The 144,179-nt window shown below is 40.7% G+C and overlaps 1 protein-coding gene across 1 annotated transcript; it reads right to left on the bottom strand.

Annotated features, from left to right (window-relative positions):
* Positions 1 to 29,027: 29,027 nt before the first annotated feature.
* NKD1 (NKD inhibitor of WNT signaling pathway 1) lies at positions 29,028 to 133,005 on the bottom strand. Its single transcript, XM_053987764.1, has 10 exons — positions 132,796 to 133,005; positions 132,623 to 132,655; positions 132,116 to 132,273; positions 64,739 to 64,796; positions 46,869 to 46,975; positions 44,260 to 44,355; positions 35,951 to 36,098; positions 34,845 to 34,929; positions 30,960 to 31,090; positions 29,028 to 30,214 (listed from the first exon to the last, which is right to left on the bottom strand). Exons 1-10 carry the CDS (start codon positions 132,818 to 132,820, stop codon positions 29,640 to 29,642), a joined length of 1,416 nt encoding a protein of 471 aa, XP_053843739.1. The 5' UTR covers positions 132,821 to 133,005; the 3' UTR covers positions 29,028 to 29,639.
* Between the last annotated feature and the right edge of the window lie 11,174 nt (positions 133,006 to 144,179).

Raw genomic sequence — 144,179 nt, 5'->3', positions numbered from 1 at the left:
TGAGCTAGATCTGGGGTCACCAAGCCGCAGTGAGAACTCTTACACACTGCAGGTGATGAGCACCAGCCCAGAGAAGCACAGAGAGGGACTGACACCCAGCTCCTGCCTTGTGCACAGGAGCCATGCAAGGCCTGTGTGGCACTGCAGCTTCAGTGTCCCAGATAAGGGTGCAAGTGATGCAGGTCCAGAGCAAAGGGATGAATTTCAGACACGTGGAGAATGCCTAATATAAATAAAATAAACTGTATAAATCAAATATTTAGCTTTTGAAATGCTAGCTGTTCCAGATGTAAAAATCTAAACAATTATCCTTGAGATAAGCATCACAAAGTATATTTATATTTCCCCCTAGGTTTTATTTTGTGTTCATTAATATATACAACATTTTCCTTTTTAAAAACACTTTATGAGCCACATGCTCTCTCTGTGTACTTTTATGGAATTGCTCTTGGAGTTGGATGAAGCTGCATTTGCATTCAAGGGAGAACTCAAGTCACTGTAATCATGCCTAATTTGTTGGAGCACTGAGTATTTAAATCAGATTATTATAATGTTTACAGCTCCCACAACCCCCAAATTGCATGATAATTGTCATGTCATGCAATTTATAGCTATGCAGGCTCTGCACTAAGACTGACAGGACCATTGTGTATATTACTAGTCAAACATTTGTGAATCTGAAGAAATTATGAGGAATCCAAAAGAAATGTGAGGAGCAGACATTACCACAGGCAAATGCAGTTTAAAGTAAAGCCTTTCCTTTTCACTGCTGAAAATGTGCAGTCCTTCTGCCCTTTTTGATCCTGGAGGCTTTGGCTGGCATGCTCAGAGGTTCAGGTTGTAAACAGCCCCCAAGAAAACCTCAACTGGCCAAAGGTGAAACTCCCTGCAAGCACGTATTCTTCTACAATTAGGCATGTTTACTCCCTCAGGTTTATTCCTGATATCAGACAAATATTAGGACTGGAGTGTGAAGTATTCAGAAAGGAACTAGGAAGTACCTGGACAGCAAGATGCATGAAGCTTGAGTTTCAGCTCTGCTTCCTCTGTAGAAGCAGCCCTGTGTGGAATTCAGCAGATGAATTGCAGACTTGCAAGCAAATATGTGCCACTGAAAGAAACCCACCCTGCTCATTTGACAACACTTAGCACTGTGTGGTGATGCTTTGTACATAAATTTGTAGATGACACTATAAAATCACTAAGAATAGTACTTTCTCATTAAGAGGGGGAGGGAAAGGAAATTACAAGACAATTATATTTTCTGTCCCCAAACTATAATTTCCACCAGTACAAAATGCACACAGCTGCTAGAAACTCAGTGGTAATGCCACTACTAAGGTTCTCTTGCAGAAAGCTGGGAGAAATGTGGTCCTGGTTTTCCATTGCTCAGATGCAGATTCCAGTCCTAGGGGCAGTAGCTGCTGCTCACATCCTGAGATGCACAGCCAGTGGCAACTCCTTGTTCTCCTTTTTTAACCCAGTAATGCCAAATTAGTGGGGAAGAAAAATGAAGGCAACTGCAGTGATCAAAGAGGAAATTTTGCAAAGAGGCACATGTGGTTGGTTGCTAACTGAAACACAATGTCAGTGGTTCTTTTAAAGCAGGAAGTCGATTCTAGGGCACGGTTAAATCTCTCGTCACTTACGGGAAGGCTGGCGGAAATTTGTGCCACTCTGAGAGTGGTTGTTTCGGAGCATCCTCATGGAGGGATCTCAGGCCAGCTGCTGGCAGGGATGGAGCCATGGCAGAAGGGGCTTCCCTGTGGCTTGTAAGGAAATCGATTACAACTGAGCCCCCAGAGAGGGGCAGGCTCTGCACCCGCTCAGGGAGGGGGTGGCAACCATGTGGGCAAAAGGGCTGAGGAACAGGTGGCCAGCAGCCCCTGCCAAATCACCATCTTGACCTCATCAATAGCCAATAAAGAAACAGAACAGAAACAAGCTACAGATGGCAAATAACTAAATAAAAAGTCATAAAACTGCAAAAAAGGAGCTCTTCTGGGGAGTAAACTGCCCCTTATACGACCAATTCTGACTGAGAAAAAGAGATTAAATTGTTTGCCTAATTTGCCTTATGTGTTCAAGGCATGATTCATATGCCCTAGCATTCTAAATAGTTTGAAGTATTTAGATGGTCAATGATTATCAACAAGGTGAATAATAGTTATAAAGACATAGAAATATTCTCATTCAAGAAAACACAGTCAGGGACATAGAAAAAGAAATAGATCCTAGAGACCAGTTTCTAATAAAAGTTGATTGTAAAACAAAATGTAGAGTAAGAAAATGATATCTTAAAAATCAGAGTATTAGATTACTTCCAAAATCAAGAATGTAAGTAAGTAAAACAACTGTATTTTTTTTTAATTTTAGAATTTTAAAAAATTTAACTTCCAGCACACCTGCCAAAGATTCAAAATTCAAATTAACCTGTGGGACAGAAGCAGCAGACAAGCATGGCCTTTGGAATGTGCTACCAGAAAAATGTGTAACATAAATGAAACCCAACAGTCAAAATATCCAGGTCTCCTGTGAGTCATGATAGATAATCATGAGGAATGTGGTGGATGGTGATAGCCAAAGAGCATCAGAAGACAAGGACAAAACATTAGTTTAGTTACAGCTGTTTACAAAAAAGCAGGGACTATTTATCCAGGCATATAAGAAGTCGTTAGATGAACATCTTACCATGATGAGGAAATAAAGATGGGACCTTATGAAGGAGAAAGTGACAACAATGGAGTTATGATAATATTGCCTTGTTAAGATTTATTTATAAGACAGAATTAAGCATTGCATGCTAGACTTTTCTAATACAGCAATCCAGAGAGAAAAGGGGTGCAGGGCTGTAGGATTTTGGGCATCCACAATGCCCAAGGGTAGCTACATCAAAGAGCAAATGGAAGCAGTGTCCAACTGCATCCCCAGGTGCTAAAGCAGAAATACCAGATCTGGGAAAGTGTCCATATGTGTAGGCTATTATCAATAAATTGCACGAGATAGCAACTCTTGAGAACTGCCTCATGCTTTAGCAAAGTGATGCTGGAGATCTGCCTGGCCTGTCAGCCTTACCAGGACGTTCCTCCCTTGACAATCTCAGTACAATAACAGTTATTAAGCCTCTTTTGTTAACACCGCTTTTTTTGCTGTTTTGTGCTTGTTTGTTTGGTTTGCCATCCAGCAGAAACAAAACAAGTTTGGTACCTACATTGGAGGGCATGGTTAAATCTTCGTGGTACCACTCAGCACATTTAAATCCCAGTGGGACAGTGAGAACAAGTCTCCAGGGAAACAAAGCCAGCCCCAGCAGGCACAGGAAGCGTGGTGGAGGCTGCACTCTGCACTCAGGGGCTGCCCAGAGCTCCACTCCTGCCTTCCAGCCCAGCTGGGACCAGCACAGTCCCTGTGTGAGATGCTGAACTAGCATCCCCATCTCCACATATTTCTGTGCCAGAGAACAGTGCAATCTCCCTTAAATCGCACAGTCAGGACTCTCTGTGCTCCATCCAGCCTGCTGTTGTAGGAGCAGGGGCTTCCACCAACGAGGAACCACACCAGAGTGGTCGTGGAGCTACTACGCTCCCCCCAGCTCTGCCTGCAGCTCTCCCTTGGGATTTCCCTGGTGAGGTGACAAATCTACAGCCCAGCTGAGCCCTCAGAGCTGGCCCTTTCTGCATGGGCTGTGCCACAGCTGTCATGTGCTGTGGGCATCACTGCTGGGCAGGGCTCAGCCCAGAGCAGTGGCCATGCACACAGACTTCATGGTTTATAGACACTCAAAAACCCTCAAAAAACCTATAGACACACAAACCCTTCTCTGCAGCATGTGATCCCTGGTTCCAAGATGTCTCTATGCACCAAAGGTTACCAGGCCCAAAAGTCCTCTGATTTTCTTTTAAAAACTGGTAACTACTTATTAAAGGTAATTATTAAACTTCAAGTTTCAGCAAATGCTTAAAACACAATGTGTTGCAGGAGCTCATATAAACTGCACCTGTAAGTGACATCTTTGCAATGCTCTTGTACATAGGAGGCTCAAAGCTAGTTCTTGCCGGCAGCAGTGATCCACAGACTTTAGATGTTGTTAAAAAGCTTACAATATCAGCAGGGCAACTGCTGCCTCCATTAGAAACATGATACTAAGATGCTGATTAATACCAGGAGGGGGCTTTAATCAGCCAAAGCCATATGCTATTTCACTTAAGATGAAAGTGCAAATGATAATCATTATTTCAGAAAGGATGTATTTAAAAGAAGAGCAGAACAGCAAGTGGCATCTTTTTATCATTAGAGCTTCTTCATGCAGCCCCTTTTTTTGTAAAGCTTCATAAGCTTTTATGAACATCTGGATCATTTCTTCATTATATAGGCTTCCAATATCATTATGTTTGATGTAGTGTTTTTAGTGGAGTTATGCTAAATGTCTAAATACACAATTAATTCCTATTAATTATAGTTTTCAAACTGGTGAAATTATCCATCATTAACTTAATCACTTGTATTTTATCTTAAAATTGTATTCACTCTTTTATAATCCCTACATCTAAAGCCATTTCTTCCCTGGGCTTTGTGTGATGTTTTGCATGCTGTTTGTATAAAGGTTTGCCAGCCATTTTCAACTGCTTGTAGAACTGAGGCTGTCAGCGGCAGGCCATTTTAAAATAGAATCTAATTCAGCTTAGTTGTTTTACCAAGAAGTGCTTCAGAGAGAAGGGAAAAAAGAGGTGAATTTGGATCTGTAAAGGGCAAGACTTCATTAGACCTGATGGATCTTTAGTTCTGTATTCCTTACACCAAGGCAAGGGGGGTGAGGGAGGCTTAACAAGAGCAGAGTAAAGGAAGAGAGTCATTCACTGGTTTCCACTTCATGTGGCAGTAATTCAGCATGAAAAGAGCCAAATGATTTGGACGTCTACATTGACTGTACTTGAAGAATTAGGAGCATCTTTACTGTCAAGTTACAACACATCTAAAGAAAAAAAAAAAAAAAAACATCTCCAAAGCTTTTTTTGAACACCCTGGCCTCATTTTAGGCTTCTCCTGTGGCTTAAACTGGAACTTACATTATGACACATTAGTCAAATGCCTCCCCTAGTTTCGAAGCCTCAAGTTGGATGGATATTCCCTTTTCATTCATATGGCATTTGCAGAATGAAAAGAAGAAGAATCAAAGGATTAAAACCACCAAAACAGACCTGCTTGGCTCTCATCAGTCTCTTTTCAGGCACTGAGAGGCAGAAGGAGTGCAGCAAACCAGAAATGCTGTTAGCATTGATAAGACACAAGTATCAGCTTTGGTCCAGTAGGGAAATACCCAGTTACTGTTATTGTCACTTACTTAGTTCCCAGCACTCCTCCTTCTTGCAGGAACACATGGACTGGGTGGTCAGGCTGAGAATAGTCCATGGTTTTCACTCCAGTCAAGAGGTTCCTACACCCCGAGTGCTCTGGGGCTCTGTCCATCCACAGGCATTGACCCTGCACAGCAGAGCAGAGCTCAGCCACGAGGAGTCACACAGACCCCAGCACAGCACAGAGTCCATCCTGCCCACCCAAACCTCCCTGACAGCACCTTTTTGATTGGATCTGAGGCCTATAAAAAGCTGTCCATCTTCTGGACTCTTACCCCATCACAGCCCAGGACATACCTCAGGCGTCTGGTTTGACACACCTCAAGGAATGAAGCCATTGGAAAAGACAGTTCTCTTAGAGGTTCATCATCCTGAGCAGCTATTTTCTAATCCCATCACTCTTCTCCACTATTATAGATTTTTCTCTGCTGGACCTGAAGGAGCTTAAATGACACTTATATGCATCTTTTACAAGGAATGTAGTATTATCCTGGTTTTGTACTAAGGGCTCACAGAATGCCTCCTCTGCTTGAATTTACATAAGAACTGTTAAATACATCAAGAGCACAAAGACCTCTAATTCTCACAAATAAAGCTGTACTCTTGTCTTTGCTTTCACTGGCATTTTGTGATAGCAAATACTTTCTCCAATTTCAAATCTTCAATTCAAATGTCTCCTATAATTTCAGAGTACTCTTGTCACAGCTCTGGATGTCCCATTCTTCTAGTCAGGTCATTTAGGATATTCTCTTTACTCATGATATGATGTGATATCAAATGATCCTTTGAGGCTCAAGGTTCCTTGAAGGAATACCTTTCATTTACAGTTCCTGTTGCCTTGGAGTCACAAAACATGTGCTCCTGCTCTGCTTGTCTTCCAGGCTCCCATTTCAGGAGGCTAACACACTTAAACTACAGTTCCTAGTACCTTAGGTTACAAAGAACATTCTACATTGCTCCCCCTCTTCCATAACATGTTGGAAAATTCTTTCTTCTGTCAAAAAAAAGGAACCAGCTTGACTGACACTGAAAATTTTTGTTCCAGGAGAGACACTGAGCAGGAGCTAAAGTTCTTTTTATTCCTTCTGCAGTGAGACAAGGTTGTTGGTGGTTTTGAAAACTTGTGGCAGCATGTGAGACCCAACAGCAAAGTTGTGCTGGCTGGGGATGGGATCCTTTGGTCTGTTTTAAACACTGCTCTATTTATTTTCAGCTCCTGCCCCTCCTTTGGCTTTGCTCTCATTTTTACCCCCCTCCTCTAAATGGAAAATTTAAAATATAAGACTCAGGCATCCGACCCATGGCTCACCTCCAGGTGTGCCACAATATGCCTGCTCATCATAGGGGCTGCCTTGGCTCCAGAAGGCAAAGCTTTTAGCTTTGATCACTCCAGATGTATTTTCTCTTCATAATAAACTGAAAATTACTATCATCCCTTTTGGGTCTCCTAGAGATCATTTGCCCTTTATTTCTTCAGTAAGGCGTTCAATGACTTTTGTGGTAAAAAGCTACCCAGTCTAATGCAGTTTTCAACCAAAATTCAGAAACAATAAAAATGAATTGTCTCTCCACAAGTAAATTAGCTGCCAGGTGCTCCAAGATCAAGACACTGACATCCAGATCCTGCAGGAATTTAGGATTTACTTCAGAAGTTTCTAAGTTAGTCAAACAAGAATGGCCCAAAGTCGACTCTTTGTAGTTCTGCATAAAGTACATACCACTCCTTTGGAAATCCCTCCTGACTAAACACAGAGAGGAGAATACTCTCAGTTGCTTCTGGGTAACACAGAGGACATTCATTCACATGGCCATTTTTCAAACTTATTCTGCAAAAGAGACCGTGACTGATTCCAGAATATAAGAAATACTGGACTAGGCCAGTGGTGCACCTAGACCAGTATTCTGTCTCCACCAATAGAGAAATGACCGCTAAGCTCAGTCCTTTATTTCCTGTATTTTAGCCAGTTTTCAGTAAAATAACCTGTCCACATTTTTGCAATGCAGTTTCTTCAATAGCAGTTTCTTCAATAGCATTCAATGTAATGTTCAAAATGGTCTTTTGAAAATCGAAATATTGATGTGCACATGTTTATTGACACCTCATTGAAATGTAGCAGGTCAGGGGCAGGACTTCCTTTTCTAGAAACTCTTGCCCACTCTGCCCTCAGAGTTCTGTTTATCCCAGGATCCCCTCTAAAGCTCTTTTAAGATTTAATTTAGTCACCATTTGAGTAACCTCAGACAGAAGCACTCAGGTGGAGTCTGACATTCCTCATGTTCTTCAGGCATGGTTCACTCCAGGAATGCCACAGCTACAGTGTGAAGGGTCTCTGAGCATTAGTACAACCTGCAGCATTCCGTGGGCTCAGTCCATTTGGCGGTGCAATGGGTGACAAAAAGCTTGCAGCAGCACCTAGATATATGACATAAACACAACATTTTGTACCTTCAGCGCTGCCACAAATCAGCCCCTTCTGTAAAACCTTCTTTTTAATTTTTTTTTCCCATGGTAAGATTTTTAGAATGAATACACAGAGCCTTTAAAAGATTAAGGTGCTTGGCTCCTAATGATCCCTTTGTTTACAGAGAGAGCTGGGGGCTGCAGCCTAAGGGATCTTCAGGATCCAGGGCAAATAAACAAACCAGTCCATTCAGACAACAGCAGCAAGGACTAATGACCAAGAGGCTCAGTTTGCATTAAGATGCCTTGAGCTGGAGTCCCAGCTCCAGCAGACTGCAGGACCTTTGAAAGTCTTTCTGTAACCACTGCAGTCTGTAATTATCTTGTCTGTTTAGATTGTGATCTCCTCGTGTCAGTGACTGACATGATACATTTGTACGGTGCCAGCAAAACAGGAGTCACAACACAGCCCAGGTTAGGACCCTGAGGTGCTGTTTTAGTAACAACATCACTCTCCTCCTCTGGCATTGCAGTAATCCTCAGCTACATTATAATATCCACCTGCTTTGGGCCATCTGGTATACATAAATGTCCCTGTGTCTTTTTACATGTAAATATAACTCTTTGAAGACTCTTCTTATTGTTACCAGTCACTGCTTGTTAAGTGCTGTCGGAGTTTTCTGCCCCACAGGAGACAGAGGTGGATCCAAGGAGCCCTGCAGTCCAGGGAGAGCAGCAAACAAACAGACAGTGGGTCAGCCAGGAGCTGCTTCCCGTTCAGAGTGTCCCAGGAGGGGACTGCCCTGGAGCTGCTGGAGGTTTCAGAGAACTGGGAAAGGGGACAGGCTGTACATTCTGTTAACAACCGTGCTTTTGAGTGTGGAGGGAAGTTGCAGGTTCAGGAAGCACAACATATGACACTGTGCTGAACAAGAAGCAACTATAAAGACAGAAGAGTGTGAAGCAGACAAAAGGAACAAGAGGAGGGACAGAACAAAACCATGGCTGTTCTCTAGGGACAAAACAGATCAAAGCTCTTAGAGCTAAAAAAATTAAAAATTATATAAAAGGGATTAAAGGGATAGAAAGTTTTAAAATTGGGAAGGGGGAAGGCTTTGGTTGTCACATACCTTCTAGTGTCAGAAAATGTAAGAAGATCCCCACTTTTTCTGCTATTGCAATGACATCTGCCTTCCTGTGTCAACAGACCTGAACTGCAGAGCTAGAGTGTGACAGACTCAGATTCCATAACAGATCTGCTCTATTAAGCAGGGATTATCTTTGCATAAGATTTGTATGAAGTGCCTCACACAGCTGAAGCTGAATAGGGCTTTTAGACCCAGCTACAGAACACATGATACAAAACAACTCATCCTCATCACCCCCAGTGTGGGCTGAAGCACTGTGCACCCCGTTGAAGCATACTGCAGTCTGAGAGAGGGAGTATGCTTTAAACTAATTAATCCACTGGTGCTTCTAGCTTTTAGATTCAAATGCCAACCCCTTACCTGCCAGTCCTCTTTCAAGTCCCTTTGTCTGAAGAAATTGAACAGAGAGAGAATCATGACAAAATGAGGTGATTTGCCCTCCTAGAAAAAATACAGTCCCTTCTCCACAAGTGTTGAGGGGTAAAACTTTCTTACTTCCAAAGTCTTCTGAGAGTCTTGAAATTCTTTTCTTCTGCGTTGCATTTTGAAGTTTCTCCCCATGAATATCATTGTCAGACAATAGTAACTCTCCACCTACTGACTGTCAGTAGTTTTCACAGAGATGACATTTAAGACTCAGAGCTTGAAATCTAATCTCTCTTCTCAAAAGTTATATTTCCCAGCAAATATTTGGATGTATACTAGACAAACAAAGTGAATGCAGGTGTTCCTTGTAACTGTTCAACCAAAAAGATGAAAACTGTATAAGAATGGGACTTAATTTGACAAAATAGTGTCAGTTTCAGACTGGAGTTCTATGTAACTGCAATTCTTCAGGAAAACAAGTATAATAATCTAAATTAAAATTTTCTTCTGCAAATGCAATACTAACGTTTATGCTGTTGTCTGCTGAATCCAGAGTTTCTATAAATAGTGCATAAAATCCTTCAGCATACTAGCATGGCTCTTAGTGAAGAAAATATCCACAATGCCATGAGAGGTGTGATGGTTGCATTCAGAGTATCAAATTATTCTTAACCCAGTCTGGCTACAGCTCAGTGCCTGTGTGACAGGATAGACTTGAGTATGCTCAGCAGCCCAGAGGAGCTCTACAGGCTGGGCTTAATTTCACTCTGTGACAGCTTCCCTGGCACCTGCTCCAGAAGCAGCTAAGGTGAACTGGAGGGTAAATTGAAGCCCCTCATTGCACTAGGAACATGTCTGAAGTCCTTGACAGTGTCTCAGGAATATTTTTGCCATCTCTTTTCTTAGATATTGTTATCATTTTTTTAGAACTATCCAATCCAATTGCACTTCAAATTAAGCCTAAGTTTTGAAAGGCAGCAAGAGACCTCTGGCATTTCTTTTAGACCTTAAGTTGGAAAGTCTCAGATGTTGCACACCAGCTTATGACCAAACATATTATTTCAGCTGTTCCTCTTGCTATGGGTCACCCCTTTGGCCTGATCAGTCAGATTATTGCAGAAACATTTTCTGTAGCTGTGCCCTTATGCCTGAGAGCATGAGATGTGACTATAGACCTTTGTGAGAGCTTGATGCAAGAATGAAGAGCCCACCCTCTATTTTACTGCTCCTATACAATGCTAGGTGTTAGTTCTGCTCCTGTAACCACTGCTGCACAAGGATCTTTTTTCTTGCTCCCATATTCTGTTCAAACCCCAAAACATGGTCCTGAAGCTTTGGCTCAGTGAGGCTCTATCTGTGTGCAATGACATTCAGTAGGAATTTGTTCAAGAGCTCTCCAAAGGGTGATGCAGTTGCACACCATCTACAGGAAGGCTTTCCCACTCTTGAACTTTCCCAGGCATTTCTTTATTGGACATGAAACCCACATGTTGATGATAAAACTATGAAAAAAAAAACAAGTTTAGAGGAATTATTTAGCAGTTGAGATTTAAAATTGGGCCAGATCTCTCTTGCTTGTATCCATGATCTGTAGGTTTAGCAGGTACTATAGCCAGCTCATAGAACTCAAAATCAGATGATCTCTTTTCACTTTTGTCCCACCTTAACTGAGAAAAAACATATCTCAGTGTTGACTTTGGACTTTCCCCAAACCTCTTCCATACCTAATCCTCTTCAGTCAAAATAGTCTGAATCAGGCAAGGAGATGTGGAAGGAAGTAAAGGTCCCCTTTTATCCAGATTTTCATTTTCGTCTCTGCACATTATTTTGTTAAAGTAGAATAGAGAGGAAGAAAATTTCAAGAAATACAAGAGATGATTCTTTAGAGTGATAGATAGCTTTCCAGAGAAAACGTAGGCATTCTCTTCAATAATATTGTTATCTTCTTACAAGATGTCCCTCATGTAAGAATGAAAACAGATAAGGTGTCAATGTTCCCATGCATTATACCCTCATTTCTCTTTTATAAGTTATTATTCCAAGGCTACAAAATTTCCAGGGATTTTTAGGCAGCTCTGGATATGTGTTCTTAAACAGAAAAAGTCACTCAATGTTTATGATTGCCTCTCCCCCATATTCAAAGTGCTAGTAAATACTGTTCTCTCGTGGTTACTCTCAACTAACTGAAGAAAAGCCTGATGAGAATATAAGTGCCTTGACTATGCAGTTTTACCTCCTATTTCCCTGGATTCCTGTGGATATCTATTCCTTAACTATCATGCATGAAACATCCAGTCATTTCTATGTTCTGACAGGTATTTCTGATCTTAATGGGCAAGACTCAGTGTCATACAGGTCAATACACACAAAAGCAGCCTGGCTATGCCTGGAAACTCACCTATACACATGCCTTATTCAGATACACCCCACAGCTACAGGCACCATTGCAAGGTTTCTATGCCCTGTCCATCAATCTAAACTATTTTGCTGTCTCGGTCCTGTTTGCAGCAGACAGATGGTATTATTAAGACATTGCTGTATTTCAGAGGGGACCCCTGCAGAGCTGTCTCAGCACAGAGCCTGGCTGGCGCAGAGCCTGGGCTCCGCTCGCAGCCCCCCTGGGCGCTCCCTTCTCCAGGGCAGCGCGCCCGCTGCACTTGCTCTGTGAGTAAATCAAGCAACGCACGCGCAGTTCATCAAACCAACTTTTTACGGCTTCAGAAATAATGAAAAGGAAGCATAAATTTAATGCTAGCAGCTGGAAGATAGAGTAGAAACACACTCTTCTGCAGCTAAGTTTCTAGTAACATCACTGGATGTCATGCTCCTGAAAATTATGGGGTTTGGGTCCAGAAAGTGCCTTCCCCTTCATCCCAACACTGCTCAGCCTCCCCAAGTGACTATCACTCTGTTAGAGTTTCTAGATCCTCGGAACAAACCGAGTTAAATAATTGACACTTTCTTTTGTTTGATTCAGCATACAGCTTTTGCCAGTGTTCAGACACTAGAGACCACAAAGCAGCCGCTATAGATTTCCAAAATGCACTGTGCTGGTTTAGACTTTCCTCTCTGATGCTTTTCCCAGCATTAACTCTGTATCTTCTCAAAATTACACATTGTCAAATTAAGCACAGTTGGTGGCACATTTATTATTGTTGAGTAAAGCCAATGAAAGAACATTCATTTCTTATAGAACAACAAGGATTTTTACAGAATTCCTGTCTTGGTTCCACACTTTTTAAAAAATCCACTTTTTCTTAATCTCTTAAACTTGGGCTAAGCAGAGTTTTGAGGTTTGCAGAGCTGTTCTCCAGCTGAGTGTTTCCTTTTAGATATGCACACCTCCTTGTTGGACATTCATTATCAAACCTTGTGTTTGCCTTTTATCTACAAGTCCTCTTCAGTGTTCAGCATAAACTACATGGACACCTTGCAGATTGACATTTCTTCATTCATGCTTTACCTTAAACAGCATGCGAAGACATCAAAGAAGAGGAGCCGACTTTGATGTTACAAAATGAAAAACGCCTCATGATTTGCCAAGACCTGGGGAACTTGTAGTTTGCTCTTTTTTTTTTTTTTTCCCTTAAAGAAATACTACTGCTTTCCCCATGGATATGTGAAAATCTTTGCCATTTTCACCAAACCTGTATAAACATTTTGTTCCCAGTAAAAAAACAAGCCAGATCTCATTGCAGTCTGTTAAAAATGAGCCCCAGGGCCTAAACTACAGTGGCTTGAACACACCCTTTATTTAAAGAGCTTTTTTGTTTCTCACCTGTGACTTTGCGCACTCTTAAGTGTCACAACCCCCAGCATCACCTCACTAATAATGATACTGATAGTGCATGCATCGTGTTTTTCACTCACAGGTCACTGAGAGGGATTTAGAAAAACATGGTCATTCCTATGCAGTAGATAAAGGAATTGTGCAATGAGAGATGTTATTTGGTTTGGCCATGAGAGCAAATAGCCAGCAATAAAACAGAGCTGTCCCAGTTCCTTGCGGACACTTGGCTCAGCAGCTCACTCTGATCATGAAATCAAAGGTGATTTCTTCAGCACCATAACAGACACAAAAAGTGCCAATAGCCCTGGGAGGAGGCCGGGCATACCTTGTCAGAAGGTGCCACACAGCACAAGAGGAAAGGCCAGATCTGGTTCAGAACTCACATTCCTGTTGTTTTGAATACTGGGAAGGGAGGTTTGCTTTGCGTGTTTTCTTTCATTGTTTGAAGTGAAGAGCTGCCCTATCCTTATAAGGACAGAAGGAATGTGAATAATTAGTCCAAGGCTAGAGAACAGAGACATTCAAAATGAACATTTGTTATTGATTTCCCAGACTGCAGTGGAACTGAGAAGAATATCATGAGAGGAAAAGATACGTAATTAAATGAGATTTGTTCGAATGCTGCCAAGCTAGGTCATTGCATATGTATCACTTGACTGCATTGCTTCAACATAAAGTGCACAGTCCCTCTCCCTGGCACAAAATCCTTTGATTAACCAGCCTCCTTTCACTGGTGGAAGGGGCCAGCCCTTTTGTTGTTTTGCTGCTGGCAGGGTTGCTTGTGCTATTTCTTTAAGACTCTTCATCAGATGTGGTTTGTCAAACATGCCCAGACTGTAAGTCAGAACAGAGCTCATTTTCTTTGATGTGCATTTGTAATGTGCCTGCTCCAAAAGGAGGGGAATGAAAACTTTGGTCACACTGTTAATCTGCAAGAACTACATTTTAAGTAACTGGATGTGAATGGACTATGCACAAACTGCAGTGTTGGCTACTCCTTTCAAACAGAACTTTATCAATAATTGGTGCCAACACAAGAACATATGTCAAACACTTAACCACAACCAATTCAGGAGGAATGTGTTTAGTCCAGACCTTCTGCTATAGAAAGACTTTATTTTCAGTTTAGGACCTGAATTTTTCCAAAACAACACAAATAACTGCTTTTGTGCTCAAGACCAGCACAGATATGATCAGTTTGGCTCTTTGGCTCTGGTGTTATAGGTTTTGTATCAAGGCTTTTACCCTTGAGCAAGTGTTTTGCATACTAAAAAAATCTGAAAGTGAAAGGGTTACACTTCCTTGAAGGTCCACTTAAATGGCTGTGAGAAGAGAGCCAAAATGGTAATCACATCCCTATGAGATCATATTGAAAGCAGCCATGCCTATTGCATAGAGCCTTCTGATGTTGCAGGGATCTGTAAAACATTTAATCACTGGAGTTTCAATAAGTTGAGATTTGTTGTGAGTACTGTAGAGAGCACTTGTCTCAGATAAAATGCTGCCTGGTAATGCTCTTACAGCTACATGAGCCAGAATGCAATCGAATATCCATGGTGATTTAGCCTTGCACCGTCATCCCAGAGAAGGGGATGCAAGATTTTCACAGCTACATAGCAGTGGATTAATATAACTATTCATTACAATTCATGGGAGGCCTGATCCAGCTTCTGTCAGTGGAAGGAAAGATTCCATTTGATTTTACTGCGAGTTTGGATGGGATTTTGTGTGTCTAATCCTGTAACTGCCCTCCACTGCCACAGAAGCTTCTCCAGGGCTATTACTCTGCTGCCCAGGTGGCACCTGTACAGCCACTGATCTGCTCTTAGTGCTCAGTGGAGCCCAGGTGATCCTGATTCTACCAGGCAGCTAAGCATTGCCACAGAGAGTTTTAATAGCTAAACCTTGTCTACCTTGCTTTTATTTATTCAAGCTTGTGAAGTTCTGACTGACCTAAAATTTAAGTTCGGCATAAACCACGTCAATGCCTGTCTTGGAAAGAAATTAATAATGGAGTTTTGAAGATGGCTGTGCAAAAACTCACAGATGAGACTGTGTGTGGGTGAAACCCATGTAGCTCTACTCAGAACAAGCCTTTTCCTCTGGCCCAAAGTGTGCAGGCAGCCAATAGACAATCCTCGTTAGCCTACCTTCATTAAACTGCCAGCAATCTCTATCCAGTTAAGCTTGCACTGAATAAACCTTTTATTAAGACTATATTTCAAGGAAGCCCTTCTCCACCAATGGCATGGTTTGAAGCTTACTTTGAAAGATGCAGAAACCAAGCTAAAAGTGGGCCAAGGATAGAGAGCAAATCACTCACACAGTGGGTTGATCCAAATGACCCCTTCTGGTTTCTTGCAAAGATCCAAACCTATAAACTGTCAATGCAACTTGAAATATTGAAGAAATCAGAAAGGTAGTTTGTGCCTCTGAAGTGGTAAAGGCAAACAAACACCTGAGCCCATTTTGTTGTAAAGGTTCTGAGTTTGCTGCCATTACCGAGCAGCAGAATGAGCAAGTTTGTAGGTACCCAGGGTGAAAGATGGTTCAGTACGTGGTTATATTTTGTCCTTTGTGCCTATACAATCCAAACACACATTAGATGAAAAAACTTACCTGGGCTGCTAGAGCCAAACAAATGAAAAGGATGCCTCTGACCAAAGAGCACTGAGTTTTCAGAGACGGCTCCTGAAATATGCCAGGTTTGAGAATGGAAGCCTTAGAGCATCAGTCCTTTCCCCTTGGCTGACAGGGTCTTGCAAAAGAACAGAAGAGGTTTTCCAGCAAATATTTTGAGTGTCAGGGAAAAGAAAACTCTCATGAATTAATGTGGATTTTGAGGAGAATGATATCGCCTAAAAATACCATTGTTAGTACAGGCTTTTTTGACAGACTTGGCAGGTTTCCATAGCACCTTCTGACTATATAAAGTTGTGTGTGTGACTTAATCTTTTTATTTCTGCCTTTTGGAGTTTAGTCTCTGTCACTATTGCCCTCTGAATTCAACTCCTATGAACCCTCAGTGCTCCTGACACTCATTGTTATTCTGCTCTCTGCTTTCAACAATATTCCAGTGAGATTCCCTCCCTGTCAAAGCACTGACTCAGTCTACCTTAGAAAACTCTAAGGATGTGTTGATCTCTAAGAGACAAGTGAATATTTCTAGTTTCACTATCATTATTAACTGGTCAAAATGCCAGGATTAAAATGTTTAACAGAAAAAAAAAAAGTGTTCTCAATGTTATTTATATCACTCCCAGCAAAAGAAATTTCACATTTTAGGGTTTTGCTGCACTTGAAGGTTGAACATTTTTAAGAACTGTTTCTCAGCATCACATTCACTTCCCACCTGCTTTGCTGCTATTGCCCAAGTCCCACACCATGGCCCAAATTTCAGGCTGCCTATCAGATGTTGAAAAGAACTGTTTGGAGGCATAAGGATTAGCCAGGTGAAGTCCTGTGTGATCCCTTTGTTTCGAAGGCCAAACACAGAAAACCACACCATCTATAAGCCATACTTATGCTCCTTTTTTTGTGAGCCCAAAATAAGGTCTGGTCAAATCACCACAAATATTCTCATTAAGCATTAGCTCGTTGTTAAGGAAATAGTTGTCAGTATCAACTGCAAGAAGCCCTGTTTGGTTTTGTAAAAGATGTGTAGCAGCAGAGATGGGAAGGTAAAGGTAGGTTCTCATGCAGTGTTGTGCCAGTTTAAGATGCCCACATCTACAAACTACACTCTCATCTGTAGCAGCAGCAGTCATTTCTCTACTATTTTTTATGTGTTCAGGCATCAGGAAAATTGCCCAGCCTGCTAGGGCTTATTTCTAGGCATGGTTTCAGCCAGCCCCAGGACTTAGTGTGCTGCAGCCAGCAGGGACTGCAGCCCCCCCAGGCCAGGCTGCAGCTCCTGCTGCTCCTGCAAGCCCTGCAGCCTCCTTGCAGCACTGCCAGGACCCTCTGACACCCCAGTATCTTACTTGAACATGCACAGTAGCTCCCCAAGAGCAAAAGCAAAGCCTCCCACCTGCTCTGAAATTCCACCCCATACTAGAAGACTGAACCAGCCACAAGCAAAAGTGGAAGCCTAAATACTCTGCAGTCAGTAAGAGCAAAAAGAATCACCAGATCCCAATAGTGAGACCACCACCCAGCACAAAGGCCCGAGGGCTTTGGAGAAGGCAGGATCACCTATTTGCTGCATTTCTCAAGGCACTCTCTGGTGCTGAGAAGCCTTGGGAAGAAACTTCTCAACACTCAGGAGTTTATCCCATCCCACACACACGTGCAGCACTGGCTGCTGTCTGAACTGTACTGCTATGCTGAAATACCTGCTAGCATTGCCTCTTTTGGTAATATTTGTTAGCACAGATTTGGGACCTTTATGCTGTATCATGATCTCTGAAAATTTCATAAGTAAACCCTTTTATTGCTAGCATAATGAACCGATCTCCTGTAGCTGTAAACTCTGGAAACTGGTCCATTTGCTCCATGCTGTGCTGGCACATGCAGTGCTGACACAGCAGTGACCCAAACACTTCTGTGAAATCTTCCAGAAAACAAGGGCTATGTTGCATTTTTCACTTGGCACTACAGCTCTAGGACATTGTACCACTGTAATGTCAGATTCTCATTTATCTTTCCCCAGTTGCACTTCTGCAATTTTGGGAGAAAACCATTTCACCTGTCTTTAAAGACCTAAGAAATGCCACCAGACTTTGGATTATTACGTACATCCATCTAAAAATATCATCTACACACTTGTCTCCTTCCCAAAGAAGCTCAGAAGTAGAATTTAGACATTTGAACTCCATCAGCAATAAGCAAACAAGGAAGAGGGGAAAAAAATCAATCTATTGCAAATGGCTAATACAGCAAATAAAAGCTGACACTTACTGCTAATTGAGGTACTACAATATCAAACAAAATTATTAAGGACTTAGCTGAATCTAACAAAATACATGAGTAATTTAGGCTCTTACTGTAAAAAAATAGCAATATTTTTATTTGATTCATCCACAGCCCAGCAGCCTTAACAATGTGTTTGTATGTTCCAGGGCCTGACAACTTGCAGGACATCAGGTCTCCTGTGCATGAAGATGTAGCTTTGCTCACCCATAGTTCCCTCAAGGAGTCAGTTACTCACGGGTTGAAGTTAAAAAAGTTTGGGTTGACCACTTAGATCTCAAACACTGAAAAATGGGACTGTTAAAAGATTAAATCAGGAACACCTTGGAAAAAAGGTCACAATAAAGAAAGTGTGTGTATCTTGTCATAACTGGATTGCTGGTGATCAGGCAGGAAGTAGCCAGCAATGAAAAACTCAAGGTTTCAGCTGAGAGATCAAGTCTGGAATTAAAATAGAGTTAAATTTAAATTCCAGAGTTCACTGGATGCTGTACTGGACTAAAAGAATGTCTGTCCTGTGCTTTGAATTGAAGCAGCTTAGCAAGGCAAACTTAAAGCTGACTATTATACTTAGAAAAATGAGCATCTCTCCATGTTGAGCATTTTCATCCTTCAGTCCCTAGCTGAGCATCATTAAAAGCAAACATTTTAAACCTGTCACAGCCCCTCAAGCTTTACAACTTATAACCTGCTGCAAAACCACACTTGAGCCAAGACTTTCTTGGAACTTGCTAGAGCAGCTGATGGGATTACTGCCCCAAAGTGTCCCTTCTGCCTCCTGCTGGAGAGTAAGAGACTTTGATGCATCACAAATAAATTTTCCACATGGAAGATGATTTTCAGATTAATTTTTCTCTTCATGTTTATCCTTTAAGGTAGTTTTCCACCCAGAACTCTGAGGAAAAAAAGCAGGGTAGGAGGGTGTGGGGGGTGTGGTGAATTCTGGCTCATATGCAGTCTACATCAAAAGTTACCAGGGCAACAAACCAGTTAGGAAACCAAGCTGACAGACCTCACCAAGAGTTTGCTGGGCCCCCTGAAGGAAAAAAAGAAATGACTGAAAGACATCAGAGGAAGGAAAATAAAAAATTAAAGTCCATCCTGTTGTGCTAAGCTGGTCAGAGCATGCCCACTTCATCCTATTTAGGGTGAAACTGTCTAAAATTATACTTGACTGGGAAAAAAAAATATAAAGCAAGAAACTTAATTCAAAAGTCCTGAGCATTTTGCACACTTTTCCCCTGACCCTCGGTGCTGCTGAGGGCCCCCTTGCAGGCAGGGGCGGGCCCAGGCACTGCTGGGTGCAGGGATGGCTGCCCCGAGCCCGGGCTGCGAGCGACCCCTCGCAGCCACAGCCAGCGACAAATCAAGCGGCGATTTTCATCAAAGTGATCGAAACAGAGCTGATCAAAACAAGCAGAAAGCACTGTTCTGTTTGGTCTGTACACTTTGTACGCTGCCACTTGGGAACTTAATTAGTCCACATGCTTCATGTTTCTATCTTTAGTCTGATGGCATACAGCTGTTCTTTGCAGCATCGCTGCCTACTGCCCTTTCCCTGCTGCTGGGGTACGCCCCGAAGTACAAAGGGCGGGACTGCCTCGAGTTTCATCCTCTGCCAGCCCTTGCTGATTGCCTAAAAGAAAACATTTTACCCCAAATCATGAGGTAAATTGTTTCATTACCTCATGGGAGTTTTCCCACATGGCCAGGGATGGGGAGGAATCCCACAGTCTCAGGGTGTTGATCCCATCACAGGGCTACCCTTCAGAGCCAAAATGCTAAAAAAAAAAAAAAAAAAAAAAAAAAAAACCAAAAAACAAAAAACGTTCTCAGGGCAATCTTACCTGCAGGGGTGAGATGGAAGCATTTTTGAGTCATTGTCAGCCCTTTTCAGGGCAATCTTACCTGCAGGGGTGAGGGGGAAGCATTTTTGAGTCATTGTCAGCATGAAGTGAGGGGACAGAGCTGGTTCTGGCAGAAGAACAAGCCCTGGACATGAAGTATGAAGAGATATAGATTATTTCAGGATATCAAGACCTGGCACTTTTCCAACAGCTTGCCATGGCACACAGTGATCAAGATTGTGCAAGGATTTAGGAATAAAAAAAAAATACTCCAGGACTGAGGTTGTGTCCTGTACTAAAATACAGGAAAAAAAAAATATCTACTGATATTGGCCCAGCTGGCCAATGAAGCCAAAATTGGGGAAAGACTCAGGAATGAGGCATGAGCTCCCACTCCTGGTTGCCTCTGTGTTCAGCACCAGGTTAAGCCTCAGCCCCCCTGTTTACAGCACAGGAAGGAGGACAAAGCTGGCTCTGTAGCCCTAGTCTGCCCAGGGAGGAAGGGACTGCCCCTATGCACTACATCTAATAAATGAAGGTCTTCAAAATCCCTTGGCTGATGTCATTTCTTGCACAGGGTGTCACAGCCTTGGCCTTTCAGCTGGGACATTCATATCTCCCAAATGGAATGCAGCTGGCATCCCCAAGCCTGGCTGTAACCTCCCAGCTCAGAGAGCAACTAATTTTTCTGAGCAGTTAAGAAGTTACACATTCATCTACTCCCAGGGTTTAACCATATCAGTATCCTCCACCTCCTGCCTCCCTCCATTAGTTTTTGTCTCTTGTAATCTTTTTTTTTTTTTCCTCATATTCTAGAAATCCCTGCTTTGCTACCTTGACAGTGATGTTAATGTCAGGTGCTGCACATCATGCCACACTCATGAGTTTTACATTCCTATGACATGCCAGACTTTGATACAATTACAGCTTGGCTACATATCTTAATTTATGTTACAATATTGCTGCAGTAGTATCAGAGACAAATGTTTAATTCACAGAAACTCAGTTTCAAACTACAGTCCCTGAATGCAAACAGCAGACTTCAATATTTTTTCATCAATTTCTTAGTTCATAAAAATCAATTTTTGTAGAGTTTTTACACTGTACATAAAAGACTGTGGCATCAATTAGCCTTAATTCTTTTTTTTTTTTCTTTTTTGGAAACCTCTTTGTAGGAAAATCTCATATTTCAGCAATTTGCATTATCCACACAATCTGCTTTGAAGTTCTAAGTTATGGTAAGAAAAGGATCCACTTATCTGCACATAAAAAATGTTCAAAGCTTATAAATTCCCTGAAACAGATGTACATTATCATTGGATTTGCCTTTCTCTCTTTGCTGTTGCATGGCTAATAGAGTTTCATGTGCCCCCTCACATCCTCCCCATTTAGCATCTTTTCTCTACAGAAGCATGCACCCTACTGTGCCAATCCACACTTCAAAGATTTCTGTCTATCTATTAGAAACAAAGCACAAAGTGAGAACATATGGCCCCTTTTAAATTTCCCACATTTAAGTCAATATCGTTTCTTTTCTCCTTTGGCAAAGAAACATAATAAGGTTTATCTTCTCCCTTCCTAAATCTGCTGGCTCTCTCAAACTGCTTGTGCCAATTCAGCAGTTACTTTGCAGTATCAGACTTGGCAGCACATATGAAAACAAAATCTCTAATTTTTAAATTGCTTTTATTTCTTCAGATCAAGAAGATGCATTTAAATGATGAAAAAGGACAAAATGTAACTGCACACTTTCAGATAAGTGGGTTTTAAACCCATGAAAGGGCACAACAGGAAGTCAACAGCAAAAAATTGTCTTGTTCTTTTCATGGTGACATCTTTCTAAACTGACTAAAGGGATGGAAGAGTATTCTGGAATCTAAGGCCTTACTGCACCTGCTTGTCACACGTGCCAGAGCCTCCAGAGAAATGCAGTTCTGGGGCTGAGGGGGTGATCAGACACTGAGACACTGACACCCCTCTAGAGGACAAGGAACAGTCACTGGTCTCAATGGCTTTGGCTCCTCAGTTTTCCCTGTTGGTGTCACAGACATAGTGAACATACCTCTTGTGTGCCAGGCAGAAGAAATTTTGGAGCATTCCTTTGGAGTGGCTCCATCCTCACATCCCTGGGGAGATGAGTAAGAGGGCACGCAGGACGCTCGCGGTGAGATCTGCTGTGCAGTGGATTTCCTTTGCAGTTGAAGGCCACAGGAGCAATATCCAAAGGAACACAGGCTCCAAGTAAAACAAACTTCATTACCTATTGTTAGAAAGATCAGCAGACACATAATATCCTGTGAATGCCGAATTCCTGACTCAGTTACAGCAAAAGGGGCTGCAGAAATGATGTTTTTAGCAGAGAAAGGAATTAAAGTCTTGCCCTGCTCCTGAAAACACAATGACTTGCTCTTTTAATTCAGTTACCAGCTAAAATGACTCCGTGTTTCAGGCTTGTAAGATATCAAGACTGCAATCTTTAAATTAATTTATTTTAGCATGCATTTATTAGACCAGGAAAGTTCCAATAAAAACCTGTCCCTGACCACTGCAAGCTCTGAGTGTTCCAGGGCCCTGATTACATGAGAATATAAAATGAAGGACTTCTGTTGATCCAGTAAAGCTGCACAGAATTTTTGGTGAGACCTATGGAAGTCACATGCTCAGAGCCATTGATGGTTGTGGCCCTAGCAGATGGCACACTCAAACAGCAAGTTGTGATTATAGACATCAAAAGTAAAAAATATTCCCTGAAAAGTCTATAAAGAGACCGGAGGAATGTGAGGCCCACAGTGCTGCCTTATTGCTTCCCTTCATACTTTTGCACTTACTGGAAACTCTGAGCCTCTGTAATTGGGCTTTTCCTCCCCTCCACTCCTCGCAGGGTGAGAGGGTTAATTGCTTTGGACTGAAACATTACAGTTTTTGTACTCCTGCTTCCTACTGGCACGTTGAGCATGCAGAGATGCTGTGTGCACACACCATACAGGAGCCCCCAGCACTCGGAGCAGGGATGAGAACAGCTCCAGACCTCCCAGCCATGGGATGAGAACAGCTCCAGACCTCCCAGCCATGGGATGAGAACAGCTCCCGATCCCCCAGCCGCGGGTATCTATAGAGCTCCATATCTATGGCTTTGAAAATCAGCGCTGGCCAAGTGAGACCTTAATGCTAATTGCCGTAGCATTTCACTGTTTATCTTAGTCGAACTAGCATTACCAGTCATGGTTGTTAACAACCTCAAGTGGCACTTTATTCATCTATCAACAGCCTTACCCTGTGAACAAGCAAGCAAAGAACTATAAACACCCACTCCAAAGTCACTCTGTAGGTTTAAGCTGAAGCCCACAGAAAAAAGGCTATTCACAGATCATCAGAGAGCAGACAAAATACAACCTCCAAACCAATGTTTTAATCTACAAAGTTTTATTTGTCTTTTTAAACTTGTAAACCATAAAAAGAGCTTATCAAATATCTGAAATTAGTACAAGAAAAAATGATGAATCATAGCAAACTGCATTTGTAAGATCCAAATTCCAAGACATGCATGGGGCTCTTCTGCTTCCATTTATGAAGCTGAAAACAAATTTGGCCCAGTTTGTTAGATGTTTTATTAGAAAATTCACAAAGCCTCAGCATGCTATACTTGGTGAATAGAACAGAATAGGAAGGATTAAATGCAAGAATAAGCACTCAGCACCAGAAGGATCTGAACCCATATCTTTATCCACAAAATACAACACCAAAGGAGTACATACATCCCTTAGCTGGTAGTAATTAGAGGCAGCTTTGTCTCTATGGACTAGGCACTCAAAAGAAGACACACACCCTACCTCACAGACATGTCCTAAAAAGCAGAAAGCACAATGCACATCATTACCAGTATGCCTGCTATTGTTAATGTTTGCCCATCGCCAAATTTATGAAGCTCCTTAACATTATGTCTTCAACATCCTTAAAAATCTTCTGGAACTTTCGACTCTCAGACCCCAGAACACCAGCCTGATGAGACAACCAACAGACCCAGTCTGTCATTCCTTGTGGTATAAAGATTATCCTGTGTCAGTAGATTTCACAGGCATAGTTAGTGCTTAGTGTTTAGAAAAATCAGGACAGATAATGAAACTTTGGGTAACATTTGACCAATTTTTGTGTGTTTGTAATCAAAGAGAAAATGAACTGATGCCACTATTCAAAATGTGTTCTAAGGAATATTCAAAACATCTGTAGAAACACCTCTGCTTCCAAAAACATTTCCCTCAGCTTGGACAGGGAACTCAGGAAAACAGGGATCCTTCCTTTTTCTGCCACAGCCCGTGATTATCTACAACTTCCCTGCCTTGTGCCTCCCCCTGCACACTGGAGATTCACTCTTTAAGAAAGTCTTTCAAGTTTTCCCAGTGAAAAGCGTTCTACAAGCTACTGTTGATGTTTTATGAGCAAAAACTGTACCATAAGAGATTCATAAAAGGAATAAAACTTCTCCATGCAGGATTTTCCTGCCTCTGGCGTGTCTCCCCCAGCCCCTCTGTTGGACAGTTCTGTGTTGTCCCTACACTTCTCAAATCGTTCCATCTTTCCCTTGCCAGTCTTTCTTCACAGCTCTAACCCTCACAGTAATCTGCCTGAATATTCCTTAAATCCTGCTAGTTTAAAACAAAGAAATTAGAAGACTTCATCCATGTGTCTCCTATCATTTCAGCTCATTTAGGATTGAATTATCTAGAAATGTATAGAAACACAAAAGTAAATTAAAGCATCATTGAAAACCTCATTATTTAATAACTAGAATCCAAGCTTCAAATAAGATGTATTTCAATGTATATTGAATAATTTCAATATAATTTATTTTTCTCTGTTCCTTTTAGACCATTTTAAGCACATTTTAAATGTGCACAGAACAACAACAACAAAAAAAAAAATCCCCAGACTCTTCTAAATCAAATCAACTCAACATCTGTTAAAATATGCAAACAAAATACATTATTATGTCATAAATAGAGGCTGGTTTTGCTGTTAAGTGCGTTAGGAAAGATATCTTCTTCCAGAAGCTATTTAGAAAACACATTAAGTTCAATTTTTAGTTTATGGATTTTCAAACATGTTTCTGCTGGTATAATAATAATAAAAAAAAAAAAAAAAAAAAAAAAAAAAAAAAAAAAAAAAAAAAAAAAGCCAAAACCAAAGTCTGACAATTAATAGGATGCTGAATAAGACTTGGTTCCCAGCAAAGCCATGAATAAGTCATGTTTGAAACTGTATTTTCAGATCTTGATGAATTGCATCAAGGTAATTAAAGGTGAGACTTGATTAGCTGACATGTTTCCAAACATGAACATTCTTGCCTGTACTCCAGGCAAAAATTATGGTGAATGTTTTTGCAAATTTTCTAGCATGATGAATTTTTCTCAAGTATAATCTAGGCCCAAAGGGGCCCAACTTTCCTGTTAATTGGAATACAAATGAAATCTGTCACTCAGTAATTGAGGTACACGATGACATATGGAGAACAGTATGCATTCATCAGAGCTCCGTGTTTACGTGGCAACTTGTGGACTGTTGAGCACACACAGTGCTCATCTCTAGAAAAAATCACCTCTGTCAGAATCCATCTTGCTCCACTCACTAACTTCTGCCAGAGGACACACTCACTCACACATATATATGTACATATACATACACACATACAACACACACACCTTTAGAAGTACTTCTCCAGCTAAACATTGCTGTTCTATGCTCACGATGACTAGAGTAGAAAGACCATAATAGAAGTCATATATTTTGTGATATATTTGGGGCTGGTCTGCCAATATGCCAGGAGAATCTGTACCTCATCATCCAAGGGCAGAACTGGGTCTCCATTTCTAACAATGACTAAATGATATGTGGCTGTTTCAAAGACATTTGGGAGTGCCTTGAGGGCCTCCAATGACATCAGTGTTAAGAGTATTTGCTGCTAATCTTAATTAATTTACCAGCTTGATCTCTTACAGCAAACTTCCATTTACTATTAGCAAACCCATCAGCAGTAAGATGCAGAAAAAAATAAATACTGAAGTTACTGACTGAGCATTATGTAGATTTCAAACCCACCTTCCTGGAATGAAATTATAGGCACCCTGCAGCCAGTAGGAACCTGGCAGCCTTGCCAGAGATTTCACTGGGACAGAGATTTTACTTCACAGCCTTAGCTCAGGTTAATTTCTGTTGTGGTCATGAAGTTGCAAGAAGATCTTAGCAACCCTTCTTTCCAAAACACTGCCCTCCCCAGAATTGCAGCTGGTAGAGATGAGCAAAATTTTTCAATTGAATTTTTTCAGCAAATAGTGTAAATTTCAAGATTGACTTCATTTTGTAACTTTCATTTCTTCTGTAAAAACAGAAGAAGGAAGTGAGAAGTCTGGAGTTTTCATCTGAAATTACTTAATGCCAGTCCATTTTACTTTTCAATATTAACAATATACTCAACTCTGGTATGTTTTTCTTTGGAAGTAAATGTTTTGTTCAACCAGAGACTAAACTCTTTCGAATTTTGATTCAGCTATGGTTTTGAACAACTTAAACCAATATTTTTATTTTTTTTAAGGAAAAGTTTTTAGAATTAATAGCAAGATGAAATATCAGTTACTCAACACAGGTCCAACAGCAGGGGACAAGAAATTCAAGTTTGAAACTTGATATTTTAAATATTAGACCAAAGCATACCCAGCCCATACGTAATTTCCTGATCCTGTTCCCAAAAATGTTAATGCAAGCTCTTTCACCAGTGGCATCTGCAAGCACTGACAGCAATTGCAATAGGCCCCTGAAATCCACAACAAGAAGAAAGAAATATACTTTCTGAACTAGTAAAACTTTAATTAACAGGGGGATCTCTTGGCACAGTTTTTGCTATTAAATAAATAAAGCATTTAGTCAAAACCATCTATATTTACTATACAAAATACTGAAAAGCAAACATATTTAAAAGATACGGAAATTTAAGGTTCTGTGAAAAGAAACTGTGCTACATGTTATTCACACTTATAATGCACATAACACAACTGCAACACAGTATTTAGATACTGTATATTCATACATGGCTGGTGTAAAGTTTTCATAAGGGGATGCCATGTTATTAAAACGCATTTGTGTTTCACAGACTCTGAGCAAGGCAGAATTTGTCTTTTGAATGTCCAAATATAATGAACCAAAACAAACCAATGCCAGGCAGTAACAAATGGTCAGTCGTGTTCACTTGGCACAGCCTGCACTGCACACTTCTCAGTCAGATGGGATTTTGGTAGGGGTGCTGTTTTCTTTTCCAGCAAAATATCTTTGGGTGAAGGAGCAGTTTTACCCCTTTGCTGCCCTTTTGTAGAAAAACCCACAATTCTGAAAGCACTCGAGTTTTCCACAATGTTTTCTGGCTTTCAGTAACAATCTGCATTTTAAAAAATTGACTAAGAACTATTTCCACCTCTCAGTCTTTGTGGCATATGCTCTACTGAAAAGAGAACAGCTTTAATTACTTCTTCAAAACAAATAGCATGGCATCCCTTCTTAGATGGAATGTACACTGTGTGTTTGCATGCGGTATAATGTAAGTCACTTGAATACATCAGACTTTTTTAACACTATAATATAAATAAGCTTATTCCTTCTACTAGACATATAAATGCCTTTTTTTTTTCTTTTTGCAGTCCATAATTATATATACATTGAAAAAGAATGATACACAAGCAGCAAAAAAGGCTTAGACTAGAACAACTCAGTGGTAACTAACCAAATTCGTGGCCTTTTCATATTCTCAACACAGAAAATTCTGCATATAAATATTTTTGGACTTTAGGAATTTTAAAATAAACGGAACAGTATAGTTGTCACACAGATCAAACACATCTTAAAAACATTTTGTTAGATTTTACAGAACACGCTGTTGACAGCTAAAAAAAAGTAAAATAAAATAAACCAGATTTTTTAAAGGGGACAATAAGTCTAAACATCTGCTGATCCAGGGAGACAGGAGACAGACCTAATTACCATGAAGCAGTGATTCTATTCCAATTCCATGAGAAGGCAAGGCTTCCCACTGTTCTTTACAAGGTGATGTCTCTGTGTTCTCAGAATGGACAACAGCCCCCTAAACCTGGTCAGCAGTAAGGTAAGACCCCATTTTGGACTGAACAAAACTCTAGTCAGAAAACAAAAAATACCCCAATCATAAAGGGCTTATAACAATGTCAGATAGTTACATTTTACAATATATACTATTGACAAAATACCACAACATTAAAAATAATTAAAACCAAAAGCAAATACATTTATAGAACAATTATGTCTTTATGTAGGAGTTCTCTACTTTAATGTTCCAAAAGAAATGTAGGTGTTTTCCAGTCACTTTCTACCTGCAAAATGGTGATCTGTACAAAACCCAACTGAACCTATTTTAAATCTAGGCTCCCCAGAAAGCAAAACATCAATGCACTGATCCTTTTCTTTTTTTCACTTTTCTAATTTTCTTTTGTCCTTCAAATTTCTCAGCAACCATTAAGGTCTTGTGAGTGTGGGCTGATTCTCTTTCCTTCATGGAATGGAAGCCCTTTGATATGGAAAAAGTAGAAGAATCCAGGAAGATTGTGAATGATATTTTTTATACACATCTCTAAAATGGGAGAAGCACAAATTGATAGGTGCTTGGGAAATTCAGACTGGAGGCACCAAGAAAATGCCATGGCATATGTTTCTAAAAAGTCACTGTTGTGGAAAAAACAAATATAATGTAAATATTCAAACCACAGATTTCTAAAACACAACAAAATGTACCTGAGAGTGTGCATATTTATATATATATATTTATATTTTATATTTTATATATATTTGCCAACATTTAAAGTGAGAAAGTATATTTTCCTCAATTCTTTCTCAAAACAAAGAACTGTGGATTTAAACAAAACAACCCCCCCAATCAACCCCTCTCCTTCTCAAACCCCCATGAACGATACTTATGGCCCAAGCACTAAAGTCTAGTGCTGCTTTGGAAAACCCCATTTCACATCCTTCTCTTTTCAAATAGTACCCCAAACAGAGTGGAGAATAAGCAAGAAAAAAACCAAAAATAAAAGAAGTATATTTAAATATTACCCAGTATATAACAGACTGTACTTGTGTCAATGAAGAATCTCCAAGAAAATAAAGTGTAAGTCATACAAATGTAGCCCTGTTGACAAGTTTAGCTAATATTTCCTTGTAATTAAGATGATTTGAAAGCATGTGAACACAAACAGGCTACACAAACACAGTATATTAAAATTCCCCCCTGTAGCACATTACAATCAATAAAAAGAAAATAAAATCTGAATAATACTAGAGGTAGCAGCTGTTTGTATTTTCCATTATCTGAGTATCTCTGGAGTCCAACCCTTCGAACATTGCTCCCCTGATGAAAGGCTTGTGTGCGATCAGCCGACGTACAGCAGAGTGGAAAGCTAGATGTCTGCAAGAGTGTTTGAAGTATCTTTCTGAGTACAGTGGAAGTAGTACTTGTACAGAAGTGCGTTGACGACCTGTATTAAATCACAGCTCAAAAAGCTATGGCTGTTTGCTGTTCTACAAGCCACTTAAAAAAAAAAAAATCCACAAGGTGTTTGAGTAAGCTATGCGGTTCCACAACATATAAATAGGGTGAGTTTCAAGAGTTCCATATAACCTCTAAAATATATGCTAGCTGAATATTAATGGAGTAATGATAGTATTAATCATAGTAATGCCTTAGTTCTGGTATCACAAGAATGCATTTCCTTCATTTGGGATGATTCTTGGAGGATGTTGGTGGGATCTCTTCTATGTCTGGTAGAAGTGGTGGTAGTGGTGGTGGTGCTCGTGATGGTGGTGGTGCTCATGTCTTTGTATCATTTGTCCCACTTGGCCTTCATATAAAATGACTGTGGGCAGGTCTCTCACGTGTTCCTTTTCCACAACTGTCCCCGGAGACTGGAAGGTTTTGCACATTTGGTGATTCTCCTTTGCCCTCTGCTTATGCTTCTTGTGGATCTGTTGGGATTGCAAGGGAAGGTACGGGAGGTTCTGGCCCACCCGTGCACTTGGGGAAGCCATGGGCAAGGGCACCCCTTGGAAAGGTTTATTTCTGACTGCCCTTCCAGGATGCACAGGGGCGACATTTTTACCCTGGGCTTTGGGAGACCTCACAAAGTGCTTGTTGGAGTCCTGGTTCCGGAGCCTCTGCTGGATTTCTGCAATCTTGGCATAGGAACTTTCAGCCAGATTGATGTGGTTTGGATCCACCACTTGAGATTTCCTATGGTGAGCATGGAAGGTCTCAGGCTCATGAGAACGGGATCTAGTTTGATTCACAATTCTGCCTGGTGGGTCATGTTTTTGAGCTGCTGGAGGAGATCCTAGGAAATAACAAGCTGAGTTAGTCATCTAGTATTTCAAAGTTTTAATTAGTAGCATGCAGTTGGCAGGGATAGCATTATCGGCAGAACACATTTTTCCTAAGGAAGTGAATGCAATTATAGCTGTCTAGTTTAATTACATTTAATAATTCTGGCCAGTAAATAATACACAAATATTAATACCTATCTAGAGAAGACTGAACATATGTGTGTGTATGTGTGTGTGCATGTGTGTGTGTAAATATCTTTATGTTACCAACCCTCGGTCATCAAATTAACTGTGAGGGGAATAGCAAAACCCTGGCAGAGGGCAGGGAAATGAAGGAAATCCAAATCTCTTTGATGTAGGGACTAGAGCCAAAATTCCAGGTATAAACACACATTCTCCTATTTTTGGGTCAGTAGTGACTGTAAAATATGTGCTGGTCTCATCTTGGGAACAAGCTCCCACATCCAAAAGTCAATCCTTACCTCACCCGTAGACTAAACTTAATAATTTAGATGTAAAGATTGTTCTCCTAGGCTCAGCTCCAAGTTTAGCTACACAAACAAGTACATCAAAGCAGCCTTGCAGCACATTAACCACTCTGCTGTGATACCACCTTCACCAGTAATTATCTTGCAGTATTCACAGTCCTACTCCTGAGTCACTACAGACAAATCACACAGCTTCACAACTCACTGTCCCTGACATGGAACATGCAACTGAAGAAATAAAAGATTATGTGGTTACAACATAAATTACCTGGCCCAAACTTTGATGTGTAGTTTTCTATTCCTGCAAGATCCAAATAGTGGTTTCTCCTTTCAATGTTCTCATCAACACAATGACGATAGCACCCACTTTGCTCTGGATTGTTCTCACTCTGGTGGTATCTGTCAGCAGGAAGCAAAATTACAATTCAGCAGAACTTCTTTAAAGTTCTTATCACCATCTGCAAACCAACAACTAACGGACCCTTTGAAGTGACAGGAGCTGCTCACAAAGAAACAACAAACACTTGAAATTGTGGATGACCAGACTTGCTATGATGATAGGCCTAAACTGACTGTTCTTTCCCCTCATATAAATCAACCCTGATGTTGCAAAGCAAAGGAGGCTTTCAAATTGCATCACAAGTGCAAAAGCAAATAAAACCACTCCTAGCATTTATTACTTTCTGTCTTAGGGCCAAATCATTCAACTGATTCTCCAATTTGGACACGCCAAAGAAAATCTGCTGTTTGATTCATGACCATTCCCACTGCTGTGAGGAAGTGCTGCGGTAATCCAGATCAATGTCCATGTGCTCCGGCTTCAGAAAGACAGGCAACAGCACAGGTGTAGTAACTAGAGAGAGCCTGGGAAGAGAAGGTGTTGGTAGGACACTCAGAGGTAACTGCTGCTTTCCAAAATATAATTAATAAGGTCAGATCAGACGCTGGCTTTAGAATCCCAACTCCTTTTCCTGCTCAGCTTTGCAATTTTATTTATAGCAGAACTATTTCCTGAGAATGAATATCTGAAATACCATTCATTTATGAGGCAGAAAAAAATCAGGCAGAAGTTTACAGTATTGTAGCCCATAATGCCAAACAATTTTATTCAGCAATTTAAATTGGAAGTCTGCAAATATGAACAGTATTTTCAATATAACAAACAGTATCAGCAGAAAACCCTTGATTAAGTTGCTGCTTGTCATTCAGACAATTCAGTCTCCCAGACCACAAGATTGGCTTTGCTATTTCACTGTGCAAGTGCACTGATGTCAGCCTAACAGCACAATTTGGCCTAGTATCCTACACCAGTTGCTAAATATGAGCTCTGTACTGTATGGTGCCCAGTACTCTGCTTTTAGTCTATTAACACATTTCTAAGTTTCCAGAGGCTGCTGATCCCCTGAGCTTCGGCACAAATGGCTTTCCTGGTCTAGCTCGTACTGTTCAGGGACATTACAGAACTGAGGCCCCTCGTGTCTCTGTCAGACACGGGTCTGCAGTGTCTTTTATCAAAGTCACAAGACCTGACCTAACTGGAAGATCATTTTTGCTCTACTTTGATAGAGGTAGTCTCCTGAACGGCGGAGAGTCTGCCTGGAAAGCAGGTAAGGTTTAAAGATTCTGAGTCAGCTTTGAACTCCAGAAGTGACGTGGGCTACTCACAAAAAAAAAAAAAAAAAAAAAAAAAGGAATGTCCAGATGTTCTCTACATTTTGGATACCTAATTAACTCAGTACCTCTCCTGTAGCAGACACAACTTTACAGGTTGTTACACTTTAACATGTCAACATAAAAGATCTCTGGGACTAGAACTTGCCTAACTGCAGTTGCCACGCATGAATCACCTACAGAAACCACTGGGACTTGAACATATGTGCTGAAGACAATTCACAGTTAACCCAGAAAAAACATCATTGAGTTTGATCCAACACAATTAAGCAACACTGTATACAGCACTGTCTCTTGGAAATGAAGCTAACAGGGAACCTGTTATTTTGTTACTGTAGTAAATTAAATCTCTCATCAAGATGGAGAAAAAAAAATTATGCCAGTACTGCCACAGCCCTACATTCTAATAACTTTCTTACATGCAAGATGACGTTCACAATATTCATGCAAATATACACAGTGAAGCAATTATACGCTGATGAGAGATGTGCTCCACTGTCACAGGGAACTTCAAGTACTTCTGAGAACTGCAGTGTCTGGCATCCAGGCCCACAGTGCTGTCCTGCAAACACATGGGAGGAGGACTTGGGCAAGCATCAACCATGCATCGAGGACTGTGTAAAAATAGCCTTGTTGTTATTGGGCCTGGGTTGGTATGGTTCTGGTTTTAATAAAAAATGGCATCTGCTGGAGTGTTTGTGGAGTGTATGGAAGTCCTTTCTAAAATTCCCACGCTGATGTGTCATCCTGATGGCACGAAGCACACAACAACATAGCAGGAAAGGGGAATAGAGCACAGGGCAGAAAATGCAGGGACATCCCCTGAGAGCCTCACTCACTAAGACAGAGTTTAAGTGAGCCAGGGAGAACCAGGCTATCTAGCCATGAATCTAGCTACTTATCTTGATACCCATATTAGCCCTACAGGTGAAAACTCCTGCCTGTAGCTTCCAGCAAATGAAAAATCCAACCCATCTATCTCCCACCCTTCAGGAAAAAAACATTTCTATCCATTTTATCTTGAATATTAATCACATCTTGCCTAGAATTCCTAAGTGACTGAACATGTGAAATGCGTGCACTTCCCACAACTTCTCATTGCTGCTTTCAAAGGGGAAGCAACTGCATTAATATTGTGAGATTCTGATCTGAGCCTCAGCAGCTTTCCTGAGGGTTGTCAGCTTGGTCAGAGTGCACAGACATCCCTGAAACACACACAGTGTGAACAGCACACTCTTCATCCTGTCTACATTTAGTAGGATGTAACAAAACCTGGCAGCTGCTGACCATTGTCTGATGCTGATCTACTCAGCTCAAGACACAGAGCTGTTCTGTGAGGAAGCCTCTCACCAAAGGAATGAGAAGGACAAACATTTTGTCTAAACATTTGATGCTTCCATGATTGTGGATTTAATTGGAAGTGCCTGCTGTTCATAAAAACATGACATTTGCAGAGCAGGACTTAAAGGTGGATGAGAAGGGGACTTCAAACTGAAAGGGGATTTTTGCACTAGATTATCAAACAAAACCAATCCATTGAATTCACACAGGGCAAAACTTTGCTAATGGGCAGAGGGAATCTGCACACCACATCTAGGCCAGCAAGTAAAACCACAGAGTATTCTTCAGTTCATAGAAGATTCTGTACAGAGTTGCTGACACAAGATTAATAGTAATTTTATTCTTCTTTTAAACTGAAATTTGATTGTACTGGGATTTGCTGACTGGGATAACTCACTAACATTTTTTCTCCATCCAAAAAAGGGAGGTACTGTTCTCTTGTCAGTTTCAATAAGACTGAATGCTCCTTCTCCTGATAAATTTGCTATGTATCCAGACAAATATCCCTAAATCTAAGGCAAGCCAAAAGTTTGTTGTTTTTTTCTTTTTCAAATTTGCAGCTGAAGAAACAAACATTACTAATGAGTCAATGTCATTACTGTAACATTTCAGCACACACTTCCCTCTGCCTTATGAGCAGTTTCTGTTATGAAACATAAAATCCTAAAATATATCAAATATACACCAAGATGACCTGTTAGCACTCTGCTTGGGTTATGAGTTGGTAACCAAGTTAGCCCATGCAAAGCTTGGCACTATTTGAGTTGATGAGTGAAAAAGATGGGCTGGAAGGAGGACAGAGAAAGGCAGGAGATGGCTGCTAAGGAGTGGAAAATGGTTTTGGACACTTTTAGCCAAAAAGCTGTGCTTTTTTTCCATAGAAAAAGAAAATTCCAGGATTTTTCTTCTGTTTGTTTTGTTTTAATATAACTATGCAGCTATGGAATCTGGTCTTAAGTCCACAATGAAAACTCCTGTAATTCCTCTATTTTAAAATAATTAAAAAAAAAAAAAAAACAAAAAACAAAAAACCAAAAAAAACACAACAAAAAAAAAAAAAACAAGCAAGCAAGGAATCAATGGTTGAGGTTTCCTCAGAGGTATGCAGTGCCTGTCAGGAGCCAGGGTTCATTCCCCTTACCTGAGGGAAGCTCTCTGCTTCTTCTCAGAGCTTCTTGCTTCTTCATTAGCTTTGTTTTCAGCTCTGTGCCTGGCACTCTGCAAATCTGCCAGGATAAAGCACATTATTGTCACATTGCTGTCCTTGCTGATCAGCACAACCAACATTCTGCATTGCAAGCACGTCTGTTTGTGTCAGTAGATCAGGATGTGATCTATCATTTCATGTCACCTTCTCAGTCCTGCTTTTGCCCAAAGGACAGATTTTATTCAGAGGTAACCTGGACTGCAGGATCTCAGTCAGGGTGAGGTTTACCCTGCACTCCACGTGGAGCCACATTCACACTGACAGGCTCAGTGCTGGCAATCCAGTGCTGTCCTAATGCACCATGCTCAGCAGGGAGAATTTGCTTGTGTCTGCTCTTGAGGGAGTGATTGTTTTATTAAAATTGAGGTGACTAGGCTCTCCTTTGAGATCTGATGCCTACATTTTTTTATTGAAGTATTATTTTAAATACTTTTAAGTATTTCAATTTAGTACTACTCTACCTACTGAAATAATTATGTTGATACAATTATTATTACAGTGGAGATAAGTTGGATGAGCCATCATGGTAAAAGCATTTTTATAATGGCAGACTCTGCCAGCACAGAAAATGTACAATTTTTATGCACAGATTATTTGAGTTTACTTATGCTTAATTGTTTATTTCTACCCAGCAGCACTGGTAGCTATGCACTGGCAAGAAACGTTTTATACCCCTACACCTCCTTCCACACAAACCAAGTGCTGCAATATGAGCAGAAATAAAGTGGTGCAAGTCAAGAAGGCCTTAGATCTGCCTTGCAGTGCACAAAGACCATTACACTACATATGGGTTACTTCTGCTTCCAAAAGAAAAAACAAAAAGAAGCAATCCATCAGTCTCGTTTGCTAATGAGATACTGAAAGAAGGGCAGGTAATTTTACAGTCAAGATCATAAAGCAGGCTTGTGGGGTTTAAAATACCCACATAATTATTTGCCTTTAAGTATATATGTATCTGTATTAACAAAGTATAGAGATAGATTTTCAAGAGACTCTGGAAGTTTTTGTATTTTTTCCAATGTCTGATTGCACATCCTTACCAGTATGATTTAACAAGATACTCTTTTTCTTCTGGCTGCTATCTGGTGCCACAGTAAGTTTCACTCTCAGAGTTTTGCTGGAACTAGGAGAATGGTTTACTGATGCATCAACTACCTCATAGATGGTATGAAGCAAGCTGGTAATGTCCTGGAGTTGGATTGAAACACAAAAGAACACAGCACTGTGAAAATGGCATGAAACCCACAGCTCCAGTGCTTACAATTATTTTGGATTTGGCACCATTAAATGCTGAAGTATCCTCAGAAGTCTTCACCAAATGGGTTTATGAACTGGGACAAAGCAGATCAAAACAGTAACAACAGCACAAGATCTGCAGGTTTCCCAATCTCTGAATCAGCAAAATGGTGTTCTGCCTTTTCTTTGATTTACACAGAACCCAGGGATAATCATTCATACTCCACTAAAAATTGAGTTCACGTGGCCAAAACAAATACATCAATTGAAGAAAATCTTGGACATTACAGTCTTCCTATTGGTTTGGTTTTGTGTTTTTTCTTTTTTGTTTTCCCCTTGGCATAGTTAAATGGTTGATTATCTAGAGGAAAATCAGTAAGAAAAGTGGCAGAACTGTAAATCTCAGGTTTGGAAAGAAATTATGTCTGTCTGAATGTCACCCTACCATCTGTGTTTTGGGGTTTAGCTTATTTTGCAAAATTCAACCAGTTTTAAACACACGTTTTGAACAGCAAATATTATCCAGTGAGGCCTATTACAGAACCTTCTTCACAGATCTCTTTGAAGGCAATGAGATGTGAACAGAGGCTAACACACCTGGCAATATTGGAAAGAACACCAGCCAATTTTAGCAAACCAATGGTTTCAAACAGGAGAAACACTGTTTAGTAGCTGGTGATGCTCAAAGGTCTCCCAGGTTGATTTAATCCAGCCAGGCTCAAACAGGGTACTACCTTAAATTGCCAGGATGAAAAGGGGATCTCTTGGCTCACTGCTTTTCCTCAAAGGGATTTTACCCAAACTGGTCTTGGACACCAACCTAAGGCCAAAGCATTCTGACAAAGCATTCTGATCATTGCAGGCTATAAAGAGCCCATTGAATGCATATCTGAGAACTTCCCCATGCTGGTCTTCCTTTTCCTTGATCTATCCTCCTACCTAAGCTCTTTCCAGATGCCTGCAAGCACAAAGGAAATATCTAAATCATCTAACTGGATCTGAGGATTAAGAGTCAGGTCTGTAAAAACTCAAAACCTCTACAACTTTTCCTTTGCTCAGGAGTCACATCTGTAACATGGGTAGCTCAAAGTTTAGTATGCCCTAATGGAGCCCCCCACCACTTTAGAATCAATATACCACACAGTCCTCATTATGGAACCAGCTTTTAAGATGACACAGAAATAATAATTTCTACTTACACAAAATTTAGGGAAATACTGACCTTATGGCCAGGACCAATGATATTACAGTAGATCATTTTCCAGCTCAATAGGAAGAATGAATAACTAAATCCTAAGGGGTCCAGACTTTGTCTTAACATGTAACCTCTCTAACTTTTCTGCACTCTGGAGAATTTCTCCAGACCTGTAAGTTCAAGACAATATATTCATAAAAAGAGAGCAGAATATGTATTTTTTTCTCTCACTGCTGCAAGAGTTTATATGGGCTGTTATCAGTAGCTGCTTTCCATTCTCTTGACAATCACTGTCTAAAGCTTGAGAGCGGGACAGAATGCTCTGTGTCAATCTGGTGGACACCTCACAGCTCTTTAACACATCTCCATTCCACCCTAATTTGAAACCTAGCCAGACCTCTAAATGTGGCCAGACAGAGCCAAATCCAACAGCCAGGCTTGAAGGGCTGAATTTTTATTTTATCTAAGAGGAAAAACCCAGGCAAGCACATAAACAGACAAACAAGCTATATCTGCTGTTTTATACACCCTCCATAAGTCATGTTCCAGGAGCATTGTGCTATAATCCCACACTTTGATAAACCTTCTCCTTCAGCAAAATACTTACGCACAGTATTTACTCTTAACTGGGCTCTGTACACTCAGCACGTGGGTGAATGGGGCTTTTCCCATACATTCCTGGGCAAGTGTTGGTTAGCCAACATGTCATCTTTCCACACAGAAGGCTGCTATCAAGAGGTTATTATCAACTCTTTCATTCATAATAATCTTCCCTTCTTCCGTTTTTCAGCTATGCCAGATATTAGTAAAGCCAGATGTTTGTACATCTAGTCTATTTTAGCTTCAATAACCAAAGACAAAAAATCCCCCACTGTCCTTTTACATGATTTTTTCAGGGCTGAAGTCTAACTTGCTTACTGGCTGACAATCTGACCCTTGTGTTCTGTGAGGGTCTTTCTCAACAAGCTGCTTGACTCAGCAGTTTAAAAAGTACTCCCAAAGGCTGTCAGGGAAGGCAAAACATGGCATTTGTGTGACACATACTTGGCAAATCACAAATATGTGCACACGCACATCACATCTGCACAAGCTGCATGTCTCAGCCAAACGGGCCCAACTTAACCCAAATTAACGTCCAGGCTGTGAAATGACTGCACAGAGGACTCAGCACCCGTGTGGACTTACACACTGCTGCTTTTGCATTTTGTTGTGTGTTTAACATGCAGCTCTGACGTGCTCTGCATTCTGGCACTGCAGGAACGTGGTGGTCACACTGGATGTGTCCCAAGACTGAGGTTAGGGACAGCCATGAGCAACCACTCAGCGCTTATGCTGATCTTCTAAATACTGACAACAACATTTTAATTACAGGATTCATTTACTTGTGGTCCTAATTTGGGGTTGGGAATTTCAGCAAATTGACAGTTCTGATTTGGTCAAACAAGGCTGCTTGGGTTTTTCTGTCTCACGTACCCCTTGAGCTTTAGGCTCCTGTTGCTTGACAATTATTGCTTCACAATTATAACACATGAATTTCTGAGGCACTGATCTACTGAGAATGGTCTTTGTCAATAAAATCTGAACTGTGGCTATAATTCCTTTCTCACAGCTCTGTTTTGGCAGCTAATACGATAATGGTTTCTTGTCAAATAGCTAGCAATAGACCATTAAGATACATGTTACACACTCTGTATTTTATAGTTACATGTATATTTACCCCCAAAGTATCTTCATCTTCCAGTAGCCTGCCAGCAGACTTGTTTCGCTTGAAAGCTGTCCCACTGAACATTATCTGTATTTAAATTCATTTAAGAACTGCCTAAATCCATTGAGACAGCTTTACCCTCTACACACCAGCTTGTGCATTTCACCATCCTCAAGAAATTTAGCATCAAAGATCAAGAATAAAACCTAGTTAGTTGTTCCTCTTGTCTGGTACATAAACCAGCATGACTCAGAGCCCACCTACCAAAGAATCAAACTTTTATTCACAATGAATTATGAGTTGTACAAATCATGGTATTTTTCAACTGTTTTGCATCAGACTGCTTGGCTCTTCCCCCACAAAAAGTGGATTTTTAGACTACTATATTAAATGGGTAAAAAGAAACAAGAATGAATAAAAATATTTCTCTCCTTCACAGCAAATGGATTATATTTAGAGAGGAAGTATTCTCCATGACTCTAACATCTGAGGGGCTTCTGGTATGCAGAATTTCTGCTGGGATCTCTAGGTTAATCAAGTACAAAAACTGAAACTAGGATATTTTTCCACAGAGAGGAAAACAAATGCCCCTTGAGTAATATCCAAACAGATAGCATGTGCCATACCCAGATTTGTCTTTTACTTATTGAACACTACAGTTGGTTTTTCCAGGGTGAAAACCCCATCCTTTTTTATCAAGCAGCCAATGCAACAAAATATATTAACAAGAGAAAATTTAATAGATTGCCCGAAATATTTCCATTTAAGTCCACACATATATGCTGCACTCACACATGTATCTGCAGAACACTTTATGGATCTCCAGTAGGAGACTAACAGTAATTTATAACATTCAGAGAAATTAATAACATTCAAAGAAACCAATGGGTCTGAAAAAAGAACAAGAGCACTGAAGTATTCCTCATTCCTTACAAAACATATGTAAGACTGAGAAAAGTCCCTATTCCAAGTATTATTTTCTGGTTTTAAGGAATAATAGTAGCACAGGGTTGACCTTATTTTTCACATATTAGCATAGATTACCATCACAAGACTAGTTAGCAAATTAGAGATCTTTCTAGAAGACACTAATTTTTCCAATAGAATTAATTTAACAGAATGAGATATTTGTACTCAAAGAGACCCCAACCAACAAACAACCCGTCAAAAAACCCTAACCCCCAAAAACCCAGCCTCCCCTCAGAAAAAAACAAAATACCAAACAAAAAACCCAGAGAACACCCCCAAACCCAAAGAGTTAATTAAAATGGAAAGATTCAGTTTGAGCCTTTGTAGCTTGCCTGAGAGAGAATTCTTTGACTCCTCTTAAAACCAAGAGAGAAAGTTATATTTTTTCTTAGTATTTCTATCTGACAGGAAGCCATCATTTCTAATGACTGAAATGATGGCCACAGATACAAACAGGCACTGCTCCTCTATCCATTGGTTTCATTGTTTCTTTATCCTGAGTTAGTACAAACACAGTGAAAACCAACAAATTTCAAGATAAGGGTCAGCTGATAAATGGCTGTCCCAAAAAAGACAATATCCTTCCCCAAGTCAATGACTTGGTGCTGAGCTCTGAATGCAGGTATAACCTCAACCATCGGAGTATAGGAGTAAAAGAATCTAAAAAGGGAAAGAACAAGTCACAAAGGAAACATAAGAGGAAAAATACTATATTTAATGTAAGATACAAAGAAAAATTTTAGCATTAAAAATGCATGAAGAGAAACATCAATATCAGTTCATTAGTTTTCCCTTGGAAAAAGATAAATACAAATGTCTCATTTGTACTCTGTTTGTAGTCTGATTTCTACAAACAGCAGGATGTTTTTATTGCAACATCAGCTCTGTTTGATCACATACATTTTTGAATCATTCTTATTTGGAACGCAAAAGGAACTTCACTTGCTATCTGCTCAAAAACTGCTCTAGAAGAAATTTCTTTTTTTTTTGGTCCCGACAAGCAACTTTCATGTGTGCTTATTCCTGTGCAGCCGCTCACCAAAGAAACTCAATTTTACAAGGAAGAACTGGTTACAAAAAAAAAAAAAAAAAAAAAAAAAATCTAGTGTTTATAAAGCATAATTACATTCAGAGAGCTCAATATAAAACCTCACAGATCAAAACACATTAGTTCAATTATCCAAGTTTCAAGTCTGATTACAAATATTCATGTGAAGATAATTACAGTGCAGCTGTCAGTTCTAAAAAGGCCTGCTGTACATAATGAATTGTCCTCTTATGGCTTATGGAATGAAGGGAAGTGTTATTAGCCAAGTTTTGTAATATATATATTACAACAGGAAAAGTTATCTCTCACTAAACCAAAAAGGACTGAGAACTGGTCATCTTTATGACTGAAAAAGCAGAAGTTTAATAACATACAGTAATGTTAATTTATAATTTGCCATCCCAATAATTATGCTTTTATAACGGGTCTATCTCTTCGAGAAGCATGACTAGATGTGAATTTCTAATTAGAAGGACTATAGAATAAGTCATACAACTCCAGGAGGAAATCAAAGCAGCATTAATTTCTGAAGACGTTGTTAGATCCCGGAGAAATTTCACTAAAATGGAATTTGAATGCTCTAGCATTGATCTGTCATTCTGCAGAACCCAAGGGAAGTTGTATTGACTAAATACACACCTTATTTACAATTTTTATACATTTGAATGAAAAAGCCTATTCAGTCTATCAGTAAAATTGCTCCCCACCTACATGTGTCTTACAAACTGAATTTAACACTGGATTCATTTGGAAACTCTCTGGACATGAGGTACAATGTTTTAAACACAATGATTTGGAATCAAATGAAATGGATGTGGGTGGGCAAGCCACCTCTTTTCCACTGTCTCACTTTTACAACGTGGTGAAAAGCAAGAATAATGCTACTGACTTCTTTTTGCAAAGCACCTCCAGGTCTATCAGTAAAAAACTAACTGAAAAAATCTCTCTGTTAAATCCAGATATAAATCCAGGAGACATTAAAGGGAAATTTTCCAAGAAGGAGAAAAGGTCCATATTAAGCTTTTCTCACCAGAACACTGGACCTTTGTTAAGAAAAGCTGACTGGTTCTGAATGCATTTTCATCAGCTCACTAAAGGGCACTGGTACAGATCTGCCTCTTCCTCAGACTGCCCATTTTGTCCCTGCTCCAGCAATGTACTTCACATACTTTTAACTGAAAACATGTCTCTTATTAATTTTAATTGAAACTACTCAAATGTTTAATGTTCCCCCTCTTAAGTCATTTGTTGGAACGGGAGCAGAGCTGTTTAGCAAAGGACGGTATCAGGCACACTATGTCCACCTATCTCCCAGGGGCCAAGAGAACAAGAAATTCTATGTCATATTAAGAGACTAAAATTCCTCTTTTGTGGCCAGGATTATCTATGAGCTGCTATTGTTGGTCATTCTTGCTCAAAAAACCCTCATAAAATGCACCTGGATTCAACAGAAGATAACCAAGAAGATGGCTTATAAAAATGGCCCTGGAACAGTGTGCAAAAGAAGTGTGTGATATAGAGGGGAAGATCTGGAATGGTGCACACTACTTGTTTCTATTTTTGGTCACATGTAAAGAGCTGAAAATTATCAACCTATTTGGTCCCTTGGTTGAAAGAATTTTTTTTGGCACAGGTTCAAGCCTGAATGTAGCAACCTCCAGACCTCAGAGCAGTATAATATTCAATCCCTGCACAGATTTGCTTTCAGTTAAGCTGTAGTCTGCTCTTGTAGCAGGGAGAGATAGAATTTGGCTGTAACATATTCTCAAAGTACAGTCAAATTAAGCTCTTTGGTGCACCACATAATCACAAGTAATTATTGTATACATACTTGAAAGCATATTCTCGTTATGTTCAGCACATGGAACCCCCACTGACATTAATGAGAATTGCATGCCTGAACGTAAAAGACACTCATGTGTGTGAGTTTGGGTTTTGTGTGTTTTTCCCCTATTTTTGAGAGTCACAATAATCTTGTAATGAAGACTTAGCCTTGGGTCTTGAAAGAGCTGGGTTAAATATGCCACTAGGTTCTTGTGAGACTTCAAGCAAGTTACTTCATTTTTCTAGTCTCTCTTCCACAAAGATTATCAAATACAATACTACTTCCTCACCTCACCCATCCTTCTTGCCCTCTCTATCTCATCTTCCTATTTGAAACTCTGGACTCAGCCTGCAACTTTTCATCTGCTTGTTCTTGTGCATGAGGGGCACAGATTTCACTTGTCTATTCAAAGCACTATCAGAGTAGAGACAATAAAAGTAGGCTTGTAATGGTGTTCAAATACATCATCACAACCATCACTGAACAACCACTGAACAACTAGCAATGCCAAAAGAAATTTGCTTCAGACTTTTTGGTGTCTAAGGCCACTACACTTTCAGTATTTGCCCTATTGCTTTCAAACAGTTTTTAGTAATTGTCACAAGCACCAGCATCAGATCTAAGAGAGAAAAAAGCCTTTGATTTTCAGTTGATTATCTAAAGGCATGGGAGCCAGTAAACACACATCACAAAAATCAATGACAGCACACGGCATAAATCCCAAGTAAAAGACATTCTTCTAGAAGAAATATTATTCAATTTGGGCAGAAATAGTTCTCAAAAAGGACTATATCCTAATCTATACATCTATTTATTTGGCTTGAAAACACCCTGATAATAAAAAATACACACAGGTATGCTTTGACAGCCATTCTTTATGGTCCTCCAGAGAACATCATCAGTGTTATTTATACTTGGAGGGAAAAGGCAGAGATCAGCCCAATATTCATAAAAACAATAGAAGAATATAGTTAGTACTGTTGGAAAGAATGTCAGCAAGCAACCTTGCTATTTGGTTAGCTTAACTCTGAAAAGCAGGAGAGAAGCCAGAACAATATACATTTGCAGGGGTTTATTTTGACAATGTGTTTAGCTGTTCAGTTGTTTCAGATATTTTTCCTCCTCAAATGCCAGTACTATTTTTTAAAGGCTAATCTCAGGTATTAAACAACAACCAGCTTAAAAAATGGTACAGCAGATCTGAAAACAGCAAACTACTGGTGGGATTGTTTCTAGGAGGGAAAGGTCCATGGAAAGTGCTGTTTAAATTGGCAGGACACCTCTACTTCATAGTAGGAAAATGTTCCTGTTATAAAACACTTCTCTTGTTAGCAAGCGCTGCACATAAAGGGGCAGCTGTACTTTGCTTACCTCACGTGTGACTCTTCCGTTGTTATCAAAGTCATACAGTGTGAAGGTCCATTCTTGCCTGTTATCTTCCTCTACAGACACATCACATTGCAATTCCTAAGAAACATGCAAAGAGCAGCTGATTACCTAAAGCAAAAGGCCTGTTTGCAGAGGATACTCTCTGTAGGAGGCTGCTTGCTTTCTTCCTTCCTCCCTCCCTTGTGGGAGGAAGCTCTCAGGGTATGTCCCAGAGAGGCCTCAGTCCACCACAACAAAGAGGTCCCATCATAATCACACAACACTCCTAACTCCCAGGGAATTCACAACTTGCTTTCTACTACATTGCAGAAAACAGGAAAAGGTACAAGAAGACTATTCCCTGAAGCTCTTGAAACATGGTAAGATTCCCCACTAAAACGTGAGAAGGAAAACTACGCTTAACTCAGGAAGAGGAAGACAACAGAAGCAGACTGACAGAGCGAGGTGGCAAACCACAGGGCCAGGAGTGAGGATTAATGCAGTGTGGACACAGATCCCCACCACAGAGACCTGTCCTCAACACAGATACCTGACGGGCAAAAGTTGTCAGAGTCAGTGCAGTACAACATCACGCCACTGAAGCTCCTGAAACAGAGGCTGCCTTGGAACTGGCAAGAACAACCTGGGAGTAGAGCCTGCTCCCTGTTTTAACTATGCTTCTGTTAGTGAGAGTGTGATCTGTGGAAAGCCTGAAAAAATCAATTTGTTAAAGGGGAAAAAAAATCCCCAAACCAAAACCAACAACAAAGGATGCACTTTGACTGACTCCAGTCACCTGGGTGCAAATTGTTTGCTGTCTCTCAAGGCCTGTGCAATCAGAATTATCCAGAGCCACAAAAAGGCAAAACAGAGAAGTTACAGAGCAATTAAAATGAAAGTCACTGTATGCAAGTAAAATAAGCAGCCCCAAATAGCTTTAGCATGATAGACCTCAAAACACCTGGTTGATCTTCCGACTTGAAACCGATTCCCTGCAGCAGTTACGGGTACCCCGTCCCCTGCCGAGTTCAAAGGCAGCCTCCTCTCAGTTGTAACAAGCCCGGCTGAGCGCTGCCAAGTGCCCCACACTCCACAGTGGAAACACAGTTTCGTATTACATAAACATTCCTGGCACCTTTAAAAGCCAAATCACTTTCACCTCAGGTTTAGACCTCTTGTCGCAGCACTTGAGTTTTGGATTCTTTTATACGTTTGAAGCATTCACCAGTCTCTTAGCTCCCAGCTTACATTGCTGGAAAACTTTCATTTGTAGAACAAGGGAAAAAAATATCAATACTTGGTTTCTTGCCACATATTAATACTTCCCTGTCCCACACTGCCTAACATAACATCTTTATGTGAGGATGTGCTCTGCTTAGTTAAGAGCCATGGAAACCTTCCGTGCATTAGTCACGGTGCCTAGAACCAAGTGCTAACCTTTATGGCATGCCAAGAACTACTTGGGAACAAGCACAGACTTTGCTGGTACAGTGGAGTTCCAGCTACTCTGGCACCAACCATGCTGACAGGTGTCCTCCAATGTTCAAATGTCAAGGCACTGTTAATTGCAATTTATCATGCCTTTCCTGTCTGCAAATGTCTGCTACTCGAGGTAGAATATAAAATAGGCCTAGAAAAAGAGTTATAGCTCTGGGAAAAAAAAAAAAAAAAAGAAAAAGGAAAAAAGAGAAGTCACCTCCCCAGAAGGCACAAAAGCAACACCTGAACTACCCATGGGAAACCTACCTCTCCCTAATCTGCTTTAAAACAATATAATATAAAATTGTACCAGACTGAGAAAGAAAAGAACACCCCAGCCATGCTGCAAGGTGCCTTCATGATCTTTGAAACATCAACTGAAGAAACACAAGCTCATTACTTTGAGAGGCTGACAGAACCAAAAGGCTGGAGTGCAGAGATGAATATTTGTGCTGTTTTTTACTGGTGCCAGAATATCTTCCTCCTCACCAAGACAGACAACCCACTAGCTGTGTGACTGCATGTTTCCATACTCGTATTTATGAAAACACTTCCTACAGAAACAAAATCTGCCAACTGCACACAATGTCTGACCGTTATATGATGTTATACAGATGCAAGTCTACAAGGAAATAGCCACAGGACTCATCCTCCTCTTCCTCCTGCCATGTGATCAGACGGATTTCCCATGTAGCAGGTCATGGCTATTTCACTTTAGAGACCTGGGCACTGAAGATCAATCATTGCAGAAGCTTTCACAGGCATCTTTTACATTAGAAAGATTTAACCAAGTGCAATAGTCCATGAAAGTCAATCTAAAGATATGATAATATGGATAGCTGGCCTAATAAATAAAGGGTTAAACTGAAAGCTTCTTCTTATTATGCATTTCAGATCCTGCAGAGAAATAATCATCATTTGATTCTCTCCAAACCTGGAAATAAGTGTCACTAATCACTTCATATGGAGCACTGACAGCAAGGCGCTGATTTGTGCCAGTTCTGCTGCCTCCTGTACCCACTACAAACATTGGGAGCAATAAACATGCATCAGATGACACTATTTGGTCCACAGGTTATTTTTCTACCATAATTATGTCAGTACAGTGAAACTTTAAAATACAAAGGACTTACTTCAAATTTCAGTTGCTTCTTGGAACTTGTGCGTGTGTCACTTTCTTTTTCTGCTTTCTTTTCATCTCCACTGCAAACTCCATCTGTCTTCTCTGGAGGCAAAGCCACTGCGAAAAGCATATTTAAGAAAAAATGCTTATAAGGAAATGTCAAAGCAGTCTCATATTTGCAAATCTGTCTTTATATTTAGGGTGAAATTGATATCAGCAAACTTGTATGAGAGGATCATTATACTTGATTTGCTTTTGTGTTCACTACACATCTGGGATAATTTCAGCAGACAATCTACCAACAGTTTTTGGTACACAGCCTCTCCTACAAACATCACTAGAGTCACAGGAAGTTCAAACACAGTATTATGAGAATATAAAATAGCAGAACTGTTACTGCAAATAAGTTGAATAATTTGCAAAATATTGAAAGTTTCTGACATATTGCAAAAACCCATCACATTCACCAACAGTGAGTGAAGTAATGAAGCTGAAATAAAGCCCTCATTCTGTTCCAGTTTCACTCTTCAAGCACACACAAAATTAGTACCTTCCAAGAAGGCAACACTACCTGCCAAAAAGGTTAAGCTGCATTTTTTCAATGCATGAAATAGCATATTGCACTCAAGTTTCAAGTTAAAACATCAGGCACTTGCATAAATCAACAGCACTCATAAAGAGCATCAATATTAATACCTATCACAACATATCATAACATATATCAGATATATAACAGAAAGAAATATGCTTCTCATGTGGATTAAAAGACAAATGCCTAGAACTTAATAGCTGCTCCTTTGGCTTCTGCAGGGGCATTCAGCCTTGCACATGATGAAACCCTGTCTGAAGAAAACTAATTCTATCTTCATTAGCATTATGAAAATATACACAAACTTTTTAACCCTACTCTCAGACTTTTAGATATGATTTTTTACACATTTTTTTACACACCTCTGCCAATGTTATGCCCACACTCCATGACATATAGCAGCAATCCTTCCAACTCCCCAAAACCCAGCAATGTTGCAAAAACATGGGTCCTAAAGTCAGCATTTTCCTCTCTTGCACTGCAGCATTTGCATCTACCCAAAGCCCTTATCCTAATGCTATGTTAGGAGCTGTTTCTTGGGGATGCCTTTGGCAGTAGCATCTCATTAAGTGCCAGTTCAATCAAGTCACATTCCTTACAAAAAAGGTGACATGATGATCCCCTCCAGTTCAGGGTGACCCATTTCAGACTGGGTTTACTGGCTCGCCTGGTGTTCCACACTGCTGAGCTGCCTCCCAACCATTCTTCCAGGAAAGCAAGCCAGTAAAAAAAGTTAAAATACCCCATTAGCCATTTTCCAGCACTTTCTTTCATGTTTGAAATAGAAAAAATAGCTTCAAGAAACCAACCAACCAACAACACCAACAAAAAACCAAAAACAAATCACTAAAACACAAACCAAAATAAAACTCTTACAACTTCCATTACCATAGTTTCATACTCTCAGGAATTCCAGAAGATTTCTGCCCCAACATTCACACTGTCACACTGCACTACATTTGTTTATTTTTTAACATTATTGTATTACTTTTGTTTGTTTGTTTTCAAAACTGTGGTGTGCTATGTAAGATGGATGTACAGCAAAGAAAAGGGAATAAATTTGAAAGACTGACCTTGGGAATTTCCTGTCTTTGATACTTACTGGTGGTTTTGAGGTTTTACTAACACCAGCTTCCCAATACACACATGTAATTTGCATTACACCAATTCGATGGTGTTTATTGTACACATACTGACATGTTGATATACTTTGATTTCTACTCCAAGTCATGTTAGGACTCCTTACACCAAACATAAGCTAAGTAGGAAGGTCAGAGAAAGGAAGACAAAGCTGCTTCACATCAGTTTCTTCCCTGATTCTTTTAAGCTGGTGTTACTGGATGAGCAGGGACTGTTTCTTAGGGGGCTTTTGTACAGTGTTTATCACAGGTAAAACATATATTAAAATAAATATTTTTTCCAATACATAACTTTGAAGTATATCTCACAAAGTGCTGTTTGCTTTATACTCACTTTGCCCTTTGAATACAACTCCACATTCCCAGAAGCTCAAAGCTAAGGTGATAAAAAGACCCCCATACAACAAAAGACAACATCTGTTTGTCTACTTCAGTCAAGCTTTGTTGCTTCTTTCTAAAATCAACAAGAAATGAAAAGGTAACCTGGGCCTTCATAACAAGGACAGTTACACTGATAGTGGTTGTTCATAGCTATTAGACACACCCCTGGATTTTCAGTGCCTCATCTGAACCAGTGACTGGTTCTTCACAAGCACAGTTATAACCTGATAAAAACTTCTGTAAAAGAGGCTTTTGCAATCCCTCCCAGTCTTGATCTAAGGAATGTGAAATAAATGAAATCTGGGTTGGTATGACCCCTAGCTTCCTTGGGACAGTGAACAGCCATTTGGAAAAAAAAAAATATCCACTCCTGTTATCACACATTCTTTTAAATGTTTAAAAGTACACGATGGCCAAAAGACTTCTACAGTTGTCTTTTATCTGTTGAGGGTCAGCATCCCAAGTGACAATGGCATGGCAGACAGCGTTAGGCATAGCACTGAGGCAGATCCTGCAGGAGGTGGCTATTCCCTGCCACAGTGCCCTTTGTTGGGTTTTCTGTCAAAACAAAGTGTCTTACAGAGCCTTCCCTCCTTTCCACCACCATGCTCCTGCACGGTGCTGAAAGCCACTGGCATTAGCACAGAGCACCAGAGCCCAGCAGGTGCTTCAGAGCAGAACAGCAGAGCTACCTTCTGCTGCCAGGAGCAGCCCTTCCCCTGGTGGGGTTAACAACCTTTCTGGAGGTACAGTTTGTGTGTTCAGATAGGAAGCTTTCACTTTAATGTATAATTTATGTAACAGAGGAAAAAATGTGCACTGACAAATTAGTCTTCTCAAAAAACAAGGGTTCAACTATTGGAGAAGGAGGGGATACACTCCTTGGGAGAGTTTAAATACTGTATGCCAGAAATTATCCTCTTTGAGCTTCACTGACCTTTGATCTGAAGAACTTATTGGCCTTGCTGCTCCAGGGAATTATCCTTTGAAATCAGTTACTCATTTTGGAGCTCAAATGAAATGGGGAAATCTGGTGATCTCATCCTGATGTCAAGTTTCGTTCAGCAAAGAAAAATGAAATCTAACTGAGGAAACTTTAAAGGGCAATATGGATATACTAAAATAATATTTACAAGTGATCAAATAATGTGTTTGTGCATATATCCCCACATGCCTCTTCCAAACCCAATGAACATTTAAAAATACATACTGTTTTGTCTGAGAAGAGAAGTAGTGTTTGGTCTCTTGCTGCTATACTTAGTTTTGACTATTGACATGTGCTCAATTTCATGAGGGATACAAACACATGCAGAGCCTACTTATAAATAAAATGAGAATGTCTGCTCGGGACAGTTAAAACTGGCAGCCTGTAAACAGAGATCCGCCAGTGAGCCACATGCCAAGGTTTCAGATATATTCACAATGTGAACTTCCTTTCAGCTCTGCCAATGATATTAAACCAGACCAGACAAGATAGCTATCTCAAAAGACTGTGGAGAATTAATAGACTTGTGTTTCCAAAGTCTAGGCCATCAGAATTAGGTCTGCATACAATATATCATCTGTGCAAAAATACTTACTTACCTCCCTGCTCAGATAACAAGTCTTGACAAAAAGAACGTGCTACATAGACAAATACACAGAGAAACATACCCTTGGTGTGGGAATCCACAACTGGAGGAAAAAAAACTATATGTATTGTTTCTCATGGGAATAACCATATGCTCTCAAAAACAATGTTCCTTAACAGAATGTTTCATGAACTGAAATATTGCATATGTTTTCTTTATTATGTTCTTTTCTTGTTCATTATTAATGGTCTTGTATTCACTTCTATAACCTTAAGACACTATTAAAACGGGTCTGGACAATATTTGAAATTGGAAAGACAATAAAGGAAAAATATTAACTTGGAAAAATTGTGAAATACCATTCTTTCACGAAAAACAAACTGACTGGCTTAAGCGTATTAGCAGATGTTTCTCTCTACAATTGTTAATTACTACCACCCAATTGCTCATAATTGAAGTGGGGGAGGAAAAGAGTAAGAGAATGAGCACCAGTTTAAAGATAGTAAAACTCATCCCAGAAGAATGAAGCCTTTTTTTCAGGGTTTGTTTTTTTTTTTTTTTTTTTTCTTTTCATTCCTAAGGAAAGGGGGGTAATAATTCAAAATGCTGTTTAGGAATCAACAAAATATCCCAGAAATGAGGTAAACCAATTGCTGTGCTCTGTGTATCGAATGACGTTAGAATAGTAAACTTCAGGCAGAAAAAATATCCTCTTGCCTCTATCCTGGATCTGACAATAAGGGAGAAAAACAGAAAACACCAAAATAGAGCTGCACTCAGGTGGAAAAGTGAGTGTTTAAACTTTCACCCTCACTCAGGTGGCATGTCATCCTACATTTCTCAAAGGCTTATTCCAGCAAAGGACCATCACTTTGTTAAATAATCTGCCTTCTCAAATAAGGACAGCTTCACTCTAGTTTTCAACCATACTTTGCATTTTAGTCAGCTGGATTAACAGGATCTTGAGATCAGAACCAAAGGGTGCAACTCAGATCAATGTCCAAGTCCAGGCTACCAGCTCCAAATCTTGCACAGCAGTTAGGAGAACTCAGGCTAAATAGACAAACAATTTCAGAACCTCTGTGGAAGGACAGCCATTCCAAAAGGTACATTTTGTTTCTTCACCTTAACCCAAAAAGCAGAACTATGGGAGAAGCTGTGCAATTCCACAGTGGTGAATTATGACTGGACATTACCAGTGATGTCTTAACCCTATCATAATGTCAGGGTCATTATTGAGAAAACCAGAGTAAAGGTAAAATTGGAGAATTGACAAAATGCCACCTATGAAAGTCAGAACCTGCCACACATGAAACCAAACCTTTGAAGTATAGTATTATTAGCCTTCCTCTCATTTTGGATAGAGTAGATTCCACAGCAGTTCCTTAAAACCAGAAGCAAAGGGACAGAATTATCTGTACGTGGGGAAAAGAACAACAAACTACACACTAGAACCTGAGACGTGTGGGGGAGTAAGATGAAAGCAAAATTTAAAAATTACCTATTAAGACAAGGAGGGGAAGTCATAAGACTTCTATAACAGTCAAACTGCACTTCGGCAGCAGTATTTGACCGGTGGGATTGAGCATCCAAGAGCTGGCCAAGCTCAGTAGTGAAATTCCTATGGACATCAACAGGGTCAGGGTTTCCCCTCCCATTTACAGACCTAGCAGATGCAGCAGGACTTAGAGACTATGAGAACCAAAGGGATAGAAAAAGAATTCATTTCATTGTTTTATCTGAGGTCTCTGATGTCTGAGTTATCGGGTTCTGCCAACATTTTTCTCATTGCAAACATAATAAACATTCATTCATAACTGACATTCCTCACTGACTGCACAACAACCAGAGCAATAATAACCATGTTTGAAAGTCTAAATTGAGGAGAAGTCCTTTAATTAACAATTACATTCACATTCAGATTTCACTTTTAAGTTCTCCTGGAGGCCATGGATTAGGAAACATCACCCCCATTAAGCACACTTTGTTTTATTCCACTGATTTGATTGAAATCTCCCTGATGGAGATAACTTTGCTTGAGCAAAGGCCCTCTTCTCCAGTGGCAAATGAGCACAGGGAGAACGGGATCAGGGAGGAACATTCCTGTTCCACAGCCACCAGAACAAGCACATAGGAAAACAGGCTTGTCCTGGGTCAGTGCCAGAAGCACATATTTAGCTTCCCCTGACTGAAAGCTGAAGCTGATGAATTAGACACACCCTCCAAAACAACAAAGATCAAGCTGCCTTCTCTGAAAGTTACTGTAGGAAAATTAATTGCCCATTTTACGTCCAGTGGGACAAGTCAAAACCAATTGAGAGGAAGCTGTACTAGCAGTGCCTCCTACCAATCTGGGATGGGTATTCCACCTGAAAATATGGAGAGAACCCATGTTCTATTTCACGGTTTCTTGTTGACAGTCAAAACACAAATTAAAGGCTCAACTGCAAACCATAGAGGAAAAGAAGAATCACAATGTCACAAGACCTACTGCCAGCACCTGACCAGGAGGACACAGAGCACAGGGGTAGTGACTCAGACCTTGTGACAGCTTGCAAAAAGAAGAAAAAAAGAAAACCCAAACAAACCAAACTAAACCCCAACAAAAATAGACAACCAAAATATGTTTTAAATATTCAGGCATGGTTCTAACTGATAAGACACTACTAGGATACTAAGGAATGGCTAAACTGAAATTCACTCAAAAATTCAGAGAACAGTTTCTCTCCTCAATAAAATATAGTCAAACTCACAGGTCTGTGCAACACCACCTCCCTTAAATGTTCAATTCCTTTTGCCAAACCCAACAGTTTGACATTTCTAAGTAGAGGTATTTCCAAACTTTGATGCAGATTCACAGGTTTCTATCTAAGTCTGGCTTTTTTGGTTTGGTGGTTTTGGTTTGGTTTCTTTTTTGGCTATTATGCTGGGGAGAAGGGGGTGGATCTTTTTACTATTTCCCTACAAAAAAGTTTTGTACTAAAGATGCAGATAACAAAAGACAATATGGTATCTCTGTGCTAGCCAGGATGCAACTCATACATGCATAAACACCAAACCTAGATTTCCCACACTCTATCTGGAGTGAGTTTGCTAAAAGGAGGGAGTTTGCTGAATTTTGCCAGATTATGATTCCCTTTTCCAGTTAGTTCCCCAACTGGCTGTATTTCATCAACAGAAACTGCCAGATTAAATGCCTTACTTGACCATCTTCACCCAAAACACTTTCATGTTCAGTTCTCAAGCTTCAAAATACCTTTTGGATGAAGATCAGACAGCACTAAACAGAATTACTAATTAATTAAGCAAAGTTAAATTTTAAACACTGTTTGTTGTGTTAGCCAAAAGCCTGAACAGAACAGTCCTTTTTTTTCTTCCTCATTGGAGATCAAAGAAGATAATTTCTCATTCCCCACCCCTAGCATAAAAAAAAAAAAAAAAAAAAAAAAAAAAAAAAAAAAAAAGATGAAAGCAGGGAAGAATCTCCATAAGCTTTGGTCAGAATAGTTCAGGATGATACCTGTAGAAGCAAGATTTTTGTTTGATCAGTGGACATATCAAAACCCACATGAACAGAAAGCAATGTGTTGTATCATTTAACATGGGTAAGTGTTCCTTAAGTGAAAACTGACAGTGTCATATGGACCACTTACCACTTTCTTACAGTATTGTATGTCCCAGGGCCCTGAATGGGCCTGTGAAGTGTTGAATTCAGTTACTCAACAGGGACAGATGGGGACATCAACTGACCACTTGTGACTTAAAACAAAAGAAAAAAGACCTCTCTTCTCTAAAGCTGGTCCTACACTGATTTTTGTTAGTAACTGCTAGCAATTTTGCTTTTTAAAAATCCATTCTCAGTGTAGGTTGCAGACATACACATTCATATAGAATTTTCTATCTTAAATTTCCTTTGCCTTTGTCTCTTTGGATTTTTTTCTCCCCTTCACAAGGGAAGGAAAAGAAGAAAAGAACCCAGCCTCTGGATAACCCTTTTTTCAAATGAAGACTGAGTAGGTAATGTTATTAATAATGCAGTCTTTGATATTAACTCACTCCCATCTAACTTATGTGTTTCCACCACCTTTGCTGTGACAACAGGGCCTCTAAAGGTATCTGAACTGTAATTTTCAATTCATCAGAATTGCTTCCCATGAGGATGAATGTCACTCTGACCCTCACAGAACTACCCTGTTATAGAAAGCAATGTTGTCAACTTATGCTGCAACATTATTTTGGCTGTGATGAATTGTTACAGATCTGACAACTCTTTAATAGTTAATATTCAGTAGGAAGTTCAGTGTTCCCATCCTCAAAGCCATACATATTACTCTGAAGGGGAGAGGGAGGAGAATGGAGACTGATCCATAAACAAGAGAAAAGCATTATTGTGATTAATATTAGTAGTCCAGCATATACATGTGCATATATGTCCCTTTCCCTTTTCATATTTCTGCATGGGTGAGGAATGGTATTGAGATGATACATCACAAACTGCTAAACATGCAGAGAAATAAATTTCATCAAGGCTTGACCCAACCACCTGAGGTCTGAAGAGTACACAGGATCTCATCAGAGAGCAAAGGGAGGTATCTGCTCACCATTGGTAATTAGTATAGCCTAAGGACCTCAGCCACAGATGGAAGCCCACATACTGCTCAAACACAGAAAAGGAGATGGTTTGGAGCATGATTTGGAACACCCTTTCAGGGGGAGCCAGCCCTTCCTATTGCTCCAGAGAGCCCATGCCTTTGCAACTCAAGATTCAGCTTCCCACTTTGAGCTATCCCTTTGGTGGAAGATCTTGTAATATTCTCCTAGACACTGTCACTGTGAATTTACCTTCAGAGGTAGCATCTTGAAATCTGGGCAGCAATAAGTATGTGCTAGAGGAGCTGGGCAGCTGTCCCTGCACAGCACAGGAGCTGGGACAGGGCACAGGAGCTGGGACAGGGCACAGGAGCTGGGACAGCTCCCAGGGGGTCCTGCAGGAGACAGGGAGCAGATTGATCTGAATCCCACTTTGCCAACAATGTCCTACCACACCTGGATTGGCTCCACTCTCTTCAAAGGCTCCTTGAAATAGCAAAACAGGGTCTGCAGCACCACACTTCAGCTTTATGCCTCCACATCCTTAGGATGGACTGTAACTCCCTCCTAAAAATATCTTTCATGCACAGAGTCCAGGGCTGCCTTGGCTTCCCTCAGCAGCTCCCGTGCCAGCACGGAGCCCTGAGTGCAGCCCTGGCTGCCAGGCACAGAAATGCTCTCCACTCCTCCAGAGCCCTCTGAAAATTCCTTGGGTAGCGGCTCTTTTACTTCTGGATATTTCAGTTTACAACTACTATTCCTTTCCTCTCTTTCTGTTACCTTTACAGTTTTAAATCTTTTTTGGTACAAAGTTGAGAACTCTGGATGACGTATTTTATGGGTGAAAGGACCTGCCTGGATTGCTGGATCAGATTTATAAAGCAAGAAAAAACTGATTGCTGGTAGTTTTTTGTGGTTTTTTTTTTTGTAGACTGGGGGTTGGGACTTTCCATCTAACAAGAGCAGCTGGACTCCAAGCTCTTTCAAGAGCAGAAATGTTGCTTCAGGTTCATTTCCACAACCCCACAGTGCTGCATTTATTATTTGCTTTTACTCACAAACTAGTTGTGGTTACAAAAAAAAGCTTGTCTTCCAAACAAATGACATTTTATCTCTTTCTCCACAGGAGAATAAGGTTGACTGCTACTTGTGCTTTGAGGTTTGGGTATGATTGAGATGAAACATCTGTTAAGAAAAAAAGGTGTGGGGGGACTTTTTTCTGCTAAAAATATCATACCTTTTTTTTTCCACCAAACTTGAAACATGTGATGAAATTCAACTTTTAAAATATAACCCTGGAGCTACTTGAAACTATAAAAGTCTCCTCAGTATCTGAGGCAAGTCAGAATTTCCACTGTTCAAGCTGGGCTTTTATGAAGAGCAGACTTAGAAAAACCTGTAATCTGTCTAGGTAACAAAGGGCACTTGTTCTGCCTGGTGAGGTAAAACTTTGGGTTTCTGTAGCTACTGCAGCAGAAGTGGAGTTGAAACACACAAAAGCACCCTGATACACACTTTGAATTTGGAACAGCAACTGGCAAAGCAACATGCTTGTCATGGAAATTGCCTCCACAGCTCTGCATCTACACACCCCAGTGTCTGCAAGGTTCAGAGGATTGTTGTGGCTCAACTTACCCAGCACAAGGCTCAGGCTTCTGTCTAACTTTGCATCCATCAGGCAGGCCATCTCTATAAAACAACTGCTCCTAAACTCAGTCCCAGCAATGCAAGAACTATTCAATCCTGTCATAATGTGTGTCCACACAGGAGGCACTCCAAGACATGACACCCCTACGGGCAGGAGAGAAGAATCATGCACATGGCATCTAAACAAAAACCTCCTGCAGAAAGCTACCAAAACCCAGCAGAGGCAGCACTCAAGCTCAGTTGCCTGGCTCTGTCACAGGCCAGGGAAACACAAGAAAACTTGCAACATCAGGAATATTTGGGAGTTGCAGCAGGACATATTGCCTATTAAATGCTGTGTTCAAGGTTTATAAAAATGAGCTAAAAATGAGTGCAGTGTTTCATGTAAAGGCAAGGGATCTGAAACATATATGTTGTCTTCTAAAATATCAAAGGCCAAAACTTTTTTCAATTATAAGGGCAAAAAACGGGAATAATTCTAGGAACATCAGCATGAGAGTGTTATCTAGTCCAAAATCTTTGACTGGAAATATGCACTAGCTTCACATGAATAAAAAAAATAGAAAAAAGAAAAGAGAGAGTCACAAGAGAGTCAGAGAAGAATGGCATTTTGAATCACTTTTCAAAAATATGTTTAATAAAACCTCCATGAACTGTGGTCAAAGCTACAAGAAAAATAACTGGTAATAATCGTTGCTGGGAAATTAAAAGTAGAAAAGGACCTTTGTTCAAGTAGAATAAATGAAACCACTGGTATTCATCATGTTTCCAGAGAGATTGTTTTCAAACCCCTGACTTGTTCCCATATTTCATTCTTTGTTCTTGGTGGTGGATGTCCTGGGGCAAAGTTGAAGTACATTATTACGCTGCTGCCCGTGTGCAGTAATGCAGCTTTATCTGTGCCCACAGGCAGGGGCTCCTCTCTCACAGGTGTACCCTCTCCCCAGGCACAGCTGAGCCCGTAGCCAGCAGTGCTGAGGCAGGGGAGCAGGGTTTGCCAGCTGTGCCCACAGCTGGAGCAGAGCTGTGCACAGCCTGCCTCGCTCTGCACTCCGCGTGACAGCGACCCAGCCCGGCCCCAGCCAGCAGTCAGTGTGCCCTCAGCACTGACCCAGCCCTTTCAAGCTGCATGGACAAACCACAAGCCCCACATCCCGGGCACCCATTTCTCAGTCCTGCCACAGGGTACCTTCCCTCGACACTGACACTCCCTCCTTCACTCACTGACACTGACACTCACGCCAGCCTGCTGCCCAACATCCACCACGATGCCTCGCTCACCTTTGGGATGCCAAAGGCAAACCCAAGAGCCCTCCTGCCTTCAATGAGATCTCCCTGAGCCTCCCATTCTTCTGCTTCCCACACGCACCCTGATGGTCTGGCTCTCACTATGAGAGAAGCAGCTTGAGAGATCTGTAGATGTAGATTTACCAACAGGTGACTTTTTGCCTCCTAGCAAACTAGTTCATGACTATCCCAGAGCTGAAATTAAAAGAATATTCTTATTGTTAATTGATTATTTTTTAAATGACCACTCAGGCAGAGCATTAGTTTCTCCACTGCAGAAGGAAAAGTTGCCAGTCTTAGGTAGATGGAAAGAACATGGAAAACCAATATTATTATAAATACCATGCACATAATATTATTTTAAAGCTTTCCATATTTAAGATATTCATTGAGGATCAACTCTGGTTTTTTTTTTTGAGGTGCTTGTTCATTTCTCTATTAACATTTGGCTTTCTTCAGCTATCATAAAGAATATAGACCACTTGTAAGTTTGGAAGGCTTTCTTGTGTGCTGTACTTCGTAACTCTCTCTATGTAATATTCTAATGGACAGACATGGTTGCAGAAAATCCCAAGCTTCATTCTCAGCCTTGCTATGCTGCTCGTGAACCAAACACACAACTTGCTTGTGCTCAATGTAACAACTTTCCAGCTGTGTAGAATGATCTGAACACAGACATCACTGTGAAACTACTACTTACAGCAGGCATGACCTTCCCAGCCTAATGCAGAGGATTCTAACCCAGAACATTCTCAAATCACAGACAAAACACATCATCTATCACAGCCTGTTAGGCAGCACCAGTAGGAGCTGGTGGATGTCAGCTGAAGAGAGTGACATGCCCCGTGCAGGAACTTGCAGGACATGTGGAGGAGAGCCCATGCTCTCCACACAGCAGCAGCTCAGTGTGAGGAGGAAAGCTCACCCTCTGAGGTGTCCTAACAGCCCACTTTTCACTGCCTTTCTGTGCTCTGCTTGCCAACATGGGTGGGAGCTGTTAGACACACTGTAAAGGTTCATTTGGAAACACCTGGAGACCACTAACTCATTACACACAGGCCATGGGCAACCGTTGGATGGCAACAGTCTTTCATCACTACTGACCTGGCTGCACTTGAAACAGCAGTTCCAGAAGTAAAAGCTTCTGATCCAAATACCAACCCCCCTCAACTGGAACAGCTAATGTTAAGAAACACTTGTACAATTTTATATTTTTAAATTTTTTTTTAAAGTGCCTCATGCCGTAAGATTTTCCTCCCACTCATGGCAAACAGCCTACCTGCTTCTTATAATTTCCTGGATCTGTGCACAACCACAGGAAAACTTCTGCTAATCCTACCAGTCTCATGTTCTTTGGTGACTTTTATTCTAACTGCCAAACTAAGCAGTTTTCTCTTGGCACTCTCCCCTGCTCCTTCCTCCCCACACCCCCACGTCCTTTGCTGCTCCTTCCAACCCACAGTAACCAGCTTATCAGCTGCCAGCCTCAGCAGGGCCTGCTGCTTGTCACATACTGCTGGCTGCTGCCAGTGGGTCACCCTGTGGCCAAAGACATTTCTCAGAATTGTTCCATGTCATATTCAGTAGTAGGAAAGGATACAGCAGAAACCTCTTGAGAGCTGAAAAAAATACAGCCAGTGAGGAAGCGATCAACAGTCTGAGGTGATCACATAGCATATACTCATGTATGGCAAAACTATGGTAAGTGCATTGGATTAGCAACAAGTCCTTAAAATGCAGAGTTCCCATATAACATCCCACAAGGCTGACCACAAGAGCACTTTTAAGATAGAATTATTAACACTCTATTTGCAATGTCAAGGATAAACAGGTATTCTGTCTAAGAACCTGAGAGAGAAGGGACCATCATTTTCTGCAAAGCACCAAGCCTGGATCAATAGTACCATAGGTAGTAACAGTGGTGCCAACATAAAGAAAATTTGCCCATGTGCAAGATGCAATCTATGCCTTTTCTATAAATACACTGGAATTTCATGTATATAAAATACAAAAAAATATTTACACTTTAGAAAATGAATAGCTATTATAACTAAAAGTATTAACTAGTGGGAGGAATGCCATTTGAAATAACTGCCTTTTATCACCTATTCAGAGCACAGTTTAGAACAATACATTAATTTGAGTTAAGAGATTAACAAAGTATGGTAAAAAGTGTCTCCCAAGCAAGTAGAAGGTTAGCTAAAACTAGCTAAAATGTTTGCTCAAGTTTTCCTTTGCTGACAAGTTTATAAACAATTTTGGTCAAGTACCATACATTACCACCTTTCCTCTGAGCTGACAACCTGACAAATATTCTTTCAATTACTAATTTTAGACAAAACTCCAGGCACTAAAGCCTTCACTGAACCTTTCCTGAATGGAGAGAGAGAGGAAAGGGAGTAATCTCACACAGCAGCAGCCCCACTGTGGGGTGCATTGGGGAAGGATGCTGCCCCATGTCTCCCCTGCTGCTGCAGCCCCAGCCAAGGCAAGCATCCCCCTGGAAGCCAACACACTCTGTCACTGGGATGTCTGGGAACAGTGTGGAGGGGGAAGAATGTGCAGCTGGGGGGGTCCAGGCCAGCTGTCAGAGCTGGGCATAAGATCAGCAGCCTTAAAGCACCAGTTCATTCTTTGTTATCGGTTCCTTGTTTGCTTATCAGTTCTTATTAAAGTCAAAAATAACACAGCTCCTCATGTGGGAGCACTGTTAACCACACCTCAGCTTCCACTTGACCACAGATGCTGGGGAGGAAGACGTGAGGACAGACTGCACACACTAGTAAAATGTTGAAAAACATATAACAATGTTAAGAATATAATGAATTACTTTTCTGTTTTGCTGAATACAGAATGCTTTAACTGCAGGTTTAAAAATTACATAATGGCTTGCAAATATGTGAAAAGTGCAACAAGTAGCTCCTTTACAGATCTGCTAGATTTTTTTTCAGCAACAACATGTGCTTTGAACTCTGCTGGAGGGCTTTCTAATATTAATGGGCAAGAAGATGACCTGAATAATTTGTCCTTTCTGGTACCAGAACAGGGAACATCTTATATCTACGGATTTAGATACATCTGTCTTAGGAAATATATATAAAAAAATGGGTTTGTTGATTCAGGCCAGGCTCTGTCACTACTTTCAGCAGGGCTTTGGATATCATGTTAGATAAGGCACCAGGAAGGCTTGGATCTTCTCCAGTCTTCTGTTGAGAGAATAATAATCAAGACATCACCCTTGGCTGACAAATGAAACAGGGAACAGATTGCTATCAGTGTTAAGAGGCAGCTCCTCTGACAGCTACAGGACTAGATTGATCTCAAGAGATGTGAGATTTCTGATTAATAGAAATACTTAGGTCATGCTTTTCAAGAGAACAGTGACATGAGAAATCACATTATTGCATAAATAATTGGGACACTCAAGGTGAGGCTCAAGACTTCGCTGTGAACTCCAAAAGGCCGCTGTATCCCACAGGGCTACAAAGAGCTTGTACTGGGACAAGAAGAAATCACCCCTTTATACAATCAGTCTGCATCAGAGGACTGCATCAGGAGCTCCTTCCTGAGCTGAACTTTCTGAAATTTTTAAATGATCAAGTGGTAAGATGGAGAAACCCCAGTTCATTTCAGAAGTCTGGCAAGTGGAAAGCTCTGAAATGCACTGGGAAGTCACCTGGAATGCACGATGCAAACAAACCTAGTGACGAACCTATATCCAGCATGCCCAATTGTTGTGTTATTAATGAAAGAGGAAGAAGGAAAACAGAGTAAGGGTAATATGAGACTGAGGTTTCCACTGGTGTCTCTTATCTAAGGAATCAGTCTCTCAATTGACCACATAAGAGAAAATCCAAAAATTTCTATTTAGCAACTTGCCCAGCAGCAGAATCAAAGGCAGGTGGTGGATATAATAGACCATGCTGGTCAAACCGTTTCTTTCTGCACAGCACTCAATAACAGAGTTGCTGCTATTGAGTTCTAACCTCTTGTCATGCAGTAACATTGAGTCAACAATCCGCTCTCATGGCTTAATGCTTTTGATGTTTACTTTGTTCTTTGTATAGTTCAAAAGAAAGCACTAATGCACCAGTCCTCTCACCAAATACAATCTTAATCCCAGAATCCCGAGCCTTTTGCTGTTGGCCAGTTAAGTCTGTTAAGACGAAAGGATTTGATCAAGCTTTACATAACAACACAGAAGTTAAATCCAGCAAAGAGAGTTCTTTTTATCTGTACTGCTCAGACAGCTAAGAGGAGAAAAAAAAAGAGAGAGAAGGAAAAAAAAGGTAATGAACTTGGCTATGTAAAACAAAATAAGGAATTCAATTATTTCTCTTATTGCCACTTTGTCTTTCCAGTGAGAGTCTTCTAAAGAACTCAGATTTATTCTCCAATAAAGTTCCTGAGAGAGAAGGCTCTAACTTTCCCGTAAACCAGAATTGTGGAACTTGCTGTGCTTTTTTTGCAAATCTGAGAAATGTTTCTTTTTCATCCCTACCATGTATTTATGAAGACAGAATACAGTTCACTGATGCATGGTATTTGGTAGAGCATGGTATTTGCCATTGTCCTCTCTGAGCTTAGTCTAACCAACCATTTTTTGGGTTACAGATCCCTGTCTCTGAAGCTGTTGGTGATTTTGATGTTATGACACATGAGCATATAATGAGCATATAATCATGTAGCACATGTGTTATACCAGTACATATGTAAAGATCACGAGGCAACAAAATAGAGGCAGAACAACTATTTTAGATGCAAATCTATGTTCTATAATCTATGTTCTAGAATGTTAATCACATTTCCCCCAGAGAAACATTTCTATGCAGAGGAGAGGTACCACAGTTGCCATCTTGTACCGAAGAATTCAAGCTGTGCCCTAATAAAGATCTCAAATCAGGTTTCAGTTTCACTTTACCTAATATCACAATTTTATGCTAGTACTAGCACAATCATTGAAGTATAATGCAAGTATAAAGGATGCTTTAATACAATGATTGTTGTATTGTCTGATAATTATAAGATTTTCAGTATCTGAATGAAATAGGAAGTGGTTAACACTGCCCCCAGCACAGAAAGCACAGCCTGGAGATCTGAGAGCAGAAGGGATGAGCATTGCCTGAGCACAGGGCAGAAACAGTCATCTTCCTCCCAGCCGGAAAGATGCCACAGAACAGCTCTTCCATGGTGACAGCACACAAAGGATCGACCACTGCTGGTATCTAAATCTGGTCTTCACTACTCAGCTACCTCCTAACAAAGGAGACTCATCAGAAGCAATAATGTGAAACTGCTGAAAGACTGAAATCACAGTTACCTAAAAGGCTTTTTACATTCTAATAAAAAGAATCTTGCTGCTGACTAGTTTGAAAATATTATATATTGTACATTATGTTTGCTATGCAAGATAATGCTACACAGCAAAGAAAGAAATAATTAGAGGCAAGGAAAGATAGAATGAGACAAAGAAAATGAAATATTCACCTTGCTGACATTTAATATCCTGTCTGAAGTAGTTTCTCCTATAATTCTAAAATTAAAATCCTACCTTATATCCTACTAAAGGGAGATTGGGAAACTGTGGTGAACCTAAATACAAAACCACTCAACAAACACTGACTCCATCATAGCAAGCATAGTTTGCCTTTGTGATTAACAGTAGCCTACAAGCACAAGCCCAAATTGAGTTCTTATGTTATGGCACATACAATACATGAAGTCTTTGTAAACTAGAGATGAGAGGAACTTGGAATCCCAAAATCACAGCATAGTAACATATTGTACAGGTAAGGAACTGGAAGGCAGACATTACTAACAGAGAGTCTTTCACATTCTGTTTAAACAAAAGCTTCTAATACCAGAAACAAATTATTGGATTATAAAAGTACAGAAATCTCCAGATTAAGCTTGACATGGTTCATTGCTCTAAATAAACTGGGCATATTGTTTCCACTAGTGTGTAATATAAATCCAGCACACAGTCCATGTTATACTAGAGAGTTTCTGAAGTTTCATTTCCTCAAAAGGAATGAGCAACAAATTCATCTCCTGCATTCAGAACCCCCACTTGTCCCTGAAGCTCAAGGTGCCTTGGATGTGTTCCCTGGCAGAATGCAGCATCCATACTCACAAGCACCAAAGGTCCTTCCCACCACAACAACGATTCCATCCCAACTGCCTGACCGCAGAGGAGGAGATGAGATGGAAAGAGAAACTGTCTGAGGCAACAATGATTCCATTCATATTCAAGAAAAATGTGTTGAGTAAGAGTCTCTAGTCCTTATTAGAAATTAACGTGGGAGTTTCTAAGGCTGGTTTGTGTAAGCCAGAAGGGAGCACAGTGTCCCACACAACTCAGAGCTAACAGTTTCACTCATTTGCCACCTCTGCCAGGGACAGTGACATCCATCACTCCTACCAATGTCAGGAGAAGTACCTGGAGAAAATGGTGAGTAAAACACTTGGTCCCTGTGATTCAGCTGGGTGCCTTTTTCCACTACAAGTAGCAGCAGATACAGAAATAATACCCTATTTCCATCTTAATAGTTTTTTCAGGCAAATGACACATCAGTAGATCAAGAACTGCACTCTAAATATATGCATTCTCACACTTATTTATTCACTTATTCCAATACTCCTTTATATTAACCAAAAAATGTTGTTCTTTAAATACCTTCTAGATGAAAGTGTTCATCACCAATAGTGTCTCTGTAGCCTTCCCCAGATAAATCCTGTTTAAAACAAAACAAAACAAATTAACTACAAATACACTACATGGAAAGTGTTGAGTTGTTAACAATATGCATTTATTATTGCCAGAATTCATTTATAACATGAATGAGAACACAGAAACTGTTTTCCAGGAAAGAAGTCAATCACCTTATTAGTGGTAGTCAATGTATTTGCTGCTATTTTACAATGCTCTGGACATACTTCTGGACAAAAATTTGGTGAAGATAAATTAACTATACAAGGGAAAGAAAAAAAAAAAGATCACATTTAAATAATTTTATAAAGTAATATTTAGCCTTTCAATGTTCTTTCAATCAAGCAGGATTAAAAAGCTCCAAATGGAAATGATAAAGGAGAAATAAGCCCTTCACTACCCACAGAGGAATGTTATCACTTGGTTCCACCAACAAACAGAAAACTTCCGTATGCCAGAGGTCACCCAAGAAAAGCAGATAACAGATTCTGATAAGCTGCCTGAGCCTTCAGTTCTGAAATTAATGAAATTCTGTCAACCCCAGTATGTCTAGAACAATACAGAAGCAGATGCCATAGATATGCAGATGAACTTATCTCAGACCCAAAAAACATTTCTCCAGTGGTGCTGAAGAAGTTATAAAGGGCATCAGTGGGATGTGGAGCTAACGTGGAGTTACAAACACTCTGAAGAGCGTTCTTACTCTCCTATTAACAAACCCTTCCAGCTCCATCACCCCACCCCAGCTAAACCACAAGCAATGGCAGCTATCCTCATATCCTGACTGCTCTCAGCCATTCCAAAGCTTTGGCAGCACCACAGTGTCACCGACCTTATACTGCAATCCAGCCACCTGGATTCTCCCCAGACACTCTCTGCCTCTGATAAAGTTATGGTGACAAAGAAGGATATGGAACTAAAAAACTGGCATGCTGCACTCACAGCCATTCCAGCTGCATCTGCAAAAACAGACCAGCAGCACAGAGCCAGAATTCTCAGCATCAACCTGTGGGCTGGAAGTTGACCTTGGAGAGCTTTTAGCACAAGATAAGGATAAGGGAGTAACCTGTGAAAATTAATGTCTGGTTGTATTCATTAGCTTTACTGTTAAGGAATTTGATCGTGATAAAGGCAGTTCACCTCTTTTTCTTGAAAAAGCTGGCAAAGGTTCTCCACCTTCCACATGCCCAAATGTTATTCTTTGAGATTAGTTAGAACAGACCAACTAAGCCACAAAGGCGTATCTTAGGAATTCTTCAGTATCAATTTCTGCAACAGCATGTTAAAAATTAGATTTCACTAACAACACTGGATACCTAGCCCAGAAACCCTGAAAATACTGCCTCTTCACAATCACATCCCTGAAATAAAGCTAGACTTTGCAGGACAAATGTCTCTGAGAAATGCTGGCAATCTGGCCTGGAATGCTGGGATACAGCACAGCACAATGCTGCTATGAAAGCTGACATTCTGGATTTATCTTTCCTGGTAGAACATCACAAAAAAAACCTACTTTTGTTCCAGTAAAAAACCTCTATGATCCTGGGCATGTGCTGATTAATATCAATCATTACCTTAAAAATTATGGAAGGAACAAACAGAGAATGAAAAGAAGACACAAAATGTTGGCATGATGCATCATATTGCTGAAAGAAAATGATTTTTTTTTAGGACCACCTAAAAGTTAACACACATTTATTTGTTTGATCAAATTCCCCCATGTCACAATTTTCCATTAAGCTGGGAGAGCATACCACTGCCTGCTCCAATAGATAATGGATAAAATTATAGATTTTCTCCAATTGATAAAAGTGATTCTGCTCTCCCACAATGCTAAATATTGAATAATTGTTTCATTTGGGGTTTTCTTGTGCTGGAATTCCCACTCTCCTTGGGAAAAAAACCTATTTTCTGTATTTCTGATCCGCAAATATGCAATGGGTAGGTACTTGTGGTGCATGTCTGAGAATACTATCTAGATGGTAGCTTTCACCTCCTAACATTTTAGATAAGCAAGCATTGCATCGGGGTATCAAACACTGCCTGTTAAAATGCCATTAATCTCATGCTCTATGAAACTCACAAGTCATTAATTGTTGTGATTTCTCATAGGTCAAAAGACATCACTTAAAAATAAGCATACATTTGTTGATGAAAAATGTACTATCAAGTAACTCAAAGGAAAACAGTGGAAAACAGGGAGTGTAAAACAGCAGAGTGAAGCATTAATATTCATTACACTAGCTTCCTTATTTCCTCACTTTTAATCATTACATGGGTCTTAAGCAAATATGTTTTATATTCCAGTCTAGTTTCACTCCTTCTCTAGCTTCTAGTTATTTAAGTTAAAGTAGTAACTTAATGCAAGCAAATTTCCAGTAAGTGTTTCTGCCTTAAACCAAATTATTATAAATTAGCACATTCTAAAAAGTGTTTTTCATGCTGTTGAACTATAATATAACTGTTAGACAGCATATAAATTGACAATCCAGCCTGAAACTGATGAGAGTATCGTTTGAACATTTAGTGACACGTTTAAGCAGACTTCCTCAGCTCCCATTCAAAGGTATTCCTCTGTGGAAGATTCTGACATGTATTATCTTTGATAGACAGGCATGTATCTGAGAAGGGTGTGGGCAACTCTTAAGATTTTACAGGGAAAAAATGCAGGAGAAAAAATATATACTCTCTCATTCATCTTATCATCATTAAATTTTCTGTCAAAAAAACTGCAAGAGAGTTACCTGAATATTTTTAGCACCACTGAGATAGATGTGGCAACCTGGATAAACACCAGAATGCACCTGCCTGAGAAAAGGTTTCTGGGCAGTGTATGTGAACTCACACAACAGAAAAGTATAAAAGCTGAGCAAGCATCAGAGAAAACAATTCTGACTGCAGGTCATGCTGCATAATATTCTCTCAGTAACCCACACAAATTGCTTTAGAGTGGATAAAACAGTGCATCTACTCCCAGCAACCCAAATTCATTAAGTGGGCTGGAGTGAGAGAAAAGGGTCAACGGGTAAAACAGAACTCGCAGCTCAAGAAGTTCTATTGGGAAGCAAACACTACAGCCAGGCAGGAATTTCTGACACTGGGGACAAGTGTGTCCAAGCACAAGCAAGACAGGGGCTCAAGGGGATGAAAAAGCCAGGAACAGCTCTGCACTGGGCCAGGCTCTGCCACAGGGCCCTCAGCACCCACCACAGCAGGAGCAGTGCCCAAGAGCAACAGCAACATTTGGGTCATAGGCAGCTGTATATCACTGTCCTGACACAATGCTTTAAATCACAGCACTGCCTGTTCAAACTGCAACACTGAGTCATGAAACAACCAAAACCAGATGTACCCTGTGAAATACTACATCAGTGAGGTCAGTGAGCACTTGAAAGAATAAAGAAAAGAAACATTTACACAGAAGGATTATTCCAGCATGCCATGGCTATGGGTTGCTGGACAGGAACCCATCTAGAGTAAGTGTTTCTACCTCACCAGGAGTTTCCCAGATAAAGAATTTGGCCGTTGTTGGCTACCAACACAGCTCACAGTGAATGACTAAGATTCAGGCTCAAACATGTGCTTCACAACCCAGAACAGCTGGCTGCCTGGCCCGGCTAGAAAGGACCTTGTGTCCCATATATCCCACTCTCATAGGTGCCACTCACTCAGCTCAGATTTTAGAGGGTGGAGGTGGAGAGAAGAGTTAATTAGTGCAACTCCCTCAGAAATGTTGCTGAGCATACACATACATGAGGAGAAAAACAACCTCTAAAAGCTCCCACACCCCAGGGCTTCTATTCAGTTGGGTACAAGTCCAGCAATCATCACTCACTTCCCACTTTTGCTGTGCAATAAGACATCAATGAATTCTAACTCAATAGAAATTTTAATTTTTTTAACCTCAACTTCAGCTCTAACTGCCATGTGCAGTCTTCCTCCTGATACAAGCCTCTGGAGACAAAGGCCAGGCACTCACTCTGGGGCTTCCAGCTATTGACTTTCTTCTCATGAGCCCTCTGAAAATGCTGCAATCCAAATACTCACCCTTCATTCTGTCTACATCACCCTTGCTGGCTCCCTTTCTGCTTCCACCTTGAGGTTAAGCTCCTTGACTTCACCTTCCAGGCTGTGCACAGGCGTATTTGTGCTCACATCCCCTAGTCCTGCCTCCTAGTCCCTACATCCACTGTTTGCTCCAGCCTTGCTCTGCACTATTACCTCCTCCTTCTCCTAGCTCTGCCTTTCCATGTCACCCCCATGACACCCAACAAATGTATGGCACACGAGAGCCAAAGCTCCTGAGAGAAGCCTGAGCATGTATTTCAGGAGCCTGAGCATGTATTTCAGCAGCCTGTGCTTGACCTAACGTGGTGCTCAACACAGTTTTGCTCCAGTGTTAAAGACAGACACTTACAACCATACATGTATTAGATATTTCAAAGGAGAACCTTTGATTTAAGTGGGTTATCATGACAACAAGCACATTTATAAAGCCTGGGCCCCTCTACTCCTTGTATTACATCTCAAGTCAATATTGCATTAATTAACATTTTTCTAAAAGGTGTTGCTCTTCTCAAGTAGAAACAAGTTGCTTTACCTCTCTCCCTCTTCAAACACCTCGTTAAAATACCTTGATTTAGCCTTAAGATACTGAATTTTCCACATTTTTGGCAGTAAATAGGAACATATTTCATGCTTAATGAAGTTTTTTCGAGGAATCATATATACTTTTTTTTTTGCACAACACATGCAGAATGATGAATCATTAACCAAAAACCTTTCCTCCCTATTTTTAATCATCTGACTGAAACACGAGTTTTTCTCTCTTTATTCTCATATTGATGCAATAAAGTTTTGGAATGAGCAAAGTTGAAGAAATGCATTTCACAACAGGACTGCAAGGGACAAGATATGTGGTAATTCTAATGTGTTGTGTAGATTTTAAAGGGTTTTAAAGTCACTGCCAACAAGAACGCTGTGTCACCTATGCATGAACCTCAATTCTTGATGTAGAAAAAACAATCCCAAGAAACAGAGGCTCAAGAGAATGAGGATGCCCCTTTGGCCTTTCAACCAAACCACTGAGGGCCTGTCAGGTGCCAAGTGGCCATTCTGAATGTTCCAGTCTCACTTGCAGGAAGCAAGTTTCCAAAATAAACCTGATTTTCATACAGCAAGTCCTTAGCAGACTGTGAAAATGTGAAAACCTCATCTATTGAAGATGCTTCAGGAAACCCATCCAAATCCCAAAGCAGTTGTTACTGTTTTACTTTATTTTTAGTTTTGTCCAGACCTGAAGAGAAAGAGGGAAAAGACTTTCGAAGAACACTTGATGGAAGGAACCTTGTTCCCCTTTGGGTATTTGAAATTTCCCATGGACTAGAAACACAGCCATGTGTAACAATGATTAGCTCAAGTCAGGCTTTAGCACTAGGAAGCCTACTGAGACCTCAAATAATGGTGTAATTTCTTTATTACTACTTTATATATCTCATTTATTTATCTAATGTAAGTGGAAGCAGATACTCAGTTATCCTGAGGTCATCATTCTTTAAATACAGATTTATAGCCAGACCTAAAACTTGAAAATGAAATAAATAAGGAAATAAATAAATAAACTGCTCATAGTCAGACATTTGTGGAGGGGACATTGTGCCAGGCCAGCAGCTTCCATGCACAGGTACCCATGCAGTCAAATCTACATTAAAGTAGGTATTTATGCACACAATTTTGTGCAATCACTACTTACAGGCAAAAGAGAAGAATGTGCTTTGGGAATGCATCTGGCTCTCTTGGCATTTGGAAATCAAGACTTCATTGTAATATTCTCCTTCAAAAACGCTTGAAGATCCCCCTCATAAGCTTTTTTCAAATAAACCATACACTCCTGTATTACGGTATTCTATTCAGGACAAGAGCTTCCTTTCCTTCTCTGTTCATAAGTAATCTATAAACCCAGAGCCCTACACAGATAAAAATATATATGCCAAGCCTCACTATAATGAAAATTGAAACCAGGTGAATACATATAAGAATCAAACATATGCCATACAGAAAACCACTACAGAGCAATATACATTTATGCCTTGTTTTAAGCCTAATATTATTCTTCTACAGCATATTTCCCTTTCTCTTCTGTAATCAATGAGGTATTACTTTTTTTGAAGTTTGCCATTCTGGATAATTTTATAATAAAGATAATTCACTAGGATGCAACGTTCTGTAGAGAATGCATAAACCAGCTCACACTTGAAGAAGTCAAGGCGATTCTACTTTTTAGCCCACATTAAAATACACACTGCATTTGCAATAATGTAGATTGGTCAGCAGAAGAAACAACTCAAGTTCTATAATGTTTTCTTTCTCTGAAATAAGAACCTGTGCTCTGTCATTACAGAAGGATTTTTCTTCCTCCACCATGCACTGAAGCTCCTCTCAGATAAAATTTCTTCATCATATAATCACAGCAGGTAGAGTTCTTAAGAAAACAGACTTTTCCTCTAAGATCTGTGATAGATGATCTTGGATGGGTTTAACTGCTGTGGCTTAGGATTTTACTGCCTTTATCTGCCTTGTCAGCCTCTGTGTCCAAATTAAGGTCCTCCTAAGAGAGAGAGCAGGACACAATGGGTCTTATACCACAGATACCAAAATTCATCCCTTGGGACCTTAGCCTGAAGATCATACTAATCTACCAGCTCCAGAAATAAAATGGTGAAACACAAATGCCTTCAGTTTGGCTGCCTCTGTTCTCTGGGAGCAGTAACTCCCAGCCATAATAACATGGCAGCACTGTTTGAAATCACACATCTGTATCCACCAATTTGACAGAATTGGCACTCCTGCAGCCTCATCTCACAGAAGTTACCCGTAGAGCAATTCCAGCTGCTGATGAAATACTGTGATGATAAAGACAGGATGGCAAAAAAACCCTAATCTTAAACTCCAGTCACAAAGGATCACAGACTATTAGAGGCTTATGAGGCAGAAAACATCCCCAATACCTTTATAACCCTGATACAAGCCCTCAAATGGGTAATGGGTTCTTGTATGATACACTTTCAAGGATAGCCCATTCATAGGAATATGAACATGAGCCTGTTGAGGAAGTGAACACGGACAGCAGATGGACACTTGCACAAAAGCCTTCATGGTGGACACCTGAATAAGAAAGAAAATGTGGTACTTTTTGTTCCAGGTTGCCAGCAATATGCAGCTGAACCTCTTTTGTCCAATACAAACGTGGACCAGGCTTTCCAACAGGATGAAACACAAGTCCTTTCTTCATATTTCTAACCTATTTCTTTTCACCAGCCTGTGGAAAATCAGGTAGTGGCAACAATGAAACATGCTCTTTGCAAGTGTCTTTGTCACCTCTAGTGTAGTGGGCAAATGAGCATCCTCTTTTAGAGGTCAGTCACTGCAGCCTGCACCCAACAAATCCTACCTGCCTGCTCATTTAACTATATAAAAATACATAGAGGAAAAAAAAAACACCAAAACAAAACAAAACAAAACAAAAAACAAACAGAAATAATAGCTTAAAATACTAGGAACTTTAATCCAATGTGTGTTAAGACATGTAGATATTCAGAAGATCAATTTAGGGTACTCTTTTATTTAGATTATTCTAGTTTCAAGACAGAATATTACTATTTTTATGATGTTTTAATCCTGGATTTTATGGATATTTATGAACCCTTGCTAGGTGTTTGCAAAGTGACATCTTCCATTAGCACTATTATTGGAATTCTTTAACTATTAAGGCTTCTAATTTTTAAGGTGATAGGATAAAACACAGTTTTTCAAGGACTTCTGCCAGATAAGAGATCATATAATTGAGAGCAACTGTTAGAACAGATGTACAGAATCAGCAGTTACTTTCCTACTGAAGGGTCCAGCCATCTTCAACTAGAAAAGAACATCAGTCTTTGAGATTAAATAGAGCTGAAATAAGAAATGACTGCTTTTTGCTATATTTAAATTCACTTTGAAGCTACTTCAGAAGAATAAATGAACTCACTCTACAGATTCAGCTATTTACCTTACTTCATTCTAACTACCCTCTAATCTCCTTGCTGATTGGAAAATCAATTGTCCCCAAGATCTTATCTTCAACATAGATTATACTGAGGAACATGTCTAAGGACATGAATGAAAGAGGACAAATCTTTATCCTCCTTCCAGCCTGGAGAAGCTCAATGATTTCTCTGAATTGCTGATTTTGGGCTTTACCACAGCAGACAGATGGGCGTAGCTATGTAATAAATCTGATTTTCTGTTCAACTTCCTTTCATGATAGATTTGGTTACCAAGAAACTCTTTAACAGACAGGCTGAAGTGCACTGAGGTGATTGTATCCAGGCATGCACTGGCAAGCAAGCTTGTAGAAAATGGCTACAGAATAACTTGCTGGTTTAAGATGTGATCACCAAGTTCAGCGGTCACTAGGGCTTTAACAAACTGCATTGTGAACCTTTCTTGTGAGAATAGCCTGTGTCTTCCTATAAGGCTCAGGTTTTCCTACAGCATGAGGGCTTAAAGCTCCTCTAGAATGATAATCAATGCTCCTCTATTATGTTTATAGCTCTAAGGCTTTTCCTGCTAATAGATGACGTGTATTTATGCAGCTGGAGGAAACCTGGATTCAATAACTGCTCCACCACAGACTCACTGTGTGGTGTAGGGTAAATCACTTAAATCTCTCTGTGCCTTCATTTTTCAACTGTAAAGTGGAATTCTTGATGCCCACCTTTGCAAAGAGCTCTGAATCCTCAGGATGAAAACATTCTCTGCTAAATAATATTACCTTGTTAGGAAGCACAGGTGTGTGACCCTGGACACATATGCTAATGTTGAGCCATAAATCTGTCAACAGGAGGTGCTGGCAAAACAGATGGTTCACATTCCTTTTTAAACCACCTCTTTGTCCCAAGAGCCCAGGTATGTCAACTAATAATTTTATAACTGGTTGGGGTTTTAATGGGCCAGGAAGTCCCAGCAAAGCACAATGCCATCAACACTAAGGCTAAAAACAGAGCCAACAGGAGGAAAAGACAGACACGGAGGTTTCTTTTCTCCTCTGCGGCCTGGCATGTAGGACAAGCACTGTGAGGCTCTGGAGAAAAAGACAAAATAAAAAGCAGAACCTATCTCCACACATTCCTGTAAGCAGTCCAGCATCGGTGACCATGCCTGACTGGTGACTGATGCTGAATACATGAAAACAGACACATGTTTTTTAATTACAGGCAATAAAAACCCACAGATGCAGACCATTTAAAAACCTGATTCAGATGAACAATTGCATGCTGATTCACAGGGATGTCAGGAGGATTATAAGCAAATAAAAAGTTCCCTTCCAAACATTTTCTTTTTAACTCAAGAGCTGCCGCTATTATTAGAAATTCCAATTCCCTATCTCACTTGCTAAAAATTGAGCATATGGCATTTTCCTTGAAAATGTTACTGTGGCAACAAAGGCTGGGGCAGGATTTGGGTTGCAGGCTGGGCAGGTACATGACAGAGAGTGCTTGGGGTGGTGGGGCAGGGCAAGGCAGCAGGCAGGGCAGGCAGAAAGAGCAGGCAGAAAGAGCAGGCAGAAAGAGCAGGCAGCCCAAAGCAGGCAGCCCAAAGCAGGCAGGGCAGGGCAGCCCAAAGCAGGCAGCCCAAAGCAGGCAGCCCAAAGCAGGCAGGGCAGGGCAGCCCAAAGCAGGCAGCCCACAGCAGGCAGCTGTGCAGGCCCGTCTGCCACGCACATTCCCATAAATGGAATGGCAGGGCCAGCGGCCCACATCAAAGCATGGAGTTTAGCAGATTTCCCCTTCCCCTCCCCCTGAGTCTTTGAGACGGAGACTTCATACTCCAGAATTTAATATCTTTTTCCTCCCTCCCCCCATCAGCCCCTTTGTCTGTGTCTCTGTTCTCTAAGAGCTAACAGATGTTGATGCCATATAGTTTCAAAGAAAACTTTTGATGCCCACATAACTCATTACAACTAATATATTCCAAGAATGCTTGTAGCTCAGGAAACACTGGGGTGAAAAAACAGAGGAGAGGGGGCAAATGGCTACACTGAGTAAGCCTTGAGAGAAAATAAATAGTTCACTTCAAAGTCATCAGGGAATTCTTTAACAAGCTCTTTCTTCCGCAAAACACAGAACAAATTCAGCTGAGCCTAGAATTCCCAAAGGGAAAAAATAAGCCCAAACCCCATACAAATGGCAAGGCAGGGAAGCATCTGAGAGGTCGCCTGGCTCACCCAGCGACAAAGTGCAGCATTCTCAAGGTTCACTATTCCCAAGCAAACTGCACCATGCCAGGGCACAAAAGCACCGCTGAAAAGCAGAGACTGTCAACAATAACAATACAGAGAGCCCTAGGAAAAGCTAACCCTGTCCCTCTGCACGGAATGAATGCAGATGGCAACAAGATTGCTCAGTTCATGGGGCACTGTAAATCAGCCTTAAATGCATGAGGAGGCCGTGTCGTGAATGTCACAACTGAAAACAAGAAACATCCCCTGATTTAGCAAAAGCAGGTGACTGCATTTTTCAGGGCAGGCAGGTCTGTGTTTTTAGCTGTTTTCTAGGATCACATCTAGGATACAACCCTCCCATAAATTTTGCTAGCAGGTCTCCTCCTCTCCTCTGCTGCTTCAGCACACAGCTGCATCCTCCCCTCTGTTTGGTGAGAAGCCCTCCAGGAGTCACCAGGGGTTGGTAGGGAGAAGGGTTGAGAAAAGGGGGGAGGGCGAGAATGCGATTACATCAATTTCCACAGCAGGGGGATCAGATTGCATCATTGTACACAACTTGGGGCCCACTCTTTTATCCCTGATGCAGGCAAATTTCCCATTGAAATCAGTGGGAGACTCGTCTGTGCGGGGACTGCAGAATCACGTGTTCTGTGATCACAGAATTAAAAAGCGGTAGGAAGCCACACCTGGCAGCACCTCTCTCAGTGGTTCTCTGCCCTCCATAGGGATGGATATCAAATCACAACAAACAAAAATATAACACTGATGTTAAATCCCTTCTCCCCTCATATACAAACACCTAAAAATCCACCACTGCAGTGACTGTATAAAAGTCTGTATGAAGTTCCCGCCACTGTACTGCAGATTTCACACAAAGCAAATAACAATGGGAAAGAAAATATCAGGGGGAGGCATACATTGACATCTCTCATCTAACAACTAGAAAGCAAAGAGTTTTAAAGGTCTTAGACAAGCAGGTGTATTCTACTGCTTGTTTTCCTTCCAGGGGTTTAGTTGGAAGAGGAGAAACAAAGACAGCACTACTGGAACAGCAACAACCCATGGTCTCTTTCTGAACCGTTCAAATACAAAAGCACAATATGTGAAACATTACTTTTTCACTGCTGCTCACTTGCAAGCACCACACTGCATCCACTCACATCTGCATGAAAATTTTCCTTGTAGCAGCTCAATAGTCTTCCCAGTTTAGCTGCTGCTACTCCCATTCACATCTTCTTTGCAAAATAATGATCCCTCAAACACACTGGTAAACAGCTTAGGAAAACCAGAATTAAAGTCCTTTATCAGATTTGTTGAGGATAAAATGTGGCTCCTTGTAAAATGATTCCCTATTATCTCTCCTGCCTCACTGTTTGGGGATAGGTCATTTCCTCTAGGGAGTCACAAGGAAGGCATCCTCAAGCCTTGTGGCTTTGCAAGTTAAATACCATATTACTGAGGTCATCCACCACATTTCAGAGCATTAGGAAGCTTCAGCAGGAGAGCAGGGAGCAGAGCTGCTCAGGTAACTCAAATCTAGTCTGTGACTAAGTGGGACCAAGTTGGAAAATATCAGAAGACAGAGGATGGCACAAAAATACCAAACACTACTGAGCCCTTAGGGAATCAGGAGATTTGGAATTCTATTCCAGGAATTCAAACCCTTACCGAACTCTCAAAATAATGCACCTTTAGGATCTGGGTTCTAAGTTTGTTCAAAACTCCCCACCCTCTCTGGACTGAGGGACTGTTGAGCAGTGGGGAGGCTGGACAGCCCCACCAGGAGCACTCTCAGCTGTGGGGCTGCCGGGTGGCAGTGGCTCCATTGCCATCAAGATGGGTTCTGAGCCACCAGGGCAGCACTGGGCCAGGAACTGCCTTTGGACTCCTCTGTGTGCATTGCCCATGTTTTTCACCCCTGTCAAACAGCGTCTTCCAGGGTGGGCTATTACATGCTCCTTCTGTCCCACATGTACCAGAGCACAGTGAGGAAAAAAATCCCCAAGAATCATGAAATACACAATATAACATAAATGTTACATTTTCATTTTCCTGGTTAGGCCTGGTTTTAGTTTCAGCTCAGCCCTATCATGACTATTTTTGTGACAGCAAAAATAATTTAGCCTTTAGGATGAAAAAAATAGCAAGTAATAATTAGAAGGAAAATATCTCACCCAGATCAAAAACTTAGTATCTGTTACTTTTAGTGGCTATTGGCAGCAAGAGCTGGAGTTTCCCCCAAGTAAGATGAAGCACAACAGGAGCAGCACAGTGACTGATGTTCTGTAATTAAGAGAGATGGAATTCCAGTCTGGGGTTCCTCCTAAAGCTGGTGATGCTTTGCCTTAGAAATCTTCACCTCTACCAATAGTCCTGACTTCATACTGTGGTTCTGCTTTACTCAAAACTTTAACCACAGAGCAACCAATACATCCAGCTTATCAACAGTCTTGCTGGACTCTCTCAGCTCTTTCTATGCATTGAAACTTTGTGTTCAATATGCTAAGTTACCTTTGCTAGAATTTGTCAAAACCCTCCCCCAATTTATAGACAATCCAGAGCACAGAACCTGTCAGGTGCATCTCCTTCAAATGGTCTCAGTAACATAAGACCAGCAATATCCAATGCTCTCAGAAATTTGTAATTCATTTCCACTATCAAGCAGAAAAACAGAAATAAAATTATTTAATTTTCACAAATTCTTTTTTAACTGTCAAAGATATCATCAATATATTTTCAACTCTGTTGCCCTGAACAGTAAAGGTGTAGGCAGAAATCATGTAGATGTGCATATATATCTTCCTTAAACAGAACTTCCCATGGTGATAACACATGGGAATTGTGCTACAGGTAGGATGAAAAATACTCTATTTCAGCCAGCCAGGACAGAGCAGATCCTCATTTTGATGCAACTCTGACACTCTGGACATGCAAAACCCTAAACTTTGGGCCAATGCTATGGTTTTGTCTCCTGAGCTGGACAGAATGATGCCCAGAGACATCCAAAGACCTAGGAAGGGCATTTGACACTGTTTTTCACCATTACAGGGAAAATGTCTGGTTTTCTGATCATGTGTGTTAGAGAGTGTAGGTTTTGTTTGTTGCAATGCAACAACAGAAAGGGTAAGGAAAAACTATTAATTTTGCCAAATACTAGGTTTCTTCTCAAGAAACACTGATAGAAAAACATAATGGAGCCTCACAACTATGGACAGTTCTTGTCCTCAAACAAAGGAATTGAACTTGCAGTGACCCAGCCAAGCCTGGTTTGCTGAAGCACCGAGGGAGGTAATATTTATAGGACCTCTTTCAAAGGCTTTTTTATGCCTTGTTCCCTATTTCCATTAACAAGAATTACTGTAGTACTTAGCAGTACTGTATTGCTCAGCCATTACCCTTGTGCAGTACACCCTGGCAGGGAGCACAGCCTGTTCCTCACGATGCTACGCAGACACACAGCGCCTCCCCAGCCCAGGGGAACACACTCAAAAAGGTGCATGGGGGTTTATTTTTTACCACCTGCAGTAGTTGATGCTTGCAGTAGAGCAGATCCCACCGAGCTTCGTACAGTGACCTCGCCCAGAGAAAGGCGCGTGCACAGGTCTTGGGCAGCAAAACTGTGTCATTCAGCCCAGAGCTCACGAGTGCACAGGTAGCTCAAGATCAACCCCCAGTGACAGGGGTGTGACCCCAAGCACAATGTTATGTGTGATTTCAGACACAGGGAGGGTACCTGACAAAGGCTGGCCTTGGCATCAGACTCCACACAAAATGGGAGAGGCCAAAGCCAGCGCTGTGAGAAGCCAGTCAAACCAAGGATATGGGATGTTGTCACAAGCCATGAGAGCACCATTTCCATGTTCTGAGCACATCAGCAGGGCTAGCAAATCCCCAGTGAGCTCCCCTTGGACAGGTACAGCCCCTTTTTACACAGATGGCATAGGAAACACTGCTCTAGCACAGAACACTTGGACAAAAGTGGAATCACTTGGGATTGCAACAGACATTTTCTCTTCCCATAGAGGGTGGGAGAAAGCTGAAAGAGAAACCTAGGGTACTTCAGTTTCATCACCGATCCACAAAGCCCTCAGCATGTGATTGCATTTTTCACAGTCTCATCAGGTTACCATCCCACCCTTCTTTTTTAAACCAATTTAACTCCATCTCTGTAGTAAGGTTTTGCACTCATTTGCTATGATTTATAACATCTTATTTAAACATAAAGGCCCATGGAAATCCTTTACAATGTTTTTACAATTTTTAATGTTTTCCATGAGGACCAGACACATTTGGGAGGAGAGGGAGGAAGGATGACAACCCAATTCAGATTACATGGAGAGCAGCAGGCTTGACTGGCCCCATGCACCTAATAAAGGGACAGCAACATTTTAAAATTCACATTTACTTAGAAAAGTTTTACCTAGTCTTATGTAAACACCAGAAAGGCATTAAAGGAAGAAGAAAGTCTCAGCATTTCCAGACAGTTCATTTTGACTTTAGAAAGACTGTTTCAATTCAAGCCTGGTGGTGCTTTTAATGTGCTCCAGTAAGAAAGGCACAAAAAGAGGAGTGGTGCAAATAATCATGAAAATAAAGGAAAACAACAAGGAGACTTTACTACCCCAAGCTACCCTCATTTAAATTTTTAAACATAAATTAGGGGAAATATTCCACCACAGTCATTACTGGCATCTCGGTTGACATTATTTTCATGTCAAATGCTTTTTAATGCTGCTAATTTTTAATAGATTGCATTTAAAGAATGAAATATAATTAACACAAACAAATCTTTCTCACTAGGCACAACTCTTAATTTCAGTCAGAAAAGTCTGTCAGACAGCCCAGATTGCATCAACAGCTTCATGAGCTCATGACACACCAGCAGCATAGCACAAACTGTTGCCCAAGCTGTCCTGGCAGGACATGCAAGCCTTGATTCTGATCCCAGTTTTGCCCTATATTTCACATTTCTGTAACTGCAGCAGAACAAAATCAGAGTGGTTGGAAATAAAATTGTGCCTTCACTGGACATTCAAGACCAACTCATTTTCTAGTCAGTTATAGCATCAATATCGACATCAATGTAAATATTTTAACTTAAATTGAAAACTCTTAATATTTCTTCCACAAGCAAAATATTAAGAACTCTGGCCTAGAGAAAGATAAAAGGAGCCAATCTCCCCTTTAAATTACCAAGCAAGCCTGGGCTTTGACTCCTTTTTCAATGGGAAGTCAAAACGTCTGACTCCAATCAGTTTGTATAAACCAGCTTTTGTTTTTCCTTTACCCAAATGACTCCACTCTTAAGGATTTATTGTAACTGGATTGCTTTTCTACCCAGCAGGGAGCTGTAGCACTAGCAAAGCTGTTCCACACAGTAGGTTTTCCGCTGATTGAATTTCTAGACTTTCAGCTCTTCGGAAATGTTTGCTCTTGTACAAGCTGTCAGAGGGAAATTGTGTGCAGTCGATTTTGCCTCAGCTAAAGCCAGGAGGGGTTCCATATGCAGCCAGCCAATGTGAAATTGAAAGAAGGAGGATCAATCAAATTGCAAAGGAAAAAAGGTCTCAGCACAAACAAATTAAAAAAACCCAAAGAAACAAACCATACAACAAAAAAAAAAAAAGGGCAGAGGAAAGCAGATGAGAATGAAAACCACTCCTGCAAATAGGTGCATTAAAAAGAACCAGCAACATCCTTTCTTAAAAAGAAAGCTTTTATTTAAAAATCACTAAAATAAGGGCTAGGAGCCATGTGAAGAAGTTGTTCCATTAACCATGCACAAAGCCAATACCATTATATTGCTCCCACTCCAAGCTGCTGTATAATCCCTCATCCCTGGAGCAGCCCACCCTACCAGCAGTGCCCCAGCTGTCAGTAGCACAGGCACAGCACAGATACTCTGCTGCATGGGCTGCTGGCTCTGTGTAATCAGGAACACACACTGGGAAGATGCAGGAAGCCATTGGAAAGCACCTCATCTGCCATGTGTGTCACAGACCAGGGAGGGTGATTTAACCGAAGGGATTTTTCAGGCATCACGTTCTCACGACCTTGCAAAGACGCCAAAGTCACCTCCACTCCAAGTGGATGATCATTGCCATGCTCTTGCCACACACAGGGTCTATGGCCCCAATTACTGTCTGCACCTGAGGCTTTGTTCTTTGGAAATACAATAACTGACAGGGCCAGAAGTGCACATGGGACCCACCACAAGCAAGTAAGTCATAAGCAACAAGCATAGATTAGCACATCTGTATTAAAGGTCTCAAAATCTGAGTATAAGCAACACTTGCCTGTGGTCTGGTCTGCAATAGCTTGTATTTCTAACTCAACTGCAAGGACAAATTTTGGTTCTAACTGCATTGTAGGGAACAGAAATGCTTTTAGGCATAAGCCAATACTTCCAAATGACATAGTAACCCATGAATGTGACAGCATAGGTGTGCATTGGACTAGGAGTCTCTGCCCTGCCAGCAATGGGCAGATAAGCTTCACAATATTTAAGTACACCATAACAGAACCAGGAATAGTTGCACTGACACCAGGCACATCATCTTGCCTCTCTGCTGAGGTTTGGGTTGTGACAACCCTGTGTTAGAAAAGTTGTGTCATCTGTTTTAAGACATATTTACATCTAGTGGGTCACTCTCTTTTGACATACAGTGGAAATCAAAAAGCCATACAACAGAGGTTTGGTTTTAAATTACTGACTTGACCTTAAAATACTTTTAAGTCCTACTCCCTTGTCCTGCTCTGGACTTATCCTCATGTCTAAGTTCAGTAAGTAGCCAGGCAGTACAGCAATATCCCTACTGTCTGCAAGGACAGTCATTCCACCTTTTAAATATATAATGGCAAAAAGCAAAAGATCTTTCTTAGAGCATCCCAAGTGTCTGCAACAGTGACTGGTGAAGAGTCTCAGTGATGGTGCAAAAAGGAACCTTCAGTTTACTGTGTACTGTCTCCTCAGAAGACACTACACAGCGAGAGAGGATGACATCTATCATAAAACAAATAATAATAATGAGGATTTTTGCAACAACTCTTCCCCAGTCAGCTGCCTTCCATTAACAGTGGTCTTCTCACTCAGTTCCTCCCTTATTTCACCTGTTAAGTATAGCTCAGTGATTTTCCTGCTGGGAGTCTGTTCAGACATGCCTTCCCAAGTCAGCACACTGACAACCTGACATTTGTGCTCCTAATCAACAGTGCACCTCGACAAAGCCCTGATGATGAAAGGAAATATCCTGGCTCCAAAGTCTTCTAAGAGGCCACGTGCCTGACGAAGGTATTTGCACCACTATTTACACCATATTTAATGAACCTCATTACTGAATCAGTTGTCTGCTCATGTTAGTCACTGAAGACTCTCCTCATTTTTTCTTTACCTCTTGGGAGGCTACCGTTCCTCTTCAACCATAAAGAAAAATATTGCAAGCAGAAAAGAAAGAGGGCAGTGAGCAAGAAATTCCTGATACACCAGAAGGAAGCACAAGGCTGCCAATGACCTGAAACTTTGATCAGTCTGTCCTCCTGATACTATTAAAATTTACTCCAGATGTCCCAGGCACTACAGCTAACAGCGCCCCAGCCCAGAGCTGTAACCATGTACAATAGCTGAACAAAGTATTGCCTTAAGATAAAAATTCACTCATAAATCCCAACGACGGTTATAGAAAGGTTATTGTTCTCCAGTCAGGATACACTGCCATTTTCAACTAAATGCAGATTTTATTCAGACTGACACAGAATTTAATATTCAATACTGCAAATGCACAACCTTCAGTGTTCTATCAGAACAAGGACTGGTTAATTCTTCCTATGCAGTCTGAGGATGCTCTGACTACATGACAGACTTTTTACTTCATTATCAATTTCTACCAAGTTTTCTATTGCACAATTTGGTTTGAGGGCAGGTGGCTGCACAAAGTATGAAGAATTTTTCCGGAGCTCACAGATATAACTGAAGCAAGGCTGGTCAACAATTGTCCCTAACCAACTGCTCAGTTCCTTAGATCTATTCCACTGCCAGGTCCTAAAAACCAGAGAAAAATATCTGAACTGTCTATCAAAGTGTTCTTCTCTACAACCAGCCTTAAGCATTCCATAGACTTTGCTCTATTTACCTGCTTTGTATACAAACCTGCCTTGCATTTTTGCTTCTAAAAGAAAAAGTTATGAGAGAGAAAAAGAAATGACTGAGTGGAGCAAGAGGGCAACTGGGGACTTTGGAAAAGGATGAGCACAGCTTGGAACCTCACAGCTCACCTCCATGTTCGCCCAGATGAGACACCAACAATCTTACCACAGTAACTCACCTGGGCATTGCACTGGAAAATACAAAAATCCTCAAAATGTTAGAACAGAAGTTTGAATGTATGAGTCACTCTACTCTGATGTGTGCAAATATACAAAATATACGTTGTGGAAATGTACTAGATCAATTATCTAAAATGAATCCTTAAAATAAATGGAAGAAAAATACAAGATATCAGAATACCAGTACTGCATCACACTAATACTAATGTTAATCATCCCTCATTAGAAACAAACTTGGAAGTGGTACAAATGGTAATATAGGCAAGATTTAAACATGATGATAGAAACAAGGCTAAGGTATAGAACAGTACGTACAGTGAACAGGGAATAATCAGAAAGACTAAAGCAAAAAGGGAAACCAGCAAGGATTACAGCAGGAAGGAATATGGGATGTATGTACGTGAAGAACAAGCCCAGCTGTTTTCTTCCTGATTTATTCAGGGCCACAACCTGCAAACATTTGTCACCTGATGAAAAGACCGAAGTCACGGCCATTGCTGTAAATTTCAGTCACCTGGGTCTAACTCTTAAGGATATTCCTAGAGTTAGAGTTGCAGAGGCTTCCCTTCAAAATGAACACACATATGAGCATCTGCGGGGTTTGACCATTAGCTCTCAGCTGTTTCTGAGTTCCAAATTTCTTACAATATGGTTCCAACAGCCATAGCCTTATCCAAGTGAGAATGAACTGCTGGGAGTGTGACAAAATGTGGTGCAATGCAGAGACAGATATCCAATGGAGACTAGTATTTCCAAGAAATTATGAACAAATTCTACTGCTCATCTGACAGAAATGAGATGGGCTGCTGGCTGACACCAGAAAACACTCAGAACACTGCCCCAGTGAGAAAAATTGCTGTGGCATGTAAATTGTATTTCCTCAGCTCATGTATATGTAAAATATAGGTTAGGTATCAACACCTAGTACATACATGGAACTGCTTTAAACAAAACCAAAAAAATTAGCAAGAATTGAAAAGAAAAAAAAAAAAAAGATATGAAGAAAGTAATTCCAGGGATGATATCTTCCAGTAAAGCTTTTCTACAACCTTATATTATGGAGAGAGAGGCAGATGAATTCTCTGTCAAATTTCTCTGAACAAATTTCTGCCAACCCTTCCTCAACTCTTCTTCTGCCAACGATTTCCGTGACCCTGCTGAAGCAGCATGGGCAGCTGACAGTGCAGGTCCTCACCCAGCACCAGCTCCCAGCAGTGCTACTGCACTGCCAGTAGCACCTGAGCACCCACATCAAAGCATGGGTGCCCAAAGTCCCCAAAGTCCCCAAAGATCCTCAATGAGCTGTTCTTACACCAGGGTTTCCAGTGCAGACCTTACCCCTGAATGGGGTGTGTGGAGCGGAAAGCAGTAACTGTCTCCAGGGACATAGCTCAAATGTAATAATCCATAACAGGGATGCTAGAAAACAAAAAAGACCTGAGAAGTGGGAAAAGCGCAGAGAGACAGGCTAGAAAAACACATATCATAGAAGTAAAGGCCCTGAAAGTTACATCAAGTTGATGGAAAAATGAATTGCTCAGATGTTTATGGTAAACCCACAGTCTTTCCAGGCTCTCCAGGGCCAAAGGAGAAACCCCAGCAGCTTGAGTTGGAGGAGTGTCCCTAAAACTTCACCCTGCAAACAAGATACAGAGGGTTTGCAGTGCACAGGAACAGAACTTTACACCACTTTCTGGGCCATTTGAATTGATGGATACTGGAGACTCAAATGCTGCTAGGAAGCCCTGGGGCAGACTCTTAATATGTGACAAGATTTGACTTTGGGAAACCTGAACACAACCTGTCTTAGATTGCAAAACACAGTGTGTGGGATAGTTTAAGCACACCAGTTTAAAAATTCTCTGCCCTAGGATGGGCTGAGGTGTTTCACATTGTCTGGCACTATATGGATTTCACACTGAAGTCCAAGGTATTCTCTATTTTCTCACACAGTACTAAACCCAGAGCATTTCAGCTCAAGTTCATCTGCTTTTATGGCAAATAACACTGCATACCCAGTACTTATCCATTGTAATGTGGCATCAGAATCCATGTTAACAGCTTAATTTTGTGAATCTCTTATACAACGCCTGCAAAGAAAACTTTGCAGCTGCTGAGCTTGTTATGGGTTGGGTACTCCTTTGCATCCTGACTGAATCCCAAATGTACCCAATAAAGCTCCATTTATTTTAGCTAGGGATATTTCCATAGGCCTGTTTTGATAGGCAGAGCTCCTTCCCCTCTGCTTTAGTGTCTTTTCCATTAAAGAGTAACAAATTTATAAGTTTAAAAATAAATAAATAAATGGAGCAGGAAACTATCATAGCTTCAAAATCTCACTTTCTGGACAGAATTTAGGACAAGGGACAATACTAACAAATACAATTTGCACCAGACTTTAAAGCCCACAAGCTCAGGCCAATGATCACACACACACAAATTCACACTGTGAATTCTCTTACAAGTTTGCTGGAGATAACACACAAAAGCTTGTTTAGACGCCTCCGCTCTTTTTTTTTTTTTTTTTTTTTTTTTTTGCCACTGTGTTTATTTTTGTTATGCCCTTGCACACAGAGCCTTAGCTCTCCCCTTTCAGTGTGCATTCTGCTCATCTCATGGAAGCAGCAGGGGAATTTAAGGAGAACAAGTTTCCCAACTGTACACAGAGCACCAGGACACTCGAGTCAGGCATGCAGCCCTCTGTGGCCAGGGCTGCATTTAAGCCCTCTGCTAACAGCTCAGGGCATGCAGATCTGTCACCTGGACATGTGAAACTGTACTGCCAGCAGACTGCAGCTCCTTTGAACAGTTTGTGTGCAGGGTAACCAGCCTGGCTCTGCACTTCAGCACAGGCAGCTGTCACAGCCCTGCCTGCTCGACCCAGGGAAGAGTGAAACACAGCCAAGGAAAGAACACGGTTCAAAGGCCTGAGCCTGAGAGCAAATGCTAAAAAAAAAAAAAAAAAAAAAGGAAAAGGAAAAATAAGAACAAAGAAATCTTAAGCTGGTTTGTCTGTTTTTCAATTTACATGACTGTAAACAAATTCAGAGGTTTATTAGTTTATAATGCTTTTTGTGGTCATGTAATTCAAATGTGAGCTTTGATTTAAGAAATGGAATTTGGCAAGAAAGGAGTTTCAAGGCAGCCTACTCACTTTCCCATTAAGAAGATTAAAAAAGAATTCAAAATATTTAACTTTGGGTAATAAGGTCTATATTTGTGTAGCGACTAATCTTGTGCTCATGCACATCCCAATTTGGTGATGCACTTGCTTAACTTTAAGCAAGTAAGTAATCTCACTGACTTCCCGCATACATCAGGAAACACTAAGTGCTTTGCTGAAATGGGGCCATGATCAGATTTAAACAGTATCCTTTAATGAGGATTTACTCATTAGAAAAAAAAAAAAAAAAGCTATCCAAAAAAGTCACTCAGCTTGTTAAAAGCCAGCCATTCACCTTAACCAGCAACTTTTTATCTAATTTTGCTTTTAAATAAAGCTATCCTACATTCAAGGGTGGAATCCACAGAGACTTATTTTAAACAGAACATTTCAAGTTCAGCAAAATCTGGGAAAAATCAGAGCCTGGACTCTTAGCTGTATCCAGACTCACTGTGGCTATATGTAGAAGGCAGCAGCACATAACCGCTTGGTGTACCACAGCCACTTGGGCATTCAGCCTTAACTCTGAATGTGTTGTCTTGCTTTTGTAATCCAACAGGCAACATCCATATTTTCTGGCCAAGTTCTTTTCAGTTATGATTTTTTCCAGATTTCAGTCGTTACTTACATGTAAAAGGAATTGAATCCGAACCTTAATGCTACAATAGGCTCTAGTAGTATATACCACATACTTTTAAGCACTAATCATTCTCAAGAGCAGCTACTGAGAAATAGCCTCACTTGGCCTTGAAAATACAGAATGTTGTAAGGAATAAGGGAAAAATTTACTGAAGAAATACCATGTACTTCCCCATCTCCAACTCAAAGGTAAAGCCTTTGTTTTACACTGTGAACATTAGGTCTTTATCACAATTACTATTATTCTGCTATTGATTTAGCAGTGCCTTCTTGCAGGTGTTACTGCAGAAAATATCTTTATTTCACAGAAAATTACCTAAACAAGAAATTACATTATCCCACATCCACACATAGCAATGACCATCCATTTAGCTGTTTAGAAAAACATTAGCAAAGCCACAGAAGCTGCAGTTTTTATAGCCAGTACAGATTTAATTTTCCCAGTGGGAAGAGGGGGAAGTTTTTCCTGAGCAGGTACATCTGCACACTCCAGAGAGGCTGCTTGGCCTTACTCCCACAGCACTACTGGTGGATGGGTTTGTCTGCAAAAGGAAGCTCTGCTGGATTTAAATAGGAGGCTTAGTTTTAAACAGAGTTCAAGAGCAAAAAGCCACATGGACATTTATTTCATGTGGTTTATTTTTATTTGGCTTAATTGATTCTGAATCATTTAAAGGCAAATAAAAAAGATACCCAGAATCCTTAATGCCCACAACAGAGTCTTCACCATTCAATCCAAATTAAAGTAGCAGTTTATTTAAACTAAAGTTGTTGTGTATGGAGAAGGCCAAAGCTAATCAAGTGTTGTCTCACCACAATCCCAGCAAACAGTCTGAGCAGAGATAATGGCAACCTCTGCTTCCTGCCACAGCAACTAGCCATGAGGGAGGAAGGCTCTTCAGTCCAGAGGAAGACCAGTTTGGACTATACAGGGAAGAGGGACAGGGGCTTCCTGCTAGATGGGGCTGGTAAATCTATTTCTGTGCCAAAGAAACAATCCCTTCAACGTCCCTCCAGTGTGTTGTCGAACCTGACCCGTGTGCAATTTGAGAATGGATATAAATCAAAGGGAGAAAAAGTAATAAAAAGCTCCCGGCAGACTTGATGACATGTTGATAATGTTCTCGTCCTGGAGTCAGGGTGACACCAGCCCAGAGATGATATATAGAACTAAGCCCACATACCGACGATTTACTGGCCTAACGACAGTTTTCATTGATCAGAGGCCAACAATTACTGGATTCCTTCCCACTGCCTATTTCAGTATCAGGCTCTGGCGTACAATCAAAACACTAGCCCTGCTTCTCCACAGTTCATGTGCCAACTTTGCAGTGGATGCTCAAGCCAAGCAAGAATGATATGCAAATCTGGCAGGTGTTTGGGGCATACCAGTGCTGCTCAAAAACCCAGCCACAAAAAAGGAAACGGCAGACAGGCCAGGGGAGTCCCGATCTGCTCCAGAAGGGCTGCAGGCTCTGTACAGTACACAGTAAACAGGTCCCAGAAACTGGAGACATGGCTTTCAGGCAGCTACAGAAAAGCTCAATTATTTTATCTCAGTATAAACAAAGCACATTCTTTATATCCCCTCCAGATTGTCTAAAGGCCTCTCTTGCCACTGCAGCTTATTTCAAAAAGAACAAGAACTTACAAACAAATAGAGCATCCGGTGCTGGTACCAATCACATAGCATTCCTTTGTATTTTGTTTTGCTTTGTGTCTTGAAGTAGGGAACCAGTAGAAAAGAGATTTCCTTCCCAAGTGTATGGAAAATAGATGTGTCAAGCTGAATTAATATCTGCAATAGCACATTTAAATGGCCATGATTAAGCTGCTGGAACAAGATGAATCAATGCAGGAAAGGTGCTGGCAAAGAAATATTTTTCCAGTATATTACTGTCTCTTACAGACAGGCAAGTGCATGGAATTTGTCTTGCTCTATCAGGATTTACCTATCTGTCCCACAGTTAGCATAAGGGAATGCTGTAAATTTCCAAAAGCTTCTATACACCTTTTTTAGGACCCAAAGAAAAGTTAGGAAAGGCTCCAAAGAAACAACTCCTGCTAAAAATATAATTTCCTTACCATAAAACTCATGAAACACACACATTTAGAAACGACACAGGAACTCAGACTGATACTACAGTGTCTTTATACAACACTTCATACAACACTTTATTTAAAAACATGCCACTAAATACTTTCCATCTCTCTTGATCTTCTATCCATTTTCTCTTTTCCTTAAATCTGATTTGGCCAAGTTTTTTAACAGAAGCAAAAGCAGCTCAAGAGTTCAGAAAGGGAATTACTGTTTTAGGAACACAGACAATGGAAAAAATATCTTCTTAAGAACAAATGTCTTTTGAAAAAAGTTACTTTCAGCAATTTCATGAGACATCAGAGTTGACTACTTTTAGGGGAAATACAAGCAAAAAGACAATGTGAGTTTGAAGAAACTCGTAAGATTTGAGGTTTTCAATGTTTCAATAATATCTAGTATAAAATGAAGCTACCATCAGAAATACTGTCAACATCTCAGAATAACAACCACCACCCAGATCAACCTCAAATTTGCATAGTTTCAACCATATGTTCTTTTTCTTTAAGAAAAAATTGATATGACACACTTAAAATATTTAATCCTCTTCTGCAAAAGGGGAAAGAAAAAATTAAGTAGCTGAGTATTCAGAAGATGCAACCAGCACATACTCAGAAAAGAAAGGGAGTTTTCCTGTATTCAATCTTCCCAAAAGTAAAACTTTTAAGAAGAGTGTCCAGGAGGTCTCTACACTAGTAGATATTTATAGAGAGAATTAACTTCTGTACGAATATTTTGTACAAAGGAAGACTCCCTCAAAGTAGATGAGCCTGGCAGCCTTTTTGTGCTGCCCTCTTCAAGAGTGGCCATAAAGCTCTTCCTTGCTGCCTCCATCTAACTTCACTTAATATGGCATTTTATCCTCCATGTCTATTTACTCCTGAAATGTGACAGGCCAGTAGCCACAGTTACTGGCATTGCAGTCATGCCTACATGGCCCTGGCGAGGAGCTGGAGCCCTCTCACACTGAGCCCTGAGCTGAGCCTGGCAGTGCTGGCCAGGCTCCTGGCTGTCCCTTGTCATCCCACAGGAAAAGTGTTCCCCCAGGAGTCAGCACCACCCTGCCTCAACTGCACTAGATTATCACAGGGGGGAATACATGAGGCTCTCTAAAGACAAGCCACAGCCATAGCAGCTCAAGTACTAAAAATATATTTATTTTTTGACCAATGCAGACAGGTTGTTGGAAAGAGCTTCTCTTATCTTTTGCCTCCTAAAAGATTAAATAGAGACTTAACAAAATAGAAGCAGAGCTGAGGAACATGCTTTTGTTTTCCTTCTTATGAAAGGGGAATTTACTTGAGGGTCCCCATGGAACATGTACTTCTTTCAGCCTCTTTTCCATTCAGCTGCAGTACTCATCGGGATCCTCTCTCCTGTAACTGCTGAAACCAACCTTCTTCAGTCGTTCCACATCTCTGTTGTCTTTTTTATATTTTCAATCCTGGACAGAGATTATTTCAACAAAATATTTCAGTGTGGAATGAGAAGGTAGCACGGCTAAGCACTTTCTATCAGAAACTGATATTCATTAATCTGAGCCCAAAAATTAAAGGGAAGCCCCACCTGAAATGTTGGATCTGCCTGCCTGCATCACACATCTCTTGGGAGGAAATACAGGACACAGCTCACTGAGGGGAGTGTCCCCATTGTGCCATGGGTGTTTGAATTAATTCTCAGCATATTTTGACCGTGTACCCAGAGGCCATAGTGAGTTTGTTGAAGTATGTTTTCCCCCACCCTTTCATTTCACTGTTCTTTTCTTCTCTCACTAGTATTTAGACAGTCTGGTGTTCATCAGCATGCCCTCCTGGTCAGGCAGGCATCTGTTTCAGTTTCAAGTGGTCTGTGGGGAAAATCAAAGCCTTTAAGTACAAAGAGGCCAAATTATCACCTGAAGAGGGTCCCCAGATCAGAACATCTGTATGCAGTAAGTAGGTGTGTTTCTAAATATCAGATTTTTGGAGATGAAATAATCTACAAATGCAGAAGCGAAAGACTTGTTCACATCACGTACTTCAAATAGTAACCCTACAAATCAAGGTTAAAATTTTCTTTTCAGGTAAAGTTCTTTCCCAAGGGACTTGCTTTATGTACATGTCACCCTATGCTGTTTGCTATACACCAAATGCAATGATAGGGCCAAATGTCATATAAAAAAATAAGTTACATCAACTTATTTTTAAATCTGTACAGAGACAATATTATGGTAAATAATCTACCTTCTCTTTCTCAGTTGCTGAAGGTGCCATACTCGCAGAAGGGCACTGTCTCTGACAGTTTTTCAGGTCCTCCTATGTTGGATTTGTTTGCTGTATTTGATTGATCTTTGATGAATCTGGGTTATGACAGTGAACTATTGTAATGCATTGTGCGTTGAAATCAGGTCAACAGTGGGTTTATTTTACACCTTTCATGACACATGAATGATTTACAATTTTTTCCTAAGCAGCAGGAGATTGTTTGATGCTGTTCCAAACTGTCCTGGACAGTAACTACTCACACTTCTGAAATGCAAGAGTGCTGTAGAAGCTACCAGAAGCTCTGGCATTGCCTACAGACAAAGGCAGGTGTGAGGACATCCCGCTCAGCACCACTCTGTCCAGAAGTGGAAGGTTATGTTAAGTGTACAGTCAGACAAAGGAACTTCATATTAACTACAGAGATCAAAACTTCCTCAGTAGGACTCTCCCACCCCTTCACTCAGGGCTTCTTGTTGGCTGGCGCATGGTCAATTTTTCCAGCTTGAATTCAAAGGATGGGTTACCTAGTGAAAACTCCAAAAAGTATTTGTCAGCCTTCAGAATTTGTTCCTGCATCTTTATTATGGCTAATTTCCCATTTCTGCTCTTGCCCACTGTTTCTATCTGTCATTTCAAATCTCAGCCTTTTGATCCTTTTGATCACATGAGCTTTTCTTTTTCTGGACAGTTGGGAAGTTTGTGTTTGTGTACAGGAGTCAACCTACATCAAAACATTCCTACATGCCAAACCTCACAGACCTAAAATGTGTGCCTAAACTGAGAAACATAAGAAACAAATTTGCAGAATTAAACTTTAAGTAATTTACCAGACCAGCTGCTCTAACTTCATCTTCATCATCCTTCCCTTTCAGCTGATACCAATAATTTGTAATATTGGAAGTGAAATGAAAAATAGGTCCTTGTGAAATGGTAACAAAAATAAAACTAAAATGAAAGAAAGATGAAACATGGAGTCATGGTGCACTGTGCCATTAGGATCTTTTAATTTTCTATTTCACTAAGTTGCACAGGGCTGATCTCTGCAAGTGACTGTGAAGTAAAAAAGCAATTTTAAAGTATTTCTGTTCTGTCCAAGTAATAATTGCGTAAAAGGGATATAAACCTCTTCTTGTTCACAATTTGACAACATCTGACAGAATAAGTTTCTCTACACTGCTATATTGAAAAAATAAAAATCAAAGCAATTCTCCTCTTAACTAAGAGCCCACACCACCAGACAGCACAGTTGGGAGATCTGGATCTGCTGCACCCTACCTGTCCAAGTGGGATTTCTTCCCTTTATTAATCTCTCTGGCAAGTAGTGGGGCTGCCACTATATTTAGCCAGCTCATGCAGGACTGGCTCCCGCTGTCTTCAAAAGGCATATCAGGTGCTGATGCCTATTTTTAAACAGGACATCTAAACTTCCCAAGTGTGGCGACCCATGAGTTTGGACATTCTGCTTTTAATCAAGTGCGTTAATTAACTACAGGGCTCTAAAGGAAAAAAGGCATCAAAGAGGAAGAGCAGGCTACAATAAAGCAACTCAAGATCTGAGCGATAGGAGCTCCTCCTACTTCAAGCACAACTACTCAGGGAAGGAATTCTTTTCCCCTCCCCTTATCTCTGCCACTGAAATACAGGCAAGGCTTCTTCCTTCCTGCAAGAGGCTGACATCATCTTTTGTTCACAAAAGTCTCCAGCACTGGTATTACTCACTCTCAAATGGAAAGTTATTCAACAGACAACATTTTGTCCCTAAATACCTTGCCACCAGGAGGATAAGAAGAAAGAACTGAGATTCATGACTAAAAGTAACTACAAACTGCTTTACAAACCTTAAAGAGAACCTTGTAAAACAAGCATGAGAAGTAGCTATGGTATGAGCAGCAATGGTAAGTGATAGGTTGGTACAGGATGCAAGGGGGGGTTGAAAAAACTTTAAGGTATTTTCAAGAGAGATAAAGTATGTCATGCAGAAGTTAAAGAAGTTGAGAGAATCAATGACAGAACCCAGGATTTCTTATAACTACACCTACTTTGTAACCTTCAGCCAATAATACTTCCACAGCAAAGTGACAGGGTTATTAATTCTTCCTTATGCTAATTATACATATGGTGAAAAAGACATCTAATATTTTTAACCATTCTGAGAATTTAAAAAAACCAAAAAACCAAAAAACCCTAAGCAAAAAAACACAAACCAAAACAGCTTATCATTGTTCTTATTTACACAGATACACACGTCTCACCTCTAATACAGTGGAGCTGTTATTCTGAGCTGTGCTGCTGGGGAAAATGCAAGGATTTTCTGTCTGTTCAATGTAAAAGGCAGATACAAAGATATGGGATAAGTCAGAGTTTAGCACAAAATTGAGAAGTACTGCAAGTGCTTATCCAGTGCAAGTGCTTATCCAGTTCTGTGACACTGGCAAACACTGAAAACATAGAGAACATGATGATCAATGGACAAAACCCCCCTATCTGCAGAAGAGATGCACCCACTGTTGATAGGGGGTGTCATGTTCTGCTTCTGCAAAGATAAGTCCTTGGTCCTCTGTTTTCTCTCCTCCTGACACGTGTACACACAAACACACTGTCCCTTAAACACCACGCTTAACTAAGTGCAACAGAGGCCAAGCTTCACAGGCAAAGGTTCCTCAATCTACCCCTTTTCAGATAGATGAGATTAACGTTTTTGTGTCAGCCTGCTGACATTCCAATTTGCTCTCCAGCTAAAGGCCTTCCTTAAAGCAATGAATAAAGAAAGGAGAGTCAGCAGCTTTCCTTTCTCCTTTTTCTGTCATCTGCTCTTCTCCCTTCATACATATACATGTCCTCCCCCAGATTTTTACCACAGTGTTTCTTTTGTTAAGTTTCTCCCTTCTCAGCCATTGGACATGGTTGAGTTTTCTTTTTCTCCTGAGAGACAGTGACAGTTTTGGACACAGTGACTTGCAGGACACAGAGTGGACATGAGTCTATCCATGGAAACCTGATATATCTCCTCTGGTTAAAATAGCACAACTAACTGTAAAATTTCAAAGCAGCTAGACACTGAGCAGCTAATCCTACCTTACTTGCCTCCTGCTATATATTCAAAAATAACAGCGTTCTCCATGCTCTAAGAAAATGCTCACCCCTGGACTATAAATATCAAGAGCACCCAGAGGAGGCAGCCAGAGCTGAGGTCTCACTCTGCCCCAGTAACACAGAGGCAGATCAGACATCCCTGCTCACGTGGCTTACCAGGAACAGTCCCAGCGTTAAAACTGACCTCACTGAAGTTTCTGTTTCTTTCCACTGATGAAAGGAGACAGCATGACTGGCTCAGATGTCAACATTTACCTTGTAGACATCTAAAGTTAGCTGAGCTGAACTGAGCTCCAGACATGACAAGGAGTACAGGGCACCACACAGTGCCTCAGCAGCTGTGGCGAGGGCTGCTGGTAAAGACAAAGGGTAACCAGAAATTAAACACAAGTTCTGCATGGGAGTACCAGAAAATCTGGACATTTTCCTGTGCCCATTTTATTTAAATAAGACGACAAAACTGTTGTCAAATTAGAAATGGAGATCCTATCTGTAGAAGCTGTAAGTCTTAGAATAAAGAAAACTATGGTAATTTATCTGAGTAGGTACTGCAGGTTTTTGACTGCAGCTTCACCGAGTTGAGATTTGAAACTTTTCCAGCTTAGTTATAAGTCACAAAACTCCTCATAGCTCAAGTCATTCACAAATCCAGAATACTTCTCTGTATTGTGTCATATGCAGCACATTTGTTTTTCTCATTTGTTGTTACAGACAACATCCATGCCTTCAGTCCCCTCTTTCTTGGTACTCTGCTGTTTTTCCCACTTACTTTCATTCCTAACCTCTAATGGCAATTGTGAAGGCAAATCACAGGATTACTTTCATTACTGCTTAATTCAATATGCTTATTTGCTTAAAAAAATGTTCATAACATCCCCATTGCAATGAGGGCTGATTCCCTCAGACAGCTTTTGCTGATATTATTGTATGCTTAGTTTGTTTAATAAGCTAGTCCTCAGATACAAGTCATCAAGTCATTTTGGTCAGCCTCATTTCTGGGCAGTCAAGTCAGCTGTTTAAAGAATGTGCTTCCACTTCTCATCTTCAAGGTGAATTACTTCATTGGGAAGCAGGGTATTGTTGGCAGCATCTACTGTGGTTAAATTAAAGGCAAGAGTCAAATTCTCTCACTGTTTACAAACACTGAGCAATTTTTTGAACTAACTAGATTATTGAAACTTTGTTATATAATTTAAGAAGAAAAAAAATTAATTGAAGCAAAATAAAATAACTCTCACACCTATCTGGTAAGAGACATGTTCAGACACTACATGTTTTCTGCCACATGCTGGGCTTGCAGTAGGATAACAGAGTTCAGAGGCTTCCCCACCATTCACCATGTCCTATAAAAATGAAAACTAAATAGACTTTTCTATCCATCCCTCAAACTGATTTGAGCAGTCATTTACAGCAGTCCCAGGGAAAGGATTAAAAACTGTGAACTTTCAAAGGAGGGTGAACTCACACACATCAGGTAACCTGTAGAACTCTTTCAACCCAATTTTCTTCTGGCTGACAGCACTCCTTAACATTCATGATACTCATTCATGGATCTGATTTAAAAGAGAACAGTTTCCTCTGACAAATTTGGTCATGGGAGAAGGCTGTAACAGGCAAATCTGCACCTCTTTGGCAGAAGTTCTCCCTAACTGAAATTCATAAAAAAGCCATTTTTATCAACTTGTGTGTGCTTTTGAAGTTGTGAGTTTTTCTTTCTTTGTGTCAATCATTCAAGCCATCAGATGACCGCTTTAAAAATTGATAAGGACAACAACATATATGTTAGAGGCAAATTCTGAAAAACACCCCAAAGAAAATATTTTTCTTATGTATTTGTAAAATGTGGGGCAACTTAGTATACAAGTATCAAATTTAAGGGAAACTGAAGTAGGTACAATCCTGAGCTCTCAGCTCGGGTGTCATTTAGGAGATGGGCTCCTGGAAAACTTTGCCCTTTGGATAAATGTGTGGCCTCTTGCACTGGTAGTTGTGATTCTTTCATGGGATATCGAATGGTACATGAGCAGGTTTGGACAGTCAGACCCAGTTAAACCTTAGGGAAGTGAGAATGGGTTTTTAAGCAAGGGCCAGCTTGTATTTGGTTAGCAGGTTTTTAAAAGCTTGTGTGTAAAAGGATACTGCTGCAAAGGAAGTAGCCCAGCTTCAACTCCCATTAACCCTTGACAGGTATGACTTAAAGCTGAAATCTCACACCTTCCCTGGTTTAGCTCTAAGTGCTCAGATATGTACATAGATAATTCTCAAATTCCCAGGGTTTATAGTTCCCAGCTCCATCTAATGAAGAAACATCCTCACAGTGTTTATTTTTTGAATGCACTAGCAAGCCTCCCTACTCTCAGGTCTCTGAATGCCCATTTCAGCCAGCTACCAATTCATGTCACACTGTAATGAGCATGAAATTGAACTATAAACCACACTTGGCCAAATTCGTATTAACAGAGGCAGGGGAAGTAAAACAGGAATAAGGGAAACCCAGTTCACAGCTGTGCAGATCATAACTAAAGTGCCACATGCAAGAACAAGATTACATTTTCTAACAAATTCCACAGAGATTAAGTCATCAAAATAATTCTAGTAGGGAGGATGGTTAATTCCACTAAACAAATCTGATATATACAAAAGGAAGTCTACTTCCTCTAAAAAGGAACCTATGATAGATTTGAGAATAGCTGTAATGGCTAAAACCAGAGAACTTTATGACCATAGTAATACAGTTGATTACACAATTAGGCAAACTTTGAAATTATCAGTTGCATTTTGGAAGTGTTTAAAAATCCAAGTATTCCCACTCATAAAACACAAGTGGAAGATATATTCTGCCATGCACAGTCTTAGGAGGTGAGAGACATTAAAATAAACATAGTACTGGAGAAAAAGATCCAAAGGAAATTAAACTACTTATTTCCAGTCACAGAAGGATTCAACAGAGAATTGAAAATAGCGTAGAAGTCCTTCCATCCCATCTCCTGAATGATGGCCCTGAGGCTGTACATAATTACAGAAGTATAATAAAATGTTCCATGTAATACTTGCTTTGTCATCCTTCTTGAATAGACACAGACACAATGCCAGGCAGTTTTAGCAGTATGCAAAGAAAAGTTAAATTTTTATTCTTTCCCACATCTCTGTATTGGATATTTCATGCCTCTGAGGAAGAGGGAGAAAAGGCAGACTCAGGTGCAGCTTTGGTGTGTGCTGGAGCAAAAACCTCTTATGGTATGACTTTGCCCTAGGACACAGAAGAAATGTTGCTGTTTTTCAGAGACCAAGACATGGAGAGAAAGAAAAGACATGGAAGAGAAAAAGGAATGTCCAAGACAAGCTGAGGTTAGAGGCTGAGTTGGAGAAAAGAATTAGAAAGTGACAAGAGACAGAAAACAAAAATATTGGTTAAAAGACCTAATACGGCTAAGTAAAATATTAGTCCATGGCTTTAGGAGAGCTCTTCTTAATACTGGGCTCTCAAGACAGCTCCAGGGAAGCTTCTCCTTTTCTCTGGCACATTTATCAGTGACATGCCAATACACCAGGCTGCTGTGAGAAGCAGCTCTGCATTGAGAGTGAGGAGACTCTCAGAAACTGAGCTGGTGGGGAGAGCTGTACACACTGCTGGAGGCAGAGTCTCACTGCACTGCAGGGAAGGAACAAGAGCATGAAAAGCCTGGGGAAGCAGGTCCAGCTCCAGTTCATTCCCTCTCCATGGAAGTGGCAGTTCCCCTTAGTGTGGGTGGTGGACACTGGCCTGTTCTGAGCACAACTATAACCACTCAAAGAATATCTTCTTTGCCAAACAGGACCATTCTAATCATCCACGCCACTCACTTGCAGGCTATCATGTCAAATAACACTTAGACACAATTAGTAGTAGTAGTAATAATCTCACCACCAAATTAACATGAGGTTTTGCCTCAACATGAACATCACACCCCTTAGGATCAACAATTAGGGAAAGTAAAGCACTCAATTACCAGATTTTACTCAAAACATAGATCTCCTGATGCATTTGCTTTTCCTACCCATCAGGTGCTAGTCTTTGACAGGACATGAGGAGTTTATTGTCTCCAAAGCTGCATTCTCATCCCAAGGCAACATCCTATAAATACACCAATACCTCTGTTAAACAAACATCTCTTTTGTCAGAGGACAAGTGCTCTCCTTGTGTTTGGTCTCACATTAACCAAGTTCTATTCATCCTAAAAACTTGTTTGCCCCCAAAAAAGTATCACATATTATTAATATATTCATAATATTATATTAATAGCAAAGATGTAAGTAAAGATCAGACTTACTACATGACAAATTAAACCCACAATACATTATCTTCTTTTTGATGTTTAACTTGGGGTACGTGAAGAGAAAAATTAATGCAAGGTGAAATAGATAAACCTTATATGCAATATTGTTTCTCAATACTGCCACTTTAGATGAAGCAAACATGCAAAACCAGACAATCAGCTCACAGGATGAGAGTTGAGCTATCTTTCTGCAGTCTCAGAAGCAACAACTGTTCCTGACACATAATAAATAAAAGGGCTCAAAATTTGGGCTGTAACAGAAGCCTCAAAGAGCTTCAGACTGCTAACTCCCTGTGGTAGCCTGCCAAGCCAGCTGGGGGAATGGTGTGGTTTCTCCTTGGTAAAAAAGAAAACCAAAATTTGAGTAGAACATGCCACAGTCCGACAAAGTGCTGTCAGAGAAACAACACGAAGAAAGAGCTGGAATCTGAAATGCTGCTGGTGCTTGGGCTGAGTTCTTGCCTCAGGAAGAGCTGGTAGGACTGTGATTCACATGGAGGGAAGTTAACAGGACAGGTCCTTGAGCCAGGTGCAAGGGCAAATATCATCACTGGACATGACCAAAGGTTCTCCAAGAGCTGAACAGTCTGAGTTGCCACTGTTTAGATAAAACAAGGCCATGGCCTTGTTTCCTAGGAGAGCAGGTTCTAAAGTTCATTTCCTCCCAGTCCAGGAACTCAAAGCCAAACTCAACACTCGAGAGTAAGCTCACTTTCATCATACACATAGAAACACAGGTGAACAGCCCAGGATAGGGCAATGGCCTGTCAGCATCTCCCAGGGTAGGATCACCATGCAGAGGTGCTGCCAAGCGTTCACGTGTGGCAAACCAAGTGTGGTTCTGCTCTTCCCTGTCCATTTCCCACCTGGAAGCTTGACTCCAGCTCCCTGCACATGGTGAACCACTGCATGACCAGCAGCTGCAGCCCTAGCAGAGCCACCCAATCCCTGTGCTGCCACTCCAGCAGCTTCTTGCTCCACAAGCAAACAGAAAGATGACAGAAACAAAAAATGATTAAGTAGAGGGAAAAAAGAATGATCTGGAGAAAAGCAGATACAGAGGGAACAAAAATAATAATCAGGAAGAAGACATACTGCACAACAGCAAGGAAAGAAAACAAGTTCAGAAGGCGTGGAGTGGGATGAAAACCTTAGAGTACACAAGAGCTGAAAAGGAAGATAAACAGCAACAAGTATCTTTTGCTGCACAGGGCTCTCCATAGAGAAAAAAAGGGGGAAAGTTTGCCTCTAATTAGAATTAACTACTTCCCTTCACCTCCACAGCACATCAGCTTTCAAGTTTCTGTGTCAGTTTTCTCTCTCCCTGTCTGTGCTAGGCAGCAACACTGGTGTGGGGGTTCAGCCACCTGCAGCCCCCGGGCGCTGCAGGGAATGGCCAGGGGCTGGCCCTTTGCAGAGGGGTTTTCACCTGGTATCACAGCAGGAACTGTCACATCACACAGACCTCAGATAGCACAAAACAGTGTATTCATTTCTCTTCTAAAGAAATTGCCATGTTCATTTGGACATGCCTATTAAGGCTTAGAAAAAATAAATTTGAGCCACTGCCAAATTTAAAGCCTTGTGTTTGATAATATTTTTTTTCCCTCCCAAGTAGCATAATGGGCCTAATCCATATTGTGAGCAAGTATCCTGTAAAATTTAATTAAAAGCCCAAAGCTGGTAAACAAAGTGATATTATGACACCAGAAATATAACAGTTTGGTGAGGTTTCAATGTAACTCAAGTCACAGGTGGTTCACAGTCCATGAACCCCTTTGCAGTAACTACCTACTGTACTTTTTTGTGTATGTTACACACTGGGGCTTAGTGCCCCTAAATGTTTCCTGGAAGAGGAGATGAAATAATTATCTTGGTATACTTAGCCTTCACTAAACAAAAAAATATTTCCATTTCCACCCTTTGGGATTTCATACACCCTGAAGTTTGATGGTTAAAAGTGCTGCACTAAGTACTAAGACAGATCATAAAAAAGGTTCAGGCTTTTCTCCAGGGAAATGTTATGCTGTGATCTCACTGTTTTCCCAGATAAATTTCATTGCATTGTTTCTTTTGCAGCAGTTTTAGACCCATGTGAATGCCATAGCCAATACCAGATGTGCCTCCATGCACTTGCAAGAGAGCTCTGAACAAAGAAAATCCAGGAGAGCTGGAGTTCTGCTTAATGAGAACAGCCCTGGGACAAAGCTTTAATAGTTTAACTAAAATTACATTCAAAACTTAATTAGCAGAAGCTCTGAACTCACAAGCCGTGGCCCATGAGTTCTAATACACTAATTAGCTAAGACACCCTTTAAAGCCAAGTACAGCTAAACCTTCTTGAAGAGCTGTCACGTGAGCCCTTGGATCTGAGGCAACATTTGTGCTGCACATGGGAAGTTCAGCATTATTTCACTACAGTGCAGGTCCCAATTACCCTGGGTAACAAACAAACTATAAAATGTTCATAGCATATAGTCCTACACACAAGGAGAGATCAAAGCAAACTTTAAGCATGGGCTTTGAGCAACCCATGTCTAGTGGAAGGTGTCCCTGCCTGTGACACAGGGGTTGGAACTGGACTGTCATTAAAGACCCTTCAAGCCCAAACCATTCTGTGATGATCCTACAACTTACTTACAGTAATGCGAGCCAAAAAACTTGGACAGCTGGACAAGAATTTTCAAAACTTCAGAAAAATTACATCCTTAAGAAGGATAAAAACATTAGAAGTAAGGATTCACTTCAAGCATGTAAAAATCTGATGTTTCAGCAATTTTGAATAAAGCGTCACATTTTTTGAAAATAAGTTTGGTGACACAGTCTGTCTATTTTGACAGATTATAGTGTCTGGGAAATAAAATTCACCATAGGACCCCCAAATGTGTTATCCCACTGTCTTTAGTGGCATTAATTAAGCAAGATTGCTGATTTCAGTAGGAAATTCGGTTAACTCCAGATTTTGGGATATGAAGAAGTACTGCAGGTATTGAAGAACCTCACAAGGAATACATACAGATTTTTTTACTGTAAAATTTTCCCTTGGAAACTAACCCTGAAAAAGGTTAAAATACCTTTTTGTTATGTTGTATTATACATGAACATCTGTATTTCAGCTGTTACCATTTCCAAATCATGGAAGTTTTCAACATGCCTTAATCATGGAGAATGGGAAAGAGAAATTTAATTTAGGGATATCAGGGCAATTTGTATTTATTAAGAAGACTATTCTACAGTCTTAAAGAAAAAGAACAAAGGAAATTTTACACTCCTGTGACAGATTTCCAACCAGTGAAATCCACAGTGCTTAATTTATTTACCTTTGAAGGACAAACAGAGGCATTGCCAGGATTTGGATCTCTTGTGCCAGGGCATTTCAGTGGTTGAAATCTGATGCTTCTAACAGCCAGTCATTAGTTTTCTTTCTCTGAGGCCTTATTTTTCCTGCTAAAAAGGTGTGCTTCTACCTTTCAAGATAACTAACTTAGGTTAAAATTAGACATAGTTTGCTACCCAATGGTTAAAAAAAGAGGAACCTTTCCAAACAGGAAAACTGGGCAATCTTCTCTTTCCCTGCCCCTCAAAGCAATCAAAACCCCTGCAGCATTATTGGGTTATTTTATTTTAATGGACCTTGGTCAGTTTATAAATGTGCTTATATGGCTGTCTGTAACCACAGGGGATAACCCTGAGAACCGAGAGGATTACTCCAGCCCTTTGCCTCATTTTTTCTAATCACGTGTGACACTCAAGACAGAGACAGAAGGTTTTTAAATATATGGCAAACTAGATAGAGCCACCCCCTGGCTGGTGCTGACCTTGTGTGGCCAGCCCTCAGGCACAGCTGAAGCACCTTGTGCAGCACCTTGTGCTTGCTGTGCTCCCACCCTGAGACAGCACTCAACTCAGACCTCGGAGTTTTAAAAATACACTTCTGCTGGGGTGATGTCCACTGCCAACACCCAGATTTAACAGATAATACAAAGTAGTAAACGTTGACTAGGCACAAAGTACAGCGTGCTGTAGGAAACCCACACACTGGGCTGGGCCCTGGTACTGAATCTGACCAGAGACCCTTTGAGCCTACTCAACACGTGGAACAACGTCTCACCCACCCCAGTGGAGTGGACACTGGGCATCCATTCTGCTTCCACCAAACCCTGCTGAGAGTAGCAGGCAAACATCAAATATTACACATTGCAACAGTCCTGTCACGTGGTGACTACTGCTTTACATGTGAACTGCATAGAACTCACACTGACACAAACCCATAGCTAATAGCTATTAGGGTGCTTACTATCTACATGAAGTGTCCTTCTTTTCAGCTTTATATAATGTACATGAGAGCCACAAAACATCAAGGGATATCTTAACCAGGAGTGCAGAAAAACTTAGTCCCAACAGGTTGAAACCAATAACAAAATAAAAAAATAGAGAGAGGAATACATCAAAGTACAGTATTTAGTTCTGCTTGCATGTGTAAAGCACTAAGTCTTCCCTTGAGGATACAGAGTTGTGATGTTTGCTCCTGAACTGTGCTGCCTCTGTTAAACCCATAGAAAGAGTTCAGGCCTCATGATAACTTTGCAACTGCTGATCCAGTAAGCCGCTTAAAAAGACTCTTGATCTCTCAAAGCAAATTTTTTACTTCCAGTTTCAAGTTACATTCCCTATTTCAAGTGACTAAAAAAAGAAGAATCAAGGGGAAATTTTTTTTTTAATGAAAAAAAATTAAAATGAGACATGCAAGCTTTCCATAGAAATCAGCCAGCAAGAATTCAGCCACAGCCACTGTCCAGATTTCAGTCCAGACTGTTCAAGGTAATAGGTTGGCAGCGAAATGAAGTTAATCTTCCCCCTTTCTCCTGTAAGTAAATGTAGAAAGGAGTCTAGCTGGACCTGCAACACAAAAATGAGTTTCCATCGCAGCCACAGCAGTGACTGCTGCTCTGAGGTTGTAAGGAAATGCTTCAAGTCACATGGCCAGGAAGAGAAACCCATGGAGAAAGAAAACTCATGAGGTTCATCATCCTGCCTCCCTTCCAAATCGTCCCTAGTCCCAAAGGAGAGACAATGCAATCTCAAACTGGGTTAGATTTTCCATCAACTGTCAAGACAGCTTGTCCCAGCCAAGAGGGCACTCTGCAGAGCAGAGCTCTCAGGAGCCCAAGCTGGGGCAGCATCCAAGCACCCTCTCTGGCTGCAAATGTATCATTGCCTCCTTCTGTTCCAGAAAAAAATTCACAGAAATGAAGTTCATCAGAAAGACACCTAAGATAGTTTTCCTCTTTCCATGTTAAGTTTCCAATGATTTTCCCACAGATGGAGAAAATACGATCTTGTGCCTTAAATCTCCAGCTTGTAGAACTGTTTGCTCTGTAGACTGTCATGAACAAATTAAATGCAAAGTAAATTTATCAGGGGCTTTTATTTCTAGTAAGCATCTGGGGAAAAAAACAAAACAAGCAAACAAAAAACAAACCAACAAACTCTTAGAGGATCATAAAGACACTAGAAATGAATATCTAAGCATGCAGAACAGTCACTGTGCTTTATTTCTACTTGTGAAGCAAGACAGGTTGAATTACAGAATCCGTGTGTCCTCTCAAATTCAAGTATTCCTGTCCATCCCAGGTGAACAATGAATGAGCTGCTCTATAACAATGCCCTCAAAAGCCCTGTAGCAATTTTATTTATACAATTTAGACTTCACTTTAGTTATTTCCAATGAGACAGGGTTCAATCAATACCAGTTCTTATTGCCAGCTACCTCTTTCCTGCACGTTATTCGACTAACAGCACTGCTTCCTAATAACCACATTTGCTTCGTAATTAATGCAGCTAGAGTTTGCAAAATTTGCACAAGTTGTATGAACAAGGATGAGGCATAATGGCCTCAGGCACATTGAATCAAATCTCTCCTTTTCATACATTCACTCTCAAAGTGTAAACATGGAAAAATATTTGGCTCATTTTCACTTTATTTAGGCCACACAAGACCAGGAGGTGGCAACATTTGGATACTACTCTCGTGCTGAAATCTTGAGCTTCTGGGAGAAAAAAAAATACTATAAATAAAATATATAGATGATTGAAGTAAATGGGGATTGCACATATGAATCCAAGAACTTTATTTGGCCCATAGAATGGAAAACCAGCATCAGCTAAAAGCCATGGATATAATTTGTCAAGTCCAAATGCAAGAATACAAATGGAAATGACAGAGATAGAACACTGAAACCTCAAAGAGGATCTGCAATAGACATCAAAATACTTACAGAAATTACATAGAAACACACTTGAAAATAAATAATTGAGGACAAGCCTGTTAATATAATTAGTTCCTCCAATGCAGGAAATGTAAAATAGAGTACTGAAGTCCGGATGTGGAAAAAAAGGAGATTTATCACAAGTAGCATGCCTCTATTTACAAAAAAAAACCAAAAAAACCCCGATTAATAGTAACTTTCTACTGCCACCTCTTTCCTCTCGAACCAGCACATGCCCTCACCAGGAGCAGTTTATTTATGCTGTGCACAAATCCAGGAGGTTATCATGCCAGGTAGTTTAACTACTGATATCCCTGTGATTGTGACAGCCAAGTGCTTTTATGCAAAATATGACTTAAAAATCACACAGCATGTGGAATGAATCAATAATTGAGCAAATCCGCTCTCTCATGAACAGTTTTCAAATTCCTGTGTGAGGCAAAGCATAAGCAGAGTCCTTGGGCAATCAGACAATACACCACTGAACTTTATGCAGCAAGGCTTGCTCTTGAATTACATTTTTGAAAGCAGTGGTTGGCAGAAACAAACATATCTGTCTTCTTGCCAGAACTTGATGAGCTCCTGTTGGAGAAAAGGAAGCCCCTGCAAAAACCAGGCAGAATTAGGCTTTTCTGGGAAATGGAGGTATAGGGAGTGACCACTTTAGAGTTTGTGTTTTCAAGTGCCTTGACAACACTAACGTCTCAAGACAAGTACTATTTCACTTCAGTAATGTCTAGCAATTATTCTCCTCCACCTGGATCTGAGAATATCTCTGGATACAAGATGACAGTGTCTGCCCACCCCTCTGCCAGTCTATCAAAGAGCTAAGCCTTTCCATTACATGACTCTCAACTCATGCACACAATACATCGCGCTCAGCCCCGCTTTCAAGAAGACATTCTTACAGGTATCAGGGCTCTCCTTTTTCTTCTGCAAGGGCCTCTGATCTAGAAAGAAAGAAATTTGCTGGGATTTATACTCTCTGTTTTTCTGAAGCTTTTGGAATACTGCCTTTATCCTTCGTGTCTGATGATTTGAATATCACTGTTCTGACAGACACATCATTTCCCTCCTTACAAGTGTTTCTATCAGTCTTTCGACTTCGAACTGATCATCGTTCTGATTTAAATGCAACAGTTCAGTTAACAAGTTGTCTAAAAAGATAATCAAGATTCCTTTTCCTATATTTCCTTGTCACTTGCTAGCCTATAATACTCAAGGGTTTCTGTTCCAAAATCTCTTTGAATTACAGCTCCTCATTCACTTCTGGAAGACCCAAGGTTGGATTAAACTTCTTTTATTGCTTCCTGTTACAATCTTAAAAGGACTCTTTCTGTGTCTTGCATTACTTTCTTTCTATTCTTCATTTACTTCTTTGTCATTTGCACTTCAGTAGCACTTGGAGGTCCTGACAAAACTGTCAAAAGAAGTTTGCACATTACAGCACTGGAATAGAGGGGCTCTGCCCAAGGAGTTAGAGATGGAAAAAAACAAAGAAAGGATCATTATCTTTGCGGGAAGGATGAACCAGCAAAATACAGAACAAGACTTGCCCAAGCTTACAAGGAAGTCTCTGAAAGATACAGAAAGAGAGGCCAGATCTCCTAGAGCTGAAGGGCTCTCCATCTCCCTTCTCTGATAGTCTCTTTCCCAGGGCACTTGTGCCTAAATGAACTATTCAATTATGCAAGACCAACATATAAATGGCTGTCACCTGACTTTTGCAGCCTCCAAAATCTTTTTTTCCAACTGCCAAAGATACAGTTGCAACAGACCAAAAGCAACTGATTTTGAAAAATGAGTGAAAGGAGTAAACTGGAATGGATGATCCCCATTTCCATTCAGCAGCACCTCAAGGTACTGAATGCACTAAAATGACAGTCCAATAAATTTGATATTAAATGAAGCAAACACATGCTTTGAAGAACAGAACATAACATCACTTCTAAGCAAAGATGAGATAATAATTTTTCACATAAATACATTTATTGCTGAATGCCTTATATTAAAAAAAATTAAAAAATAAAATTCTACAAGAACCCCAGCCTGGAGCATATAATGGTTTATGCAACAAATACTTGTGAAATGCCTACTTAAAAAGTTAAACCCCCTGGAGGGCTTGTGAATCTTTTAGTTGTAATGTACCCCTGGAGGATTTTATTTTGTATCCGCCTAGCCTAAAGTTAAAGAGCACTTTTTGAACATATTTGCTTTACTTGAAGCTAAAATCTGGGTTACTTGGGGGAGGGCAATGGAGAGTCTAATAAATCTTACAATATACTTCTTGGCAAGAAAACTACTTACTGGTGTCATGAAGAAACAACTTTACTGCTCTCTTAAGAAATATTGGTTTCAGAAGTTACTATTGTATTCAAGACACATGGAAGCTACATTAAATCAAGTTGTGAAACATACTTTGGAATATGTTTTTTAAAAAAAAATTAAATCTTAAAACAGATTCTGACATATTAAAAACTGGAGGAAAAAAAAAAAGAAAAAAATAGGAAAGTTTCTAAGGCTTCCATAAATTTTGAAGGAGGAAGTTTAAAACTTGGGTGTTCCTCTCCATAAGTCACATTCCACAAAGAAACAGCTTGATTTTATGTATATAGTTTTACCATTCAAACTTCAGTGAGTTTTTCTTTAAGATTCTATTTTCACCATTAAAAACTGTGCATTTCTAAGCACAGGAAACATGAAGAGGGAGCCCAATTGCTCTGAGAATACCAGCTAGAATATGTTTTCTTACTCGTATTTGAGAAAGTGCCATAACTCTTGGCTCACAATGCTCCCAGTTATTTTCTTCCCCAAACACTGCATCCACAAATGGATCAGCTAATTAATCTAGACATAATTAATTAAGGCCACCAGCAGCAGAGCAAAATTGCTTTGCCAGTTGCCCATGCATCTGGATGACCTCCCATATTCTGCCCAGAGGAAAAAATTGAGAAGCCTAATCTTTACAAAAAAACTGTAAAAACAATAAAGTGAATTTAGACCCTTTGAAAGAAAGCAGATTGAGTAGTCAATTTATCCTCTGAACAGGCTCAGCTCAGACAAGAGCCAGGTGCCATGTTCGATTCTATACTTGAGGGACCATTATTACAAAGGAAACAAGTTGAATTCAAAGTCCCTCAATTTCTGTGCTTTCTGTTTGATGATGACTACAGGAATTTGAAATGAGAGCAGGCGCCACAATTGTCCTCCTGTGGCATAGCTGGTAGACTGTTAACAAAAAATGTTTTCTTGGAAGTATTTGCAGCCATAACTCGCTTCTAGTTCTCCTTCCTCACACGATTTATTCTGGCCTAAAGAAGCTAACTCAGTAAAACGAAGACAATAATTAAAAAAAAAAAAAAAATCTGCTTATGAGTTAGGCTGATTCTGGCAGTCTGTAGTTCTTAATTCCAAACTGCACTTCCTTTCCCAAGTCTGGATATAGCAGATATGGCCTAAGCCACATCATACAACTCTTGTCTTGTTAATTCTCTGTTGAATGCAGAGTGTAATTGTGAAATTATGGTCAGTTAGACCAAGTTTGTTGGGTTTGGTTTGTTTTTTTAAGAATGTGATGCTAATGATACAGAGAATTACTTCTCCAGCTGCTAAAATGAATACACTTGTAGGCCAGAATTTGTACCAACAGCTCCTAAAAAGTGCAGACCAATATTGCAAGTGAGCATCCTTCTCCTAAATGTGACTGATTCAAAATTCTATAGGACATTTTCAATGTATGCTTTTCATACAGCAAAGACTCTTTAAGGTGGAAACTTGTTTCCCAATTTAGCCTTATCTTTTGCTTCCTCCCTCACCATTCCCATGGCACTGTGGGCAACAAAAGAGGGCTAAAAGGAAAAAAATACGAAAGAAACAAACCCTCAATACCTCAATGTATGCCTTTCAAAACATCTCAATTCTGATGCATCTGAGAATTAAACTCCATCACAGGCTACTGATAATTGAAATTAAGCAAGCAGCATATTTTCAAAGCTTCAAATTCCAAAGTAAACTTTATTGGGAACCTCAGAATAATTGTCTCAACTCTGCAAATTAGAATGAATATTTAATGTTGCACTGCTACCACCAAAAAAAGGCCTACATCTTTTGATAAAGACACTGATGTATCTCAAAGCGTCCTGGGAGGTTGAAGCTGGCTTGGATCTAGGTTTCAAAAATGACAAAAAAAATTATCAACCCTCAGTTCCTAACTGCCTAACATCAGTCTTCAAAGTTAAAAGGGGTATTGTAAACATCACTAAGTAAAGCAAGAAAACACCAGACATGTTGGATTTCCAGCACAGTCCAATTTTATCTCCTAATTATTTAAAATGCAAGCTGCCAAGTGCACCAACCATTATGACAACAAAAATCTGATCCAACTTTGCAACAACAAAAAAATGTTTATCGGAGAGGTCTAAACCACAGACTCATTTTGTAAACTTGGAAGCAATTCCAGAGCTAGTGCCATACATTTCAAAGGAAAAGATAAACCTTCACTCACATTTTTATGTAACAACAAATGGATCAGCAGTCTCCATGCAAAAAGAATTAAAATCCTTCACAGTTGAAGCCACAAGACTTCAACAACAACTCCTTCTTATCAGGGATATTTCCACTAACATAAGTGCAAGCAAAACTCTTGGCAGAAGTGTCCCGAATCGTGCGTGTCGAGAGCAGGGAGCGAGGAACAAAGCTGGCTCTCGGAACACGCACTTGCTCCTTACAAGAAAGGAAACGTTTTTGCCTGCTTCAGGAAGGGTCTTGCAGCGTTTTGTCCCCTTCCAAATCATCTCTGATTTCCAAAAACTTTACACAGAAATTGAAGCCAAATGGCACCTGAGAACTATAGACTGAACAGTGAACTAAAGACTTAAACAGCTTGTGTGAGAACGAGTCGCAAGCAAACGCATTTGAAGCGGGAGGAAAATTTCATGTTCTTGCCCACTCCTCACATTTTTTCAAATGCTTCTGGAGGATGAGCTGGTTCAGCAGATCAGAAAGGAAAATGAGTGTCTTTCAGTAACAGGCTGCTGTTCCAAATTCAGCCCAGTCTAATAGTGGCTGAAAGCTATTATCCAACAGGTGGCCAATGTTGAATGAAATAGGGATTTCACTTCCAGTTTCTGTTAAGTGCTTGCAACACACAACTGGCAGTTTGAGCAGACAGGTCAAGCCCTGGTTCTCCAGGCTGTGACCGAGGTGTGCTGGCAGGGCAGGACAGTGGCTTACACCTGTTTTGTGGCAAAGGACTTCATTTAACCAGTGCTGTTAAATAGGAACCAGGAGTGAGCTTGTGTTTTTAAAATAAAGATGAAGAGAAGAATTTTACTTATAAGACTTTTGCCTGATTAATTCCAGCAACAGGAGATATGTTTAGTGTGTTTACACTATATAAATTATTATTGCATCAAATTAAACTCAAAACAACTCTTAAATTTTGTTTGAAGCTAGTAGCTATAGGACCTTGCCATCTGACACAGCTCTGCTATCATGGTTTATGGAGCAAATGACAAAGCTATGAAATTTTACTGGATGAACCTCAGCAAAGTGCTTCAGGCTAGTTTCTCAGCATTAGGACATCTGAGAGTATGGCAACGTGGCAGGCATTCCACAGTAATAGCTCGTGTCAACACTTCTACTGGGGTAAAAAAAGGCATAAGCTGCCTCAAATTACCTTGTATTTATTGTGGGGTATAGGGGAATGCAGACAGAACTCCACGGAGCAGCCAATTCTTGGTGTGTCCACCACCTCACTCATGCAGAGACCATCTGCCCAAAACTGCAACCAAACTCCCAGAGCAGCCTCCAAAGCACTTGGTCCTGAGACCTCCCCACAATCAGGCAGAGTTTGCTACATGGATAAGAGGATGAGGGGGCTTTACCTCTCCCAGCACCACTGTTCCATTCTTTGCCTGGCTGCCAAACATCTTCAGTGCAGACAACCTATTTTAAGTTCCCACTGTCACACTGACACTATGGCTGTTCCCATAGGCTTAAAGGGCATGGCAAACCACCATGCAAAAGAACAGCCCCTAGGAGAAACCAAATAATGAGCAACACATGTTTTGGTACAGAAAGGTGCAGAGAACATGGCCTTCCCTTTCAAGGCATACGAAGGAAAAACTTTAGAAAAGCAGGGAACTGGATACTGTTTTCTCAGCAATATTTAGTCTAACTCAGCCTTCACCTACATTCACTTCTGCACTGAAAGAAATACACTTTTTAACATTTTCTTTCTTTTATATCCTACACAGTTTCTTCTCTCAAGAGTATTCAAAAAAGCTGGAAAAGGGCAGCATCTCCTCAGGTGACTCTACAGTAGGAAGTGTCTTCTGCACCACAAGAGTAAAAAATCACTATTTCCAAAGCTGTGTTTTCACTTGTGCGTTATTGGTGACAATGTTATTGGTGACCCCGTAACAAAGAGGATAAACCCCACATTGTCAAGACTGTGATTGCATATATACGCATACACTCAGGAAAAAGAAGGCAAATTTAAAACAAGTGTTTCCATAATAAATGAGTGTTACAAAATGGTATTTTTCTTCCTAAATGCATGGATAAAGGACCTTTTGCTAGTCTCTGAATTTGCCTTTCACAGCTACATCATCAAGCAATGTCTTACCCAATAAAAATATTTCTGCAGAATTTAATAACTACATCTATAGCACCTTGTCTGAGATTCAAAAGCCTTGGAAATTAAAATATGGCAAGAGCAGAATTTATGACAACTCTGTGAAGTAATGTCTATGCATACATTCCCTCTTAATGTCATGATTAATTTACTGTTAGGACTATATTGTAACAAACTTATTTTTAAGTTACTGGTTCTCCCCCAAAACAATGCCCACCCACAAAAGCCAAGCTGTTGGTCCCTGTGCCTGCTGAGCTGTTTTCTGCCTATGATGGCAGAAAATGATGAATGATGGCAACTAGAATAAAAGTCAACAATTTTCAGATGTGTTAAAAGCTTCAAGCTCTTTGCAGCACTCCTCATAAGCCATAAGCAAATGTGATACTGCAAAACGGCTTGTCATCACCCTCTTCCTGCCCTTCCCAACACATATATTCCTCATGAAGGGATCTTTTCTCTCCAATAGCACCTTTGAGATACTGAAACCTTACTGCTCTAGTATAGGAAATGGCAGGCGAAGATGTCTGCTCTTACACAAACAATTCTATTTATGAACTGAAAACAACCTCCAGAGTTGGCATTTCCAATATATTTATTATTTCAAGGATCATTAATCTTTATAAAGGACAGAGCCCTGAGTTATAACGAACTGCTGTCAGCATAAACTGCTAAAGCCATGCCTAAAGTAACAACACTTCTATGTCGAACAGTATCATGTAAAATATATTCATTGAAAGGGAGAAAATTCCCATAGATCTCAATTTTGCTGGCATAGATACACACAATTATTCTGTATTTTCAGTAGAAGAAAGAGAAATGGACAGAGTTCAATGAACTCAACTCTCAAGACCCTTTTCCATTACATACTTGAGAAAGTTAAGAGATGTAAACTGCAGCTTTAACAATTCTGAGTGGAATAAAACCTGCACCACTTTCCAATAATTATTACACATTCGAACACATTGCTACTGCCATGTCTTTACACCCAATTTTTTCTAAGTCCCACTGTTATTCCACATCATTCTCATTCACAGATCTGAGTAACCTTTTTTTCAGGCATCAAACAATATAGACTGAATTCTCATTCAGTCTCTACTTCAGTATTTACTGGCATGTTTACATATGGAAACAAGAGTGCAATAGGTATTCCAGAAAAGCTGCTCTGCAAACACTCTGTATCACAATAAAAGTCCACACAAGTAAGCACATTAATTACTGATAAATAAAAAGCACTTTTCATTCTTTCATTCTGTGCCTATAACAAAGGGTCTTATCAGCTTCCCTACATAAACAAGCAGTAAATAATTTGCCCTTTCAGACTTCTTGGTTCAACCACCCTTAACTCTTCTGCGAACTTCTTCAAGCTTCCCCATTATCTTTTTGGCTTTATTTTTTTTCTGGGAACAAAAAGATACTACAATGATGGCAGACAATCACATACTGCACACTGCCTGTGCACGCTACCGGCCTTGGACTGGCCTCAGCATCCACACTGAAGTACACCTAAGCTCCCACACACACTTGTACCCACAGATCTTCTAGGGCCAAGATGAGCATTTGCAAACTCCACAAGGAACGAGGGGGAGGGCAGAATAACAATACTTTAGATCCATGCTAGTTTCTGAAGAAGTGATACTTCTTCTACCCTGCAGTACTCCAAAAGGAACAGCAAGTAACAACTCAGCCGGCGTTGTAGCCTACACTCATTGAAATTTCCTACTAACTTTCAATAATTCCCTAATGAGGGGTGCAAAAAGTCCCCAAAAGGAAAATAATTTCTCTAAAGGTCACATTCAAATGCTTCTGAACGAGCAATTATTTTCAATTCTGACCTCTTTGGTATCAGTTGGAACTTGGCCTGAGAAAATGGTTTCAGGACTCTGCCCACCAGTTTGTTTGTATAGTGGCATGGGAAATATGTAAATAGATTAAATTTACAACAAAGTGCCAAGCATTTGAGATCACTGTTCTGTAATATTCTCTGCTACATGATTGTAACAGCCAGAGCCTGACTTTAGGAAGTCAGCACCAAACCCCCTCTGAAAGCACACACCCCGCAGTGGCCCATGGACCCTCTTTCCACCATCCCAGGACCATCACACATGTTCACACATTATCAGCCTCTGCTCAGAGTGAGGACAGTCTGAAATTACATTGAGTGCCACACACCAGGCTACAGATGCAATGGGTGACAGCCCAGGGGAAAGCATCTTCTGTGCCCAGCTGATTTGTCCTGTTCACTTTTGGATAAGTGATTCTTACTGCCATTCATAAATCATGTCTTCTGAAGGGAATTCAGATTTAATTCCTAACCTCCCCCTCTACAAACACATCACTGAGTCAGACCCAGCTTAACAGATCTGAGCAGGCAGCTTTTAGCCAGTGTGAGAATTCCTTAGTGATCCTCTTCTGTGTTTGAAATTCTCCAAAACCAAGGATATTCATGTTTATTCTTATGTTTAGCTTAGCCCTTTACCATCTAACAAACAATTTCAGTTACTTCAGTAATGAAATGTATCGTGTTATCAAACTGAAACAAAGAAAGAAAAGCTTTCCTAAAAAGATAGCATGACAGGACATTTACTTTCTTCTCTGTAAGAATATACAAGTTTTCACTTCAAGAGAATATATGAGAGAACCATTATTTTTAATAGACTATTAATGGTACATTCTCAGCTCTACTAGACCCAGTCAAGTTGTCCTTCTTTGCCTGAATATTCAGAATTTGTCTAGTAAAAGGAAGGATCTGACTCCAGCAGAAAGAAATCTTCTCTAAAACAAAGACATGCTGAAAAACTGAGACTTGCACTACTAGCACAGAACATCTCTCAAACCACATGGGTGAATTTTAACATTTATATCCCTGCTAACTAGACACAGGCTCAAACCAAAACCCACAAATACGGTGGAAGTCTAAACGCAGATCTGAATTTTATAGCTCACACACCAACTCCTCTCTTAACAATGGCTGGAAAATGCTTTTTGAAGCTCCTACAATATTTGTTCCATACACAGGAAATGAGTTTAATAGTACATCTTTGGGGATTAGCTTTGTTTAGCTGTCCAAACCTTTGATTCAAAGTCTGTAGATAGTATTGCTTTAGTTGCTACGCAGAAATAGACATATTTCCTGATGGGATGCCTCCCTTGCTCACACGGTCATTCACCTTAATCCCTGTTAACTTTATAGGATGCTACAGTGCACATATCACTGGCTGCAAAGGAAGTCCTTTATACGAGTTTCTTGGCCTTCCTCTATTCACAGCATGAAATAGTGAAGATAAATATACTGCTGAAGCATGGGAATTGGGAAGTTGGATAAAAAGTATTACATTCTTATAGAGGAATTCCTCATTTCTAGACAACATAAAGCAGCTCCTGAGGATGAATTTACTGCTTTTCTGCTTCAGCATAGTGGGCTGTATTATGACCCTGTAATCCACTGTGAGCAAGGCAGCAGCAGAGAGCTGCACTGCCCTGGAGCTGTCTGAGAGATGACTGCGATTCACTGAATCGCAGTTTCCTTTCCAATTTCCACTCTGCCTCAAGTAACACAGCCAGCACTGCCTCTGCACTGTCCTCTTCCCTAAATGATTCTGCTCATGAGCTGGCTATGCTCCACTGTCTTTCCACTCAAAACCAGGCAAGTAAGGAAGTAGGAGATTTGAGGAGAAATTCTTTAAGCTCCAAAAATATGTACATGCTACACATGTTTTTTGTTAGCCATCTGTACAGTGGCTATGGTGGAGCAAGGTGTGGTTATTCAGTAGATATGGTGTGTACTTGCCTCAAGTCTTTGTTTGGTGTGCTAGACAACACAAGATTGCAAAGGATTCTCGGTGTTCCACACCAAATGCACACCCTGTTAGTTAGACCATCACGTGGCTTTGTTTCTCCCCAAGACTTAGTTTCTGAAGAATGTAGCATTTAAATCAAGCTAGAGGAAAGGCAACAGCCGTTCAAATAGAAGTATCTAACACATTTTGAGGCCCTGAGGAACTGGGAGGGGAAAGGAAACACAGGGCAAGTACTGAGAAATTGTGATCTGTGGGCCATAGGTGGCAAAGAAAGCTTTCAGTGTCCAAAAGGAGAGGGGAAAAAACCCTGAAAACGACAATAAATGCCCATATCCAACACACAGATGATGAACCCTGATTCCAGCCAGACTGACCAAATTCTCCAAAACCACAGAGCTGCTAGATTAAAACCATCCTTACAATTCAATATTCAGAGAAATCATCCTTGAATGCATAATTATAGGGTTTGAGATGCCATAAAATCCTCTGTAGACAGGCAGAATATTCCTGAATTCTCTCCATATTTACAAGGAGTGGGGAGCAGGGAAGCTACAGACTGGGATGTGCCTGGCTGCAACATGCAGCTCTGGGGGCCTGCTCATGCTGCCAGGCTGCCAGGACAATAAGTGCCTCTTCGGCACCATATATTTAGCTGTGCTCTCTATTGTTTAAAAAAACAAATTACATTCACAGCAGAGAATTTAGCAGGATCAACTAAAAAGCTTGGGAGTACCCATCACTAACCATCAGTCACCATTTCTAAACATGACCGTGCTGATGCATCACAGACAGCACCAAAGGAGGAGGGAAGAGGTGTTAATTAACCTGTAAACCTGGCCCACTTTGTGCTCCAGATAGCACAAAGGCCCGCCAGAATCGGAGGCATAGTTCACCCTCATTATAAGGCTCTCCATTACAAAGCCAGTGCAAAGAAAAGCCTACTGCTTTGACTCACCACCCCACTTCAGTTCTTTGTAAACATTTTGACATGCATTTCACTCATGTACAAACTCTGCTGCTCCAGAGAATAACCTTCAGAGAGGGTAATTTCATTATTCAAGCAAACACCAGAAAAACTTCATCGCCTTGCAAAGCTTCCAGTCTGACTGGTGCATCAGAGCTTGTCTTCAGTCGAATTTGAACACACCTTTTCCTTCCCAATTTAGTCAGTCCATTTCATTTAGTAACAGTGGTGAAAGTCTGGCATTCTCCTCATGCTGTATCTTATACCTATTATGATTTACACACATGCCAGCCATATACTCTGTCCCTACATTCCTATTAATCTTGCCCTGACTTTATATGCATCACCAAGAGCAAGGTACAGCAAAAAGCAGGAAGTCCACATCACTCAAATGCACAAATGCAGCTCATACATGAAAGACATGCCCCTCTCAGGACCTTCTACACCCTTGTCCAAACTCTCATCAGCATGACTGAGAAGTAAAATATCTTTCCTCTCTATGTATCAGAACAGCTTTGATTAATCAAAACTTTTTAGAATTAGACTTCTTGAGCCACTGGATTGTAACAAGAGCTGGACAGTTCAGAAAGGCCCCTTTCTGAAACATTTTAGGAAGATTACTGTAGATCAAAAGAAACAATGTAAGAGGTTGGGCTATTTTGCAAGGGGAGATTATATAAACTTCAAGGAGAATTCAAACATTCTTTTTCATTCTTACTTTGCTCAGGAAAGTAGGTGATAAATACCTAGCTTGTTCGTAAAAACATAGCAATGAATTAAGAGTAGAGCTGACATTGAAGTCTTCATATTTCTCTAATGGGGAAGTGAGATAAAGTGGGTAAAACCAGTAGGTTCTAAGAGAAGACAAATGAGAGTAAATGAGTGGCAAGTGTTTAGCTGTTTTGGGTCTCTGTGCAGATATGAACAACTTTAGAAAAGACAGACACCTGATCTGGACTAGAACACATGGCTCCTGGATCTCACTCCTAAACCATAAATTCAGAGTTTCAGAGACCAGGTAGCACCACAGCAGTGGCTATCCATCCCTGGCCACCCACATCACAAACACCTCCAGCTCCACATCCCAGCCGCCAGACCAGGCTGCTAATCTCAGATGACTTCAAAGCCTACCTACCTTGCGATCCAAAGAGCTTAAGAAAGCTGTGTTTAACCTATTGCCCACCTCCTTAAGTACCACAGGGCTGACATCCTACCCATGAAAATCCCAACCACTAAGCAGAGAGCCAAGGGGCAACACACCAGCAGCCCAGTTAGGAGAGGCCCATCCTGTTATCAGAGCCTGTTATCAGAGTCTGAACCAGCTTTAACCTCGAGGGATCTTTCTGCCACACACACCTGAATATAAAATATGGTCCAGCACCATGTGCACATGGATAACTTAAGAAGTGCTGTACTAGAACATGCAGTTCCCAACAGACTGAGCTACTAGAAATTTCAGTCACAAGAAAATACAAAAAATTATTTTATGATTGAAACAAAAAGGATTAAAGGCACAGCCCAGATATCTCATCTGCACTGGCTGTACTTCTGATGTGCCCATTCTCACCTCTTCCCCTTAACAACCAAGTCAGTGATTTTATTATATTGTATGCATGCAAATTGAACTAATTTCTTCAACTTGTCCTCAATACCCTAATTTTGCCCTTTCCATCCTTTACCAAGCCTGTTTACAGAAGTTGAAGATGCACTCCCTTCTCTCTCCACTTGCTTCTTTCAGCCTTCCTTTCAGAGGAGAGGTCAGGCCTTTCCTCTCACCAGCCCCCTCTGTTCTTTCTAAGGAGAACATTTTCACCCAGTCTGAGGGGATTTTGCATTTTGCTCACTCCTGTTTGATGCATTTCTTGTGAGACAGGATCAAATGAGATTGAAGGCCCAGAAAGCCCCATGCTGTGTACCTTGCATAAAATGTACTTTCTGTTACACTAGAAAAAGGCTTACATGACATGTATTTTTTATAAATATATATCTTGAAAATTTGAAAGTAGGCAAAAAACATTATAATATCATAAGGTGGCAAGGAATACAAAAGAAGGAAAAAAACCACAGTGAATAGAATCCTTTTTTATAAAAAAGAAAACTATGCTTAACACAAACTCCTTCATGAATTCTCTTTATACTTCCAGCGACACAAATTCACCATTCTGCTGACACTGTTGCTGACGCTACTGAAAAAGTCACCCAAGATGGCTCATTTTAAAATAAAATTTTACGAGACAAAATGGGCATTTGTAATGGAACATTTCCTTCTACTTAATCACTGCATCATTACTGTGATGCTATAAAGTCCAGTTGGTCTTTTAATTGATTTAATGATAAACACGTAATATTTTGGGGATAACTCCCACAAAGACATCCAGCTAAAGGAGAAAAATCTGAAATTATAGTTGCCCAAACAGTCCTCCCCTAATTTACTTAATGCCAACAAACAAGAGATTCCTGCAGTAATTCTGTGTTTCTAATAGTGCTATCAATTTTAATACTACCTCCACTCATTTCAAGTCACTGAGAAATTCTTAAGTATTTACTATCATCAGTCAAACAAGGAACTATTTCATCTCTTTGACCTTAGAATCATGAGGTATAAACTTTCAACTTCCATAGGGAAGATATTTTTAAAACGAAGAGTGCATTTCCCAGAATAATGATGCTCTAATACTAAACAGCAGCTCAGTTATTTTGTGTTAAGAAACCAAAGCCCTTCTTACACAATTTCAAAGCAGCAGCTGTGACTTTGAAACTAGGAACTCATTCTGGCCACCTGCTTTAAAACCAGCCAAAATAAACGTGGTGGGATGGTTCCTGTTGATAGCCATGGGATGGCAGGGCAGCACAGGTTATTTGCTGCTAGGGCTTAGGTCCCAGACATCACTAACTTCTCCAGGATTTCATCTGGATGAAGACCTTGGGATCAAGCTGCATCTGAAAGCTGGATTAATTATTAAGTGCTAGTTTCCAGTACAGTTACTCAAGAGGAGCAAAACTTCATTGCACAGCTGAGATACATTGTTCACGGCATGCCATTCACAGTGTGATGTTCTACTCCCACAGCAGATGATACTTCCTAATCCCTTGCCAAACAGAAAGTATTATGGTCTGGCTCACAAGGTATTGGTTTCTTTGAAGAAAGAGTTTGTTTTGCTGCTGTGGGGTGTTTTTTTTCTTGGTTTTGTTTGTTTTTTAATAAACTCAAACCCATCAATAATAGCCGTAACAGTAAACTAAGAATTATTAGTTTAAAACCTCAAACTAGCCTGCTTCTTCTAGCCTTACTAAAAGCAAAAAACATTGCAAAAAATAGTGTCCACCAGTGCAAATTAAGTGAACACTAACTAAACCTTCCCAGATCCACAACCACAGTTAATGTAGCAGAGTGTACCTTGTTAGATATTTCAGGGCCTAATCCTGCTCACAGCAGAGTTAACAGAGAGTTACTGAACTTCAACAGTAAAAGGATTTGGCCTACAAAATCTCAGCCATTTCTAATTCACACTCCTAAAACGTTAATGTAGTCCCCTCAAAAAAACTCCACTACAAAGTACTACAGAAGGAAAAGAAACCTTAAATATTTAAAAACATACAAACATATTCCTAAAAGTTTAATTTAACATTGTTAAAGAAGGAGAGAAGAAAAGGAAAAAAAAAATCAGGTCACTCACAAGTGTCCTAAGTTCTTTCTGCTTCCTACTCCTCTTTGCCTTGCTTTGCCCCCTTGCACTCTCCTTGTGCAGAGGCACATTTCAGACAAAGCAGCCACTGTAACGCTCACAGTGCCCAGGTGGGAACACGCTCTTCTCCTTATGGCCAGCAATGGACACACACTTTGATCTTCAAGGAAAAAAAAAGACCCTGGATGGTGCAACTCAAAAGGCTGCTACAAGCTTATTTCATTTTTTTTTTTCTTTTTCCTATAAATTATCCCTCCTTTTGATACCTATTCTTGCTCTTAAAAAAAAAAAAAAAAAATGCACACATCAAGTTAAGATGAAAACTGCCCACACGACAAGTTTGTGTTTACAAGCTTAAGAGCAAGTTTCACTTGAACACAGGTCAATGCCTCTTTAAGAAAACATCACATACCAAAAAAATCACACATGGTTAGAACACATCATGAGCAGAGAGGAATTGTGGACTCAGTCTGTGAGGCACCGAGCCAGCCTGAGAAGCCCTTTGAAGTTAGAAAAACATCCTCTGGTCAGAGCACATTTGTGAAACCGTGGGACAGGCGCTTTAAACAACATTCACTCCGAGATCACCTGCGGTGTGCCAGTGGATTGGCGCCTGGGTAACTTCAACAACGTAACCCTTTATACTCCACCAAGATCACTCACTCCAAAATCTCTCCTATCAACAGCACAGTCACAAAACTGCGTGGCAAAGCATCTACCATTTCCCTCTCTGCACAGCACAGGCAGGCAGTTCCAGCAGACGTGAAGTTTGGGGAAACCCAGCTGCAAGCAGACCTTGGTCAGCAGAAGAAAGGCCACTGTCCCTGGCCACAGCAGTGCTGACACAGAGGGGAGGCATCACCCTGCAAGAATGGCCACTGCGAAGCTGCACAAGGCACAACAGCGTTTGGAATGCAGCCAGGCATGACACAGAATGCTGCTCAGCACCCTTGGCAGGAGAAGGAAGATCCTTGGCTGTGGAAGGCTAAGTCCAGGTAACACAAGGGGTTTTTCCTCTCCCACCTACACACAGATAAGACTGAACATCAGAAGACTTTTCTAGCAAAGTTAGCTCCCTCTGTCCAGCTCTGCCATCAGCTATTAGCAGCCAGCCCCCTAGCACCAGTGAGCTGTGCCAGCCCAATTTAAAGCACATCCACCCCCTGATCTGGCACTCTCTCAGGCTGGAGTGCCTCTCAGAAGAGTCTCTAACTGAAGGCAGCAGTGGCTGCCCAATCCTCACACTGCTGGATATTGGAATTGATGTGCAGTAGCAGATGAGCTTGACCAGAGCCCATGTCAGTTGAGACTGTGGAAGGAGCAAGCCTCACCCTGCCTTTGGATAGGGTTCCTGCTGGTATTAGGAGACACTCAGACTGCACACAAGGCCAGGACTCTTTCCTTTCTTAAAACATACCCCTAAAGGCACATCATTAGCATTTTTCTCATCTAACCATTCTGCTCTTCTGTGTTTGACAAGCTTTCCTACTTTCCCCAGTGGTGGTGAAATTCTCCTCATTTTTGAGGCGACGGGACTGCCAGTGTTGCCATCAGAAACACATGAGGAGGGTCAGATTACTCTTGCAGAGCTAATAAGGGACCTCACAGCCTTTCTGCTTCTCCCACAGGACATTACCCATTGTCTGTTATTCAATTACTGACAAATCTAGGGGACTTCCCAATGCAGTGCCTTTGGTTTCTGTCTTTCCAAAATGGGAAAAATCAGAGGTGGCCATAGATTAAGGACCGATTGTTTTAGCAGAGGTTTGTTCTGTATTTGAACATGTGTATGTTTAATGAATAAGCACAAACACCTGCATGCTGCAGTCTAGCTGGTCCCTCCTGGACAGCAGCAAATAACCAAAGACACAGAGCTACTTCAATGTGCCTTACTTTTGAATTTCAGTACAGACTTCTCCTAACTTTTTTTTTTTTTCCCTAAATGGCATTAAAAAAAAAAAGAAATCAAGCACTCATCTGGAAAAGAGTGCCATGGTAAGGCTGATGACCAAATTCCAGTGAAGTCTACATAGCATCAATGAATACAATACTTCCTTTCCAAATGCTAGGATTCTTTTTTTTCTTTCTTTTCTGTTACACATCACCACGTTGCAGTCTGAGAGCAACTGTCTTTCAAAGTAAAGCCCGGTACAATAGCTTACAGAGGAAGAGATCTCATTTACTTCTTTATGCTGTGCATTAGTCCAGTTAAAGATTTTGTGTGCTTCCTATTAGTCATAAATAAATGATTGAAAACACCCTTAGAGTAGAAGAAAAAAAAAATGAGACTGTGGTTCAATACTTTAACAAACCAACCTAATTAGATAAAAAAACACCTTCATACAATAAAAACGTGGCATTTTAATGGGTATTAAGCAGTGCTGTGGGAATAGCCTCTTTCAAAACATGCTTTTTAAACCTATCTGGAAAATTACATTGCTAATTACAAATGGGAATTTAAGTGGCAGTACAGCTGGGATAAACTTTTGTGAACCTGTCATAAAATGATCAGATAAACTGCATCTGCAGGGGAAAATACACTGCCATTACACCAGCAATGTAGCTGCCAGATTAAAAGAATATTAGTCTCTTGAATCTTCCCTCATCTTCCACTGATGTGGCAGAGAACCCAATACAAAACCACTAAAACCAATGAGAGCCTTCCCCTCTATTACAACAGGGCTTTTGCATCAAAGCATCACAGAAATAATGCAGAATTTTTAAAAATTATAGAAACAGTCTTACCTAACTGCACTGAGTTAGTTAAAAATATACATTTAAATGTAATTTATTTATGGCATTTGAAAAAAACTCCTTTTACATATATATCCACATCAGGAACAAGACCTTGCACATAAGCTTTGCATAAATAAAAGTGGCTTTAACTGAGATAACCTATGCAGTTTATCCTCAAAATAAAATTAAATATTCAGGATGGCTAAATGAGGCACAGTTTTTCCATGGGAAAAAATATCAAAGTATTATTTATTTTCCTGTAGGTACTTGTTTTGAAAAGCCTTTCCTCCCCACCTGGCCTTCTGCTAAAAGCCACAATCTACATTTAAACAGTGTGTACGCTTTAGAAAATTATCAACCATCTTTTTTTACAGCAGGAGCTTATGAAATTATTTGATCCACTTTTCATATAGAAAGTCTATGGCTGACCATAAATAGGCAGGCTCCCAGTATAAACTTACCAGGAGTACATCAAAGACCTTCCTCTAGGATCAGACGATTGATTTCTTCAATGCTTTTTAGAATTTCTTCCAGGATATTTTGGGTTATTGCCTTAGACCTTTGCTCAGCTGGAATGACAGATATTCTGGTTGCTAGACTGTGATGTTCTCTCTTTTCAGGGGAATGAGTGTCCGTAGTGTATACACACGTACACTACACGAACAGAGAGAGACTTGGAAAGTTCACAGGCAAAATTATTATTTATTGTTTCAAAAAGAGTAGCTTATTACAGAAACACTGATACAGGCTTAACCACAGCATCTTGCGCAATACAGAGACTGCTTGTTATTCTGTGAGCTCAGGGCTGGGACACTCTATGCTCAGAGAAAATCCCTGCTCCCCCAAACAGGCATTTGTTCTTTCTATTCACATAACGCACAAGACTTAGCCTTACAGCTACTACCCTCTTTACCTAACTCTCTTGAAACCAACTGTCCTGGAAGTATGAAAGATTTTTAAGATAGGACAAGAAGCAGCTTAGTCCTTACCTACCACTATCAAATCTTTGGGGAATCAGACAGCAAACTATCTCTGAGGGCAACGTGACACACTACCCACCGTTCTCCTTCTCCCCCAAGACAAATCTGTCACCTCCGTACCACTCATCATTCGCATCAGAGTATGGATCAAAAGATCCGAGGCTGCTCCCAAATCCCATTTCTCCTGCAAGACGGTACTTTGTTCTGTCACTTCCCTACTGAGTCTATCCCCTTATTTTATGCCTCACAGCATGTGTGGCTGCACCCCAAGATCAAACACCCATGCATGATTTTCCTTCACAGATCTTGAATCACAATGTTATACTTTAATAGGAACCTCAATATGCTTAATCCCTTTAAAGCTGCCACAGTAATGCCCCCAAATGCATTAAATTCCACCCTAATCGCAAAATACAAAGTATTTCTCTGGATGGACAGTGCACAGACTGTTCTGACCACATGCCAATCCACCTCTGAGCTAAAGCAACATACGCTGCCTGCATTTGTTAGTCAGAAGTCCAAGGATACATGGCTGAAAATTCCAGGCACCTTAAATGTTCTCTGCTGCAAATTTTGCTCAAAACATAACTGAACATTCAAGGGAGGATCTCACATTCTCAAGGCATTCTCATTGCAAGTGACACAAGGAAACGAGAGCCACTGAGCCTGCAATTAAATCCAAACCCACTCAAACTGAAAGCAAGGCTGGTGGATGTCCCCTTTCAAGGTGTAATTGAGACACCCACACCCCATCAATCAACTCAGTGAGTCTCAGAGTCCACTGAATTCTCAAAATAAGAAGGCTTATTGGACAAAATTATCAAATTATTGGAGCATTGACAAACAGCAGAAAAACTGCTTGCCTGATAACTCTTGTTGACAAATATTAAACTTCATTAACAATAGCCCTAGGTTTAAGGAACAACCACATTCCATGTATGTTTGGCAGGGACTTTGGTTTGAACCAAGGAACCACAGGGTCTTCTGCTACCCCTACTGAGGGGTTGGTGACTGCTGGGACCCTTTAGGTGTATTTTTACAGGGCTCTTCTTGGCAATTGAGGAGCTTCTCAGGCACTGATGGCATTTCAGCCTCCTGTGGCCACTGTCTGGTCATCTGAAGAGCAAAAATATACCAGCAGAAGTTTTACAGACCAAAACAATAGGATCATTTATTGCCCTATAATACACAACAGGCCAAACCACAGAGTGGTTCAGGTTGGAAGGGATCACATCATCTGGGTCATCTGGTCCAAGCTCCCTGCTCCAGAGCACAGGCCACAGGACTGTGTCCAGAAGGTCCTTGGATCTCTCCAGTGAAGGGAGACTCCACAGCCTCTTGGACAATCTGTTCCAGCACTTGGTCACTGAACAAGAAGGAAGCAATTCCTCATGTTCAGGTGGAAACTTCTGTGCATCAGTTTCTTCCAACCGTCTCCCCTCTTATTACTTAGCTTTACCAAGCAGAGCCTGGCTCCAGCCTCTTGACACCCTCCCTCCAGATACTGCTAGACATTGATGAGGTCCCCTCTCAGCCACCTTTTCTGAAAGTGCTACAGGACCTCCCCAAAAGACCCTGCAGCACTCCTTTCCTTAAACAATTAGATTCTGTATGGCTAAAGCACAAGTATTCCTGATGTACGATGGGCACCTACCAGGTGATGTGAGACACAAACAAAGAGATGAGGGAATCCAGATGAACACTTGCTTACAGACATGAGCCCTTTGGAAAGCAAATAAATCCAGAAGCCTGCAAAAAGTGAATGCCCTGTACAACAGTACCCCTTGCAGAGACACCAGGAGAGCAGTGGTTGAAGGTACACAAATCATTTTCCCTTTCTCTTAGCTTATACTAAAAGCCAGCACAGCCCTTTCACCACAGCTAACACCACTGGCCTTCCACCACTGCAACAGAAATGTCATGAGATACTGCAATACAAACACGCTTTTCTGGCTCAAAAATCAGACACAATGAAGATTTTGCATTTGGAACTTTGTTAATAATTCTTGAATGGAATACAGTCCAACTCAGTCTCCCATAGCTGTAGTTACTCTGTAGGAGTAAATACAGGCTTAGTTTTGCTGCCAATGTTGGCAGATATGACTAAATAAATTCACAGAGAAAGTATATTTGACCCTTCCTTCACATTAATTTTTTTTTAACTAAAACTTTACTTCATTTTCCATGAAAAGATTTCAAACTATGTGATATTTATAGATAACTCACAAGCATTCAAAGTAACTGGTATATAAAGAAAAAGTAGTTCCATTAAAAAAAAAAACAAAAAACCCCAACTTCAAGTATTTTGTACGTCTGAACATCTACATTTGCTTTCCAACCAGGGTTTGATGCTGACATTCACGAAGCAAAATGTGTCTGCAAGGATTTCTATAAAGGCCAACATCTGCAGCACTGGGAGCAATGTTCCATTCTGATTTAAATATCATCACCGAACAATTATTTCCACAACTTTGGAAAAACTAACTCCTACAAAGTTTCAGTACTCAAGAGACTTCTCTTTCCTCTGTTCATAACTCAACTCAAAAGAAACCATAAAAGTCAACTGAGATCTTCTTCTGAAGGGTGCATACAAATAGCTACTTACTGAGCTCCTCCTGGGTCTTATTACAGATCCCAAAACCTACAGAAAACCCTTCTGTTAATGAATGCTGCTGTAAAGAACATTCCCCTATGTCGACAATCATGTGCTATAAATGTCCCATTTTTCTTATAACTAAAGTTTTAGTGTGAAGTCTGGACTGCATTATTTACATTTAAGACATTAAAGAATATAACATATTGCTGTTACTTTTCATCCTGGATAAGAAAATACACTCCATAACCAAGGCCTTCTCATTCAGAAGAATTAAGGTTTCACTAAGCCAACAGGGACTATCAGGAGCCCAAGACACACAGATGAGGACTTGACCCAGCTACTACAGAGAATATGTTTTCTTCTTACAAACACCAACTAAAGTAACTCCACTTGAGCTGGGGTGGGAGAAAAAGGGTTGTTAGAGATCAAAAAAAAAAAGTTCCTTTAACGAGATTGTTTGCAGAAACTTCATGAGCCATTCAGCTTTCCAATCAATGTGCCAAATTAAAAGTGCACCGCATTAAATCTGAAACACCTATAAAACAAGCCCTGATGAAATACAGTCTTCCATCTACCTCCTCCATATGGCTCAAGCAAAGTCAACTTTTAATTTCATAACACAAAATATTTAATTTATGCTTTTCTTCATATGTCAATTTAACCTCTGGCACATAGCTTTGAAACCATATAAGGATGCCTAACACTTTCCATATGGCAACTGAATTGTGGCTTTTAATTGCACCAACTGGTATCATTCAAGGATAATTCCCTTGGAATCCAGCTTTCTGCTACAGTATTGGCCAATTCACTAATCTCATCACCATGGCACTAATACTTTCAGAGACTCTTTGATTGTTAATATTCATATTATAATTTTCCCAAACCAGAGCTGTCAAGATATACTATGTACACCACTAATTAAATTATCTTGGTTTGTTGGCACCAAATTTCAACACTAAATAAGATTCTGCTTTTCTCTCTCTCAATACAAACTTTGGTAATTTTATTTTAAATGCCATAGACAATATTTTTGTGTACTAAAACACTTTTTAGCCATACCAATACCGAGAACTGCTGAGTCTGTTGTTTATTTTGATCTTCAGAGTCAATAAAAGTAATTATTTATATAGTACTGACATTAATGGACTTGGAAATATTTCAGTTAAAAAGATCACTTCAAGCAATCACACAAGATAACATCCAAGGAAACTTTCATTGCTCTTGTCACCATACCAGTAAGAAGGCAGTCTTTCAAATGTCACTTTACTCATGAAATTACCCCAAAGTAGTGCTACAATTAAATCTTGCATTTCAACAGCCTTTAAACCATACTATGTACATAACACTAAAAAAGTCTCACTTCTGTTTATTATTTTCATTTTGGATTAATGACCTACCCAGCTTCTGTAAGGTGATGTATTTTTAATATGCACACATACACACACACTATTTAACAGTGGGGGACTGGGAAGGGCTTCTTTTTTAATTTAAGATTGATCATACTAGAGGAGCAGTGAAGTTGACACTGGTGTTGTCTCCTCTCAGCCATGCAAGGAATGCCCATTAATGTCACTGGCAGTTACAGGCACAGAACAAATGGAGCACAAGCCCCACCTCTGAAGGACTGATGCCTCAGAATTTCATTCTGTGTTAGTCCCAAATGAGATACTCAACTCTAATTAATATCAATTAGGGTTGAACATGAGGATCACTAGTACCAACGAGCCCAGTGGAAGTGGTAAGCTAAAGTCATCTAAAATGATTACCTACAATGTGGCTCACTGAGAGTCATTTTGAAATTTAATTAAAAATAGGATATTTTTTCCATTCCCAAGCACAGATGTCAATGAGACGCACAAGAACCTAGTAAAAATTCTTATGGCTTTGAAGATAAAAGTAAATGGAACTAAGCAAATGTCATTTTTAATATTCCCCCCTCTAGCATAGAGCCATTTCTCTGTTAAATAAATAAATACATGAATATTTGCAAACAATGTTGATTTCCAAAAATAGTTTGTAAAAGTAAACACACTGAATACATTTAAGCTTAAGAAATATATAGGATAATCCACAGTATCAGAAAAACCTTTCTGGATACAAGTTAACTCATTCATAAAGCAGCAAAAGAAGTGTATTCAGTTGCTAGCAGATTTACAGCCTCAGTGGTTTCAATTAGCTTTGAAACCAGAAGATGACTCTGGACCTCATACTTTTCATGGATGCAACAGAATTCCTTTTCCCTTTAATCCTTCATGATGTGGAAGCTGCAGGCCAGCCCTCGGCCTGCAGAGTCATTAAAACCCTTGGAGCAGAGCAGCCCCTGCTGGGCGGGTGGCAATGGTTTAATGAGCTCAGAGCCCTCACCCAGCGCAGCCAGCTGCAGACACACCACAGGCTCACTCCGGACACGCTCCCCCCCGGCCCATGCCTTCACCCAACCATCCTCCAGGAGAGCCTTCTCAGAAGATTTCTGGCAACAGCTGGACGCTAATTGCTGTTCTTTCAGTGAATTGGAGGGGAGACAGATGGACAGGACACAGCACGAACACATCAGCTGAGGGAAGTCTTCTCTAACTGAGAAACTCTCAGAACTTCTGCACAGGAATAGAAAAGGTGTCGTACAATTCAACTTTCCTTGAGTGAAGTGATGTAAAGACCTCCCCTCCACAACAATTGTAAATTCAATCATTCTAGAGAGGACTACAAATGAAACTTTACTGCTTTCCTGTATTAGTCACTCATTCCTCTTGTAAAACACTACACAAATCCCCTGAACTTCAGTGTCATCTCCCCTGGATGACTAACTTTAGCAGAACAATTCACTGTCTGTTCTTGAGAGAAACAGCCTTCCAACTACAACCAAGACAGAATTTTTGGCTTATAGACAGTAAAATAAATCAAATTCTACTATCACATCCAAGTTTTGATAAAAATTATTCCAATTTTGAATTTTCAGTCTTGGAAGCTCTTCAGGCTAGAAGCTCTCCTCTCCCATCAACAGGTCTTTGGAAGTAAACTGAATTTCACCAAATAGGCCCTACATACTAACAAAACCATCATAAACAAAGCTCTGATTAAGGATTCCTACTAGGAAAATTATTTCTAGGGCGATTATTTTTTTTAACACAGCTGTATGTTTCTGTGAATGCAGATATTTTCGCTAGTGTTTGATCTAGCTCTTTCTGCCAGAAGTCACAAACACATCAACTTGGGATCTATTCTGGAGGAAAAAAACCCATGTTTTACTGAGACGTCACAGTTTCAGCTGTGACACAATAAAACTGTACCATTCCACAGAGACTTGTAAGCTTATTGAACATTTTAGGATGAATTTTGAAGCAGTAAGTAAAAGATTCAAGTGCAACACGAGTACACTATTGGGGACTGTCCCACTGCCCCACACAAACCTGCGACTAACCATCAGCAGAAGAAACTACTATTTCTACATCTTGAGGGGACCAAAGAACCAAGAGGTTAGGCTACAATTCCCTTTGTATCTTGGCATCATTATACAAGAGATCAAAGAGATCTCAGAAGAGAAGCAGTCATGCAGTCTCAGTTATGGAGTCAATAGCTGTGACTCCGTAATCCTTGTCAAAATGACTGTACATATGGCACATCTGGTTCCAATGTAGGATTAGAAATGCATCCTTCCATATTCCAAAAGTTTGTATTTTAAAGGAACCTTAATGTAGCTGTCACAGTGTGCTTGTGACAGGATGACAATTAAACTAAATCAACAAGCAGGCAGGCTATACATGCACACAGATACTACCAAATACATTAGGCAATAAATGGCAAATATTTTTGAACATTCAGAAACATCTCTATATGGATGACAGTAAAAGGCCTCATGGGAACAGTGCTTTTAAATACACTTAAACCTATTTACAGTTTTATAATGTACTAAAACTGTAGACTAATATTTAGTTAACGGCTTGCTAATTGCTGAGCCATCACGAGGAGGACTTCCTCTTGAGTAAGAGGGGAAATACTGTTCTACTGTCATTCCAGCTGAGCAGACCTCACCAAACTACCAACTGAAGAGGGTTGCGAATAGAAAGGAACTTTGACAAAAGATATTTTCTCCTTCCTTTAACACAGCAAATCATCTTTCTGGAAGAAAATACATTTCACAAACTAAAGTTAGTTTTTACCTTTAACTCTTGTACATTAAATCTATTTTTAGCTTGGTGAATTGAGCTTCTTTTCTAGAAAACATACATGTGAAAGGTAGAATGTGTAAAAACCATGACTTACAAAAACTGGGATAATTAGAAAATAATTAAAAACAGGTGTTCTTACTCTTTGCATCTGTATCACAGTACGTACTATTGTTAATGAGAACTTCTTTTTTTGAACATATTGTTTCCTAGTAAAGCACAATAAATATCACTTCAACCAGTCATACCTGCAAGTTGAAGGTAATTATGTTAATCGGTTACAACAAATCAATATCTTACCCCCTTTGTCTTTACTTCTAGTGACTCTCACACAATTTATGCTCCTCAAAATACAATACTGGTGGAATATGAAATGTCATCATTAGCTTTTCCCATACTACACATCTTCTACTCACTTACACTTCCCACCTAAAATGAAGTATTCTCAACTTGCAAGTGAATTTTTCCTCAGACAGAAGTAGTCCAGGCTTTTGACAATACAACTGGTAGCTAACAAAGCAAAGAGCCTGCAGGAGGTTTGGTGGCCCTGGCTCTGCTTGTGCTTTTCAAAGCCACACTGCTTGCTGGCAAGCACAGATTCCAATCTTCCCATCTCTCAGGTTACCTTTCCAGTGATGAAACTTTCAGGGCTTGATCCAAAGTCAATGGGAGTCTTTCAGTAAACATCAATAAGCTCTGGATCACACCCTGAAACACTATGAGGACCATATCTAAGTAATGTTAAGTCTGTTTACCTCCCATCATGCCTCTTTGTTTAAAGAGACAACATTAAAAATAAATAAAAGAAAACGGCAACTGAAACATTTCCTCCAGCCCAGCTTTACAAGGAGGACTGAAGGAAAGAGAAGGGGTGGAAAGTGACCAGTGAAACAGCCAGGACAAGCAAATGGCACGGCAACTCTCGTGGAGAAAGTCAGCCTCACCTTATTAGCAAAGAGCAAATAAATAACAGTAACTCTTCGGGGACTTCTCCTTGACTGCCAAAATGTCACAGACAAACTTGTGCACTAATCTGTGCTCAAAGCTATTGCACACTTGCTGGGTGCTGGGCTTTCCCCAGAGATCGTTTGTTCCTGTTTGTGAAAGGTTTTGTTCCAATCGTACTGCCCAGACACCAGCAGTCAGGTTCCCTTACTTCTTTGGCTTTTGTACCCTCACCAAGTTTGCTCTGCAGTTTCTAACTTCATCAAAGGACTGAAGGAAACCACCCACGGGGCAGCGCCTCGGAGCAGCATTAGGGCAAAGAAAACCTTCCTTTGCACAACCGCCCCTTGGGAGGGAAAGAGGGATGTAGAAAGAGCTTTTGCTTTTCACTATTTCAAAGGGAAGGGGCGGGGGGGCAGCGAGGAAGCTGACATACCCTGGCGCTGGAGAGCCTGCACACGGCGCGGTGCTGGCAGCCGTGCTGGAGTCCCGAGCTGCTGCCGCCGCTGCTGCTGCCCCCGGAGTATTTCTGCTTCACCATCCAGTCCTCCAGCCCTCTGCGAGCCAGAGAGGCGTTCACCGCAAAACTATCACCTAGAAAAGAGGAGACAATGCCGCCGCTGAGCCGCCCGCAGAGCCCGCCCGACCCCCGCGGCCATCCCCGCGCCGGTCGGGGCTGGGGCTGGGGCCGGGACTGGCACCGGGGCCGGGACTGGCACCGGGGCTGGGGCTGGGGCCGGGACTGGCACCGGGACTGGCACCGGGACTGGGGCTGGGGCCGGGACTGGCACCGGGGCCGGGGCTGGCACCAAGCTGGGAGCGGGGCGGCCGCGCAGAGAGCAAAGCGCGGCGGAAAGTTGAGGGGAGAGGGCAGGGGGCCGGGGGCAGCCGGGCGGACCGGGGAAGGCGTTCAAAGTTACTAACAGTGAGGAGCCATCCCTACCTTCTGGACTTTCTCTGGGTTTACAAACGGCAGCTAGGCAGATCCGGAGCAAAGTGTGTGAGGGAAATAATAAAGGAAGATCGTTAGACACCAGAACAAAATCACGGCAACAAACCGAGTAAAATCCGAATAAAGGGAAGGGGCTAAGGAAGTAGCAAGTGAAAGGAACTAACCATGTTTCGAGTGAAGTTTCCCCATCTCTCTGCATTGATCTGCAATTACGATTCATTTGACTGTTTTCAGTAGGGTCAGGTTCGCCTGTTGTTATTTTTTGTAGATATATAAAATCCCAGCGTGTTTAGAAATCCATGTGCTCCGCTTCTCCCTGCTAACACACAAGCGAGCTCAAATCTCAGCTCCTCTCCTGCAGCACGGTCCGGCGTCCCCCTCTCCGCTCCAGCCTTCCTCCTCTCTCCTCTCTTTCCCAAAGACAGAGGCGGTTACAAAAGACCTTACTTCACCCACCGGGGAACATGATTGACACCTCATTGAGATTAGACCACTTGCAGGCAGCCTCCGCCTTCCCATTGGGCCGCGGCGGCAGATGAAAGGGGCGAGTGAGCCTTTTGGAGGCTCAAAAAGGAAAAAGGGAGGAAAAAAAAAAAAAAAAAAAGAAGAAGAAAAAAAAAAGAAAAAGGAGCAGCCGGTGCGCGTTTCACTTCCAGCCAGGCACGGGCGGCGGGGCCGGCCCCGCTCCGCGCAGCCCCGGGGGCGCCGGGCGGACAACGCTCCCGCTGCCCCCGGCCCGGCCCGGCCCGGCCCCCGGCCGCCGCCAGCGCCGCCCTCCGCAGCCTGCGCGGAGCCCCGCGGGCCGCGCCCCCGCAGCAGCCGCGTCCCCGCACGGGCCGCGGGGCCGGCTCCCCGCCGCGGGCCGCGCCCGCCGCCCTGGGCGCTGCCGGGGCTCCGGGCACCCCGCGCTCTCCGCACGCTGCCTCCCGGCACCCCTGTGCGCGGGTGCGCTGCTGAGCCCCTCGTGTCCCCACTTCGCGGTATCTGGATCGCGGAGGAAGCCAGCGTGTCTGGAAAAGCAGTTGTTCTGCTGACTTAGTCGTGCAAATTGTTTTTCACGGGCATCCCTTCGCACACAAGTGGTCCTAATGAAGTCACTGTTAATGCCAAAATGCGGTTCTCAGGGTAAGGTCCGGAACCCTTTCTCAGTGATTCAAAATGTTGGCAGCAGGAGGACAAAGTCTCTCTCAGCTTTTTTTCATTATTAGTTAAGTAGATGAGATTTACAAAGAATCTCCCCTACTTCTCCAAATTATGAATGGTGTATTTTTTACATAGAGCATAAACTAAAAGGAAACTTGCTGTTTCATAAAGACAGTTCTCACAGTCATTAAAAATTTGCTTTCTTCCTCTGGCTGGTCATTATATTTCTGTTTATGAAAATCACATCTCCCTTGAGATCCTTGTAGTTCAACTAGGAGAGATAAAAGAGAGTACGTAGTAGATTCAGAACAAGAAAAAATGAAGACTTCTGAGAATTTAACTCAAGAAACTACTAGTCAAACTATGTAGGGTTTGACCCAGATGGGCCTGGTCCAACAAACTTCAAGGCCACATCTGTGCTTTCAAATCCATATGTTTCAAGCACAGAGAGGAAGGAGTTAGACTTGGGAGCTCATCTGAAAAAAAGATTCAAAGCATATGTAGTAACACTTCTGCAGGGAATTGGGACTGGGAGAGGAGGGTCAGGCTTGGAGCTCATTTTTAGAAGGAATTCCAAAGCACATGGATGCGGTGAAGGTCTGGTATGAAACAACTGCACAGCACAGCCAATGCAATGCCATTAAATGAACCGTTTCAACCCAAATTGTTCTTTGGATGATTGCAAAGTCATTTCTCACATTATTCCAACTATTTATCTGTCTAGTGAAGAGAGCCCTTGCATTGTGAAATGCAGCCATTGCAAGAGCATCAATTGCTTGTCAAATAGCTAATAACATGCATGTTTTGTGAATTTCTTTTTTATGTATTTTAATAATTTCTTTGGCCCATTTTTTATATTATGTACTTAAAGCAACATATTTGTTCCTTTGAAGATTGTCTCTTGTCTTGGGGAGGTCAAAGATGGGAAGAAAATTATTTAGATGAAGCAGGCTCATTGGGGCATGGGCTTCACTTAGACTGTGAAAACTTGTAAAAATTTTCTGATCCATATGAAGAAATTCTAAATCCTAATACCTCAGGTTGGCATATACACAAGTACTCTTCATCAGCAAATATTTTATTTGGAATATCACTTATCTTCACTGTTTATGAGAAATAGAGAACAGCTTAGCGTAAGTGACCCCAAATGGGATGGGTCCATCCATTTGTTTTGTGAGATGGTGCTCACATTCAGCTCTTGGGAATAAAACAAGACCTTGAAAATGTCTCAAGTTCAACAGGTCTGCTGAAGTGGCCAGGGGAAGAAGCTCTGGCTTTCACAGCAGATTACAGAGGTCCACTTGTGTCGAGGAACTTGCATTCAGAACACAGCCACTCTTGTGCACAACTGCCTTCACATACGCAACATTTGTTAGCATTTAAAGCAAGCCCTTTCTAATTACTGTACCTGTACTGTACCTACAGTGAAAACCTGCAGAACCAAGGTTTTCACAGGAGAGCAAATCTGACAAAAGAATCCCAAATGTCAGTAACTCTGTGTACAATGGGATTCATGACTGTTGCTTGGGCACAGGAGTAACACAATTACAAGCTGGTGAATTACTCTGGGTATGAATCACAACTGCAGCTAATTCTTCCTTCACCTAGAAGAAAGTTTAAGCTACTCTCAAAGTGACAAATCTTGCGATTCTTAGCATGGTTTTGCTCAGACATCAAATTCCAGTTGATTTCAGGAGATTTTCGCATGATATAACAACTAAACAGCAACCTCAAGATTTGACTCAGTATATAATGGTCCTCAAACTACAGGGACCTCAAGGCATACAAAGATTTTTGGTTTTCCTTCCATGGGGTCAGAAGGTTGTTAAGTAGTGACGTCTAGTAAAATATCAGAGTAAAGTACACCATTCACAAAACAGTACTAATGATTAAAGAATCTCCGACCCAGTGACCTCAGTGGAATTCTTCAAGTTCGAAAGCTATGACGTAGTGTATTATTCATTGCCCTTTCATTAGGGCTGCCTACACTCTACTTCTTCAGAAGATGGAAAACCCTTTTGAACCTTGCTATACTATAAAGCAGTTGATGATATGAAATGCATCGTAGCTAAGGAACATGAATAAGACTATTCTAGGAATTCATTGTCAATATTCAATAGCATAGCAAAATTAATGGCAATAGTTGCAATAGCAAGAGTTACCTGATAGAGGAAAGCACCACACTGATTTTCCTGTCTGGGTAGTGGTAAGATACTGCTTTCCAGTTCTTCTGCTTTATCTCCTTCCTTTTCTTCCCCTCTCCTGCCATGTTCCCTCCAGCCAGAGATGAAAGAAGCCTGGTATTGGCCTCCCACAGTCTCAGGTGGGTGCTGTTCTCTTCCACCTGGAAGTGGCATGCTGGTCATGCTACACCACCTCCAGAATAAGTGAGGGTTGATACGTGTTTTCTAAAGTTGAAAAGCCCTATGTAATTCTTAAAAAAAAAAAAAAAAAAAAAAAAAAGGCACAGAGAAGCAGTAAAGTGCAAACTGTGTGGTTCCTCCTCTGCATTAAACAATCTAAGTCCATATTGAACAGAATGACAGTGTTTTAAGAAAATGCTGCTCAGTTGTAAAGGAAAAACATATATGTGTTCTCAGCATCATTGACAGGGACAATGGATCATATGTAAGCTCTTAATATTTCCAGGATCCAGCTGATACAGAATTTTTAACCTCATTTTATCCAGCTCATACAGAATTTTTAACCTCATCACTCTCAGAATCACAGATGGTCACAAACCACACTCAGCCTCCATTTCAACCAAGTTGCAACCAAACCCCTTTTACTTCATCAACAAAAAATTGCCCACAGCAATGATACCTCTTCAACAGTTGCCTCAATCACTACCCTGCTGATGCATTTAGGGCCACAAACCCTTTTATGAACATTTAATTTTGGTTTGGTGACCACATAAGTGCTTTGACTGCTCATTCCCAACACATAAATGGGATGCCTGTCACAAGACACTGTTTTAGCTTTTGGGCCTTTGTCCTTGTACCTCTGGTCTTGGCAGTTTTTTCAGCACTTTTGCCTTAGGCATTTTTGCAATCAGGCATGTTAGCACCTCCTGGCTTTAGCAACTTTGCAGCCTTAGCTTATTGCCTCAAAGCTTTGGCATGAGTCTGCACTGTGGCATCCTTTCAACTCCAAACATACTTGCTTCACAGGTTTTCCTTGGGTTTTTCTTGGATGTCAGCAACTGCCCTGACCCTAGAGGGGGAAGAAAGACTGATCAGCAAGTTCAAACAGTTGTCTGTGCAGCAGAAAGATGTCTATCACAAATGAGCACATTCACTACATCACCTGCCAAATATTGCACATGCTCAGGTACCATGAGAAATTTTTCCAGGCCTTCTTCAAGATTAGTCCTATAAATCTTCTGAGAGCCTGTGAAGATTGTCTGGAGAAAACCCTGGCAAACTTTGTAGTCCCACACTGTAAGACCACTGTGTCTCCATACTCCAGTGGATATAGTTTCCATGATTAAAGTATTTTCTCTTTCACTTCTCTTCAGAGGCAAGAAAACCCATCAAATAGAGATGGATGTTGAGTTTAAGGGCTGGTAGTTCAGGGTGATAAGTGCTGATTCGGCAGATGAGCTGTTTTCCACAACCACCAGTAGACACCCAGTTGTCCTTTGTACTGTCTCCACTAAAATACTCCTTTTCAGGTGATATCACATCTTCTTTCCATTGTATTCAGTAAAATGAGTTTTAGAAGTCTTAAAACAGAAGAATCCATGATGATGAGTATAAAGGTTCATGCCAGGCTAATCTTTGTTTTCTCCATCTATTACTCTGAAAGTCCTCATCAGCAACTGCCTTCAGTGAAGGTGAGTTCAGAAATGCTTTGATTTGTGAATTCCTAATTGTCACCTGTTATGTCCTGCAAGTTCTCTCTCAAAAACCTTTGCACAGCTAACTCAGTAATCCAGATTTCAGCTCACCAGAAAAGTGGAAAGCTGAAAAAAATCAGTTGATGCTGCCTAAAACTAGTGACACTGCTTCTACCATGTATCTCTCTATAGCTGAGGAAGCCAGGCCAGGGCTTTCCCAGCAATTTAGAAGCAATTGGCTTTTTCAGTATATTTTAGTGGGTGTTGGACCTAGAATCTGTTTGCTTGGAATCTGATTGCAGATTCTCCAGAAGAAATTCAAAGAGCATACAAAATTAATAGGAATTTTTCTGTCATCATTTACCCAAGGAAAATGCTGTTCCTATCCAAATAAAATGAACTTGCAATTTATTTACTAATCAAAAACTATGGATGTGCTCCATAGAAGGGAATCCTTGAGATATTTTAAAGTGTGATTTTTCTGCTTTGTTTTTCCAGTAGATATTTTGCTGAGATGAAATTTGCTAACAATTGTAACAATATGCAGAGAAAGAGGGAAAAAAAAAACTTTTTTCCACATCATGTATAGTGTACTACACATAAAAAGAAAAAAAGCAAAGTAGAAAGTACTGCCATGACTTCGATAATCAGAATCTTTCCTTTAGCATCTAAGAAATGACAAGTAAGAAAGTTTTAATATAGGAGAGGATTTTTATTTGCATTTCTTAACAATAAGGGTGGTTTATACTCCACCTGGTGTCTTTTCTCACATCATCTTTTATGGGCTTCTCTCAGTGACAAGTACCTTTGTACAAAGGTTTCCTCCCCCCCTCTCCCCCTTCTCTGGTTCTAACTCTCTAGCAGGCTTCAGCATACAAACACAATGGGAGCATTGAAAGGAAGACAGTGGGACACCTCCTTTGATCTTGTGTTCTAATAACTTGTGTATGTTTGTGTCCAAAAACAATGTTCCAAGGCTGTGAGGACTGCTGCTGCCGAAAAGAATACTCATCACAGGGGCGGTGGAATAGTTAAACTGTATTCAGGAGAGTAAAGTACTGGCCAATAACGTAAACAACAGACTGTAAACTCCTCTAAAATGCTTTGATGACTGAAGAGAGCCCCACTCCACAGCTGACAACACAGACATCATAGGTCTGTTCAAAGCATGGCACTGAGGGTCACCATTAAATCATACAATTCCCTATTACTTTTCATATCCATTCTAGAGAATACTCACTGCACATGGACAAAAGAAACATGTCTTGCATTAAAGCAAATGGCTACTGTCAGATAAGCCAGCTGAGCTCCTCCACTCTGCTGCTACTTGCTCAATGTTGTTGGGGTTTTTTAAACTGTAAGAAGCTGGATTTTCTGTTTTCATTTTTCATTTTGTAACACACTGTTGCTTTTCTTTCTGAAAAAGGAAAAATTATTGCTGGAAAAACAATTGGCACGGGAACAAAGTAGGACCAGTCAGACCTTACACACAGAGCACACTGCTTGTGTAGAAGTCACTTCTGACAAAGTGGCAACCCACAGCAAGGGGTGGAGGAAGGAGAAAGTTGCTTGATCACTGTCTCATTATTTACAACTATGGGGGGTTAAAGTCCTATACTGTTACATATTGACAAATCCATGATCTTTGGGAAGAAAATGTAAGAATCAGGATCTGCACCTATATTTTGTATTTAGGTTTCCTCTTTGGAGTATTTTCAGCATAGTTGAAACTACAGACATCAACAGTCACCCAGGCCTGATTTCCAATATGATAGCATTTGCAAAACTCTCATGAAATGTGAAAGGCTTGAATTCAATGTATGGTGGTTCAGCACAGCACTTCTATGTTAGTTTTGCTGGGTTTTTTTTTAAATAAACATAAAGTTTATTGAAGTTCTGTTGCTATAGTAAACAGGGTTGGTGCTTACAAATAAGTAAGTGTAAGAAGTGCTAACTTAATAAATATCTGAAAAGGATAAAAAATGTTAATAAAACTACCTTTTAAGCTCTGCATGAATTATAACAATTCCAAAGTGTTTTGGCAAACACTCATAACCATATCGTACTGGGAAAGAAAACTTTACTCCAAAAACTCTGCCTGGACCACTGTGTCACTGTACAAACCTGGCTCCAGTAACTTGCCACAAGTATTTTGTCATTCTAAAAGAAACTTGGCTATAAAGAATGCCTTCTTTTGAACATTAAGATACAGCAGAATAGGCAATCAGGTTTTTTTCCAAGTTGTTTACATGCTGAGTCGTTGGTTACTACTGTTTTCCCCCACAGGTACCCTGTGCACACCAAGAAGTGGTGTTGGTACAAAGCCTGTGATGTAGCAGGAATACAAAGGCTGAGGCACAGAAACTGCCCTTCTCCATTTCCCTCTGTGTGTTTCTGCTCTGCAGTACCGAGCAGAGCCCAGCTGCCTGTAGCCCACAGGCAGTCTTGGGGATGAATTAGCCAAGAGTACAACAGAAAGATCCAAACTGTTAACTGTTGGGCATGGTCCTGGCTCAGTGCTCAGCCTTTGTGCAGCTTACCAAGGTTGCTGAATCAGAAGCAGACTCGTTTCAGGCCCAGACCCAGGGAGATGCAGGCACACAGCAGGAGCACAGAGCGTGTCAGCACTGCCCAGCACAGCACAAGCACACTCTGGGCGACAAGACATGGACCCTGTGTGCAAGGAATTCCTTGTGAGGAAAACAGAAATCACTAAAGCAGTTCAACTATATTGAGGCCACCAGTAGAGCACGCACAGCTTGATCTAAATTGTCCTTGCTGCTTACCTATATTCTCTAAATATGCTGTGGAAAACAGCTCTGTTTTCAAAATTTACTTAGTTTTTTCTTACAAGGTGCATCCAAAGGAACCACAAAACTGACTCATGTAAATAAGACACTATCTTAAATGAGCTTAAAATCAGTCTTCTGCACTTCTACATGAAAACTTCTGAAGGACTGGCAGATAGATACAAAATGACCAAGTAAACTCTGAACATTTAATTTATACTTCTTTTAATTTATACTTCTCTGCTTTTCTTTTACTGTTAACCATCAGTGTTACAAGACTCTACCAAACACACTGAAAATGGATTTAATTTGTGTTCTCAATACATGGCCTCTGGAACATTTTGTTATGGCATTAATGACATAATTATTGCATTCAGATAGGCTGCATTAGTTTGAATGAAGATAACCCATGGAGATCCACTTTGCTGCTCTGTTCTACTTTCTGTGTCCTTTTACATTGTGCATTTTCAAATACATGACAGAAGCTACAGGAATTCCAGGATTTACATAAAACTAACAAGCCCTCAATTCTTCTGCTGGCATTCATAATTTTGCCATGGTGGTTTTGAACTAGTGCCAGACCACGTCTAACCAAGGCAGCATTTCTGCCAGTGTCCTACTAAGGCAGGGTGCATCTTAGCAGGCTTTCCCTTTTGCCTCTGTTCTGGCAGCCAAAGGGCAGACAAGTGAAAGAACTCAGGCACATGAACCACACACCTTGTACTTCCTCACAGCCTCCCTTGTAGAAGCCTCTTGCAATATCTTAAAAGAATCTTTCCCTATAAGGCTCCTTCAGTATCATGAGGCAGGTATAGGACTGTGGCTGGGTCACTGCTGCTAATACCACATTCACATAATAAGAGAACAGTGTCTTATTTATTAATCCAAATTTAGATTTTAAAAACTACAAATTCCTGAACATATACTATGTAGAATTTATCTTCCTCTACAGTCAATGGAGAGAAATGGGTGATTCATGTGACCTATTTTATATGTCTCTGTGAAGTTGAAATGAATCATCTTCTAAAAGTACCTATTAGGACATGATTTGTCTCATCTTAATATAGACATTTAAAATAGGTCAGATGAACAGGTTATTCCCCTCTCTTGGCTATAAGGGAAGACCAGGTGACCAGATCAAGTGAAGATACTGTAGATAGCTAAATTTGGGTGAGCTGCATTGTACTTTGTGCATATGGAGCAAGATTTTAAGGTTCTTCTTCCCCCTGGTCTCGAAGGGAGAGGTGACTTTTTTTAAACACAAAAAGAATACTCCTGCATGCTATGCACTGTAAAACATTCAGGAGATCAGAGGGAACAAAATGCTGCTACGCTGCACAAGGCTCAGGTGGGATGTACAACAGCGTGAGAGATCTCAGCTCTGTCACCAAGCAGAAGACAGTCAATGTGTAAGTTACAGGTGTGTTAAGGCCATTCTTGTATTTGTAGCTGTGGGTCTGTGGAATGTTTCAAGGAGTGTTTTCTGTTTCTGCAAGGAGTTACAATGCCACCACTAAAAGTTTCTTACTGCTCCGATCTTAGGGTTTGCCCTAATCAGCCCTCTTGTGCAGAAAGATACTGTCCAGAAGAATACTGTGACCAGATCAGCCATTCCCACCAACCTCAAGCAGACAAACACATGCAAGAACAGCTATGCAATCTCTGCTCCTCTGGTACTCCTAACCAACTAAACAGTGCGAGTACTGTAGCTTACATAGGCTCAAGGAAAGTTTGGGCAAACCAAGATAAGCGAAATCAGTGACAGTTTCTAAATACAGAGAAGTCATTTCAGACTCAAGAATTCCCTGAATAACAAGTTGTGAGAGACTGAGACATGATTGAGTGGAAGTATCATGATATATGAACCCTATTATATTCTTCCCCAGGCATCTGCTTTTGGTTAGGTGCCCTGTTCAGCAATTCTAAAATCTACCTACCACAAAAAATTAAAGTGGATCATGAGTGTTTCAGACCAACTGAAGAAGTTCAATTAGTATAGACCCCATAGAAGAGAGGAAGAAAATTCTTGCACTGAGTTCAACTAAGCCACTGAGCTGGTCTGGAGGCTCCATACTGATTTCAAGAGACCCATGAGGTACTATTCAGTCTCTTCATGTCTGAGTAGCTGTACAATAATAGCCACATTATTAAAATAAAATCTTGTTTCATAAGACAGTTTCCTCATATGTTCTGAGTATTTCCTACTGAGAGTGGGAAGGCATTAATAAAACTGGATTTAAAATTCTACAAATCAGCATAAATCTCTATGGAAAAAGAATATACTTCAGCTCTTCCCCGCTGTTGGATTATTGTTGAATACCCTATGGTTCTCCACAAATTCTTTTCTGTAGCACAAACCAGTGAGACAGATAATAGAACTTTTGTTTATAAATTCTATATTCTCTTTACTATAACGTCTAATATTTTAATAGCTCATCTTTCACACAATGGAATCACACTCAGAATGATGGCACACTGACAAAGAGTTAAGGACTTTAAATGTATCAGTCTTAAATCAGGCCAAACAGGACTAACAGCCTAAAGCTGACCTAGGCTCTCCCTGGTCACGAACAAAGAGGTTTAGCAGTGTTTGGCTGCTGTATTGGTTCCTTGGGTACAGCACTGGTGCTGTCTCCAGCTGATCACAAGGCTCCAAGCCCAGCAGTTCAGCCAAGGTTGAGCCCACCTGCCTGTGCCTTCATCCAGACCATCCTCCATCCCTCTGTCAGCAAGGATGGTACTGTGTTAGACAGTGTCAGAAGTTTCACTAAAGTCAAGATGAACAATATCCTCTGCAACATTCACCTTTCTTACAGAAGGCTTCTAGGTTTGCTAGGGATTATTTCCCCCCTTCATAATCTATGCTGGGCACTCCCTGTCACCTTCTGTCCTAAATGGACTTGGAAATGGGTTCCAGGGCATTTGTTCCACTGCCTTCCCTGGGATCAGGGGGAAGCTGACTGGTCTGTAACTCTCAGATTCTCCTTTTTGTCCTCCTTGAAGATATATGGCACATTTGCTTTATTTCAGAAAGTCTTTCCCAATAGAGGTGACCTTTCAGTGATAGCTGAGAGTGGCCTCACAGAGATATCAGCCAGCTCCCACATGAGTGCATCCCATCAGTTCCCATGGACTTGTTACATCCAGCTTCTTTGAGCACACCCTAACCTGACATTTTTTCACTGAGGGTGAGTCTTCCTTGCTTCAGACTTTCTCACTGGGCTCATGAACCTGGGATTGTTGGAGGCTGGTTTGACCAGGAGAGAAGGAGCTGAAGAGTTCAGTGAGCACCTTGGCCTTCTCTGTGTCCTTTGTCACCAAGCCCCCTCCCCATTCAGCAGCAGACCCACATTTTACCTGTGATACACTTGCAGAAGCCCTTTTTGTAGCCCTTCCCAGGCCTTGCCTAATTAGACACCAGCTGGGCTCTGACTTTTTCAGCCCCAACCCCACATTTGCATGGGTTGCTGGAGTCTACAGTGGGGAACACACCTGAAGTTTGTGTCTAGAACTAATCACAAATTCAATATACCAACCTCAGAAGTAAACATGGAATGATCTTTTGTATACAAACTGGCAGGAGACTGAATTTTCAAGGACCACAAACTATCCCAGCCATTCATAATTTTCACTTCAGCAATTAAAAGAATCCAGATGTGATTCTCTGCATTCATTTAAAGAAAATTAGACAAAAGTAAGTATTACAAGCAAATAAAAGATTTTCAAACTGCTACAATGGTTCAAGCCTTTGTCATGCTTACAGCTGGGATCAGAGCTG

Source organism: Vidua macroura, chromosome 11 (genome assembly GCF_024509145.1).
Source record: "Vidua macroura isolate BioBank_ID:100142 chromosome 11, ASM2450914v1, whole genome shotgun sequence".
NCBI lineage: Eukaryota > Metazoa > Chordata > Aves > Passeriformes > Viduidae > Vidua > Vidua macroura.
Note: the sequence above shows the minus strand (reverse complement) of the source record. Positions and strands in the feature narration are given on the sequence as shown.

Coding starts and splice junctions, on each gene's coding strand:
- NKD1 (XM_053987764.1), bottom strand. CDS start 132,820: ATGGGGAAACTTCACTCGAAACATG. Junction 132,274..132,622: donor ACCCAGAGAAAGTCCAGAAG/GTAGGGATGGCT, acceptor CCTCTTTTCTAG/GTGATAGTTTTGCGGTGAAC. Junction 46,976..64,738: donor TGAACACTTTCATCTAGAAG/GTATTTAAAGAA, acceptor TGCTTTTCGCAG/TGGCTTTGCCTCCAGAGAAG.